General features: G+C 39.2%; 7 protein-coding genes and 1 non-coding gene across 8 annotated transcripts; 4 read left to right on the forward strand and 4 right to left on the reverse strand.

Moving 5' to 3' along the window:
- Positions 1 to 224: 224 nt before the first annotated feature.
- On the forward strand, positions 225 to 21,848 carry LOC145901745 (uncharacterized). Its single transcript, XM_082989516.1, has 54 exons — positions 225 to 273; positions 579 to 736; positions 921 to 1,030; positions 1,477 to 1,628; positions 1,690 to 1,907; positions 2,172 to 2,313; positions 2,394 to 2,459; positions 2,556 to 2,691; positions 3,113 to 3,290; positions 3,646 to 3,781; positions 4,126 to 4,290; positions 4,559 to 4,641; positions 4,977 to 5,112; positions 5,769 to 5,930; positions 6,560 to 6,682; positions 6,813 to 6,997; positions 7,097 to 7,274; positions 7,340 to 7,471; positions 7,621 to 7,774; positions 7,950 to 8,092; positions 8,207 to 8,353; positions 8,537 to 8,642; positions 9,058 to 9,239; positions 9,537 to 9,677; positions 10,195 to 10,358; positions 10,701 to 10,851; positions 11,317 to 11,462; positions 11,828 to 11,967; positions 12,160 to 12,251; positions 12,494 to 12,684; positions 13,365 to 13,484; positions 13,782 to 13,863; positions 14,078 to 14,192; positions 14,425 to 14,579; positions 14,644 to 14,778; positions 14,955 to 15,094; positions 15,156 to 15,277; positions 15,745 to 15,901; positions 16,011 to 16,190; positions 16,361 to 16,438; positions 16,630 to 16,741; positions 17,090 to 17,251; positions 17,468 to 17,650; positions 17,888 to 18,010; positions 18,264 to 18,454; positions 18,590 to 18,778; positions 19,037 to 19,217; positions 19,478 to 19,589; positions 19,758 to 19,906; positions 20,167 to 20,340; positions 20,652 to 20,711; positions 20,772 to 20,897; positions 21,118 to 21,206; positions 21,789 to 21,848. The coding sequence occupies exons 1-54, from the start codon at positions 225 to 227 to the stop codon at positions 21,846 to 21,848; spliced, it is 7,461 nt and encodes a 2,486-aa protein (XP_082845642.1).
- Positions 21,849 to 22,929: 1,081 nt separating this feature from the next.
- LOC145903426 (twinfilin-1-like) lies at positions 22,930 to 27,998 on the reverse strand. The gene is made up of 9 exons (XM_082991509.1): positions 27,828 to 27,998; positions 27,447 to 27,527; positions 27,181 to 27,350; positions 26,744 to 26,839; positions 26,408 to 26,512; positions 25,904 to 26,029; positions 25,041 to 25,191; positions 24,495 to 24,616; positions 22,930 to 24,260 (listed from the first exon to the last, which is right to left on the reverse strand). Exons 1-9 carry the CDS (start codon positions 27,850 to 27,852, stop codon positions 24,114 to 24,116), a joined length of 1,023 nt encoding a protein of 340 aa, XP_082847635.1. The 5' UTR covers positions 27,853 to 27,998; the 3' UTR covers positions 22,930 to 24,113.
- A 1,256-nt stretch (positions 27,999 to 29,254) lies between these two features.
- Positions 29,255 to 33,820, forward strand: LOC145903425 (glycine amidinotransferase, mitochondrial-like). The gene is made up of 9 exons (XM_082991508.1): positions 29,255 to 29,377; positions 29,731 to 29,853; positions 29,924 to 30,119; positions 30,376 to 30,566; positions 30,996 to 31,133; positions 31,772 to 31,936; positions 32,373 to 32,436; positions 33,334 to 33,453; positions 33,711 to 33,820. The coding sequence occupies exons 1-9, from the start codon at positions 29,279 to 29,281 to the stop codon at positions 33,818 to 33,820; spliced, it is 1,206 nt and encodes a 401-aa protein (XP_082847634.1). The 5' UTR covers positions 29,255 to 29,278.
- Positions 33,821 to 41,938: 8,118 nt separating this feature from the next.
- LOC145903422 (solute carrier family 25 member 36-A-like) lies at positions 41,939 to 46,608 on the forward strand. Its single transcript, XM_082991506.1, has 8 exons — positions 41,939 to 42,229; positions 42,633 to 42,845; positions 43,113 to 43,190; positions 43,338 to 43,511; positions 44,213 to 44,360; positions 44,622 to 44,754; positions 45,627 to 45,763; positions 46,008 to 46,608. The coding sequence occupies exons 1-8, from the start codon at positions 41,976 to 41,978 to the stop codon at positions 46,065 to 46,067; spliced, it is 1,197 nt and encodes a 398-aa protein (XP_082847632.1). The 5' UTR covers positions 41,939 to 41,975; the 3' UTR covers positions 46,068 to 46,608.
- A 2,868-nt stretch (positions 46,609 to 49,476) lies between these two features.
- LOC145903418 (uncharacterized) lies at positions 49,477 to 56,853 on the forward strand. Its single transcript, XM_082991500.1, has 16 exons — positions 49,477 to 49,611; positions 49,960 to 50,130; positions 50,329 to 50,430; positions 50,554 to 50,598; positions 50,678 to 50,758; positions 51,052 to 51,105; positions 51,270 to 51,386; positions 51,820 to 51,919; positions 52,060 to 52,178; positions 52,735 to 52,968; positions 53,184 to 53,386; positions 53,908 to 54,025; positions 54,333 to 54,452; positions 54,806 to 54,976; positions 55,298 to 55,461; positions 55,819 to 56,853. The coding sequence occupies exons 1-16, from the start codon at positions 49,491 to 49,493 to the stop codon at positions 55,960 to 55,962; spliced, it is 2,064 nt and encodes a 687-aa protein (XP_082847626.1). The 5' UTR covers positions 49,477 to 49,490; the 3' UTR covers positions 55,963 to 56,853.
- A 1,677-nt stretch (positions 56,854 to 58,530) lies between these two features.
- On the reverse strand, positions 58,531 to 111,050 carry LOC145903405 (hemicentin-1-like). The gene is made up of 108 exons (XM_082991489.1): positions 110,652 to 111,050; positions 110,103 to 110,214; positions 109,439 to 109,556; positions 108,849 to 108,971; positions 108,516 to 108,657; positions 107,974 to 108,090; positions 107,277 to 107,414; positions 106,870 to 106,967; positions 106,220 to 106,385; positions 105,690 to 105,849; positions 105,097 to 105,218; positions 104,581 to 104,722; positions 104,126 to 104,253; positions 103,741 to 103,891; positions 103,344 to 103,468; positions 102,848 to 103,002; positions 102,437 to 102,599; positions 101,963 to 102,214; positions 101,535 to 101,686; positions 101,213 to 101,333; positions 100,687 to 100,962; positions 100,096 to 100,305; positions 99,643 to 99,749; positions 99,226 to 99,355; positions 98,791 to 99,040; positions 98,156 to 98,325; positions 97,647 to 97,786; positions 97,218 to 97,349; positions 96,689 to 96,830; positions 96,197 to 96,358; positions 95,851 to 95,923; positions 95,003 to 95,202; positions 94,525 to 94,716; positions 93,698 to 93,890; positions 93,023 to 93,192; positions 92,472 to 92,629; positions 92,229 to 92,355; positions 91,959 to 92,065; positions 91,542 to 91,719; positions 90,902 to 91,072; positions 90,676 to 90,789; positions 90,158 to 90,351; positions 89,548 to 89,674; positions 88,652 to 88,794; positions 88,196 to 88,428; positions 87,684 to 87,814; positions 87,001 to 87,197; positions 86,504 to 86,695; positions 86,121 to 86,313; positions 85,576 to 85,698; positions 85,181 to 85,345; positions 84,569 to 84,719; positions 84,092 to 84,228; positions 83,559 to 83,757; positions 83,104 to 83,263; positions 82,756 to 82,871; positions 82,190 to 82,379; positions 81,828 to 81,977; positions 81,489 to 81,647; positions 81,183 to 81,346; positions 80,640 to 80,845; positions 80,104 to 80,196; positions 79,735 to 79,931; positions 79,202 to 79,330; positions 78,819 to 78,974; positions 78,304 to 78,385; positions 77,905 to 78,020; positions 77,468 to 77,642; positions 76,959 to 77,149; positions 76,540 to 76,746; positions 76,208 to 76,295; positions 75,795 to 75,928; positions 75,211 to 75,391; positions 74,970 to 75,123; positions 74,771 to 74,892; positions 74,569 to 74,701; positions 74,364 to 74,464; positions 73,833 to 74,059; positions 73,157 to 73,294; positions 72,855 to 72,981; positions 72,528 to 72,724; positions 72,107 to 72,241; positions 71,625 to 71,797; positions 71,139 to 71,367; positions 70,736 to 70,852; positions 70,212 to 70,344; positions 69,684 to 69,844; positions 69,161 to 69,332; positions 68,551 to 68,721; positions 67,984 to 68,154; positions 67,752 to 67,922; positions 67,352 to 67,522; positions 66,851 to 67,021; positions 66,222 to 66,368; positions 65,816 to 65,937; positions 65,519 to 65,656; positions 65,067 to 65,201; positions 64,625 to 64,790; positions 63,982 to 64,101; positions 63,446 to 63,580; positions 63,046 to 63,168; positions 62,611 to 62,736; positions 61,611 to 61,736; positions 60,996 to 61,289; positions 60,530 to 60,652; positions 60,045 to 60,168; positions 59,472 to 59,630; positions 58,531 to 59,108 (listed from the first exon to the last, which is right to left on the reverse strand). The coding sequence occupies exons 1-108, from the start codon at positions 110,959 to 110,961 to the stop codon at positions 58,904 to 58,906; spliced, it is 16,893 nt and encodes a 5,630-aa protein (XP_082847615.1). The 5' UTR covers positions 110,962 to 111,050; the 3' UTR covers positions 58,531 to 58,903.
- Positions 80,504 to 80,577, reverse strand: Trnat-ggu (transfer RNA threonine (anticodon GGU)). The gene has a single exon. It is a non-coding gene; the product is annotated as a tRNA-Thr (tRNA).
- Positions 111,051 to 117,474: 6,424 nt separating the features above from the next.
- LOC145903416 (protein bicaudal D homolog 1-like) lies at positions 117,475 to 127,987 on the reverse strand. The gene is made up of 17 exons (XM_082991497.1): positions 127,801 to 127,987; positions 126,857 to 126,991; positions 126,195 to 126,407; positions 125,870 to 125,998; positions 125,442 to 125,530; positions 125,153 to 125,279; positions 124,869 to 124,963; positions 123,437 to 123,575; positions 122,997 to 123,122; positions 122,307 to 122,492; positions 121,817 to 121,975; positions 121,570 to 121,600; positions 121,089 to 121,288; positions 120,631 to 120,741; positions 120,295 to 120,390; positions 119,606 to 119,776; positions 117,475 to 119,110 (listed from the first exon to the last, which is right to left on the reverse strand). Exons 1-17 carry the CDS (start codon positions 127,870 to 127,872, stop codon positions 118,982 to 118,984), a joined length of 2,208 nt encoding a protein of 735 aa, XP_082847623.1. The 5' UTR covers positions 127,873 to 127,987; the 3' UTR covers positions 117,475 to 118,981.
- Between the last annotated feature and the right edge of the window lie 3,913 nt (positions 127,988 to 131,900).

A 131,900-nucleotide genomic window follows, 5' to 3' on the forward strand; every position in this document is an offset into this window, starting at 1 on the left:
TTTAAAATTTCGAAAGAAGAGGGCACGGAGAATTGCATTTTAACATTAGTATCAGCTGTGAAACGCCGCCTTTCAATATATCTGCAATATTTCAAACCAGCTGTTAAATTGGTCAAGAACTACTGTATAGTGATGCTGTTTTTTGCTTCAAGGTGTTTTTTGGGCAATTGAATATAGTGCTTTTGTGCAATGCTCAGGTGTTGATTAAAACAACTTTAAACAAAATGATGCGTTTTTATACTGCAGCCATTTTTGTTGTTTTGTTTGTAAAAGGTAAGTGAGGTGTTTGTGTAAATTTCTAATCAATGGAAGAATTTTTACTTGTCAAAAACCCGCTAATTTGTGCAGATGAAATTTCTATGTCGTTTATCTTCTTTTCTTTAACAAACGGGTTGGATCGTTTTCCCTTAATTCCTAACGTTAATCTTTAAGTTGTACAGGGGCAAGGATTTCTCACATGCTTTGGAATGTTTTAAAGGCTTTAGTCACCTTCTATTCTCCATTTGTAGTTTGGCACCGATTGAAGGGAAAAGTTTCAACAAAAATATGACATAGACATGATGAGAATTGGTTTTCAGGTTCAACTGGAGCTTGTCCCGATGGTTGGTTCCAGAACGGGCCTAGTTGTTATTATTATTCCGGCAACGACGGCATCGGGCTCCCCTGGCACGAGGCGCAATCCAAATGCCAAACTATGGCCGGGGCTCTTGTCGTGATTGACGACGAAGTTGAAAACGTGAGTTCATCTCTATGTATATTTCAACCAGCTTTTGAAGTGTCTCGGTGGCATTTTACCAGAAAAGATCCATCATAAACAGGGACAAAGTTATTTGAGAAGAACGACCTTGGGGGTTTAAACTATCAGGATATAAAATAACAATAGGCCAAAATACAAACAGTTACAAATTCAATTTGTTTAGAATTTTATTTACAACCAAATGGGAAACGGCATTGAAGCGTGGATTGGACTTCACGATTTAAACCAAGAAGATTCATGGCAATGGGTGGACGGGTCTGACCTCACTTACATGTACGTGAACACATGTCTTCTACTGTCGCTTAGTTCATCCGCTAGATCAGTGGTTCTTAAGAACCTAGAAAGATGCTTTACTAGTTGGAAATTACAGAGGTGCAGGCGGGTAATTAGTCGGCACAGAAATATACAAAAGTAGTTGAAAGAAATATTATGTTTTGTATCCATTGTGCGTCGCACATTCACGGTGTTGACATTTAAAACAGACCGTCCTCTTCTGTTTGTTAAAATTATTGCACCACAGAAACAAAAAGAGATGTTTATGTTGTCACAATGGGAATAACTGTCTGTTGGCCACGGCGAGATTGCCACCTCCTGCAGGATATATCAAGTTAAATTCCGACCTGATAAACACTGTTAAGATTTATCGGCTAAATAAAATAACTTTTTCGATGATTACTCTTACCGAAAATTGAAAAGTCACGTTTGAGTGATTTTGCCAGAGCTTGGGCATCAGGACAACCCGACAACTGGGAGGACGCAGCAGCATCGCAGGAAGATTGTGTTGCGATCATGCAGAGTAACGGCGGTCTGTGGAATGACGCGAGTTGCAATATCGGGTATTACTTTTTCTGTGAGAGGTCTGAGAACGCAGGTATTGTTTATTACGTCACAATGGAGGTTCAGACTTTAATCTGAAACTTTTCTTCACACAGTGGAAAGTCCCAACTGCCAAGAAGATAATGGATGGGAGGAATTCGAAGGCCGTTGTTACGTCATACAGGATTCGAAAGTTGCGTGGGTTGAGGCCGAGTCGGCGTGCAAGGCGATCGAAGCGAACCTGGTTGCCATAGGAACGCAGACGGAACAACTGTACGTCGCGAACGTTGTCAACCTGTGGAACCAACACATATGGATCGGGCTCTCGTCTGTGGTGGGTCCCCGTAATCGCGAATTAAGGGAAGAATTTTTACTTTTTTTTTCAACCTCCCAACCCACATGGGGAACCCCCCACACAGGTGGCAGACAAAACCTTCCACACGAAGGAGTCACGGAATCCTCGTCAGATAATTAACAAAACTGCAGACTCACAACTTTGGTTTCTACCACAAAAGTTTACTTTACACTTGCAGCATTTCACATAGGTTATATAGGTTCATATTTCAAAATAACGCGGTGTCTGTAATTGTTTTCACAGAGCCACCCAGATCACCAATTGTATTGGAGCAACGGTGACGTATACACACAAGGTACGTCATACGACAACTGGTTGTCAGGGCCACCTGTTCTAGATCCAAACAGCGACAATTGCGTCGAAATCGACCCGAGCACTTCGTATGGTGAGCACATGTTTCAGCATTATAATGTGAACTTCAGGCGATTTCTATATTGTTCGTAATGTGATTGTGACGTCATACAGAGGGGCCGTGGAGCGTCGAGCGATGTGGGGAGGGTCACGCTTACATGTGCGAGAGGGCATTCACTGGTAGGTACTTTTATGAAAAGTTGATTATAAAAAGGCACCCCAGACGAACTAATATCTATACATTTGCAACATTTCATGTACTTGCTTCCCGTATAGGGACTTGTGCGGACGGATGGAGGTTGTACGATGGATTCTGTTACTTATATGCAATAGCTGAAACCACGTGGGAAAGTTGGATCGCTGCAGACGGCATTTGCCAAGCCATGGGGGCGAAACTACTGAAGATTGACAAGTAATGCAGTTCATGGTTCCGCGTCAACAATGGGTCTGACGTCACAATGCTTGACAAGTGATGCAGTTCATAGTTCCGCGTCAACAATGGGTCTGACGTCACAATGCTGATGTGTGATAACTATATATTGTTGCGCAAAGAGCATGTTGTATAAGAAGCAACATGAGCTGATGTAGATCACCTGTGTAGTAGTGATCAACCACTTTCGTTTAGTGGATCAATTGTGAAAGCAAACATGCTCTAAACGTCGTTCAACGTCGCATTTTCCTTTCTCGGTTCATTCCAATGAAAATGTTGCGTTAAACTGTTGGTTACTAATCGTAAGAAATGTGGAACTTTTTCGATTGGTCGATTTGTTGATTCTGAAATTGTTGATCAACCACCAAAGCGACTTAAAACACCAAACGTTGCTATTTCACAGCGATGATTTGGAGAAATACATCACCGTCCATCTACCGGACTTCAAGGACGCGGGGGCGCTCGGGGTGTGGCTCGGATTTTCTGATACAGACACTGATGGTGTTTTCGTATGGACTGACGGACAGATCGTGGACAACGGGTACAAGATATTTGGACCAAACCAACCCAGAGACCAAGTGGTCAGTTTGTATGTTGGTGTATATGGATGCCCAGAATAGGATGTTTTGCCATTCTGTTATAAACCAAACACGTTTGAAACAGGAATAAATGAAATGATTGATCGGTATATACGGATGTGTTGGATACTTTTACAATTGTATTATTATAATTACACAATAACCAAATACTTTTTCAAAAACACACTTTTTAGTGATACTTTTTTAGTGTCCTTGTTTAGGAACACTTTTTAGAAAAACTGTTTAATTTGTTGAAAAAAATCATTAACATTCGCCATGAAGTTAACATTCCTGCAAAGATATTATCACCTAATCTATAACTATTCTCAATCGATTAACATTTGCAATTCGGTTGCAGGGAGCTTACGACTGCGGTCAGATGTTCACCGGATCATCATCTGGAGTTTGGGAGACCGACGATTGCTTCAAGAGGCAAGGTTACATTTGCCAAATCCCAACAGGGAAAGACCCAACACCGTTGGATCCACCAGCAAGTAAGTTTACTGTCACTGCTGGTTGGTCTTTTCACTGAGCGTTTATCTTAAACAAGGGATATCGAATTTATCGAATGTCACTCATTGGTAAAAGCCTCAAAACAATCTCCGTCATTAACTTTTTAGAAAGGAAAACAAATTGAAAGTGATATAAGGTCGGAAAATATTGCACAACTGTCTGTAACTCACTGGTCATTGTTGGCTAATTGCATGCACAGGAACAAAGTTGCGTAATCTCCAATATTAACGATTATCACTAGTCCTATATGTTTAAAAAAGTAACCAGAAACCTCAAATTAAGGCATCTTCCCGTTCCCATCATTTTCAACACTTTACTCTTTCAGGCGTAAACCAGGGTTGCGACCCAGGATGGCTGGGGTTCGGCAGCCACTGTTATTACTTCGAGAGATCGAATTCTGTAAGTTGGGACCAATCTGAACAAAACTGTGCCGATTCTGGAGGTCATCTTGCAAGTATCGTTTCAGCAGAGGAAAACGCCTTCGTCACAGGTTTGTGAGCTTTTAAGTCAACTTAATTTTTAAACTACAATCATTTGCATTTTTGATACGTTTACCTTTTTCATCAGTAGCTAAATCAGTTGCCCAAGAAAGTCAGAGACAGTGGGTAGTCGCTTTATTTGAGAATTTCAATTTTTTGATATCAGATTATTCACACTTCAATTCACGGGAAGAAATACGAGTTTGTGAAGCAGCTTTAACCTACGAGTTACTGCGTAGGATTATCCAGGCTAAAGGAAATACATGTTAATGTTTTTAGGGCACTTATCTGCCAACGTTTGGCTGGGAGGTAACGACCTCGTTACCGCAACCGCGTGGACGTGGGTTGACGACTCACCGTGGGTAAGTGGGGAATATTCTTTCTAAGAACAGGGATGAATTTTGTAAATAACGGATTAAAAATAAGGAACAACGACCATCGCCACAGATTTATGAGATTTTAAAATTAATATTAAAGAGAGATAAACGTTGAATCATTAATTATGAAATTAAATCATACATTGACTCGCGGTTGAATCAATGCAAGAAGAATTCAACTGTTCGTAGTGTGTTCAATTAAAGCGAACAACTGTTATTATAAGTATAAAAGCTAAAATTCATAAATCATTCAAAAATAAACTGATAATATACAATATATTTTGTATCACCGTTCGCTTAACCCTCGAAATTACGTGAAGGCGTTTGACGATTGGTATTCGGGCGAACCAAACTGTCCGCAGTGCTGTCTCCAAGTATGGAAGGATGCAAATTACAAGTGGGATGACACGCCCTGCAACAACGCCCATCTCTACGTTTGCAAGAAGCAGAAGATTGGTGAGTCGTCGTAGGGCAGGAGCGCACAACTTTTAAATTAATACCAGCCGCATCACTTTCAATTTAGTCACTTTAATTTCACCAACGGTCGCCAGTCAGTTCAAACTGATAATCTCGCGTTAGTTATGAACTAAAAGTGTATTGAAATGTTAAAAACTATTTTTCTTACCCAAAAAAACATGATCAGATTCTGCTTTATAACAAAGACAGACCAATTTCATAAGCCAGACATTCAAAAACCTGTTAGGTTTTTGACAGTGCACGGCCGACAATACAAATGTGTTATAAAGCATGTGTACGGCCGCATGAATTAGAATCCACGGCCACAAGACACGGTATGACCGCAGGTTGTGCACCCCTGCAAGGTTTCCGCATGAGTCGCATGTGGTCACGGCGTGATGTTTTAAGTTTTTGTGTCGTATTATGACTTTTACTTTCCGCTTGATTTTTAAAGCGCCTGAAGCATGACCTATATGTGACGATTAAAAGACTCATATTTCAAATAAGGCCAGTAATAGTATTTTAGGCGGCGCCCGACCCCATATACTAAGAAGAAAACCTGATCTGAATTCGTGGCCAGGATATCCTGGGTTCGAATCCCGGTGTGGTCCAAAGGGGAAACATTGTTTTCAATGTGATTTCTATGTGTCATTAAGATTGCTGGGAGCCGCTCGGGATGGAAGATGGTCGCATTCTGGACACAGAAATCACTGCGTCCTCCATATACGGGCCTGGCTCAGAGGCGACGGAGGCTCGGCTTAACAACGTTAACGATGGGACGGCTGTGGGAGCGTGGTCTCCTCAGCTCGTTTACGCAGGTGGGCTGTGGTAACATAAACACATGCGGAGAATATTCCGGGAACTCAAAGAAAAGTAACTGACAGCCAGCGTCAGTGTGTGTTTTGATAACCAGAAGCATTAAAATTGTTGATCCAGCTGGGCTGCGATGTCTAGGCTGCGAACGTAATGATCCCGATGTGATAGCTGTGAAGTTAAGACCAGGGTAATGGGGCGACCCTGCATTGTCATGCGATGGCATAAAACAATTCTGCGTTGACAGAAATATTCAATTCGCCAATTGGTGCCGTCAGTTTCTGTCTTATTAAAAATAGCTTTTAGTTTTAAATTGAATATCAAAATAGAATCACTGAAGCTGGCCGTCTGCTGTTCTTTTTGTAGTTTTCATGTTGTATCTTCCTGTAGTCGGTCGTGACATTTTTTCTGCTCACACAACGAAAATGTTAAAAAAGGAAGACAAACATTAGGAAGTTCCGCATCCTTGATACGAAATTTTCAATAAACACAAAAATTAAATGGAAAATAACCGCATGGAATTTTAAGCACATGATTAAATATTTGAGTGCCGTACGAACTCGGCTTGGTATGCAAAAGATTGCAAAATCCTTATCGCAACAGCTATTAAATTATATTATAACATTTATTTCAGATTGTCCGGCGATTCCGACCGATCAACGACTCGACTGTGGAGGGGGAGGGGAACAACCTTGTCTGGACCGAGGATGTTGTTTCGATGATTCCGTCCCCGGCGTTATTTGGTGTTTCCATAAAGGTGGGGAACCATATATTGAAACCTATACCCAGCACCACCTGTAACCTCACCATGTCTACTTTCGTAACCATTTCCTTACTCGGCCATTCCGAGCGAAATCGTTCATTTATTATTTGAATTCTCCAAACAGGGACAGTCCCAGTTGCGGGTACAGAGTGGCTTCAGGTTAAATTGGTTCCAGAACGAACCGTGTCAGGAGTGGCCACACAGGGGCGCCCTTCAGACGTGAACGAGTTCGTGAAAAGTTACCAAGTTTCTTACTCGACCGACGGAACCAATTTCCAGTTCGTGAAAGGTCGTTCGGGAGGCACCCAGGTTGGATTTAACCTTGAAATGACCTTGTAACAAGACCGGGGCACAAAAGTTATTGACGACTTCATAACGTCGAGTAAAAAACAACAAATAACTTTTCAGACTTTCTCTGGAAACTCAGACACCAGCACTGCTATCGCGAATAAGTTTAACGCACCAGTCCTGGCATCCTACATCCGTATTTATCCGTACGACTACAACCTGTACCCAAGTTTGAGGTTGGAAGTTATGGGATGCAGTTTAGATGGCGGGGATCTTGCCACGCCGTCACCTAACGAAGGTGAAAACTAAAACTGATATTCCACTGCCGTAGAGAAAACGACTGACGTAACTTCTTGTTCGCAGCTTGTACGTCGGTGACCGCTACGGAACGTTTAGATTGTGGGTACGGAGGAATAACACCGGCTGAGTGTGTGAATAAGGGATGCTGCTGGGACAACTCAATAAGTGGTGTCAAGTGGTGTTTCTATGGCAAAGGTAAACGGAAAAATAATTGGCTTTAGTCTCTGCATCTGATTATTTCGCGCAGCCAAACTGAACTAAAATCATAGCAAAGTGTAACTGTATATCTCACTAACGCCACCAAGTGCCCATAATAAAACGAGTTAACAAATGTTTTCGTGTAGATCAGTACGACCCGAGGTGTGGTAAAGACTGGCAGTTCGATCCTCACGGTGAAATTTATTGCTATCATTTCAACGATTACTCCCTGCGTACTTGGCAACATGCGAGGGATTACTGCATGGAAATGGGAGGAGATCTTCTCAGTGTCAATTCAAAGTCAGTTCTCAATATTTTAGAAAATACTTCAATCGCCGAATTCTCCATCAACAAGAAATACACATAGGAATATTAGAAATTTGATAATTTCTTCAGAATCGCCTGAAGTTTATTGGAAGATAATCTCATCATAAACAGTTTCACCTATTTAATTTTCCTGACGTCATTTATACAGAGCGGAGCAGTCGTACGTAAGCGGACAGCTAGTGACGTTGGTGATGACGCATGCTCTGTGGATTGGAGCGAACAGAAACGACGGAAACTCTGGTTGGAAATGGTCAAACGGTCAGCCTTTCAACTATCTGTACTGGGAGGATGGTGAGTGTGGTCAGATTTGATCGAAATCTTGGTTAATTACATCTGATAAGTAAACAAATATCAACAACATGATTCCTAATGGCTCCCTCACAATATTCAGTCGTTGCTTTCCAGGCGAACCTAACGGAGCCGAGAGCAACGAGCATTGTGTCGAAGCTTACACTTCCAACGCCAAGTGGAATGACATCAACTGCGCCAACGAGAGGGGAATGGTTTGCAAGAAGTTCGCAAATATCGTCCCACCAATATCCATTGACCAAAGTAGGGATGGATTTTGTCTTTGTGAATGCTGGTTTTATTACGGGGTGTGGGCATTTCTGTTGAAGTTAAACTGATAAAGATTAATTACCGTTTGAAAAGCGCAAAGCACTGTTTGAAAAGTGATCGTTTGATTTCTCATAAAACCAAACAGAAAAACGTTCAAATTAAACCACTGTTGTGCAGACGAGTACGTGATCAACATATGCGAGGGGGAGACTTACACCCTCGGTTGCCCCGGAATGCAGATCGTCGTCCATCACGCTTCCTATGGAAGATCTAACATTGAAACGTTAGTATCAGATATCGCTTGATGGTGAAATTCATCACCCTTTCGTCTTTATAGGGGTCCATGCTTTACTCGTCAACCCTTGTACTTTGCTTGGCAAGTATGTAGCGTAGAAGTTAAAAATACCTCTTCAATCCGTTTTAAACCAATCTGGATAATTTTTAAACATTTTGGGGCCGATTCAGCCGAGACCAAATAGTTTCCATGATGGACAGTCAAAGTCCAATCTTTTTGTCTACGCCGGGATTCGAACCCAGGATATCCTGGCCACGAATCCCGATCAGGTTTTCTTCCGGGTATAGGACAGATATTTGACCAATGTTGACAAATGCGTTGATTGAAATTTTATTAAGTCGTCTACACCCTGGGCAGTTATACAGTGCAGAATTTTCATATTGAGGTTGTTTTTCATCTGTAGTTGCAGCAGCGATCAGGGCGTCCCATCTGAGGGTTGCCACTCAGAGGACTCATTGGATATCGTGTCGCAGATGTGCAACAACCTTGAAACTTGCACTTTAACCGCGTCCAATGAAGTATTCGGGGATCCTTGCGATGGGATTTATAAATATCTCAACGTTATTTATTCCTGTGAAGAAAAAGGTATCCGAATAAATATATAAAAAGTTGCTGCCTGAAAGACAATTAATTCACCCTCAATAAAGCATTTGCAGCATTTTTGCCGAGTTCTCCTTTTTGTTTAAATCTCTCAATATAAAAATCAGAATCTGCAGACACATGAGCTTGCGGTAACTAACAGATCAACATACTAGCTGTATTTATTCCGTTTTACTTAAACTTTTTTTTTCATAACGCGTTATATACGGGCTGGTCAACCAGTAGGATTACATCAAGTTGATTACTCCGAAAACTTCAACGTGGTAATTGTGTTTTCTGTAGAGTGTTACGGAGCCCTGGGTGTTGAGAATGGTTCCATAGCGGACGCTCAGATCAGCCAATCTACTTACCTGGATAACCAACATAAGGGAATAGACGGGAGGTTGAACGGACCGAGAAGCTGGGCCACTACTGAGCAGCAAGGTTGTGTAAAGCTCGTGGAAATATTGTAGTATTATTAAATGTAGTTTATTTCTTAGAGTCTGGCTTGCATTTGGGGTAAATACAGCTCTGGTAATGGTTTTCATCAAGGTTTTTTTGGCACCCAGTGATTTCAACAGCAATAGTAATCGAGGATTTATATTACGATAATGTTAAATAGATTCCATCTCAGGGATTGTAATCGTGGTATATTTATATAGATAATAAGTACATTTTTTTCACTTAAATGATTTCAATTTCGGTTGTATTTTTATTTTAGAACATTGTATTTGTTCTCATGATTTCCACATGATAATTCCAGCCAGTCACATAATAGTTGTAGTTAGTCACATGATAATACCAACAACTAATGGTTATCAAGGGGTCAAAAAGAACATATTTGAAACAATTTTCAAAAAAACATAGTTTTTATTTGAAGGATTTGGCTAATCGATACATGGCTAGCGAAGGCATGAACAATATTAAAATTTGGTACTAAGTCAATTTTCACTTTATTTAGGAGCTTACATGCAAGTGACCTTCCCATCCAACATCCGGGTTACCGGGGTCATCGTACAGGGAGCAAACGACGCCAATCGTTACGTCACAAGCTTCACTGTTGCATTCGCGAACGACGACACCTACCAGCAGTGGACAGATTACACGAACTTTGACAAGACTGTGGTAAATGTGTGCTTTCAACGATATCTGATCATTCTTATTGTAAGGATGTAAAACACGTGAGGGGATTTTGCAATTTTATTATTTGCAAAAACGATTTTTAAAGTTGGTTATGAACTGACAGTAAAAATGTGACTAAAAAGTAATTAGCATTCGATTGATATTGATTTCTAAATTACTATTGGCATCTTATGGTATTCGTATTTAATCATCACATTAATTTCGAAGGCTGGAATTTTTATTACCAGACGGCTGTTTGTTAACTTTGTAACCCCAAAATATCTTATCCATACGAGTATTGTACAATGTAGATGAAGACTTTACCTAACTGTGAAATATTCGCAGATGAATTTCACCGGGAACAGCGACCAACAGACCCCGGTGAGAGTGGTTTTGGCCGAACATGTTTTCACCGCCGGGATTCGAATCCAACCTCAGAGTTGGGTGGGAGATATGATTGGAATGAGGTTGGAAATCACAGGATGTAATCCTCTACGTGAGTCTAATTTGAAGATGCTCAGAATATTTCGCTCCAGCTCTTAGTTGAGTGCTTGAGATGGATGTTGCTGTGGTCGCAACTCAACAAAATGTTCAGTCAACCTAACTTTTAGCTTTTCTGGCTAAAAATTGTTTTTCAAGGTCGACATTTCGGTCGTTTTATAATCGACCTTCATCTGTTTTTTTGCCAGAAATGCTTTTGAGATGACTGAGAACTTGGTGTAATTGTTGGCACAAACCTTATTTTTTTTCCAGATTATTTTCAAGGGGAATTCCACAGCTATATGTCTGCCAGCTTGTATTTTGCACTTGATGTTAAATTTTTGATCACATTTTATCGGTTGTAGTTTAACAAGAAACGACCTTGGTTAGTTGGTTTCTTAGGGGTTTAAAACTACATGCATATTGAACTGCTCCCTATGCACTGTTCTTTGCCAACATTGGGCACCATTGTATTCCTCAGGCGAACTACAGTGTTCTGAACTCGGTGACACAATCTGGGCGGCAGATGAAGTTAATGACGTCACGGTGATACAGGCGGAATGTCCGGGTCTTTGTCCTCTTTCAACTGGAATCCCAGCTGTTTACGGCACGGATATTTACGCAGGGGTATAAGATTTCTGTGTGCACGTTTGTGTTAAGAAAAGAAAGTGGGCGACCAGTTTGCCCGAGGAACAAAACAAACTAACCCGAAATTTTTAAGATTATAAATATGGCATTTGGTCGGTCCTAGGTCACCATAGTTTGCAAACCATACAGACGGTATAGGGTAAATAACTTTATAAGAGGCTTACATTAAAGTAGTTCTAAATGCTTTGGAAAGTTTTTGGCAGTTTATTTATTGTTAAAATAAGTGGCATTTCGTGTTAAAATTTGGTTTAAAATCCTTACAAGATAGGTTGGAGCGAGACACGAGTCTACTCAGCTTTTGATAACTCGTTGTTGATGTAACGCATGCTTTACGTTGACCACAGAGTTCTGAGGTTTGTAACGCCGCTGTGCACGCTGGAGTCATACTTGATCGCTTCGGAGGACTGGTAACCATTGTGAAGAAAGAAGCTCAAAGTTCCTATCAGGGTTCAGTTAGAAACGGGATCACCTCATTTGACGAAACGTAAGTGAAACGTATTCAATTAAACGATCATAAGGTTTAAAGTGACACACGTATATTATTTTTGAAAAGCACAGGATGACTGAATTGTATTTAATAATATTTTTTCCCTTACTGGGTTTTCTTATGGAACATACAAAGTTTTTTGACGATTTTGAATTTTTTTGTGGGTTTATTTTTCTTCTGTATTCACAGTTACTATCCGGTTGCCTTTGCATTTGCTGGAAACGAAGAGACTTGTGAGATCGGGTGGAAACCATTCAGTAGCTTCTGTTATTACTTCGGTGGTTCGTACTCATTTGTCTTAAATACTGTGGTCAGTTTACTCAAGTTGCGTTGTCGCTACGAAAAGTGTTGCCAAAAACCGATAGCAGTGCAGTTATGGCAGAAGAACACCCTAAAAATAACTAAAACATTCGCCCGATTACAAGAAACAGAGGCATCCACTTTTTCCAAGGGTTTTACTATTAATAACGAAATACCGTTGACAACGCTTCACATTTTCCACCATGTTTAATCCAACTTTCAGAGGAACGCCTGCCCTGGGCTGAGGCAGAAGCGAAGTGCGGTGAGATGGGAGCTCATCTCGTCTCGATCCGAGACTCCGTGGAGCAAGATTTTCTCGCCCAGCAGATTATCTTACAAGACTTCCCGTACTGGTGGACTGGTCTCAACGATCTGAGATCGTACAACGAGTTTGAGTGGAGCGACGGGGAACCGGTGAGTGGTAGATTTCCTGTAGCTCAGTTGGTAGAGCATTGGGCCTGGTTAGCCCAGGGTCGTGAGTTCAAACCTCACCGGGAGCTTGATTTTTCAAATCTTGCTCCGACTTGTCGGAAAAAGTGGCTGATCCAGCTAGGCTGCAATGCCCGGGCTGCCAAGCCTACAAACCTAATGGTAAATTTCCATGACACCAAACCCGAGGCTGGTCAAGTGTGTGGTTTAACGTAGTTTGAACAAAATCTTTTTTGGGTAAATGTGTTGCTGTGGCTGTAAACAGACGGTTGGGCACACGGAAGCAACGCGCTTTTCGTGCAGCAATTTGTTAGTTAGCAAAGATAAGTTCGTGTCAAAACGCAGTTTATCGTTTTTATCACAAAGAAAACATATTTCGCTAAAAGCATCATTAGTTCTTATTCAAATAGAATCTTTAGAAAGAGGTCGATTTCGGAAAGAAAATATTGAATGTTGGATAAGTTAAAGTTGCATTTTAGTCTAAAACTTCTTTAATTATCTTTTATCCACAAATATTACATTCTGCCTTTACTTTCTTGTCACAGTTTGGTTGACACTTAGAGAATATTAGCAGCTAAACCTGAAGCCTTTCTGATACGTGTTTGAAAGAAACGTTAGCTTTTGGGCAAAATTATTCCGCGTGATAAACAACGTCATAATATCAGGTTCTTTACACAAACTGGGGGGCTGCGTCACCTGATAACTACGAAGGAAAGATGGAGAATTGCGTGGAAATGTGCCAGGAAACCCAACGTTGGGACGATTACCTCTGCGACCAGGTTTCGGTGAGTTCTTTCACATGTTTCAGTGAGTTTATCTGAATGAAAAAATGTTGGCGAAAACTACTTGATATCATGGACTATTCAATGGTACAATAACACTTACCTATTAACTGATTAAATTAGTTCAAAGGTTAAATTGGTTTAACATATAAAGGTATATTGGTCGTCATTTGGTCAAAGGATTGAATGGTTTGTTGTAAGTCCTTCAAGTAAGTTGGGTTAAAATGGGAAACACGTCGGAAAGAACGATTCAGTGACCTTGACTTTGTGTGTTTGACTCACCTTCTTTCCTTCTCTCAGGGCTACATATGCAAGAAGTACAAGGATTTCTACACTGCGGATCAATCAGTGGCTCCAACTCCACCAGCGGGCTGCCCAGATGGTAAGCAGGCGTGTTTTAACCACACAACAACGGATTAAAGAACCACCACGATGAAAATTTTCAACTGCATGATAATGATGCAGGAATGTTTGCGGCACTCGTAGTAACCGAAATGTGTTCTGATTTTGGTCGAACTTAATGTATTTTCCGATGTTATACGTTTTTCAGTGTGCTTTCTAGCTCCCTTTTTTGACAAAACTACTTGCTTTCTTAGGTTGGTCGGCTTATGAGGGAATGTGTTACCTCTTCCAACGTGACTTGGTGGCCGAAGAAGACTCGGAGAATTTCTGTTGGGGTTTGGGAGGTCAGAACGTCCACGTTCAGAACAAGTAATTTAACTGGAATCTAATTTGGGAGACAATAAAATAACGTTCTCCTGTTGGATTAGCTCGACTTAAAACAAATAAAAACGGTTTTAAACAGAGCTAAGATAGCTGTTTCTATATCATTTTGCTTCCTTCTAGATAATGCTAACGATTGTTTTATCTTGGCTGTAAACAAAAAGTAATTTATTGTCTCGGGCCTGGACTCGAACCCTAAACCTTCCGTGTTTTGATTCAGGTACGTGCAGAGTTTCCTCCACACAATAATCGGATCAGAAGACTGGAGGTGGTGGATTGGACTCCACGCTCACGTCACAACCGATACTGGGGTGTCCTGGGAATGGGAGAGCGGAGACCCAGTGACGTATGATAACTGGGGGGTTGGGAACCCGAGTAAGACCGAAGTGACGTAATTTACGTCGTGCGATGACGTCACTAATGTGGTTGTTGTTTTTAGACATTGATTTAGGCGAGTGCACTGTGTTTTACGGTGGTCAGTTCGGTCAAGGAATGTGGTACAGCCACAGGTGTGAGAAACAAGCTTACTCGATATGTGAGAGACCGAGAGACGGATGGACGGTGCCTCCAGTTAGTGAGTTCAACCCCATGTGTTCAGACTTGTTACTGTGCGAAAACTTAAGTATTTTCCAAGTCGACAAAAAATAGGGAATGACAATAAATGGCATCCTTTGATTTTAGGATTTAAACAACCAAGTTTGAACTAATTGCAGAGTTATTTGCAAACTGGACTAAACTAATATTTCTCAGCCACACCAGCGCCATCTGGCGGTTGTAAATGGGATTGGTCGACCCCGGATGAATCGAGTGGTTTCTGTTATAAAGTTTACGCGCCCGAAGCAGCGGGAGAATGGGACAAAAAACAGGGTTGGGAGAACGCGAGACATCAGGTCTGGATGAAAAGCTTCGATGTTTCGATCGCGTTCGTGATTCCAAATACTTTGTGTTCAGTGTTTGACTGAAGGCGGGGATTTGGTTTCGCTCCACAGCAAAGACGACGAGATGTACTTGATCGATGAACTCAGTAAGATCGGAGTCGTGAGTACCTCAGTTTGGATAGGACTCAACGACAGGTAGGATAATGTCATGGTTCACAAACATTTTTTACTACAAGCACAACTTGACCCAGCTTGGCTGCAATGCCAGGGAATGTGATGTTCTTAACAGCATCAGTAGACTATAGTCTACTAGTAGACTACTACTATAACATAATAAGCCACAATTCGATTGTTAAGTGGATTTTATTTAAAAAAACGCCAACCATATTAGCAAGCAGTGTTAAAAGTAAGCCAGAACATTCCTGTAAAAATTCAACGTCAGATTTGTCCCAAATAGTTTTTAGAAACTTAAACTTGATCAATTGATTCACTCACTTAAAAAAATTCATCCAAAACAAAATGGTTTATATTTTTTCTGTGAATTCAATCGCTTTTTATAATTTTTTTTACTTTCAATTCTGTTCGCAAGACAAAGAACACGTTTTCACTTTCCATCAAAACGTGAAATAACTCCATGCCTTCCGCATATCTTGTTCATGCAGAGACAAGGTCGGTTGGTCATGGTCTGACGACACTCCTGTGGAATATTTGAGTTGGAATGTTGGGTCCCCATCATCAGTAGAAGATAACAGTTGTGTTGCGATGAAGTTCGAACCGACCCTAGGGACGGGATTATGGGACAACTTAAACTGTCATCAGGTGTGTTACCTTTTCCTACAACCACTTTTTATCGTAATTCCAACAAAATCACAAGTATATTTAATTTGATCTTGAAAGCAATATGTGCGAGCACGTGTTTTTTTTGTAGGCTTTGGATTGGATCTGCAGGCGACCGAAAGGGATTGACGTCATCGAGCCAACAAATCCTCCAACCGGCAAACCCAACACAGCTTGTGGAAGTAGCAATGACGGGACATGGATTGAATACGAAGGGATGTGTTACTTGTTTAACGATATGCTGCCTGTTGACGTCCACACTGCTCAGAGGGTATTCTGTGATTTCTCATGTTTAGTTGGAAATATTTTAACATTCAAAATATCAACGCATTTTATTGAAAAAAATTTCATGGGTATAAATTTAAACAAGAACAAACGTTTCGATATATTTTATTACATAAATTATCAGCATAACTTATCAACATTATTGCGTTGGAACAGACTTGTCAGACAACGGGAGGGGAATTGGCTTCAATTCACACCATCGCAGAAAGTGCTTTCATCACCAACCAGATAAAAGTAAGGCTTGTAATAACTTTAACCAGGTTCCACTGTTTCGACATTTCAACAGCATTTAGTTGTAAATTCCGAACGCTTATTTACAACTCTTCATAACTTTACGTGTTAACCGTAAACATTGCTTTGAATAAATGCGTTGCCATAGTAGCCGTGGTATGTCAGGAATAATAGAATATATTTGTAAAACACAGCAAATGCCGAGGGTCGATCGATTCTGGATCGGACTTCGTGAAATGGGAGGAGTCAATGGACAATATGAGTGGACAGATGGAACTCCGGTGGATTTTGTAAACTGGAGCGAAGGTTTTGATTCTGTTTGTGAATTTGTTGAACTGAATTACTATCGGGACGTTTTTTTCATCTCATGTTCATTTGTAATTCTGCATTGGGTAAATATGTAATGGTATTCAAATATCACTCTGCTGCAGTGATAAAAATGTTAAGATGTAACTGGGAGATTCTTTTTTATGTAGAAAAAAACGACTCATTGTAATGTTTTTAAAAGGAGAATATTAAATTTTCCTTGTTCATTTTTGTTGTACATAGTAAGTCACACAGATAACGTCATTGGAAATTGTCGTTTTAACCATAACTTAGACTGCTGAAGTTTTCATGACCAGAAAGCAGAAATTGTCACAAAATCTTGCACAGGCGAACCGAACGATGCAGTTGGAATCGAACAATGCGTGACGACTATAATGAATTCTGGAAGATGGAACGACGATAATTGCGGGTTGAAAAGATCCGGGTTTATTTGCAAGAAGTATTTGGGGGCGCCACCGAACCCACCCGGACCCACTGATCCCTGGCCTGGTGATATGTTTGTATTCATGTTGGTAACATTTTCCATATTTCCTCCATTCACAGGAAACGTTGGATTTACATGCGTTGCTTTTTGTGTTAAATTGAACTAAATTGCAACTTTTTAAACTTTAATGTTCGAAGAAATTCGGAGAACTTCGGAGATGTTAAACATAAATGTCTCCCAAATGTCTGGTCAATTTCTTTAATTTCCCGATATTTCGGCAGGCGGTTGCCCGGCAAACTGGTTGATGTACACAAACTACTGCTATCAGATACACGGAGAGAATGACGTTTGCGATCCTGCTGTTACCGATAAACCCGAGTGCGCCGCCACTTGGCGAGGTGCCGTGGAATATTGCAAGAGCGTTGGAGGAGCTTTGACATCGATTCACGATAAATACGAGAACGGTAAGAACAAGAATCAGAAAAATGTTTGTAAAATATGGAGTTTAAATCGTTGAGAACCAGAGGGAAAAGCTTAATTTAAGATTTTCAACCATAAAACCGACATTCTTTTCGGAATGTTTCCTTTCGAACATGTAGAACTGTTAAAAGTGTTTACGTCATAGCTTATTTTTAATCGAAAGATACAACCATCAGTAGTGACATCACAGCAAGGTCTTTAGTTATGTTAAATCTTCTCAGCTTTCATCACGGCTCAATCAATCCGGGCTTACCACAATCTCTGGATCGGTATTAGCGACACCCAGTGGGGATTGTACACGTGGGCGAATGGGGACGAAGTGACTTACACTAACTGGAATGAAGGTACACGTGATGCAGTAGCGGAGGAATAAGTTTAATAAACCGAATAATTTCGATCAATATTACGAATATTGCAAACAACCTTGGATAATGATATCTTTGACGTCACAAACCCTGTCGCGAGAGAACACGTGACAGGGGAGTTAGTTTTGATCGATTAAAGGTTTGACATCGAATCGACACCAAACAAGCATTGGAATCCCTCTATACATTAATGAACATTTCATAATCCCTGTATCGTCATCACATTATCCAGGCGAACCGAACCATCAAAATGGTGAAGAGAATTGTGGAGAGCTTTACCACGCTGAAGCATTAGCTGGGCGTTGGAACGACAAGAATTGCGATACTGTCACTCCCTTCATTTGCTCCATGAGCAAAGATCCACAGACTCCGCCAGGACTTGAACTCAACCAGAACACGAAATGTCCAAGTGGTTGGGTGCAGGTAAATTCATCAAATGAGTTTTTAATTTTGCAAATAGACGAACGAAGGTTTTCAAGTTCGACAAATATAGGGGCTTTTTTGAAGGATTTCGATTTCAAAGCAACATCTCATTTGCTAACTGTTTTTTTTTCGCAGTACAACACAATACAAGACAACTATGTCTGTTACTTCCTGGACTCGACTCCGAGAAGTTTCGACGACGCGCAGCAAAACTGTAGGAATCTGAACGGAGACTTGGCGAGTTTGCAGACGATGTTCGACCAACATTTCATCACAAGTTATCTGAGGGGACAAACAGCTTGGATCGGAATGAAGCAAAACCAGGTTGGACCAACATTCAGGCAATGAAATAAATTACTGGAATATTCCGGTTCCGGCGGGGTTCGAATCCACAACGAAAGATTAGGTTGAAATAGTGCCTGCAGCAGCTCCATGCAAGTATTATTGTCTGTTTGAACTCGACACAATCTGGTGAAGTTTGTAATTGGGTGGGAACTTTACTGCGACGAAACCTAGCAATAAAACAACAACATCTGCAGAGCAAACTATGTTCGGTATCTTACACAACACATTAACATACAGGACACTCAGGACTGGGTGTGGGTGGACGGATGGCCGGTCTGGATTTCAAACTGGGGAGAGAACCAACCAACTTCTGACACTTCCAAGTCTTGTGTGATCAACGTCGACTCTGTGTTCGGGTCGGAATGGCTCACGGCTGATTGCAATCAGATTTATCCTTCTGTGTGCAAAACATCCACTGGTATGAGGCGTCATATATGCACATCATTACTCACGTTATTTGAACCGTGTGTCAAGATATGACATAAATCCCATGATATCTTAAATCAAATAACATGTAGCATAGAGGACATGAAAATCCCATGAGATGTAACCGGGGAACATAAAAACTTTAACGACCTGAAAAAAATAAAACTTTACACATTTTTTTAACAAAAACTTTTAAACCTTAAAAGACTTCTGTTGGTTCTTTTTTCAACGATGTAATATTTTCACCCACAGAGGAGATACCGCCCACCCCTGGCACTGTGGAGGGATCTTGTCCAGATGATACTTGGGAGGAATACGGTGGATTCTGCTGTAAGGCTTTCGTGACTCTCAACGGGCAGAACGAGTAAGTTGGATGGAACGTGGGATTGTGTTTAAACTAGAAATATTTATAAACGTATAGATTTCCTACCGACAACTGTAGTCTTGGGATCATTGCACTAAACGTTACGTAATAAGTGATTCTAAAATTCACTTGTTATATTTAAACAAACAAGTGCTTTTTTCTGTTCAGCGCTAGATCATGGGCCGACGCCGAATACGAATGCACGTCATACGGAGGTCACCTTGCAAGTTTTACGTCACGTCACGAGTTGGAATGGATGTTGAGTTGGTATAATGAAACTGAGACTCTCTGGATCGGACTCAGGAACAACGGACAAGGTCCCTATGCAATGTTTGAAATATTATATTAAAACCCCCACCCGACCTGAAACCTAAGCTCGTTTACACAAATCACAACAAATCACATATCCTTACTTGAAGAAGTTAGTTGCTAATGCTGCCAGGCATATTATTGAATAACTTAAAGCTCCACTGGCAAGAAAGCTACTTATTTGGACGACGTATCGGTCGTTATACAACAGACCTTCACCAGGACAAGTGAAGTGAAACGCTAACACCTTACTTAAAACGTTGCGCAGGAGGTTGGTCGTGGGTGGACGGGAGACCGGTTTCCTTCACTTACTGGAACGAGGGAGAACCGAACAACGCAGGAGAAGATAACGAGGATTGTGTGGAAATGTACGGAGGAAGCGGAAGGTGGAATGACATCAACTGTCTTGAGGAACACGGATACGTTTGTCTCGCACCCATGGGTTCGTTTTAAATTTGTAGCGTTTTTTTTTCATCGCCGCACCGCATGAATGTTGCTAAAATGGAATACAATCAAAACAGTGCAACCACGCTATTTGATTGTTCTGCAAATTTGTGACGAAAACAAAACAGAAATTCTTCAACAGAGAAAAAACGGATTATATAAAAACTACTTACAATTTATTAATCCGTATTCGATATCTCTATTCCTAACATAATGCATATATTGAATGTTTTCCTTTGCTTTTCTGTCACATTATCAGTAAATATCCTTCCGTATATATTTCCAAATTATTACAAATATTACTTTCAGCATTGGGTACAGACGAGAACGGCAATGTTATTTTCTACACAACTCCCAAACCACCCACAGGTATTCCACAAACACATTGACACTGGCACCTTAATCAGTTGCAAATTGTTTCCATTGCAGAGGAACACAGTGAGAGCAATAGTGGAATTATTGCTGGGGTTGTATTGGGAATTTTGTTTGCACTTATTTTGATCGGGGGAGCAGCTTTCTATTTGTACAGGAACAGAGACACTGCGTCCAAAATAGGTGGGTTTTAAGTCACAATAAATTTAATAGACAAAGAGGCTCTGTTACATCATAAATTTACTGGAAACATAAACTTACAGGTTGCACTAATTGTGTTGTACTCTTCCCACTTTCCAGCATAAATATCATTGATAAAAAGTTTAGTCCCGTAATGAATACTTTAGACCGTACAACGTTTGGTTCCAGAGTTCCCCTCAATGCTTTAACTTTAATATTACAGCGGACACGGCAAGTGAAATACCGACTGGTATTGTCAACAAGTTGTACACTTTGTCTGGGAACGTTCCTGAAGACAAAGCAAGCGCTGAGGTTTGTGAATAAAAATTATGACGTATCTGAATAATTAAAAAGCACAATAAATGTATATATGCAAGGCTTTAAATGCATCTCCGTACCACCTAGAATGCTATTGCGTACCACCAGTGGCACGCGTACCAACGGTTGGGAAACACGGCTCTAAAAGATGCAACACGTTTTACGTCAACGTATAATGCAGAGGTCGGGCACTTATGGCTTGCGAGCCAGATGCGGTTCTTTTGATGACGGCATTTGGCTCGCAGATAATTCTAAGTTGGCATTTCTTAGATTGTTACGAATAAAACTTGTTCTGTAATTTTCTATAACGTAACAATCGTGCTAAGAAATACCAGGCGTTATTTCGGTCGCTTCAAATTGTTTACCAAGTGTTGAAAAATATTATATGGCTCTCACAGAAATACGATTAAAAATATGTAGATTTCATGACTCACTTAGCCAAAAAGGTTCCCGACCTCTTGTATAATGCATGGATTTAAAAATTTTGCCAGTATTTGTGTGACACCGACCTTTAATAAACGCAACATCTCCACCATATTTTGCCTTCGTCTTACCTCTCATCCATGTTTTCTTCAGACGCCTCCAGTTCATTTTGACAAAGAGGGAGGGGCTACAGTGGATGACAGCAACGCGTAATCAACTTCCAATATTGTTTTGTGTTAATTTCTCTCCGCGTGTCAAATCGTGCTCAGTTGTGTATGTTTCGCTTATTACAAGACCTCATGACGAATTCCTGCTTGAATATTGAAAGTAATGATACACCCTTTTTTCTAAATCAGTTGAGTTTTTTTACGATACATGCATAAACCTCCGTTCCTCCATCAAAATGGAATTCTGAATTTTGGGAGAGTTCCCTAAAAGCAGCAGATATTTTCGCAATAAATTTCTGTCATTTTTTATACGTAGAACGTATCTTCATGATAAATTAAAACTTTCTTTCATCCAAAGATTTGGTTAGTTACAAATTGAAAGATACGTTATAAGCCTACGTAACTGTATAGATGGCCTTTTCTCGAAACCAATATCTTCAACTAAATACCAAAATAACTGTTTCCTAGCATTCCGGCTTCCTTCTTATCAAGGTCAATGAAAAACTTTTTGAACCACGTTTAGTGTGGACATGAATTGCAACTACATCACATATTGTCTCCAAATGCCTTCAACAGCTGTTTTCCGTCACAGAGATCACCACTCTATTTATAACACCAACGAAAACTGTCTTTCAATTCTAGCGTAACACCCTTCAAAAGCATTGGTATGCAAGTAACTGCACACAGAGTTGTTAGAGCTGGTTGTTTTGTTAGATTGTGCATTCTTGTCTTGATCCACGCGTCTGCTAATTACACGCGTTAACCTCCAGGTCCAAACGTTCCGCATGAGTAGTTTCATGAAAATTTTAATTCAATGGTTTTCAACCTAGACATCCTGACCCCTTTTGATGACGTCAAAAGTAGTTCAAAAAATCTGCTTCTGATGTGACTCTGGTACACGGTGTTACGTCACAATGCGTTTTTGTTTGTTTTAAAACTAGGCTGTAACGTGCTTCTTGTAAATTTGCATGTTCCAGGTTTCAATAAGGGTTTGTTGATCACATGGCGTTAGTATTTAAGGTAACTCAGATAAAAATTACTCCTTGAGAAAATTTCCAGCCCCCATCACCTGCTTAACGCTGTGTTACAGAATTTTCCTTACACAAAAACAACATGTTCAAGTTCACAAGATGATGGTATCTTTTACTTGTAAATTGAAATGCATGGGACAGCATGCTAATTGCAAAACTGACCCCATCAAATGTGCAGTACAGTTTAATGCACTACAAGCAAGCATACAACAGGCAAAAATGATAAATCATGTCAAAAAATAATTTGGTTTTGGCTAAAAGCTCAATTACTGTTGCACAAATTTTCAACACGCACAATCTTCCATTTTGAACCAGTTTAAAAGCACCTCTATAGACCAAAGGTGATCACATACAGATGGTTAAACAGCATAAGTATAAAAAATGTAATGTATGTTTTCTGGTCACCGGTAAATCTTATTTCACAATTTCGACTGAAAATCAAGCGAAAACAGTTCCCAACGAAGATAAAGGTTACATAAAGCACATACAGAGAGCAATTATAGTACTTAATGGATCAACCATTAAAATTTACCACAAACATGGTTTAGCGAAGTAATGCTTTCATGTTAAACAATAGTTGAAGTTGATTTAAAACCTCATGGGGACAGGTTACAATTCCCCGGCAGTATTTAACTTTAAAAAAACGTAGATAGATATTTGAAATATTTTTTATTTGGAGTTGGCACATACAAACACACTAAACTTTTCCTATAAACTTGAAAATATATTTTAGCATACACTTACACACTTCATACTCTATAACAGCAGGTGGCATTTGATTCATACATGCAGTGCTCATGAAAAGGTAGCAGCTTTGCTAAACAAATATGACATATAATTACTGTCATGCCCGTGACACAAAGAAACAGTAGCATAGCATTGAACTAATAGTTTTAAGTGCAGTCTAACACCACTGAAGTTGCCATTCAAACAGTTCGGCCAAGTAATGAAATATGACGGAAACATATTTCTGTGGGTTTGGTTTCACATTGTAGTTGAAATTTGGTGGTTAAAAACTCCCACAATACAAAGTAATTTATCAAAGAAACAAACAAAGTCTTCATAATTATCTTGACATCAATTGTTTCTTCAACGGAAAAAACAACTAAATTTTTACTCATCACTTACATCCATTATAGACTGATTGCTAATTTGCTGTTTAGGCACATGATTAAATTCTCATCAAGCCGTAAAACAAGGCAACAGTGACATCACTTATTATAAGCTAGAATCACTTGATTAATAATGAGTTAAGAGGTTATGAAAACCCTGTAAATGAATCAGACCCCATTTTTGGGTCTTCTGGTGGGTGCTCGACGACCTGGGGCCTTGGGTTTGTTGAAAGCTTGCTTGGTGTCCACTGCAGGGGGGTGGACCTCCAAACGAAGATATTCCTCGGTGACTTTGTCTTTGGCGTCAATTTCGATCTGTGATGCATTGTGGTAAATATAGTTGTACAATATATGAACTTTATAAAAACACAGACTTTCCGAGATGGTTTTAAACCATAACTGCAGATGATAACATGCCAATCACTGCTTTCTCTGTAATTATATATTGCTAAAAACAGGCCTGGTAAAATGCAAGAATATATGTTTCGTCCTACGGGCATTGTCAACTTCTTATTTAAATACAGTTAGTGAAACAAAACATATCCTCACATTTTTGTCGATGGGAATATTAAAATCTTGTTGTATGGTTTCCATGAGTGCAGCTTTGCATGATGAGTAGAGCATTCTTTGCTTAACGGGGATGGAATACCCAGGCATGGAGTAAATAAAAACTGTACATAATAATTTGGTATTTTCAGACACACATATGCATATGCATGAATTTTCAAAAACACAACTGAATAGAACCAATGCAGGAGCAATCAGCAACTTTTTCTGTGTATTTCTAAGTTGCCTAAACCAGTGTTTTCCAACCTTTTTGCATGTTTTTTGTGGTAAAAGTTGGGTGATACCATCTGCTAGCTTGGCTATAACATCTTTGTATTCGATGTTTAAAAAACGTTTTTCAAATAGTTTCCTGACACACATGAAATTAAAACTATGCTATCGTCCAATGGTTGAAAAACACTGGTTTTGAAGGTTTGTTATAGCAACACAAACAAAGGAAAAATACAGACATGGTTTATAATCACTTTTAAAAATTTACAAACACTATGTTAACAAACAGTTATGCAACAATTTTAGGAAGATCCTTACAGTTGGTAACGATATCTTCATCATTGTGGCGATGGGCATACTTAAATAGATGGTATCCTGCCCGTTTGTCAGATATCAATTCATGCAGTTCAACAGCTGAAATACTGTTGGAACCAAACTTCTTGATAATTTCGGTGTCAACATCAACACTCTGGAAATAAAAAGTTGTTTTTTGACAAGCGGTTTCCAAAATGGTGTTTGTGGAATGTTTACAGGGGTATGATATTGAGCAAAGATTCTTTAAATAATTTATGTTTATTTTTTGTACTTTTGTTTCCTTCTTTTCGTTATTATTTCCATCAGATAAATTTTGGGTCTAATTTCAATTACTCATTATGTCACACTAAATTATTTAATAAATAAATATACAATTTGTTACAAAAGTTTTAGCTAAATAAGGGGTCTATGACTACAAACATGTTGGAAACCACTGTTTTGGAGGAAGTAATTTTTAGCCAACTGGCATGGTGAATGCTTTTAAAGCAGATACTGAAAACCATTCAGTAAAAGGTAAGGCTTTATTGTACAATTGACGGTTATGGCAGCACTTTTACGGGAAGTGGATTATTTGTTTATACACTGGAAATGAAAACAGAGTGTGTGCCAGTATGGCTTCCCACTGTCCAATTCCTTCAACAGATTTTATTAATTATTGCTAAACTGAATGAGTTATGTAAAACTGCTAAATTTGCAAATTGCTACAGGAATAGTGTTTTTAAATGTGTGAATAAAAACATTACATTGCATTAAAACTACTCAAATTCTGGGCGTAACAATATCATTCCATGAAAACGAACACACAAAAAGTAGTAAATTTCATATATTTGATATTTAGTGCAAAACGATTTGAAAACACTGCTTACCATTTCAATGTGGTTCACAGCACCCTCTATAAATAGTAGCAGGGCCTCCTCTAGAACTTTGTCAATCGGAAAAGTTATTCCTTGGGCTGTTTGGTGTCTGGTCGAGTTTCCAACACCAGTCTTTGTCTAAACAAACACTTATTAACTTATATCATAGTCAAAAAACCTTGCTCCAGATGTAGTTGTGCTTTGTTTGCTTCTAAAGTTTAGGTAAAATAAAATTTTAAAAGTTAACCCAAACTGTATGTACCAATGTTTTACACAACTAAGTTCATTACCAGTAAACAAGTAATAATCAACAACAACATATTAGGTTTAGCTTCCCTTTTCAAAGATATGAAATCCATTGTTTACTCAAGTGATTCACCATTATCTTTAACAGTTTTGCATTAAATGAAGGATAAAAGAAAGCACAATATTTATAGAAACCTATATTTTCCAGGTTAAAATCTGTTCGCATACAAAACAAATATATTATGTAACACAAAGTAAGCAACAAAATACCTCTGTGTCATCGAGAAACTTCAATTCTTCCTCAGCCATAGTAAGAGGGGGTGGAGCATCTTTATGCTGGAGATGCTCCTTATACCCAGCCAAAGATACATCAGCCTTTCAAAAATGATAAAGATTGATAAATTAAACATATGTTGCCAATATTACACGTATACAAGTATCCATGTATAATAACAAATGACCTGACAAATGTTTTTTCTTATATAACTTGTCAAAAAAGGAAGATACCAATTTTTTGTTGCCCATAAGACTGTTTGGCAATTCTGATACTTTATCAAAGAGTTCTACATACACAGGTGTCAGTAATGCTAATAAAAGGTCGCACACCTTGCTGTTGCCGAATAATTCTTCTTTGACGAAACCACCTCCAAACTCAGCTTTCAGTGTGGCCCGGGTGGCAGCAAACAACATCTTCTCTCTAACCTGGAGAGTTATATAATATCAGTTACACTTAAACACAACATCTCACGTTCAAAGTACCAGTATATGCATGCATTACAAAGAGCTATTTATACACACTGGAAAAAAATCCATTTGTAACCACACACCAAATTGGGAATAATATCATGAAACAAAATGTTTGTGAAATTTTATCAGCAATCCACCCAGAAAAAATTTAGTGATGCATTAATGTGCGAAACATTTGCTAGCCCACGAAATCAAAAGTTGCCAAAAAACTCCACACAAATTATAAACATTCCAATCTTGGCCATCCACATATCAATATAAATAATCCAAAAGTTTTGTAAAAATTAGCTGTTTACCTTTGAATCATCAGGGGAGTAAGTTATCAATAACCAATTATTCTTCGAGTCAAGTTGAAAGAGTACATAACAAGGTTGTTTGTCTTGGAAGAATGAAATAGTGGCATTTTCATAATCTGATTCCCAACAATCCGAGACTTTTTTTGTATGATTCTTTGGAATTAAAGTTTCTGGAGATGAACAAAAATACATCAGCTATTTTCATTGACTGCAACCAGAAAGTTGTTTGTTTATTTAAATGATTTTTAATAAAAATTTTTTGTTACCATTTTCAATTCCAACTTGGACGCTTCTAATGTTGCCATCATTTGTGCAATCACGAAAAAGCTCCTTCAAATCCTCTCCACCTACAGGAAAGATAAGGTTCAAAATTACTTCGGATAATTTAAATTAAAATAAATAATACAATTTACAAAACATAACTAGAATTCATTTGTGAACCTGTGTGAATTGCGTAAAAATGGTACATGTTGTTATCACATGGATTCAAAATTGTCACATTATTCAATCCAACATGTTTATCAGATATTTGCAAAAAAATTAAATTAAAAAATACATAAGTGTCATTAGGATATGAATATGGGTATCCGCATCGCAAACAGATTCATGCAGTTCTTATGCTTAAATCTTTAACAACTTGAACCTACATTTTATTCCTGTCTGGTGTGACATTGTATGTCAATAGCTGTATTTGCTTTTACGCTTCGGGTTTTCTGCAGCATTAAACGCCTTGTCCTATTATAAGTTAAACTCAGCACTTATTATTGAGCAATATTATTCAAACGAAACAAATTTCCATTCAAGAACCAAATCCGGAAATGCCCACAGAATGATTAACCGGTGGGCACCACAACGGCCATGTAAATGTTTCGTGTACCTCTATACAACACGTAAATGAATTCAAACGAATAGGTACGTATATGGCGTCCGTACTGCCCTCCAAAACTAGGGTTCCTTCCCGGGAATGTCTCGACGGGATATTCCCGGGATTTCTCGACAATATTCCGTTCCCGAATCCCGGGAATTTTGATTTCACTTCCCGGGAATATGGCAACAAAGCAAAATAGATTAAGAAGTGAATAAATTTTCCTTTTTTTGCTTTTTTGGATCCTATGAATCAAAATGATGACCCTGTTTTGTGTTTTTCAATCAGTTTTATGGCGGAAACTTACACTATAAACGAAGTTGGTACGCATTTGTAAGCACAACGTAAAAAATTTTTAGGGCGCAACCTAGCGGTACAAAAATTCTGTTTATTTTTTTTACGTTTTATAGCTTAACCTTGGCGAATGTGATATTACTTGACGGGAACTTGCTAAATTAAATGTTTGCGGGTGTAATAGACAAATTTTAGTCGTTTAAATAATGCAATTACGCACGAAAAAAATGACAATTTTTTTGTCGGGATCCCGGGAATCCCGGGAAGTTTTTTTTTCATTTCCCGAATCCCGGGAAGTAAAAAATCCGGGAAATAGAGGAACCCTATGCCAAAACGTTCGTACTACCTAAAAACAAGTCGTTAACGCACAAAAAACATGTTACATACCAAAAATAGTCAAAACATCTTGCCGTAATGCCGTTTTCTGTTAATTGTTGTCAGTTTTAGGCGTAATAAGTTCCTTCCATTAACTCATGGCAACCGTTAATAATCATTAGTGGAAGAAAAGCAAGGGACCTTTTACACTATATTGTGGCAACAGTCTGACGCTTCAACACAAAAACGAATAAAAAAGTTTTATACTCAGGAAGGCGTACGGCGACACATTTGGAAGCAAAGAACGACACAGGCAATTTGTTCTCAGAAATTTGATCGTGGCGTGTTACAAGCACTGAAAAAACAACATTTTAAACGGTTTTTATCCAAAGTGTAATTGATAAATTGTTATCTGAGTTGCAGTATAAAAATGCAAATGATTACACCAAAGACAACTTTGATTTATCGTCGATACGATATATTAGTTTATCACACTACCAGTTGCACCCACCTGATGGAAAGTAAACTTCCTGTTTGCAATTTTACAAGCAATTTGAAAACTGTCCGGGAACAGACAGTTGTGCCAAATATTTACTGCGGAGTTTATGGCAGAACAGAAGCAATATGTTGCATAAACTACTTAAATTTACTGATTCCTGTACAAGACTTTCAAACCTCGCAAGGCAAACGAGTCGGAAAATCTTCACAAACGAATATGGAAAAGTAAGTTTTTTTCAACATGGGTATTTGCATAATTCTGAGAATAAACAGACTGGACCATAGTCCCGAAAACATTGACACATCGATCTGTGACGTCAATCAGGCCAGCTCTATATAACAGTGGAGCTGCTGGACCATGGTTCTGAGAACAAACAGACTGGTACATATTGCTGGACCAACCGCGCCACTTTCAACTGATGATGGCAGATATTTTTGCCGAAACGTTTTAACTAAATAAAACATGTCAATGTTTTCAGAAATATATACCAGCCTGTTTGTTCTCAGAATTGAAAATAAATCCGTTGATGTTCCTAATATTTGTATACTATGTCGAACAAATTCGTTCACCCATGTAGGTCCTGGCGCCAGCAGCCTCTAAGTCTCCTGTATCTGCTTTTAACGAGTGGGATCCGCTTGAAGAAGTGATTGTCGGTCGCCCTGACAACGCCTGCTTCCCCGATTATTCCATCGAAGTTAAAGTAAGTTTCAAAACACCACATCAACAACATCTTATTTAATGATGCCTAAGTAGTTAAAATGTGATTTCAGACCGTGATACCTCAGGCGAACAGAACTCTCTTCCAAAATAACGCCGGAAAACCATTTCCACGCGAACACATTAAAAAAGCTATAAAACAAATCGAAGAAATGTGCAACGTATTACGTCATGAAGGTGTTACCGTTCGTCGACCTGACGTCATAGATTGGAGCAAGCCATACAATACGCCAGATTTTAAATCTACAGGTAAATGGTGTTAATTGTGGTGTTAATTGAAATGCCCACGGCCTAAATCTGTCAGTCTTGGTAAGTTAGACAAATATATTTCGCTTTATTGAATGTATAATTAGTATCTTATTCAAATAGAATCAATTCATAAGCATTAATTGAAATGCGGTCGCCATTGCTTCTACTTAACTGTTGGGCGTTTTCGTTCAAAGATTGAAGCTACATAACACGGTTACTGACCGGCACAAGTGATTTTGAACTTCTGTTTATTAAGGTTTCTACGGCGCGATGCCCCGCGATATACTTCTGGTGATCGGTGATGAGATCATAGAAGCACCGATGGCTTGGCGTTCCAGGTTCTTCGAATATCGAGCTTACAGAACTTTGTTAAAAGAATATTTCAAACGAGGAGCAAAATGGACCACGGCGCCTAAGCCTACTATGTCCGATGAGATGTACGAAATGGTACGACATGTAAAAGTTCATATGGTCAACAAAAAGTCGCAGGAAAATGTTCAGACAGACGTGTATTTATTGAGTTTTTTTTTGAACTTTTGAAACTTTTCGCGCATTCCCACCTGTACATAGAACTTTGATAAACAATGTGATTTATTCATTGGCGTTGAACACACACTCTTCCTGTGATTGTGGAAACAAATTTATCAGCCGATCATGTTCATCGTCGCCCGATGCACGATAACTTCCCGTGCAAATGCACTGAGTAATCATATATTTTTTTCAGTGTGCAAACGATTTCGGTGCGATTCACGCATGCGTAATTACGCACTTGTTCGACAATTTCGGTAACTTTGAGAAATTTTGCAGTTATCTAATACTTAACAACTAACAGAAGTTACCGTCAGTATATATCGTTTATATCACATAATATTTCAGAGTTATCCATGCGATGATAAACAAGAAATGAAAAATCTTGCCCTCAACGGAAAGTTTGTCGTCACAGAGTTCGAACCTTGTTTTGATGCAGCCGATTTCATGAGGTGTGGAAAGGACATATTTGCTCGACAAAGCCATGTACGTTTTTACCTCTTTGTCAATTCGATGAAATACATAAACAAGCGGGTAAAACGAGTACCCAGTTTAAAAGCATGAGCACCGATAAAACCATAAAGGTTAGCAAGTAAGGCATTATATTTAAAAATATGTTGCGTTGGTTTTATGGAATTCTGCACGCTTCTCAAGGCCCGGTTTGTTGGTTGCTGTGGCAACTAAAACAGGTTGACCGTCTTACGCTTGTTTGTTGTATCGCATTGTGTTTATTTCCACCTGATGAAGCGAGAGGAACTCGCGAAAGCTAGCATACATTTTTCAATACAAAAGTCAGTCTTCTTAAAGAGTGCGAAACCAAGAGAATTCACTTCGTAGACATACAAATACCGATACGTCACATTTCATTATGTAAAGAAATAGCAACTGCAACTAATAACTTAAAACAGATAAATAAGAGTTTGATTTCTATGAATCGCCTGTGTAGTCTTTATGGCTGACAGAGACTCGGTAACGGATCAATGCAGAAAATGATAAATAATCCTAAGTCGTCTGTCTGTTTCAAGTTTTTACGACATATATATTTCGCCTGTCTGTGCAGGCATCATCGGTATCGCAAATAGAATAAACAGATAAGGGAGTATTTAAAAACAATCTTTCAACAGGTTACAAACAGGTTCGGAGTGGAATGGTTGGTTCGCCACCTTGGACCGGAATACAACGTCCACTTGTTAAGCTTCAAAGACCCGAGTCCAATGCATATTGATGTCTCGTTCATCCCCATAAGACCGGGCCTAGCTATTGTTAATCCCGATAGGCCTATTCCATATGTTCAGGTGGTCTTGGTTACGTTCTATGTTGATCATCTCTAAAAGTCAACATTACTCTTTCGCTACATGCTTAAGGGCTTCTTAAATTCTTTTGTATGCGACCCCATTTTATGAAGAAAATTTTGTGCGACCTCATTTAAATAAAAATATTTTTGATTGACCCCCCAAAAAAAACCAAAAGCCCACAAAGTAATTGGTCTGCGACCCCAAAACTTCAGTGATATTTGCAACAAAATTTCAGTGATATAATCCCAACAGAAAGTGAAACAATATAATTTCATGTATCCTGGAATGTCTTCTTTTTAAGAATTTTATTTCACTTCAATCACTGCAGGAAACCAAAGTTTATTGAGGAAAAAATTTACTCCTTAAAATTGTCTTTTCTTTTATTCCTGCTGTCAAACTTTTCACCAAAATCTTGTTTTTTCGTCCACAGACCAACTTTTTCGACCAGGCTGGATGGAAACTTGTAAAAGCGCCACGACCTGTTCCTGAACAAGGTGGGAAATAAAACCTTTCCTTAATTTGTTAAAAAATCTGTGTAGTTGTCCTCAAATGAATTAACTTGAATCATAGCAAGGTTTGTAGCGAGACCAATCGTAACAAATTGTTTACTTTCTTATTCTATCCATCTCACAACTTGTTTTCGACTTGCATTAAAACATGACAATTGTTTGTAAAAATTTAAACGTGTATGTATTTGATGCTGTGAAAGAGCTATAGGTTCACAGGCTTCGCAGCCAAGCTAGATCAGCCACTTTTCCATACAAGTCGGAGCGAGATCTGAAAAATCAAGCTCCCGGTGAGGTTTGAACTCACGACCCTGGGCTAACCGGACCCAACGCTCTACCAACTTAGCTACAGGAGCTCAGTGGCTTCACAGGGTATATTGTGGCCAAGGTACACTGGTGCGCAAGCGCACAACTTGTCAGGCGACCTTCACAAGCGTAGAGGATCTCCACCACCGTAATCAGACAACGCAGAAGTAATGCCATGCTTACGATCTCGCTCCGACTTGTCGGGAAAAGTGGCTGATCCAGCTTGGCTGCGATGCCTTGGCTGCGAAGCCTGTGAACCTTATGATCAGTATATTAGAGCTGTGATCGCCAAATATAAAGGGCCTGCGCAGTGGGGCGATCCCGCCCTGCGTAAAGTGAGCTAGTTTATTATATCTAATAGAAATATCGATTTTGCGGGCATCATTATTTCCTGCGTATAACAAAACAATTCATGTAAACAAAGCAAGCTGCACTTAATATACATGACTGAAATTCTATTTATCCCTTATAAGACGTTGTACTCGGAATTGGTTGAATGTCGTGCAGCACACGGAACAACCACCATTAAACTTCTGTATGACGTTTGAAATCGCGTGAATTTGTATTGTTTTAAAACAGGCGGACCTCCCTTGTGGATGACGTCAACCTGGCTCAGCATCAACGTTCTTATGTTGGATGAAACAAGAGTAATGGTTGACAAAAAACAAATTCCCACTATTAAAATGTTCGAGAAATTGGGTAGGAATTTTTTATTATATCCAAAACGGTGAGCGCACAGGTCATGGGCTTAAATGTTGAGCAGTATATGAGTACGTTTTGATTTGATGGGTATTCCCCAACTTGTACGAGCCTACAGATACAAAAGAGTTGCGAGAATGGTCTTGTTAATTTGTCCCACTGGGATTTCAAATTTTTTTTTTATTATTTCTCTCAGCTTTATCACAATGCAACTTTTTTGCAGCATTTCATAGCAAGTTTTATGGATTTTTTTTCAGGTGTGAAGGCGATTCCTGTCGATATAAGTTACGCGAATTCCATCGGGGGAGGATTTCACTGCTGGACAACCGACGTCAGACGGAAAGGAAAACTAGAATCTTACTTTTAGAATGTGGAAGTGACAACTTCGCGTCGTTTCATAAACCTTCTGTGTCTTTGCTGTTCTTTTTCATAGAAGTTGCATTTTTGTTGTAATATTTTACTTAGATCGTAGTGACCTTTTTAACCACACAAACGTTGCATCAACTGGAAATTAATTGGTGATCTGCGACGTACATTTACATCACATGTTAATAAATTGGCAGGCACCTACTCTCTTTGTTTAATAAAAGCAACAAGCAACAATTTTGAATATTTTATTATAATTTTGATAAAAAAGTTGTGATGAATTCTGAGCAGAAAGATTTCTGAATGCCCCAAGAAACCAACAAGCAGTACAAAATACAAAATTAAACTACCGCTAGGTGAAAAACTGAGATCTTAGTATATGAGTTGGGCGCTTTACCGATGTTGACAATCCATGTGCGGACCGACTTATTTAAGTAAAAACCTGGTCACTGTTCGGAACTCTTGCCCCGGATTATCTGCGTTCGAATCCCATCGCGTTCAAAAAGTGCAATTTGAATTAGTTGATTTAACATCTGACAGCAAAAACCAAACGTTAAATTTATGATAAACAAAATATGTGAAAAAAATACACAGTCTCGTTAATTTGCGACATTTGTAACTCGTTTACTTGTTGACACTGGTCATGCTTTTCGAAGTGAAATATATTTGTCTTAATAACAAATCTGACAGATTTTAACCTAATGGATATAAACGTTTCGATGTAACTTATCCGTTCAATATATTCGGTATAAACCAACGGATTTATTTTGGATAAACAGCGGATCGTTTTTTTCGTGCGAGCACTTGTTTTTCGTTTGGCCAACGTATTGGTCACCACATAAAAGGCAGGTAGCTATATAAATTCCGTAGTTTCGACATCTCAATGTCTGACGGAGTGTAATTGGCCCATTGGGTGTTAATAATTGTTTAGTACTTACAACCATTGATGTGTAGTTGCCGAAATTTCCACAGTGGGCGCAATGGCCGCAAGGCTGTTACCCTTCTGTTTTGTGCCGGTTTTCATCGTCACAATGAGGGATGCCTCTATATTTGTTGAGCATGAAAGCGAGAGTGTGTGGGCGCTTGTAAACTATTATGGTATGTGGGCATATGGGGTTTCTCTTTGGGACTTGGTTGGTGTAGGTTACGTAAAGAAGTTTTACTCGCAACAAACTACTAAATGTGATGCCGTATCAGTCTCATGTCTATAAACATATACGAATACGAACTCAATTCTCGTGGTGTGGAACTCTTTTGAGAAAACTGACTTTTGTGTTCAAAAATGCACACTAGCTTTCACGAGTTCATCTCGCTTCATCAAGTGTAAATAAACTTACCGCAATACGAAAAAAAACAAGCGCAAGACGGTCAAAGAGAAATGTCACTATAAAACGAGAAGCTGTTGTTAGTTGGCGTCGTCCGGCTTGCGTCAACGGGAAGATACTTTTACACCGGGTCACAAAGTTTTTTTCCAAACTTTATCCACATAGAAGCCTATGTAACATAGAAATATGTGCGAATATTAACGCTACGATTTCGTGTAGTATTTCAACTGTTATTTATAAACAAAAAAAACAGGCGGTGGCCCTGTTCACGCCTAATCATTAAAATTCACACAGATTTCTGTTTTACACATGCTTATATGTGGATCAAGTTTGGAAAAAACCCTGTGACCCGGTGTAGTAGTATTTACCGCGGCAACGAGGGGCGCCAATGCTGTACCTACACCGGACGCTTCTCCAAATAAGATGGCCACCACGTACGAAAAAAGGAATATGGCAAACGCCGCTTCGAAGTTGTTGCTGGGCGCTTGTGGGCTGAGAAATAAAACCTGATAGTGCGAGGGTTGTTCGCGAAAGCTCGCGTACGTTATAATATAAAAGTAAGTCTTTTCAAAGAAGAATGCCAAAACCAGGATAATTCAGTTGTAGACATAAGACTGATACGGCACATTTCCTATATGTAAAGAAATAGCAAATGTAACGAACTTGAAGATAAGGCGTGGTCTTCGTTGAGGTTCACAATGACAGGTAGGGAAATAATGCATTAAGTTTCTGTGACGAGATGTTTTTAGCAAAACGCTGACTACGCCGTAAGGAAAGGGTGTCTCTGGTGTACGTTTATATAGCGCTGGTGTGTATTTTGGTGCGCTTCAGGATTATACAAAAGTTTTCATTGATTATCTGCGACTTTTCAATACTACGCCACAAGACAAGTAGTGTAAGGCAGGGGTCCGCAAACGAATGGTTGCGCCCCAATTTTGGGTTGACAGACCATCAAATATAAATATAATGACGCACTTTTGTTATGTTTTCTTGTTCTAAATATTACATAAGATTCAATGCGCACAGGTTGCCAAATTAAAGTTTTTTATTTGGGGTGCGAGACATGAAGACTATTTCGTGGGTACTACCAGAAGTACTTGTGCCAGGAGAGGTCTAGCTAGACAATTTTTTTTTTTTTCTTTAGGCAAGAAAAAATGGTGATTTCCCCATGATGAGAGGCTGGGGCAGCACAAACACAGGAACTGAATCTTGTATGGTTGGAACACACGGTTCCAGAGGAGATCGTCAGGGCCATGGAGGCCAACAGGAGCTGGATAAACGTGGCCTGGGACCACATGTAGTGATGCTTGTACTGTTAATGCGGCGGCCGCAAATACTGCTGGGGGGGCAGCGGAATGCCGTAACTCATAGCGGCCGCTGTCGGGTATATTGGGGGGTAAGGTCTAGCTAGACAAACATATTGCGTTATCCGTCAAGCGACAGGCGGTAAGGTTAGTTACGTCAGGCATAAAAGGCAGACTTGACGGCGCATTTGTGGGGCGTGCCAAAGGTAGCGGCGGGTCGGCAAGTATAGGCGAGAGCGGCGTTTTGTATGGGTAAATGCTAGTTGATTCCGTCAGGCACAAGAGGCAAGTTTGGTTTAACTATTCGGCTTGACGGGTTTGATCCGGAACACTCGTAAAACTTATTTAGCTAAACTTGATCTGATCATGACTATTCGGTGGTCGTGAACCGGAGTGAGTGTAGTTGATTTGAACAGTGTTGACTGTTTCCAAGCTCATTGATATGTTTTATTATTTTAATGAATAACAGTCTGAACCTTTCACAGTCCGTCAGGTTGTAGAAAAACATTTACAGCAATATGCCATTGTTTGTTTACTACGTGGCTTATGGTTCGTTTGCCACTTTCCGCACTGTGGTTATAATTAACGGAGACGGAAGCTTGGTGATCAGATATTCCGAACTCCGTGCATTCGTAGATGTTGGACTCACTGACAATGGAAACCCAATTGCAATTCCAACATCAGATGAATGAACTTACCAAGGAAACTGACAATGTACAAAAAAAACATCAACACAATCGACACCAAAAGATTATTGACAATTCTTGGAATTTTGATAAACCTTCGTGTCTGATATCCGCTAGTTCAAGTTGCACCTGTAATGCTTTTCATTAATATGAACTTTTATGTATTTAGTGCTTTTAATTGTATCTCGTGTTTTACAAAAGCAAACAAGTTCCGACCATTGTCGCTTCTGTGCAAGCTAAATATTTGAGCTGCAATCTCTTACAATGCATTGTGTTTTCTTTGCCGATCATCCACGTAAAACAAAATTTATTGGATGGTTTATAATCAGGGTTCCAATCGTATAGTGAAAAAAGCACGATGACTATTGGTGCCGAATTACGCCCAACATGCCTTGTTGCGCGTGTGTTTCATTTATCCTTTAAAGCGCGCAGTAATTAAAAACATGCTGCTAATTACTGTCACCGAGTTTAACCGTCTATAACTTTATTTCTATAGACGGTAGACGAAAACCTATAACACAAAAGTGGTTTGAAACAGCCCTCTCTACACATTTGTCCATTTTTTTACTTTAGCTCAATGACATTAACCAAAGGAGCTTCTGGAACGTAGTGCATACGTTTCAATTGCCAAATTAACAAAATAATTGCCTCTAATTAATCAACTAATTAGCGAAAAAATTCAAATAGAAAGGTATGTTTTTTTATGTCTCGCAACCCAAATGAAAGCTCAACTTTAATTTGGAAACCTGTGTGCATTGAATATTATGTAATGTTTAGAACAAGGAAACATAACAAAAGTGCATCATTATATTTGGGCGCAACCAATCGTTTGCGGTGGCGCAGTATTGAGAAGTAGCGGATAATCAATGAAAATTTTGAAAAAACACGCATCTCTACGTTTTAATCAATTAACTCAACATTTGTTATTTCTGTGGTAATCCCGTCTCTCGTACCATATAGCGCCATAAAAACCCTGGTGGGTGACTGTCGCCGTTTGATTAAAACTACATGATCTTATTCTGCTTTATAACAAAGATTGACCAATTTCATAAGCCAAACATCCAGGCAAAACCTGTTAAGTTCCTAATAATGCACGGCCGACAATACAAATGTGTTACAAAGCATGTGTACGGCCGCATGAATTAGCATCCACTGCAACACATGGGGCCGTACGACGACAGGTTGCGTATACCTCTGGTGTAAGGTTTCCGCATGAGCCGCATGTAGTCACTTCGTGATGTGTTAGGGTTTTGTGTGTCGTATTATAACTTTTACGAAAGCTTTATGCTTGATTTTTATAGTCAGCTCTTAAAGCAACGTATGACGCTGCAAAAGACTCATATTTTAAATAAGGCCAGAAATACTGTTTTAGGCGGCGCCCGACCCATATACCAAGTAGAAAACCTAATCAGATTGTATGATGAGTACTGACTAGTGATGTTCCCAGTTCCAAATTATCCGGCCCGGCCGGATCCGGATAGTTATCAATCAAATCCGGCCGGATAATTTGGATCCGGCAGTTTGTTAACACCGATTCGTGTATTTTATCAGCATGGCAAAAATGTTTGATTGCCAAACAGAATGCTATGTTAAGGTAAGCTTATCATTAGTGGAATAAATAATATGGTATAACAAGTCACGAAAAACCCTAATAAAAAACAATAGAAAAATCGGCGAGAATCACAGACTGGGTCCCAAAAGCGAGTGATTTGCGAAATGTTTGTGCGTTTTTAGGACAATAATGTTTTCCCAACTATCCGGTAAAATTAAGTGTATTATCCGGTCGGGTCCGGGTATTGAAAATTGCTTAATATCCGGCCGGGTCCGGGTACCTGGATCCGGCGCAAGACATCACTAGTACTGACCTAGCCCGGGTGGAAGCAATATTGATGAACCTCAGCAGGTTTACAAATAAGCGCACCACAATACACACCAGCGCTATATAAACGTACATCAGAGCCACCCTTTCCTTAAGCCGCAATCAACAGCGTTAGTAGCATTTCACTAAAACATCTCGTTACAGAAACCTAATGCATTAATTCCCTACCTAGCATGGTAAATTTATTGGACGGTTTATAATCAGGGTTCCAATCGTCGTGGTCCAAAAAAAGCACGATAATTTTTTATGCCTAAATTGTATTTTTTTTTCAATAAATGTGTTGCTGATTTTTAAAGATATTTTTAACTGCGACAGGATGATTACAGTTTGTTGAGGCGTATGGCGATACTTTTTTGTTTTCGCAACGCTTGCACAACTTTAGCACCTTTTTCGTAAGAAAACTAGGCACGTAAGTCCAAAATAAACACGTTTTTTTGGAATTAAGCACACGTGTATGTTGTAACAAACATGTTCGAAAAAGCACAAATATCAAAAATATGCGCTATGCCAACCCTATTGATAAATCAGCGAGATGTCGCTAGAGAGCTCGTTATGTCCTCGCGATCTGTAAACAATACCCTGATGCTTCACGCTCTGTTGCGTCCCGCTGTTTTTCTCGTCTCTGTAATCTAGATATAATCCCCAGGCCCTTGGGGATGTGAGCGCATTTTAATCAAACGGTGACTGTCACCCACCAAGATTCCAGGCAGCTTGTGATACGAGAGACAGGATTAACGTAAAAATAACAAATGTTGGGTAAAAAATTAAAAAAAATAGTTTGAAAGCAACATGGAAGCAACATTTTCTGCGATGTTTGAAACATTTGACACGAGTATTTAACCTTATGTTAAGGATATGTACAGAATCGTTGTATCGTAAATCCTAACCTGACAAACTTATCGTTCGACAGATAACGCGTTAGTGCAAAATTCTGTGACGTATCTGCTGACACAAGCGACATGAACAACCTGCAAGTTGCTGAAAGCAGGATTGTGGTGCTGGGCGACATCCCTTACCGAGCCATCAGGGTGGTGGGCGTGAGAGAGGGCCAAGTCGTCCGCAGACGCCACTACGTCAGAGCTTTCGTGGACGTTCAAAAGTCCACATTCACTGGTCGACCTCTGGCTTCTCCAACGTCGGACGAAAGTCAATGAAAAGTCTTTTGTAAATCTCCCGCTGTAGATTTGCTTTTGCACTTAATTCGTTGTCACATCTGCAACGTCTTTTCATACGTTGTAATCGAATAACGACGTAAAACATGTCGCTACACTATTTCGTCACATTGTATTGAAATGATGACGTCATAAACGATGTTTCAGCCTTGCGTCACATTGTATTCGAATGATGACGTATGTATATCGTTTATGCATTGTAAAATGTGCGATTTTATTCGTCAAAAATATCGTTCCAGCATGGCGTTGCGTACTTGATTATGATGCCTGTTAGGATATCGGTTTTGCGTGACGTAACAATGCATGCTGTGATATTCTGAAGTGGAGTGGATACAACAGGCGCGCGTATTAAGTTTCGGCGCCTCGATGTTCCATATCCCCTTACATACGTTATAATGGTTCGTGGTTTCCCGAATGGCAGTTCACAAAGTTACGGGTCAATTATTCAACATTGAATAACTCACCAAAGTAACATTGGTTCTTTTCAAAAAAAAAACGCTTGGGTTTTAAACACTTGCCATGTTTCTAAACAGCAAGTTTTTAAAACTAATCACACATGCTGCTCTAGGGTGCTTAAACACACACAAAAATAACACACATTGTAATCAATAAGAATGAATTTATCCAATATTATTCATTCACTTTGTAAAACTCATTGTGTGCTTGTTTATCACTGTGCTGTTTCTCTTTCATTGTTGTTTTTCAAGACGTTTTAAACAAGTGTGCCACAAAAAAGGGACAAATCTGTGCCATTCCTTGACATTTTTGCCAAACTTGACTTAACCTCTGCTTTTCCTTAATTTTGTCAAATTATATTTTGTAATTTTGTCGCAAAAAAACAAATCCGTGTTATTGTCATTTGCAAACACGCCATACATGATTTGGTCTAAAACGTATTTTTGTCATGCGTGGGCTTAAGGAACCAAATCTTCAAAGCAACAAGTTTGGATCATTTTCGAAAGGTAGGGCGTGTTTTATCGTAGAAAATTGTAGTGGTGTTATTGGTTATGAGAAACTATTCGACATATTGCAACGTTTAAATTAGTCAGCAACCGAACCCATCAGACCTCAGCACGTAAGCAACACGCCGACAACAAACACACGTGGTCTGATCACGCGTGGGCGGCGTGACTGGCGCGTGCTGTGCAGTGGAAAATTTTAACTGCTCGCAGAAGAAGTGAGTGGAAAATTACAAGAGAGCTGTGCGCGCTGCAGAGTCACCCAGTCTAACGTGGCTACAGCGGTGTGAGCGTCATCCAGCATGACTTCTGTCTGAATGCAACGGGCCATGTCCTCATTTGCACACGTAACAATCGTGCATTTATCTGTTTATTCTTTATAACAATCAGTGTTGTTGTTTGCAAATAAAGCGCACTGTGCAAATTGAAACTGATAGGGGTGTGTCGCAACTTGATATTCAGTTCCTGTTATGTTCGTGGAGTGGAAATTTACAGGGGAGGTTTTGAAGGGTTGAAAAAGAGTCGGGATGATATTTGTGTATTGTCAACGAGCAGAATGCCTCAGTTCCTTTTAGTTGTGTTAAGGGGATTGAGCACGCTGGGCACACATATTCCAATGTGTAACGGTTTTTCGCTTGCCTCTGAATCCACGAAAACAAATACAAAGAGTTAAACTAAAGTAGTTTGTTAATAAATCAAAACATATTGTGTAGTTTGTAATTATATAAAGTAGTTGTAATTATAACTTGTACCTAATTAATCTTAAATATTTTTCTTTTGTCATTTTCAGTGAAATATAGGACTTAGTTTTTTCTGAAAGTGAAAATTGACATGGATAGATCTGACAAAGACAAAGCCTGGAATGACGAGACAACTGGATTTAACATGCCAGAATTAGTGTCAGAGTCCAGATTTAACGCAGAACGAAGCAACCGTTGGGAAAATGAACACGAAGAATTTGAACGGACGTTTTTTGCTTCGACTTCTGTTCAACAACCCAAGATCCAAAGTTTTAGGGATCAAAGGTCGCCTGTGGCGAAAGAAATTCCGGACAGGAATGGTTTTCTGCACTTCGTTGCTGGAGGGTACGTGCAATACGTTGCTATGTTAGGGCTTGCCAAAATCGTGCCGGCACCTCGTCAGCTAGCTTGTCGGCTTGTTTAATGAACTGCCTCGTGCTTCGTTATATGTCAGAACGTGATGTGAGCCCTACGTTGCGGCTTTAATATTCTTGCTGTTGCGCCATATTTAATTTGGTTTTGAAATGTTATGAAGAAAATTTAAAACAAATCACATGTAGACCCAAAGGAAAGCAAATATAGACAACTTGATATTTTTAGCTTTACTTAAAACACAGCGGTCTGTGACCAGACTTGATTACATTTTCCGCTTTTCTTCAAACATCACCGGCAAATGTGAAACAGACACAAAACCACAGAATCCCTTTGTCCGCGGGCCGATGTTTACTTCTCGCTTGTTTACACCCAGGATCGCAGGATGCGCCGCCACCCTTGTGACTTGTCCCATTGACGTCATAAAAACTCGTCAACAATCGTCGGTTGGAGTTTCGGCCGCATCGCCCAAAGTGAATTTGATCGCTCGGACTCCAAGACCATTTACTGCCTTGATACGTAGTCAACTGCGAGGGGCGCATTATACCGGAGTCACCGTATCAAGTAGCAGTATATTACAACATTGCAGGTGAACTATCAATTACTTCGAAGACTTCCATATACTTTTGTTAACACATTACGCTGTTTTACACTATTTGACAAAAAACACGTACATGTGTATAACGAATGACAACTAGATCACGGTATTCGTTAAAAACTTGATTCAATGAATCAATGCAACTATTCTCCCAAACACTTTGCACACGGCACTGGAGACTGATTCACTTGATCCAATCGCTAAATTCATGTTGTGGCCGGTAGCGTTTTTTTCTGAACCTGCAATTCATGGTTTTAGGTACATTTGGAAAGTTGAGGGGCCCCGTTCTTTTTACAAGGGCCTGGCGCCGAGTCTGATGGGTGTTGTGCCGTCGAGGTAAGCTTTTTGTTTTTAGATTTTTTGAATGTATTATTGCGTTCTGGTAACATGTCACCGACAGTATGTATACATACCTGAAGTTTAAAAAGCAAATCGCGCAGGTTGTATTGCTCATGAAGCTTAATGGTGCCCAAATATTTTCAGAGCCATCTACTTCTACGCTTACAACGCCGCGAAAGAAACATTACAAGACAAACATGGCATGCGAGGCGACTCCACCGTTACACATGTACTGGCAGCGACCACTGGAAGTTTTGCTTGCACGACTGCAACGTGTCCACTCTGGGTCATTAAGACGCAACAGCAGCTGCACAGAAGGTGGGAAATAATTTTGTGCGTGATTTACAGCTGATGTGCACCAGTACATTGCTACTTGCCATGTTGCTACTAGCGCGTTGTTTACTATTTTAGCTTCGGAAAAACTTTGCTATGACCAATACTTTCCATTCAGAAAGTTTCGATCGCTGAGTAAATTGATATTTGTTTGTGAAATCAGATGTAGTTTGAGCCGGGACAAACCTCTGAATTGAATTGTTGTTCATCTGTGGTGCAAGAAGTAGAAACACATTAGTTCCTCTTGTGATTTTCCACAAGTCGCAGCGTAATCGAAATGTGATCTTGAATACGTTCAACTTAAAATACAGACAGGAGAGCTTAGCGCTTGTGTAAGCTTTGGGTGTTAGATGTCGGTGGAGTGTGTTTCAAGGGGGATTTGAGCCACACTCTGTTCGCCTGGAGTTGTCTATGAAATCACTTCGAAACTTGTTGTGAGCTTATGCCCAGACCCACAAGTCCCATTGAAAATATTCTGTTTTATTCAATACCCACATGACGTCAGAATTAGGTCTATTTTTGCCAGTTGGTTTTGCGGCGATGGTATAGACATCTCGTAAAACTTACCAAAATTACTCAAGCTAATTCTAGAGAAACAAACTTAAACACAGCCTTAACAGCAAAACTTTACTGTATCAAGTTAAACATAAGCAACCACAATCTAAATATTTTATATTTTTATTCAGACTAAACAACGTGTCTCTGAGTGTGTTGGAATGCTGCCGACGAATCTGGTCTACAGAAGGATCACGGGGTTTTTACCGTGGTCTCAGCGCTTCTTATGCCGGAATATTTGAAACAGTTATCTATTTTGCAATCTACGAAAGACTTAAAGTAAGTTAACAGCAAAAAAACAGCTTCTTAGTTCGATTAGACATTGGGAAAAATTGTTCTTTCGCCAAACTAAGTCGTACATTCCCAAATCTACTATCATAGTGGGTCTTGCTACTTCACCGGTTACGACCTCCTGTATTTTGTTTAAGTTCCTCATTTAACTCCTAGTTTTAAACTTATTTTTGTCACACAATGATACTAATAGTCAGCAAGTTGGTGCTAATGTGATTGTAAATCATTTAATTACCTTCACCACTTCAGGCGAACTACTTACGACAACACAACATGGACCCAAACGGTCAAGCAGTAATGACCAGCTTCTGGGAATTACCCGGTTTGATGATTCTATCCTCTGCGTCCAAAATAAGCGCCACAATCATCGCTTATCCACACGGTGAGTTATACTGTGAATAATATCATCAACTGCCCACTTATCATCGTGTGGTCATTGTCCACGCACTACCAGTAGATTGGCTGGCTTAGGTTTAGAGGCGTTGGCTTGTGATATGTTTGGAGACCGAAACAGAGCGAAAATATTTAACATGGAACAACCCCCGCAAGTTTGTGGTTTTCAACACAAAGCGCTTTAAATTATATACGTACAGATTACTGAAAATATACAGTATCGGGCGTTTTAGAACTTGTCCTTTGTTTATCTGTTTGCATGTTAGGTCATAAGCTTACCTAGCGTGTCAATCACACCATAATCCGATTTGTCAACAGCTGTTGACTTTGTGGAATTGGGATCAGCGCCCATCCAACAGTCACTAACGCGCACTTTCAAAATATCGCATATGGCATATTTAACTTCCCCATATCACGATGCACCGAACCGCCAGTTCGTCTGGCTCACATCGAAGCCATGCATGTTTCATGCACCCTTTCATGGTAATGCTAACGTTTCACATCCGGGAAGTGACTGCGAAAAGTAGTGACCCAGAGACTGTTTGTCCCTGGCCATCAATCAAACTGACTTAGCAACGTCGAAAAATACTACTTTCTATGAGCACTGATACCAATGTTGATTTGACCTAAACTTGATTTTAGGGTATGTTTTATTTGCGGTAATAACCAGTCCATTAGCAACGAAGGTATTCAAATTTGGTCTCAGTGAAGGCATAACAGTGAAACAGAGCTTAGTAATCACAATGTTTCTGATGTTATCGGTTTTTGCGTAAACCGCGCTCATCTTTCACTCAAACTGGGTGGTTTTTCTCTAAGCTTAAAAAGACGTAAGTAATAATCCATTCCCTGTTTTGTTTTTAGAGGTGGTTCGGACTCGTTTACGAGAAGAAGCTGTGCAGAAGAAATATAGCGGTTTCTGGCAGACGATAAGGGAAGTGAGGTTAAGAGAAGGTTGGCGAGCTCTTTACGCCGGTCTCCCAGCACAGCTTGTCCGACAGGTACCACCTTTACGTGTGAAATGCGATTTGCTAAACATATTAATAATCAAAGCAGTGGATTTTACGTAAGAGATGGCTGCTTACTGATCAAAATGTTCAAACAACAACGATTACGTTGTGGAATGACAACTATGTGTGTTAGATTCAATTTTATTTTGATCACATATAAAACCATGAAGGTTATCGAGTCGGGCGCCCAGATAATATTTACGACGTTGTAAAGAGTTCTGTCTTCACTTTCTAGGTCCCCAACATGGCAATACTGATGGGTGTTTACGAGGCAATGATTTACGCGACGAGGTAAATCCCCTGGTGCTCATTTACACTTGCCAACAAAATGAGAAGTGATGAGAGAGAGAGTCTGCACTCGGAGAAAAGAAAGAGAATAACAAGAGGAGGAGAGGAGAGGAGTCCTGGCTGTGGTTTCATGCGTTTGTTGCTTTTACGGTCACTTCCGTGCTTTGTAAACGCCATTTGAAACATTTCTATCTTCTGATTGGCAGAAACAGGGGGGTGTTTTGTACCATGGCACCTGTTTAAAAACTACTGCGCCATCAGAAAGACAATTTGATTCCAAAACAATTGCATTTTAACAACACACAAAAAAATTGAAAACCGGGTGCTTAATAAATACTGGCGTCACAACAATATTTCCTGTTCATCTGAAGAAATATTATTAACGGGTCATGGCTGTTGCGTCAACTACCCCAGCCTTTGCTGTTCTATCTGTACAGTGTGTACGTTGCTTGTTTAAACGCTGTGCATTGTGGTTGGAGCACTTGGCTTGGTTGTTTACACATTGTTCCTGCTTGTCCTGTTTGCTGCTAAAATAAAATTTGCCTTTAAATGTGTTTGGTGCATTCCATGTGCAGGGTAAAAGATTACAGGTTTAATGGGTTCCTCACAGTTCTATTAATCAATCACTTTTTCTTGAGGTAAAAATGGTTCACAGCTAAACAATGGCTTTTGTGACATCATAACAACCGTGTGTCATGAGACCGCACACCGCGTAGAGTAGTTTTGCTTCTGATTCCATCTAGTGGTAATAAAATATATTTGCTTTGACCGCTACTAGGTTTCACCATGTCCACATATAGATCTATAGCACCACTTAGCGGTCATTTGCAATTTTACAACTTTTTGGTGCATCATTTCACATTTTGTCTGTAAAATGCCTCTGTATCTGTGCATATAATTTTAAATAATCAGTTGAAAGAGCACCGTCGCGACGTTGCAGCGAAGTACAGCCAAAGGGCAGCACTAGCGAAACATGCGGGAACACTCGGCCACCAAGCAAACTTTGATGTGGCCCGAGTCCCAGAGATGGAGGAGGTCGACCACACGAAACGTCTGCTTCTGGAAACTTTCCACATTCACAAGAACAACCATAGCGTTTATAAATAGGAGCAATGTGTGTACTTTCCAGCGGTTTACAATAACTTGTTGTAACTGTTACGCCCCGTTGCACACCTGGTCACGTGACGCTACAAGCGGTGCCAATGTTATCTATTCCCCTACCTTTTTTGTGTGCTTTCTTATGTTTTCTTGCGTTTTTGGTGTTTACGCACATGATGACTTGTTGCCACATAACCCTGAAGAAGTCTCGCCGGAAAGTAGACGAAACGTCGGTTGTATGAAAACTCTCGTAGTGCCAGAAGAATAGCTCTGTTAAATTGAAAATACCGATAATATGACTTTGGTGCGCCTTCAACCCCCTTCCAGAGTCCACAGCGAGCAAGTTTTAACACGTTTCCTTTTCTCTTATGTAACGAACAACCCGTTAACTGGGGAACGATGCCGGGAAACGAAGGAAGGATTGGGGAGAGCAAAGTGGGTTAACGGCTCAGGAAATGAACGTGGTTTCCGACATCGACCTCAAATCACGTAAGAATTTCTACTTGGTAAAAACCCGTGTTCATTCTAGTAGCCCGTTGGTTGGCCTGGGGCAGTACACGAAAACCACGTTATGTTGGTTACATGTATAATTATAGCTTGTCAAAAATTTTGCAGCTTTTTGCTGCTTCAAGTTTAATTTACGAAAGTGTTTGATATTTTTGTTTATTTTTTTGAAATGTGGAGATAGATAAGGTTTTCCTTCGACTCACGAAGACTCGGGTGCTCGGACCTAGTGGGATAACAGCTGACAAATTATCTTGAAATATTGATAAATTCGGGTGTCAATATTTATGTGTGTAGTAGAAGTTTGCCATACGTAGTCACCTCGCAGGTCATCCATGATACACTCGTGCCATGCGTTTCCAACCTTTGTTCCAGACGATACAGATTTCTCTGCAAAAAATATTCAAATGTTTTGTTTCAGAGCAAAGGACGAAAAATTTACGTTGCATAAAGTATTACAACTTTTTCATTCGACGGGATGGCTGTTACAACACTTGTTCTAATAGGTTAGTTTTATGTAATAAGTTTGTCTTTTATCTAATAACATAGTTAAGAATAAAGTAACTTAGAAAAGTTATCCTTGTCAAAAACCATTACTTCGAAATTTGCTGTCTTCATCTTTGCAAATATTTTGTATTTTTGTCACATCTTGTGCATGAATTCAACCCTTGAATTCTTCAAACAAGAGAATTACCAAACTTTAACAACGTCGAAATTGCAGCGCTTTCCTGTGTGGACCATAGCTTGCCCGCCATAGTTACAATGCACAACGATGAGATGATGCCGTGCGTCAACGGCAAATGGAATAGGAATGGTTACTGTCAATGTTACCATGGATACACTGGGGAAAGATGCGAAATCAGTAAGAAACTAAAAATGTTATAACCAACGGCATTTTATTATTTTAAAATAGCAAAAATCTGAGAATATGGCAAAAAAGTTTTTTTTCCTTGTAATATCGTTTATATAATACAGAAGTCTAAAAATAAACTCGCAGGAGTCAACGGATTACAGCCCGCGGGCCAAACCCGGGCTTGGGCCCCCAACACAAAGTTGTTTGCATGAATCGCACTGTTTTTACGTCACTACAAACATTTGAGATAAGGTTGTTTTTTAAGATCCTTCTTTTCAGACACAAATTAACCTAGGAATTATTGCTTTTGACCCCTGACCTTTTCTTTCAAAGGTATTTCTCGCGTGTTAAAACTGACCATTGTTATTTACCAGATTTCGAACAAGCTGTTGATCCAGAATTTGAAACAAAGAAAACTTCAACGCATATTCTACACGACTTTGTCGACTTCGATCTAAAGAAAACACCTCACAAGAAACTGAATGAATCGCATAAAGCTCCTGTACTAGATGAAATGGGTCGTAAGCAAGAAGATTTTCGAGATGAATTAATCTCTAAATCAAAACCAAATGCTGACCACTGGCAAGCCTCCAATGTTGAGGATAAATTTGATTTAGAAACGGAAATGGGTTTCGAGGATCAAAGGAAAAAACAATGGATAATAAATGAAATTAAACGCGATGAAATGACACACGACGCATTTAAAGATGATGACGAGGATATGGACGAGATTGAAAAAGAGGACGTTTTGCTGTGGCAGAACTACGCACACGAATCCTCTTTTCACAAAACAATTCAGCCTAAGTTTTTCCAGATATTGGATAATCTTCCAGTTTTTATAGACGCAGATGGTAAGAGTATAGTGCCTTCTTTTAAATTGTTATTTCAAAATTTACTGCCCCCGTTTTCGAAATATACCAAAACTGAAATGTTTACTCACGCGTAACGTTTACTTATGACGTCATAGCATAATAAATGCATATCGTGGTTTTGCTGCAATTCTGTTTTGCAGTTGAATGCGTCTATGGGTCGGTGAAGCAAGTTTTCAAGCAGTGTATGTGCGATGAAGGCTACACAGGCGACCATTGCCAAACACGTACGTTTGTTTTTTCATTTGTGATACAGCAATTTTTGAAGCAATGATAATTTCTGTGCGTATTTACGAAAACACAACTGGTGACAATTTGCAAAAAAGACCTTTGGTATGAGGCCCTTTGATGGTGTAGAAACAATGCATATTCTTGCATGGCAAGAATCGTTTGACGTGTAAACGTTAGGTCTGTTGTACACACACTTACTTGCTATCGAAAAATTATTTTATTACTCGTTTTATGGTAATCAATGTTAATTTTTTATATGATAATCAAAATTTGCTGCCACATGTTAAACAATTTAGACCTTTATTGCGACCTGCTTTTACGAATTACTCGCATTATTTGTTTAGACATCTTGAATTATGAGGCATCTGGGCACAAAGATGGGGATAACTTTCATGAAGATTTTGTAAAACGGAAACAACAAAGTCTAAGTGAAGACAAATGTCTCAATGGCATACCTGTTTACAGCAAGAAGTGTATGTGTCTGTATGGTTATTATGGTGAAGCATGTCAAAGAGGTAAAGAATGGTTTTTCATAACATGGTTTAAAGAACTTATCATCATATTTACAATAAGCTCTACAGATGTTTTTGATGAGAAATCACCTGCCTGTTTATAGGTTTAAATTCTTTATAATGTTTTTGATAAAGCATTGGTAACATTACATGTCTAACAAGCTTGTACTTCTGTTTGTGAAAACCTGTTTTATTGTGTAGAAATTGAAGGTCATTTAGAAGAAGCTTTTTCAGGTTCTGGGCATCAGTTCTATAAGCATCAAATAAGAGATGATTATCCTTACAGTGGTGAGCGTACAGAAGGTACCTTTATGTAATAAAACATATGATCTATATATATTAATAAGTTTTTAATTGTTTCTGACCACAACTCTATATGTATTACATAATGTTTGGTAGATTTTAATTGATGACTTTTTCATTCAGGCAGTGGAATGCCACATGCTTCCGGGCTTGGTGAACATGCAGAAGGTATTTCCATTTTGTGCCGTGCACTATTTTATTACTATCACTGAACTAGATTTCTAACCCTGTTGTTAAAATTGTAAAGATTTTGATGGGGAAGCAACTGTAAGACTGCAAGAAACTGAGGGTGGATGGGTATCTGGATTCCACAGTGGAGACATGTCTGGTTTGTACTTTCTTTCAAAATAAATGACTTCCACTCTGGAAAATAATGTTCTTATCGATAGACTGCAGATGCTGAGCTATAATGCTTTGTGTCATTTTTTAAATAATAGATCTGATAACAGCATGCGCAGTAATATTTCATGCAATGGCATGATCACCCCACTGCGCAGGTCCTTACTTGGCGATCACAGCTATCATATGGTGATCATTAGGTTTGCAGACTTGGCAGCTAGGCTAATGATAGCAGCATAACAACTTTGTTATTCTCAATGGTAAATCCTTCCTGCTTTTTAGGATCTGGGAGTGGTGGAGTAGAGTATAGTGCACAAGAATCAAACGGGTCGAAAGGTGGTTTGATTATGGTTTTTGAGCAGTGTAGGGTTTTTAGCTTTGTTCATATAATTTTAGGTTTACATGATGCTAATTTCATTGCATTTGCTTTCCGTATTAACTTCTTTAAACTTTATAATTTGGAGTGTGGATTTTTAAAATGATAGTGGGCAACTTTGCAGATCCAACAAAAGCAAAGGAGTCTTCTCGAACAAAATGGACGACAAGCAAGCTTGATGCCCATACTTGGGTACGTTGGTGGAAGTTTTTGTCTTCCAATAAAGACATTGCAGCGAGTGGTAAGTTTCATACAGATTGTTAGTATTTGTGGGTACATCAGAGTAAAGTATATGCAGCATTATGCTGGAGATCTGATATGCTGCTGAGAAATGCTTGCACTACTTTGGTATTCTCCAACTTTTGTTGTATAAATATTTAAACAAAAACCCATGAATGTTTTGACTAAATTGTAAAATTTTGTGAGAATTCATCAAGAAATTGCTGAGATAATAACAAAAAGGTGTCTGTTGCACTCTAGTTGCAATTTAACTTGTATTTCAAATCGCGATATCTCAAAAATTAATTGGTTGATTTTTTAAAAATTTTGAATTTTGAGTTACTCCATCAGCCTGCAGCTGTTGTGGATATTTTATAGAATTTTGAAAAGGTCATGTCAAAAAAAGCATTTAAAGTGGGTGATTTTAATGTAAAATTACTCCTACCTTTAAACAGATCATATTTTGGAAAACAAGTTTATTGCTGTATCAACTGGGATTCAAGGAACTAAATCTGTGCTGCATGTGAAAGAAAACAAACCTTTCAACAGTTACAGGTGATGCGCTTTTCTCCATTTCTGTTAAAATTGTTTTGAACAATTCGTAATTTAGTAAATTGTGTCTTTCCTTATGACATAGATAAAATTTTTTGACATGTTTTTAAACGAAGAGTCAAGAATTTTCACTTTATGTTCAGGTTTTCCTTTGTTCCTAAACGTAAAGGTGGAAAATCTCGTCTCGAACTTACAACATGTTTTACGACTCCTGAGCATTCTATAAATATGTTTGGAACTACCGATCTGAACCCATCTATAGGTGAGTTAACTTCACAAAAGTAAACATTTTGTTTCAATTCAAAAGGTACTGGCAACGCAGCCAAGTCGGGAAATGTGATTAATCCAGCTTGGCTGTGATGTCAGTTAACCCTATAATCAAAATACAAGTGCTGAGATCTCTATATCCAAAAGGGCGTTCCTGCCTTGTTGCGCGAGAGCATGTAACATTTCTGTTTCAATGATACAAGAATACAAAACTGAGAAAGCAGAGGCCACTGTTCCAGCCACAAAGTAACCGGTCCACATGGAAAGGACAAATTCCTGATCTTGGTTCATGGTTTAGGTCACATGTTTCATGCATGTGGCATCTGAAACCAGTTGCAAGCTTTTAATCCATATCCCATAAGCTACCCACAATTGCCATTGGTGTTGCCTATGGCTATCTTTGGCAAAAACATTGTTATACTCAAAATATGCTATGGTATATTTAGAATATGTCACCCAAGTATGTGAAAGTATCCATGCTAAATGGTCTGTGTTGTTAAGGGAACCTCAGGTCCTAATCCACTAACTTGCTACAATGTTGCTCATTACAGTGTCTTCCCTGGGAACGGTTTGCCCAATAGTACATCAACCCATTGACGCCATTCATACACACAGCTACGAAATGTACTTCCCCAAAGGGGATTTCCCTCAGCGTGGCAAGTACATTGTTACGCAATGGCACGGTTCGGCGGACCCCACCATTGTACGGGATGAGTTTGGTTGCACGGCGCGCCTTAGTCATTTTGACAAATCTAAACTCTGCAAGAAATACGCTTGCAAGCAAGGTCTGTATTAGAAATGTGGAAGTTGTTCATCTTATTAGCATGTGATTTGTATCTCGTTGCTGTGGCAACAGTTGATTTAAACAAAACAATCATTTTTTCATCACAAGATGGCTTAATCTTGATCAGTTAGGGAGTTCATTGTTCATGAAATTCTTAAGCAATTCTCAATTTAAATCTCGTTACAATATTCCACCCATGGTAACTTTGCCTTCAAGGTTCGATATTTAACCGAGACGGAAGTTACGTCGGTCTCCAGTACGTGCAAGGGGGTTACCCACCGCTGACACTGTCAGTTGACGGAGGAGAATTTCTCGTCACCTCGAGATTGGATGAGCGGGTTTTTATTGAAAAGGGAGGATGTGGATGGAAAAAGAGTCAACCTCCGTACTTCCGGTGTCCGTTGCATCCTCATCAACAGGTTGTTTGCCATTGGTCAGATTAAATTATTGAGCCAGCGTTTCTTAATATCCGGTTCGCATTTCCCTTCTCACATAAAATATTTTCACTTCAAATGGAATTTTTTAGTTTTAGTTCTACTTCATCGGATTTTTGTTTTCAATACATTTTAGCTTGGATTTTATCAATATTCCTGGCCTTAAAAAGTAGTTTTGAACGAAAAGATTTAACTTAACTCGTCCGCAAGTGCAAACTGGTTGTGAGCCAATGGTTTAATCGATTCTCTATCATAGAAGGAAAGTAATCTTAGGAGTAAGCAACATTACACTGTGGTCGTTGTTTTTGGTGTAAATAATTTACATAGAAATAAGTTGCTTTTCCATATCAGTAAAAGATATTATTTTGAGCAACTGTGGTGGTCCGAGCACCCGTAGATCAGTCGGATAAAGTGCAATATTATCCGAAGATTACGAGTTCGAATCCCACATGAGGACGGGCTTGCCTCCACTTTATCGGTGACGTGTATTCGTAATTTTGTTCCAGTTCCATTTGTTGGCCCGCTTTCCATTCTCGAACATCACGTTCGATTCCTGGATCAGGTTTGAGTGGAAAATTAAATGGAGCGAATTCAGCGTCCACAAGAAACCAAAACACAACAAAGGTGAAAATTATCAAAAGCAAATTTATTTCACAAAAAAACTAATCAAATAATAAGTTATCAGATATCTGTGACAGAAATGTGAAGAAGATAGTTTTGTTGAGAGTGTTTAATCGTTTTGTGTTTAACGCAGAAAAGATTTTGTTTTCTATTTTATATTGCAGTAAAATTTTTATTGAAACCAGTGCAAAACTTTTTTCTTCACGCTGTGTTTTCGCTTAGTTCAATTTGAATATTTCGGTTTGAATAAATGAAGTTTACCAAGGAAGGGACTTGGACTGTTTAAAAGCTGTTTTATTTGTTCAACTAGATCCAGGGTTCCTTTCAACAAACGCTTGGATTCGTCTCTCCATCAACAACGTGGCGGTCGTTGATTGGACGGGACCGTGCGGGAGGAACGACTTCGGAAGAGTCCCCTACTTTAAGATAGGTCTGAAGACGACGTCTTGCGTTTGATCGAAGACCACAATAAACTTTTTATAGAGTTTATTAGACTAAAAAAATCTTTGTTCCGCTTTTGTTTGTAAATTCTTAATTCTCCTGGATTTCAACCACCGTGAAACTTCTCTCTAAAATGTTTGACTTTTGATTAAATTTCATGAAATTCTCCTGAAATTCGACAAATTTCAAACCCACATAAAACTTTCTACCAACAAATAGGAACAATCTAAACGCTATGCGCGGTTGAATTATGGTAAAAAAACGTTTCGTATCCAAAATAACACCGGTTCGAATCCTGGTGTGGTCAAAAACAATAATCAAGAAACTTTAAATCTCGTGCAGGAATGTACAACCCTTCTGGAAGTGAGCACCCTGTACGTTTATACATGAGAGATTATCGTCACGATTTTACCGAAACCAAACATCTGTCCACGTTTGAGCGGAGGAGGGTGGAAAATTTACCTGTGGTTTCCGAACGACAAAGGTCAAGTAAATGGAACCTGAATCGGAATGGTAAAGAAACAAATATCTGGATTTCCAACTTACTGTGCATCCTTGGATGTAGTTTTAATTCTAAAACATTGATTGTAATAAGGGTTGAAAGTGAAAAAATCTTACCGAAACGATTAAATTTACAGGAACAACATAAACCATTGTGTTTTCGTATGAGTTGAGATTTCTTAAATAAATGAATAAATTTGCTAAATTTAAGTTTCTTGCAACTATTTGAGACACACAAGCCGTTGAATACATACCGGAAGCGCGTGTATTTGAATCAATCCCAATTCGAAAAGTAGACGAAGCTATTCTAATACCGCCCTTAATTCGTTACAGCGATTACCGAACCAATGGTGTTTCGTCACGTGAGCGGTGACGCGCGATGCGAATTGCGCGCCAAGGTCGATCATGTGGCCAACCTGATGCGCGCGAGATTTTCGCGAATGAAGGTAGACAAGGTGACCTTGGATTTATTGAAAACAATGACGTTAGCGATTGAGGTGCGTACGTTAGTTTTATTTAAACGTGTTTTGTATACGCCTAGAACTTACATGAGCAAACTGTGGCCTATTTGCAGACTGGCTATGGCAAGACACTATGTTTCCTTATATGTGCAATAAAACATAATAATTGAGACCTGCAGACATGGTGTAGCCTACATTGTTTCGACCTGTAAGGTCTCATCAGTGCAGCTAATGACTGCGGCACTGAACTAGCTTTTACACTAGCGGGCACACAGATTTCCACTTTGTGGTACCTTTCGTTCAACGTCGATCCGACGCCCTGCCTGCAGCACTCAACTATGTTTCCTATTTTGACACAAAAAATCTTGTGTTGCAACTTTTTTGTTCGATCAGGCGCAAGATTTCAAGATCCGGCAACTGGAGAAAAAATTGGATGAGAAAATTCACAAAGGAAGAAAGCGGGATGAAGAGGATGTTGGCGATGAAGTCGAGGATCTTGAGGAGTTGTCAAGTGGAAATTTAGAGGATTTTGAGTAACTTTCACCACTGTTCCGGGCATAGGCGCCTGGTTTTCATATTTGCAGGGGGCTTATATTGTGACGTCATTAATTATTACTGTGACGTCATCAAGTATCGCAAAACTGGCTCTGAATTTCAATGAATGAGGCGCATTAGCCAAAAGGATGGCGTTAACAATAAACACACGAGATCGTTATGTGACGAAAGTTACAACCGAACTTATCCGAAACTAGGTCAACATTAAGCGTCACTTTTTGTGCTATACAATTGTTTCCGAAAAAAAACATAATTAATGGGATCTAGTTCACAAAAATATAGAGATGCATTCAACCTGTGTAGTTTCAGCTAATGTTGAGATTCCAGCCGCCCGTTTTACCATTTGGTGCCGCTGTTTTCTGTTGTTGACTGGCAACGTCTTGCGCTCAATCGCAAGGCCCGGATAAAAAGAACGATGGAAACGCCTTGTTTTTGGGTCCATGGTTCGGTTGTGACGTGTTGAAAGCCTGACAGTGGGTTTAAGATTAATCTTTTTGAACGTTACAAATGTAACAAGTAACGTGGTATCAACGGTTTGAATTTGTTTCAAAAACTGGGCGCCTATGGTTACAAGATTCCCATAGTTCAAAAGTTTGATGCTACCGTCGCAATAATTGTCTGTCGTTGCTTAATCCCTTTGTCGTCGACACTGTTCAATCCGGTTTAAACATAGGGATAGAAATGATCGACCATTTATGATACAAACAGAATGGAAAGCAAACAAATTATAGGGAAAATAACCATGGTGTTTTCGTAATAAGTAAATAAATTCAAGTTTCTCATGGCTATTTGAGAACAGCGTTCCTTATTTCAGCTCGTAATACAAACCATGTGAATTCGCTTGAAAAACAAACATTCTTTGTGAAGTTTTGTTTGCCACCAATAAATGCGAACAAAATTTGTTTGCAAACTGCGACCGCCTATGTTTTTTTGTAAAATGTCATTTTACCTTCGAACGTCGTGGTTTTTGTACCTCATTAAAATGTTTTAAATTTTTTTCTTGATTAGTCTGTTGATTGAACGATGCACTTTTGAGTAAAGTTTAAACATATAGGTAGAAAAAATGAAGCCAAAATCCAGAAACACAGAAGGGAATTTCACAGTGATCGTATCTGTTATTGCAAGTATTTGGCCAGAAAATGTGCGATTCCAATTTTAGTTTTAAGATGCGAGAGGTTTTTGCAATTAACGCATTGTTGGGGTTGAATATTTCCGCAAAAAAGCAAAGTTAGCCAAAATCCAGGGCTCTAGTCCTGTGGATTTTGTAAAATTGGTCACATATTATATATGAAACTGTAGGTTCTGAGCCAAAATACTTTCATAATTCTCACAGAAACAGAACAAAAAACACAATATGCACAACAGATTTCTTAAAACAACAATAGTAGTATTAACATTATGATCCTTCAGACAGCGATGGGATAAAGCACATCGGGACACAGAATGTAATTCTCTGATTCACAAAATTCCAAAACTGTAGTAAACAAGCTCTGCAGAAAAATACATAAACCTGAAACTTTTAGCTGCATGAGAATTTGTTTACTTCTTATACCCTTATTATCTGTCATTTACATTCAAACTTACCCTCATTTATTGTTTTGCACCAAACTTTACACTCATTGGTAATACTTTGCATCAAATAGTCATACATTTCCAATAACTGGTTTTGTGAATATCATATTGACAACTGAAAGACAAAACCTTAAATTAAAAATTCAATCAATGTGAAACAAAAGATCACAACAAAAATTAACTCTTACCTGAAGTAACTGATATATGGAAACTCACACAATTTACTTACAATGACACATGTAAAGGTGTTGGTATTCCATATTGAGCAGCTACTTGCATTTTATGAACTGGATGAGAAAAAGTTTAAAGATACATAACTAAGTTTATTTGCATATATTTAACTGCCGATACTTCCACCCCTTACAACCATCAGTTCAGAATATTCACATGTCTCAAAATCAGACAAATTATCTTTAAAAAAAATTATGAATAAAATGTAAACCCATAATGACCATAAAGTTATTAAAACGTCAAAAATAGTTTCATGTTGCAAACAAATAAACAAACAAGCACAAACAAGCAACTTTCGCGCTATTGCCAACATTTAAAATAACCTTGAGTTATGACGTTGTCAATCGTTTCCTCATGTTGTTGCGTATTTCTATTGAGCTTCTTTATTTACATTCACATGGAATGCAGAATTTATAAAGAGTGAAGCAAACACAGTTTTACCGTATTATCAATTGATTTTGACTCTGTTTTTTTCCTTATTGTCTAAATATGGAAATTTTGCTTTTTTATGTTGTCAAAACACATATTTTGAGACTTTGGTAAGTTTAATGTTAATTTGTGACGATAATAGAAGTTTAAAGACTATGCTGGTCAACTTAGCACTATGTTGCAGCAAGTTATTAATTTTCAAAAAGGCGCCCCATCCTGGTCAGGCAGAGATTAGGCCTATATTCCACTTGTGTTGACTTCGACATCAAAATTTTGTTTATGTCCAAAACAAAACTTCCCGAACATGCATGACGTAACAATCAACAATATGACACCTTTGTTAAGTGTGGAACTCTCAACTACGATTTATTGAGTGGTAAACAAAGTATTACAGAACAGGATGCAGTCGCACGATGGCGCCCGAGACGAAAAGTGATGTAACAAGGCGCATTTGTACAAGGTAGAAAAAATCGGCGGTGTTATGACATCACAACAAGAATTGGGGCATTATTATGACATGACAACTAGCAAAATAAAAGCCAAGTTTCAAACAGTCGCATTCGTCGCCGCAACGTAAACTTGAAGTTATCTATGATTCTTTGTTAGATTCTAAAATAGGGCGCCTATATTTAGCCTTCGCCAACAAAATCGGAAATAGTTTTCTTATTGTTTCCCATTGTTTGATCGTCAGTTAAAAGCGGTAAGCGGCAACGCTGATGTAAATGATAAACTTGGTCTTATATTCCACAGTGAACCCGTCCGGAGCCAAAGAGGTCGCTTGTGCTTCAACGTGGTAGGTGGTAGAACGCCCCAAACTCCTCGTCGTGTAAACGTATCCCTTGTGGTCTTGGGTGCGGATGGCAAACGGGCCGCCGAAAGTGTTGCGGGCAACGAACCTGTCAATTAACATCAGATAAGATGTTTAAAAATATCAGGAACTTATGTAGCAAGACCAGGCTGGTGTTTATCCAAGGCAAACAGTTTTGTTGGAAAGATATTGTTTAAACGTAAGTTGTACGGTAATGGTCTAAAATTTGTCCAAACATTCAGGTTCCAACCTTTGTATTTAAGTTAATATATCTTAATCTCTATAGTGTGTCATGTTGACATATATACATTATATTGAAATGAAGTGGTTGATGTCATACCTGTGTAAACTCCTACATTTTCAGAATCCTATGCTTGTAATAAGCGAACAAAGCACATTATTATTACGTTTAACGAAGTTTAAAATCTACATGATTATATTGGCGACGTACGTGGTGTTGCGATGCAGTTTGTCTTCACTGGTGTAAACTGCCAACCTCACCAAATCCGTATGAGCAGCGATACCGAAGGGCAAAGCCACAGTCTTGTATTCTATCGCGTACTTCGGTTTAAGATGGCAGTCCGGTCCAAAGCACTGCTTCAAGCAATATCTATAGCAGAGGGTAAATGGTTGGAGATCTAGAGATAAAATCTCGCGAAAACGTAATTTAAACTTAGTGCGTTGAGCTGTATGTAATGACTACCATACGCCATTCCAAAGTTGTTATTCTGAAGGAATAAATCGTTTAATAGTTTTTAACATTATTTTCCCTCGTATTAATTAACCTAAATTTAAAACAATGCCCAACTGCTGGCATTGCAACCGACGCTATAGTAAATTTAGTGAATTAACATTTTGACCTGCAGACAGAAGTGCACACATAGTTTTCCCCTGAAACCTAGGTCTAAACAGTGTGTACACTACTGTCTAAATAACTCAGTGATTGTGACGCTCATTTACTTCAAAACGTAGGTTTATGTGTAGGGAAAAATAGCTGATATTTGCATTGTTTTCCATTACTCACCCTCCTCTGGTGCGAACGTACGATGGAGGACAAGGTGTGTTGAGACAGGTAACTGATCCACGTTTGTTGAAACACATCTGATTGGGAAGACATCTCATCAAACCTTCAGCACACTCGTCAATGTCTAAATCACAAAACACCAAGTCTGGTTATCCCAGGAACTGAAAGAAAGTGATGTTGTCCCTAATGTTTCTTTCTAGGTAAAAGTAAAGTTAGTGTAAATGTGACAGGACCAGGGCTTTCCTGAGCAATCTATGTTTCTACTTCCATTGGCAGTGAATTTGTGGAATGTCAATACATTAGTACTCAGGTTATCATGGGCATGCTTGTCTTGGTTGAGCACGTTTTTTTTACCACACCGGCATTTGAACCCAGGATATCTTGGGCACGAATCCCGATCAGGTTTTTTCCATGTACGTATATTGGTCGGACGCTTGACCAATGCTGCCAATCATCAGCCCAGTTAATACAGTTAGGATAGTTACCTTCACAATTGCGCCCATTAGCGGCCAGTCTGTATCCGACCGGACAGAAACAGCGGTAGCTTCCCACCGTGTTGTTGCAGCTGTACTGACAAATACTTCTAACCTCCTGGCACTCGTTGATATCTGGGAAGAACATTGGATACTTATAGACAAGTAATAGTGGAAGTCTTTGTCTGGCCGTTTGGCCGTTAAGATCGTCTACATGAGTCACACCAAGCTGCTCAGAATGAAGCAGAATATGCGAACAGGAATTTTTTTTTAATTTTCGCAAATTTACATTTATTTGCTGCTCATGTATTTTAAATATGTAAGATTAGTTACATAAAATACCACTTGTCTTCAAAATGCTATTGTCAGATAAACGATGCTGTTTCATATCAAACTGGTTTGCATTGCTACACATATAGTATTTACAGACGCACAACAAAGCAGATACATGCACTTCCATGCCATACACAGTCCAAACGCATGCATACAGGCTGTGACTTAGCAAGCGAGAGAAAGCAAGGAAAGAAAGCAGAGAATCCCATGCGGCAAGGCTTCGAACCTTGGCACCGTCGTCCGGTCCATCGAAATCCTATCGGACAGTAGGTGGCGCTCGGGTAGCGCGGAGTATTGGAAAGTCTGACGAGGCCGGCGCACGACTTCTCATCCGCCAAGTACTGCATCCCAGGTGGGCAAATGCAACGGAATGAACCGATCGTGTTGACACAACGATGAGGGCAAGGACTCCTCGTGTACTCGAGACATTCGTTTAAATCTGCCATGTTGCGGGGGTTTAGGGGGCGAGTGTGGTAGAGAAGGGCGATTAAAGTTGGTTAGACAGTTGGTGTTTCGACGTGCGCGTATTCAAATACGTTGCCAACATGCAAGTTAGTCGATGACTAAAGTAATATAGAAAAAGCAAATTCCTAAACAAGAAACTGAAACTTTAATGTGTGTGTTATAAAAAGATGACGTCAGTGTTATGGTGGGCAAATTAAACACATGAAGAAAGGTAAATTAATACGAAGCAGTCATGCAGAGAAGTGGAGGAGTTAGACAGAAACCGCCCTTGAAACCACAAACACCACAAACCAACCTGTACAGGGGGGCCTTGTTCCCGTAGCTTTGTAACCGGCAGGACACACGCAACTGTAACCTCCTTGTGTGTTCTCACATCTCATACCATGAGCACATGAGGTTGGATCCGAACACTCGTTGATATCTGGGAACACAATGAAAAGTTTTTCTTTAAGAAGGCAACCTTATCTCATGCAGCCACACTTAATTCTTTTGCGTAACGCAGATGAAAACTTCACGGTCAATTTCACAATGTCAAGCAACCTTGCATCTACACAAACTCAGAAAGCACTAGCTGAAGAACAGAATCAGTCTGGTATTAGTTAATAACCCTAACATACCAGGCTGATCGTGTTTGCAAACTTGTGCTTTTTGTGTGTGTATTGTTACAAAAAAATAGTGGCCAATAGGCCAGCATAAGCTGTCTATGGTTAAGATCCTTGTTTGCAATAATTGTGTCTAAACGCTTTATCTTTCGAATACTTGTTTCGCTTTAACAATTATCTTCAGTTCAAAACATATTAAACAGAAAAAAACAAAAGCAAAATTGTGAAACCGGCCAATAATACAAGCTGCTGGTTTAAAGACGCTGGGAGACCCCGAACACTGTGGCGAGTAAACTTCAAGAAACCAACATTGCTTGAAATTTCCTTGTGCTGTTGTTACAGGGGTCAATACAACCTAATGTTTGAAGGGGTTTTGAAAAATGCCATAGTAACATATGTAACTCACAACCCATTATTAACGCTTTTGATGTCACAATGCCCTACGTATGTCACAATCGTTTAATATTTCATATTATTTCGCGAAACCGACAACAATTATCAGAAAAAATCAATCCCACGTTTGTTCTAAGTGTTAAAACTTCATGTGATTCAAAGTCGCAGCGACAACTTCAACAAATAGTGGGAAAGTGTTGGCTATAATTTGTCAAGCTTCACATTCCGTCTTTCAGCTTCAATGATCAACGTCGAAGGTGTTACGTTGATTGAGATGGATTCCCTACATTGAGAACTCACCCACACAAACGCCCGACGATGTTTTCTGCATTCCTTTGGGGCAATCGTCAATACATCTGTAACCACCTTGCGTGTTAATACAACGCTGGTCAGATCTGCAGGCGCGGCTCAGACACTCGTTGATGTCTGGAAAAATTAATACAATAAGCAGTTGGAAAAACTTGTGTAAATTGATGATGGAAATGATTCGAGTCTCTTTTCAATTAAAAGTTGGGACAAAGTTAAATGCATTTAAATAATACATTTGTAAACCTAAAATAAACTTACAATAGTATCTGAAATTATCGGACGATTCGCCATAAAGTCAACGCTGTTTTGTACATCAATTTCCATCAAACATGCAGTAATGTATTCATGTATAAAAATAACGACTTTTTCTAATTACCTGAGGTTTGCCAAAAGTAGGAAAAAATTATTTGATCGAATCAAACTAACCACGACAAGTTCCAGCTCCAACCTTCCAGAATCCGTTTCTACATTCACATCTGAAAGATCCGATCGTGTTGTGGCACACGTGGTTGCAGATTCGTTCGCCAGGTTCGTTGCATTCGTCGATGTCTAAACAATAGTTCAATTTCTTCAATGAACCGTGTCAATCTCTGGTCTACAACTATAGTACTTAGGTCAGTCTGTTCAAAACAGTGCACCAACAAGTACTATATTACAAACAACAGATGTAAAAGGAAACTAAATGTGAAATTGCCTCTGTACAATACAAGGCTTGTTTTCGTATAAATACAACATAGCCCGTGCAATGGTCTAAGGTTGATAGAGATATAAATCCAGCAATCGATAAATCACATTCAAAACATGGCGTCCCGAAATATTTCTTCACCTTCACAAATTCTTCCATTACTCGTTTTTCTCAAGCCTGCTTCGCATATGACGTCACAGCGGTAAGATCCCAGAGTGTTGACGCATTCGAGAGTCGGATCACAGATATATTCACCCGTGAAACACTCGTCGATATCTGGAACAGAAAGAAGAAAACTTGAGTTGGAAACACACAAGCATCCGCTGCATCCACTCGAAATCAAGTGACAGACTTAAGAATGATTTTTTTTAAAGAACTGTTCTTCTTGCGTAAGGTTACGTTTTTAGGTTGTACTAAAAATCAATAGCAGAATAACAGTTCTTTAAAATTACAATGCCCGACAGCAAGAATATCACTATATTAAGTAAGATTCCGTTTTAAAAGGAGTAATATTAATTTCAACTAATGAACGGTAACGCCGATTCCTGCCATAATAAATAAAACACATAGGATGTACTTTGTATTGTGGATGTACTTAAATTTCACTTCATTCACTCTGATATGCAAACAAATGTGTACGAACAGAACGCAGTGGTGAAAAATCAAAAATAACGCACCCTCGCAAGTTCGTCCATCGGGGCCGATAGAATATCCTGACGGACAGGAACATATGTAAGATCCAACAACGTTGATGCAGATGTGGGAACACGGATGCTGCGTTCGGCATTCGTCCTCGTCTTGAAAAGGAAATTGAAGAATTCAGCTTAGTGGTTATAAAGGTCAATAGAGGTGATGAAAATGACATAAAAATGGGGAATCTGTCGCAACCATCCATACTATGTGCCGGTTTGAAACATGAGTGTGGTTGTCCACCCCATGGCACGTGATACACATTTGGCCCGTTGAGTGGTTTTAAGCGGCGCTTGCGCGCCGTTTTCCGAAAACTTGTTTGCATGATGCCATTCGGTGGCGACTAATTAGCATGTAAGGATTAATACGTAGGACAATGAAACATAAAATGACGATGTAATGATTTTGTCTGTTTTGATGCCAACGTTTAAAGAAAGTGGGAACATAAATTTATTGTATTTTTTTGCAATTATTTGCCTTCGTCAAAAAGGTTGGACGCCAAGTTTACAACAAAACAACTTTTACTAAAAGCCTTAAAATGAGGAACAATGAAAAAAACAACATCTGCAATTTAAAACGTCACCAGTCTTCCGCAAACTGACATTAAACCAGATTACATGAGAGTTTTACCTGTGCAATATCCTCCACTCGAATGAAGAACGAATCCATCGGGACACCGATCACTGGGATCTCCTCTTCCGATCCTAACATCCATTTGGAAAAACAACTCCTCCGCGTCGATGTCGTAATCAACAATGATGTCACTCGCAGATAACTGCTCCACCAAGTACGGCATCTGTGAAAGCAAGGATTAGGGAGTTGCGAATAGATGACTGTGGATTATGGGTCCTTGAAGGCTGCTACATAGCAACCGAAACGTTGATGATTATAAATATTATTCCCAGCAGCGTCTTTTGTATTGAAAGAATATCGGATTATTCGAATTCTTGCTGAGGTATCGTCACACTTCATGTACCACCTCCACACGTGGCGTTCAATTACAACCAACCAAGCACGAATGACAGAAATAAAGCCTCGAGAAGGGTAAAAGATTGTGTTTTATGCGTCCTACCCTTCCTCTTGATGCGTTGTACGATATGGAATGATTCCACGTGTATGGCATGATGTATCCGTCCATCGCCAACAATCGGTCCGAGTAAGCGTACAACGATCCGTCCCCTGTTTGTACATAATCCTCCGTGTAATCCTAAATACAAAAAAGTTAAAGGACCAACTTACTGCGAATTCTTGCACGAAACGTCTGAAACAACACGACTTCATATCAACATACAAGAAAAGTCCTACACAGGTGATATTGACCATAGTCAAAGGTCAGTTTAAAGCATCGCCTCTTTACCGTGCTGCTTTAGAAACAGATAGAAAGGGAAATTATGCACTAAAACATGAGCATCAGGGAACAAATGCGTTTAATTAGGAACTTATTACAGTTAAAGCAATTCACAATATGAACACTCCCTGTTAGGCTGGCAGAAAAGCATTTTTTGAACTCGAAGGACAACTTACCTTAATATCGATGTGTGTGAACGGGTTGGTTTCTGGCACGTAACCATCCATAGTGACTTCCATCTTAAGTTTGCCTTCAGAATCCAACCCGTGGGCTGAATGACGCATCTTGACAACTTCCCCACTTGCGAACTCAACCTTCAACATAAAACTGTGTCAAACTTTGATGAAACCCTCCGATTTGGTTTTTTTTTCTAGTTGATCAACGAAACTTAATTCAAACGTTAGAAAAATGATACATCTCAAATAAATTGCCTAGGAACGCATTACAACTTATGGCCAACCAATAAAACGTACCATGACGTCACGGTCGAATATTCCCTCAGTTAACGTGTATCCGTTGTAAGCTCCTTCAGTCTCTCTTGCCATCGTCCAATAAATAGGGGTGAGAATGGAAATCTGACTTTTCAGGTAAGGACCTGAACGCAGTGATTTGTGCAGTTCGTATACAATTCAAGATTGGTTGCTTGCGCAAATTCTACAAAAATGCTAATATGGCGTGCAAACAATAATAATTATACGATACCCCACAAAACTTCGTTGCGATTACAACCCCGGATAATGCTCGTATTGTGTTGTGTGAATAAAAGGGGGATTTTCAGTGTAAATGTGGTGTTTAAACTCCAAGTTACGCCGTGTTTTGGTGTTCCACCATTGCTGCACTTTTTACAAACGTATAAAATTAAACACGTTTGCTTCCTACCAACGGACGGGGGAATATTTTTTATGGTCGCTTGGATCCGTGTGAGGTCATCACCGATGTCGGTTCCATTAGCTGAGATATCGGATCCGCCGAATGGAATTCCGTTAATGTTTCCGAACAGGATTCCTTCACCGTGGCGTGGTCCACCTACATTTGAAAATGATAAATCCAGTCATTATTCGACACAGGTGGTCGTACGTTAGACGTTGTACCACGGAGCTTGATTGCTTTTTTATATTAGTAACAACGTTTTTATTCTTTGAGCTAATGTTTTTTATAATTTTATCATTTGCTTTACATCAACGTTTTGCTACTTACATAAGTTACAATGTTTGAGACTCGCCATTACAAAAATAATATGTGTTCAAACCCAACACACATCGTGTCGAAAGGTGATGGGAGTAGAAGCAATTAACTGCAACATGTCATAAATTCAGTTTCTCTCATAAAAAGCTAATTTGTCAATGGAAAATCTTATAACGCACTTTCACCCATAATAGCTGCAACGATTCAAACCCAACACACTTTATGTCGATTGGAGTGGAAGCAAGTAACTGCATCATATTTTCTCACACAACCGACCAAAAACAATAATTTTTTGAATCAAAATCTTAAGTTTTTCAACCCACCTTTGCATTGTGCCAACTTGCACACGTCCACCTGGGAAGAGTCACCCGAACACCATCTTCCTCTGTTGCTAGGAGGAGGATTAGTGCAGTATCTCCTCCTGCTCCTGACCCCACTTCCACACGTTTTGCTGCATTCAGTCCAATCTCCCCACAAAGCCCAATTGCCGTCCACTAAAACACATCCATTTATAGACATAATATTTGCACTTAAATGAACCTAGCAATTACGTAAATGAACTTGTAAGCAATGTACTGAGATAACGCGGACAGAGAAACACACGACCGCCCTACTTACAATAAGCTAGACACATGATTTTTCTACAAATAATCAGTATGTTCCCTGACCATTGTTTCACGATCGAAATATTTGTGCTTAATAAAACACTTGCCGATTCGTTTTGTTTGGTCACAATGGCAATATTTAGAAATAAATTCACAGACATTTAAATATCAGAAAATAAAAACTACACGAGGAATTTTAAGTCTGCAAAGACTAATTACCCGGACAGGAACGGAGTCCGCACGGACGAATATCGGAATCAGATCCCATACAGAATCTTCCTCCAAATTTAGGAGCCGGATTCGAACAAGATCTGTATCGATTTGCTTGACCGCCTCCGCACGATCTGGAACAGGTGCTCCACAATCCCCAATTTGCCCAATTTCCGTTCACTGAAAATTCACCCGTTTAAATGCCATCAATACCAAATGAAATTCATCTCCAAATCCATTAAACTGTTTAAATTAACTTGCATACCATTTTACTTGTTTTATTTGAGGTTTGTTGAAGTCTTTCACGCAAAATTAAATGATTTGCACAGAAGCAAACGGTTCAAAATGGTCGAAATAGACATGACCGGTCCAAATAGAATGCACTGGAAGACAGACAAATAATAATCACCAGAGCAAGCGTCGATGTTGCAATTATCAAGTTGTCTGTTGGACCCGGAGCAAGGTTCTCCTCCTGGACTTGGGAAGGGTTCAGAGCAAGCCCTCGTCCTGGCTCTCTCTCCTCCTCCGCAAGACACGCTACAGAACTCCCAATTACCCCAGGATGACCAACCTCCGTTTACTAAGGAAGACATTTTGTTACTACTACAAAATGACATATTAAAACAGAAAGCAGAACTTGCCTGGACAGGATCTGACGTTGCACATTCGCGATGACGTTTCAGACCCGAAGCACTTGCGCCCTCCACCGAACGGTGGTGGGTTATTGCAGTGACGTAATCGCATTTGTTCCGCTTCGCCGCACGTGGATGAACATGGCATCCATGGCCCCCACAATGACCAGCCACCGTCAACTGTAAAACAGGAGGCTCATTTGTCAATGGATGAATAAATACTTGGAAATCGTAGCTATTAGTTCATTGTTTTGTGTAAAGTATAGGTGTAGGCACTGTTCGTTGTTGTTAAATGCATTTTAGAGTTCGAGTGATACTAGTTGGGTAAATTTGCTTGTAATTTTGACAAACCGGCTTCAGGTTTCTACAAGCTACATGTTTTGGAAGATTTTGAAACGTGACTTTCTGATGGCTATTTTGTACCTTAATCTGACCCATTTTAATGTCATTTGCAAATACACTAATGGTCCAAAATATACAACGTACGGAAATAAAAAACTTGCTCCAAAAATAAGCCAACCAAACATTATTTACTCAAGCTTAAAACCTTCTACAGAAATCAACTGCATTTCTCACCTGAGCAACGTTGGTTGACGCAAATCATCCTCTCACTCACATCTCCATTGCAGGGGAACCCCCCGTGACTGGGAGGTGGATTGTTGCACTCACGTGACCGTGACCGCATTCCCTGGCCACACGTGACTGAGCATTCCTCCCATTCATACCACGATCCCCAGTTGCCGTTGACTGGAAAACGGAAAGAATAAAAATAAAGTCAGCCGCAAGTGAGAGCTACTTGCATTTAAATATTAATAATTCAGTTCTATTTTATTTTGCACAAAAAGAACTTGAACGCGAATAAACAATTAATATGCAAAATACAATGGCATGGTTACCGATAAAACCATAAGGGTTATCGAGTCAGGCGCACAAGTTAATAAACAAATGACGTTATATTAAATGACGTTTTATGTCAAATAAAACAATAAAATATGTTATGTTGGACAAATGGTGTCTTTAACAGTTCTTTCCCTCAATGCACATTCTGCCGTTAAATCACACCCAAAAGTCGCCATAGAAAACACGTGCGCAAACACTAGAGGCGTAAAAGAGACGACGAAAAAAACTTTGGAACACAAATATATCAAAATCGTTTCGCAACAAAATGGGCGAAGTTTTCGGTTACCTGGACACGGACCCTGCCCGCATTCCCTCGTTTCTGAAGAGGATCCATCACAACTTCTTCCTCCGTTGGCAGGAGGAGGATTATTGCAGGGCCGTTGCCTCTCTTGCTCTCCGTAACCGCAGGTTGTCCCGCAAGATCCCCACATTCCCCATTCTCCGAATCCTCCGTGGACCTGAAAGAAATCCCGCAGAAATTCAGAATTATTCCCAAGTTTGTTTTAATTTATTTTGTTACAAATCTCACATGGAAATTTATGCTAATTGAATCTGGGAATCATTCCCAACAGGCCCTGACGATTTCCACCTTATATCTAATTATGTCACAAACACATAAAATCTGTCAGTCTTGGTATGGAAATATATTATAATTTTATGATTGTATATGTCATACAAAAGACCAAAAGTTTTTTATCAGATCGTCTAAACTCGATTTCTTTTTAACTTGAAAAAAATAGATATTTGTCAATCCGGATATCTGTCTTTCCGAAACGCTAAATACATTTTCAAATTATTCTCACACTTACCCGGACGGTAACCAAGGCGTGTGAGTAAGAGGATCCCATGAAGTTGGTTGCTATGCATTCGTACTCAGCCGTGTCCTCCAACCTAGCTGTGTGGATGAGGAGGGAAGTGTTCCGGAGGACGGAGGCTCTGGGTGGCAGAGCGTGACCGGCTTTCGTCCAAACTAAGGAAGAAAGCAAGACTCAAGGTCAGCGAATAAACTATTAAGCCTTCAACATTGAAAACGCTTGAGAAAACGTTGACATTTTTTTAAAAGAAAAAATTCCTTTTTTGACGAAAAAAATTTCACTGATGACCGGTTTTCGTCCATACTAGGGGAAAAGCAAGACTCAAGGTTACCCAAAAAATCTTAACCAAATATATTTCACGCATGACTAAACACAATTACGGAACAATTTGTTACAAACACATTTTTACATTTTTTTGCGAGTAAACGACTCCATAAATCACATACGTTGTTAAATAAACGTGGAAATACTTTTGTCAGAAAAGTGAAAGAATCCACGTTAATATCATTGAGTGAGACTCACCAATTTCAGGCTGTGGTTCCCCAATCGCCTGACAATCCATCAATATTGAGTTCCCAGCATCCACGACTGTATTTTGTGGTTCCACTATAATGATAGGCGGCATCTCAAGTACGAGCTTAACGTCGACTTCCACCTGAAACATAGTGGGGAAATTATGTGTTGCAAAGCAGAGCCACAAAAGCAGTGGTCAGCAAAGTTATTACTCCTGTGCAAAGTTCAAATAAATCAGTCTTTTTATGTCTACGAACTGAATTCTTTCGACTTAGCACTCTTTAAGAAGACTGGCTTTTGTATTAAAAAATGTTGGTATATAAAAAAGGGTCGGACAAAGCTTCTCACTGCAAAAGACAACAGCATAAAATCTGATCACATAATGGTAAAAAATTGCTCAACAAAAAAAAGTTGGGAACCGCAGCGTTAATGGATATAAAAGATCAAATTATTTCACCCGTCTAGTGTTTTTGTTTTGTCTTTAAAGTTTTAACCAACTAACGGACAAACGATTATTTTACAACAGATTTTACCTGACCAGCGTCGTTAAATGCGAAGCAACTGTAATCACCCGCATCTACCATGATGGTGTTGTAAATGATCAGAGAACCATTGGCCAGTTGGCGGATTCTGTCATTCAGCTCCACTTCCTATAAACAAATCATGCTTTTATGTTCTTGCATTTACTAACAATTGTGGGCACTCATACTACAGCGGGTACCATACCTACACCCATTTATACATCTACTAGACCTTTCAGCAATTCGTTAACACAACTGCTTAGCACTATCTATTGAGCCAAGTAAAACGCAATGTGTAACTTGGTAATATTGCAAATGTCAATGATAGCTCCACAAGTATACAGTGTTTTGTTTGTTGAGACACAAAATTGTAATACTAAATAGCAAGACTACTTTCCAACAAATAGATACGTACCTGTCCATTCTTCATCCACGTTATCACAGGTCTTGGATCTGCTCTCACCGGGCAATCGAGCATCGAATTCCCGCCGAGTTTATCAACTTGTACCGGGTCTTGTTCACCGTCCATGACAGGTGGGGATTGGACGCGTACAAATGCGATTGCGTTGCGAACTCCTGCGGGGTTTCTTGCCTCGCAATAATATCTTCCAGCATCCAGAGGTTGTACGTTTTCAATCACCAACCTATTATGAAGTTTTTTGTAATTAATGAAGCGTCGATCATTAAAGTTGACAAAACAATGTTTCTAGCTAGATTGTGCGTTGAAATTGAAAAAAAAACACAGTTCTGCATTTAAAAAAAAAAAGTATTTCGGACAAAACTGTGAAAAACAAATTTAATAGAAAGAAAAGTTCCCTAAAAAAGTTCAAGGGAAATGAGGAATGCCAACTGAAGCCAACAATTCGTTTCTACTTTGCAAATTTCCGCATCTCCCACCCACCTCGAATGACCGTCGCTCAAACTTTCCCCGGGAATTTCCTGACCCTTAAACCGCCACGTGATCACCGGTGTGGGGATTCCCCTCGCCGAACACTCGAGTTGAAGTCGATCCCCGGCGTGGAGTTCCGTGTCACGTGGTCTGTCGGTAATGACGGGAGGAATCCTGACCAACACCTGGATTGACACGGGGTTAACGAGTTCGTTTGTCACTTGTGCTTTGGAAATTTTGCATTTAGAGGAAATAGTGGAGTTAAACTGACAACATTTCGAAACTGCATGGATATTTCAAAGCTGTTTTTACAATATTAACCAACTTACAACATAAAAAGCGTTCAAAACCCACAAGTACCCAACCCGTTTATTAACCACTATTGACAGCCGTATGTAAACTCATGTAGGAAATTGGTTGAGAAGTTGGATTGTAGGAATAGACGTTTAACATATTTGAAAATCTGTAGCCTAATAAAAGTGGTTGCGCGAAACCTGGAATTCAACGGAACTTCTTCCGGCGTCGTTACGAGCAGTTGCAATGTAGTGACCGCTGTCCAGTGACCTTGACGTGTGAATTACCAAGGTCCCCAATCCCGACTTCTGAATTCTCAATCCATCCGCATTGATCTATCAACAAACACTCAACAAATCACAACAGGATAAAAGCCACGAAGGGAAGTCTATGCCAAGCTGATAGCTTACGAAACCGTCGTTAGTTAACACAAACTGAACCGATAAGACTTATAGGTCAAAACAAGGTGCACTGTATGCAGCTGTATAATATGCCTACGTTTATGTTATGAATTATCATAAGGTTCACCGGCTTCACAGCCAAGACAGTGCAGCCAATCTGGCTCAGCATTTTAGACTTCTGTCGGCTATGAAATCCAAGGCAAACCCCATGCTTAGTTACCTCCTGTCCGTCTTTGGTCCAAGCAACCACAGGCCGGGGTTTCCCCTCAACCGACACTGGAAGAGATATTTGCTCGCCTTGGTCGATCTCCACGTAGGTGTCACGTGTTGCAACTATCACGGGCGGTGATTGGACGACAAGCCGGAAGTAACGCGTCACAAGTCCGGCGAGGTTACGTGCGGTCACGGAGTAAAGACCTGCGAAATCCTTAACATTCGGCCAAATGGACAAAAAATTCGCCAAAGTCCATAGCAATATATACGTGTTTACTGTGTTGAATAGATTGCTTTAAATTTATGTTTCATTTCACATCAAAAAACGCCATACCTTCGTCGGCCAGCGATACCACGGCGATTTGAAGGGCGCCATCTACCGTTTGCAAATCTACCCCATTTCTTGACCACACGATGTCGGGCGAGGGGTGTCCTAGAATACTTACAGGAACCACCAAAGACTGAAAAGAAATGTTGTAGATAATAATATAACCACTAATTTATTCAAATCGGGACCAAGGTTCGCCATTATTCGAACACAAACAATCATAACCGAACCTTGGACAGAATAAATTGTAAATAATTCTAAATTTAAGAATTTCTGTTGTAGGTTAGATTGTTTTAATACGACCGCACCTCTCCAACGTTAACTATTTTGGTTTCCGGAATTTCCGCCTCAAACTTTGGAGCTGTGTAAACATCAAGCAGCAAATCACTGAACGCCACGTCAGCAACGTTTTGTGCCACACACGTGTAAGTTCCTGCATCACTCGGCTGCAGAAAGAATAACACACAAGGTTTTGTGACCTGGCGACTGAAAATCCATGGTAAACCCTTAACATTCTTAACCCCACGTAAATTCCATAGAGCAGGAGATTTATTGATGTTGATGCAAATTATATTTGTATTTCATAGGACTGAATTCTAACAGAATAATTAATATATCTTCATTTTTTCCCGGTTACCGCGACGATTTCCACCTTCCAGCTTTGAATTATATTTAACAAAACATTTAAGTTTCAATCGATTTCCCAATGTATTTGTCTTTGTGAGTTAAGTCCACTGAATTAAACTTGGAAATATGATCAGGTATCCAGAGAATTTCCTCCTCGTATCCAGGTTATTTATAAGCAACGACACACAAATTTGTTACAAAACGGTGACTGATCCACATGCTGGGTTCGTGCTGTTTTCCCAAACCGAATTATACAGGGATGAACTCAGAAATAGTATAAATGCTTTCACACGCCAAGGCATGTCCGCTCCACTATATAAAGGCCAAGTTATACAACCACGTGATCCTACGTAATACCTGGGCCAAGCTGATCAGCAAACTGTTGTCGTTCAAATAAACAAATCTGTCGTCCAATCTCTCTATCACTCTCGCTCCCTTGCGCCACGTAACGGTAGGTGTTGGTACTCCGGACACGTCGCAAGGTAGCGTCACCGTGTCGCCTTCGAAGACAGTCCAATTTGTCCTGACGGCCCGAATGCTTGGTGAAAGGCGAACTTCGACATCCACGTCGTAACTTGCGCTGCCTTCATTCAATATTTTATTTGTGGTTTACTAAGTTGAGGCATTTGTTGGTTGGAAATACCCTGACACCACTCGTGAATCTATCTTATATTCCGAAACAAAAACGTCGTACGAACACCGACAAAAGAGACTTCTTAATATTCATTAGTTTGCATTGGCTTGTTTATGTCACTTATGCACAACACAAAAGCGTTATTCTAAAAACAAAGAGGCCTATGCTATTGAATACATTGACAATTTATTTAAAACCGTAGATCTGAGTATTTCGGTGTACGATAAACAGCTCGGTGTGGACATTAATCTTACCTGCAAAGTTGACAGCAGTGCAAGTGTACGAGCTGTCGTGGTTGAGTGTGACTGATGTAAAGACGAGACCATGGGCAGAATCCATGTAAATATCGTCCAAACTAAGAACATGAAAGAGAGAGGTTAAACGTGGACATGAGGGCAACATTGATGATAAAGTTATTATACTGAGTGTACACCATGAACTTCATAACCACAATCCTACTTATCGATATCCTGTCCGTCCTTCTGCCACGTCACGTCCGGTTGCGGGGTTCCAGTGACGTCACAAGGAATGCGCAGATAATTGCGCGGTTGTTTCACGTATTCAGTGGGGGCGTCGGCAATAGCGGGCGGCACTGTGGGGACATAAACGCTCGTTATCACTAACAATGACGCCATGAAGAGTTACGTCACATCACAGATACCTTGCACGAAGAGAGTGACGTCACGGTAGGTGTTTCCAGCCGGGTTTGTGACGACACAACGGTAGTAACCTGTGTCAGCGACCGCAGCGGAGGCGATTCGTAAAGATCCGCTTCCAAGCAAGCTGTTACGTAGGTTAATATTTGTTTATTACGTAACAATGCTACAACAAATAAAACAATTAATTTCTCGTATAGCAACCTGACAGAAGGGTCACCCTGTACGTCGAATTGCTGTCCATTCTTTGTCCAGATTACTGTGGGTCGCGGTAGACCGGTGACCTCACAATCAAGTGTCACGGGGTTATTAACGGTCACTGTCACGTTGGTTGACCCAGGAAGAATGCTCGGTGGGACTTAAGAAAATTATAACACGGTTACTTCAGTTTGTATGGGGAAATTATAGTTGGTGATGTTTAGAAAAATATATTTTAGTGTTTTACCTTCAATATCAAGTTCGATGATTCTCCGAGCCGACCCGGCCCCGTTAGAAACAAGACACACATATCTCCCAGCATCCTCAACCTGTACAGATTCAACCAACAACGATCCCGGACCTTGGAAGTCGAAGCGCCCTGGTGTGTTGTTGCGTGAAATCAGAGCGCTGTCTTTTCTCCACGATACCTAAGGGTAGGAAATGAACAAGAAATAAAAGACATTTTTCGTAATGATCGCAATACGATTCTGATACTTTATAAAGAGTTTTATCTTTCGCTGGATAAACATATATTTCAGCAATGTGTCAATATATCTGGAACTCCGTGGCAAGCAACCAAAAGGGGAAAATCTTCACATCGCGCGAAAACAAATCTGCACACAGCTCCATAAATACATTACTTGCTCCTTGAAGATGCAAAAAAATATTACGTAACACTTCGTTGTTTGAAACAGTAGAAATACTTAAGAAAAGCAAGCGCTTGAAGAAATGATTTTGAAACGCAAAATTTAATCGCTTGCGCAATTTTGTTAAACGCTCGGCAGGTTCAACCAACATCTTAGCAGGTCCAGTAACATTTGTTGGATTTACCTTTGGTAGGGGGACGCCCCTTGCAACGCATGGTAATTTAACCGTGTCTCCCAGGGTTGCTGTGATGTCTGTTGGTCCGACGTCGATCGTCGGTGGTTCGTAAACAGATAAACTAATGTCCTGGGATGTTGTACCTGAAAATAGAGGCAAGGATTTGAACATAAAAGTATCATTTTTACTGTTGTTTTGTTAAAAAAATGTGGGCTTTAAAACTGCTGGCAAATAGTTTCGTTGGTCGCATTAATTAATTGTCAAATGTTGCATGAACTGTGTTCGGCGTGTGGTGAATTCGGACGAAATATTTGAAATTAATACAAATTAAGTCTTTTCGTTTAAAGATGAGAAACTTTTCACCGCTATTGCTTATAAAATGGAATTAAGTTTGTGTTACAGTGGTAGAAGCCATCCCATACCTGCTATATTGCTAGCAATACACGTGTAAACTCCGGTCTCTGAAACTTGAACATTGATCAACCTCAGGGACCTCCCCGCGTTGTTAATCTGATAAATAACAAACACATGACGTAAGTAACTTAAAACACCTGGTAACTTGCCAGGTCATCATATCCAGTCTATGGTTAAGATCCTCGTTTTCCACATTAGAAGTACACATGACGTAATACACAGAACACGAAAAACATTTGTGCTGAACATTTCTTTATATTTCAAAGCTTTTTTAATCTTTCTACGTTTTTGTTTGAGAGACAAAGAGAAAAGAACAAAAATAGAAACAACCACCCCCCACCTGTCGCCCGTTCTTCATCCACCTCCAAGTAGGGGGAGGGACCGCATCAGAACGACATTCCAAAGTGACGTCATCGCCCACAACGGCAGTGACGTTGCGATCTCCGCTGTCGATTGAAGGTGGAAGATTAACGGTGACGTCAAAGTCTTTTTCGACCGTTCCAGCCGGTGACGTTGCAACACAAGTGTAAGTTCCACCATCGGAAAGCTGTGGAAGGTTTCGACAAAGTTAGAATACGTTTGTTTCGCTGTATTTCGGACATTTGCATTGAGTTAATAAAATCGGTGTTTGCTTCAACAATATCGAATTTACGACATTGATTGTGTTCGGTTAAAGTAATTATTTAATACCCTACAAATCACATTATAAATACAAATATATATTGAAATAAGTCCATGGCTAAGTGAGATTGAACAAACCTGGGCTCCAGCCACAAACATACGACCGCCATCGTCTTTGATTCGTGTGCTATCAACCAATGGTTGGTCGTCCTTCGTCCACGTGACCACCGGAATGGGAACAGCTGTTGCGTCACAGATCAAGTTGATTCGCTCGCCCACGTTCACACTGATTCGTTCAGTGGTTTCGGATCCGACAATGCGGGTGCGATCTGAAACAGTGTGAAACAGTTTACAAGGGTACTGTGAGTTATCTAAAGAATTTTTTTGATTTTGTTTGAATGAATATTTTATATATATGTTAATAGATCTCTTTGATAACGTGTCAAAAATATCTGATTGTTTGGACAAGTTACATAAGAAAAGCATTTGGAAACGCGTTGAATTTTAGTGACACTGACTAAATGCAGGCGAAATATCACAAAAAAGACGATAATAAGGACAAAAGAGTTTTTCTCACATAACTTGTCGATATATTTTGAAATTTTTATTTTGTTTCTATCGTAACATAATGACCGGGGTCGGGTTACCGTAAACTTTGAAGTCGAAATCTTTATCCTCGTTTCCAGCAATGGACGTTGCCATGCAAGTATAAAGTCCTGTATCCTCAACACGAGCTTCGGTGACCAGAATCTTCTGCGAGTTGAGCAGGGATCGAACCCGGGATCTCGGGTCTTCGGTCAGATCACGCAGAGGAGCCTCGTCCTAGATAACATGGATAGCTTTCAACAAAACTTGATCAAAATTCTTAATTGGGGCGTTTTTGGCTGGCATTGATGTGAAATTAACAAGTGTGAACTTGTTGCTGTTTAAAATTAAATGCTCAATTCTCTGCAGTTGTAAGTTGGTTAAGATTCTGTCAATTTGGAAGTAAAATTTTCAAAATCTATGTGATAACTAAAAGATCCAGCATTTAAACGATGTTGATCAGGAAGATAAGACTTGCATCAACAGTGACGTCACTTACCTTGCTCCATGCGACACCTGGTGTTGGAATTCCGATTACGGAACAATCTAACGTTGCTCTTTGACCGACAAATACCGTGATCTCCTCCGATTCAGGCGAGAGAAACATGGGTGGGACTGAGAAATAACATGGAGTTAACCCGTTTGTCGGAAAAAATTGTATTAAATATGATTAAAAATTGTGACATAAAAGCAGAACAATTCGTTACTGATGCTGCCAGGCACGTTTATAACTTCAAGACGAAACCAAAACTCATTTGTTGATTAAAAACAGAAAAATTTAATTCAACAATATGTTCTTTGGATGATTTTGTAAATTGTGTTAGGAATTACTTTAACCTTGAAATCAAAAACGCAGGACCAGATAATGTCAGTTGATGATTTCAAAAGACTCACTCACCGTATACATCAAGAAGAAAACTGCTACTCACACTTCCAGCTTGGTTCAAAGCTGTGCAACTGTATGTGGCCGTGTCTGTCTCCTGCAAAAAAAATTCATGCAAGTAGGATTTTGATACAGGGTCAGGATCAAACATATTTGATTTTACGAAGGGTTACTGGTGGTGGTTTGTAGAAATTTCGTTATGTCACATAATTACCTTCATAAGTAAGTATAGAAATAACCGTTATTTTCATTAACTTGGAGAGAAACTAAAAATGTTTGCCACGACAAAGAATTAGGGTTTGTGTTTACTTCGAAATTTACGCAAATGCATTAACACAAAGTCCAAATCAAAACTTAACAACCAGCACAACCCAAACTATGCTAATTGTACATTTCTTACACGTATTCTAAATGAAGAAAACATGCCCATGTTTCAGCAGTATGGGATTACATTTCTAACGACACAAAAACATCACATGCAATAACAAATCACAGGGTCGATTATCTCACCAAAAGCACACAGAACTTACGTGAGCGTTAAGAATTCTCAGGTGTCTCCCGCCCGCAACCATTTGTATGCGATCGGAAAGTTGGACTGGTTGGAAGTTTTTCATCCAACGAATCTCAGGTGTGGGGTATCCCCCTTCCACCGGGCACTCCAGGGTGGTTTGTTCCCCGGCGAGAATCTGAATTAAAATAAGATGAAAAACACTCATTCGAAAAACTGGATTTGGAAAAAAGTACAAAATTCAAACTGATATTTTTTATATATGTTGCGACAACAGGCAAACCCCAAAAGGTATTTTCCCGTGCCGAAACAATATTATAAGAAAATGCAAGGTGATTTCAAGGTCACAGATAGCGTTGAAAACAGGAAACCAGCATAAAAATAAGAAATTTAACCAATCCTTACTTCAATGTGTGGAGTGTCAGTAATTCCATCCCTCAACGTGGGTCGAACCAAAACACGAACGAAAAAGTTTCCAGTCTCCGTCCCAGCTACGTTGCTCGCTTCACAAACGTACTCCACGCCATCCGATACCTGAACAGTGGATAAAAAATATTAATAATAATTCTCCAAGGTCCAATAGTTTTACATGGGGCCAATTTTGTTTCTTGCAAGGGTTAAATTGATAGGATGGATGCATCCCAATTCTATCCTGTTTTATTCACTCGATACATTGAGTAATTTATACATTTAAAATAGTTGTTGTGGATACTTGCTGCAAAGAGATTGGGAAAAATTTAGAACAAACTTTTCGTAAAATAAACCAGTGCTTACAGTTAGTATTTATTACCAAGTCTGGTCCATTATTACAAACCTTTCCATTTTATTGTCATATAATTTTGTGTTAGACATGCGTGAAAACAGACAAGAATTAACTACTTCAAATGTCCATTGGATTGGTGACATGCAGTATTGAATAAAAACCTCGCACCGCTTACTTGTGCATTATGAATCATGAGCGTCTCCCCGTTCCCAGAAACCACGAGGTTCGAATGTGTTTCTGACGTCACAATCGTTCCGCTCTTGAACCACTGCAAGGTTGGCAGGGGAATACCCGATACCAAACACTCAAGTTGGGTGCTTTCCCCTTCGATGACGTCGACGTTGCGTGGTGACGTCACAATAGCGGGTGGCACTAAAAACCAAACGAAAAGAACGTGGTGCCAATCGTTTTGGCGCATATTTAACGTAAAAAGTTGCTACGTGAAAGAAATTCAGTTCCAACATAAATGGATTATGTTTGCATACAAACCAGTTAATGCCACACACCGTTCCAAAGCAATAATATTTTTTAACATATTTCTTACCGTTAATCCGGAGGTTAGTGGCTTGGTTAGCTTCCCCGACAATATTGGACGCGTGACAAACGTAAACTCCGGTATCTGATTGCTCAGTTGTCCCTGAAAACAGAATATGAAATATTTATATCAGGGTCACATTGACGTCCCAAGCATTCATAACATGGTCAAGTTAACGTTTCAAATGGCAGACACTGCGATGCTGATAGTTCCAGGTATGGTTAATTCTAAATATAACAGACTAACGCCATAACATTGAAAGTCTGAACGCTGACTGAATACAATCTAAGGTGAAATTTGTGCCTGAAAGTCAGTTATAAAAGAATAGCAGGCATAAGGTTCACAGGCATTGCAGCCTAGCTGGATCAGCCACTTTTCCCGACAAGTCGGAAAGAGATCTGAAAAATCAAGCTCCCGGTGAGGTTTGAACTCACGACCCTGGGCTAACCAGGCCCAACGCTCTACCAACTGAGCTACAGGAGCTCAGTAGCGTCACAGAATAGCAGGCACATATTTTTTTTGCCAATCGTCTTCAAGTATTTTACCGATCTGCAGAGTGGCTCCTTCCGACCGCAAGGTGACACGATGGTCTGTCCTGAGCAAAGCTCCATCCTTCATCCACGTGATGGTTGCCGGGGGAACAGCGTACACGTCACAGATAAGTGTAAGGGAACTCCCCTGATTGGCTGTTCGGTCAATCACAGCAGGTCCGTAAATGTTCGGAGGAACGTTGACCGATACTTGGAAGTTTCTGTAAGGCAGTAGCGCAGAGTTGTAAATACTAAACTCTATCCCTTTACGTAACTCCGTAGTGAGTTAAGTGTCTTATCACTTGAGGAAACGTTCTACTCCTGAAAAAAATATTTTAGGCCGTATAAGTTTTGTGACATTGAATTGCAAATCAGTGCCAAGACCAGTGTACAACTGCGTAGTAAGTTAAGTGTCTTATAACTTGTTGGAAAGCCCTACTCATAGAAAATCGTTTAGCGGTGTTCACATTGATTATGCATTAACTATCCATTCTGGCACAAGCGTTTATTTGGATACAAAATCTGAGAATGGCGTGAATTGGGTTCTGGTGTTATTACCTGGATTTGATCCCGGCAGGATTTGAGACGACGCACATGTAACTGCCTACGTCAGATTCATCAGCATCGTTAACGATAAGTACTTGATCGTCTGCCGTAAGTTGGACTTTTCCATCCTGTGCAAATGTTGTGTTCACAAAGTTAACTTTGTTTGGTTCGATATTCTTGAATGCAGGAAGTTTAGAATAAGGTTAAATTCTTCCTCATACACAAAGCCTTAACTTGATAAATATAAACAAATAAGAATAACTTCGCCATCTCCTTAAAATACTTCACTAGACTGACGTCACTTACCAACTGGGGAACCACCGGCACACCGTTCTTGGTCCACTGTACGGTAGGAAGAGGTACAGCTTCAACTTCGCAACTGATCCTTGCAACGTCGCCTTTGTTAACTGTGATTTTTCCAACAGTATCGGGGAGGACAGGAGCAATGTGTGTCGTCACTTCGTAAGTTTTAGATGCCTGAAACATACGTCATAATTACGTCATACACTGCGGTGTTGATGTCATTGGTAGCAAATAGTTTTTTTCAGTTTTATGTAAGTGATTAATTCAGGATTTTAACACCATGTATTAAACTTCCTACAGACACAGTAACAGTTCTACGTTACAAAAGATGGTAATTTTCCTGAATATCATCACCTCTCCCACGGCGTTCGTAGCAACGCACGTGTAATCACCATTGTTGAGAGTTTGGATTCTCATCAGGATTAGAAGCCTTCCTTCAGCCACCAATGAGTGACTTAGACCGGTTTGGGTGATCGGGATTCCGTCTTTCAACCATTCTAATGTCTACAAAATACAGAAGGAAAAACGGTGACTTCAACGTCTTGTTTCAAATTTCCAATGACGAAAAGTTAATGAACTTTCTAGTCTAAAATTCCTACAACCTGGTTGGGAGGCTGAACTACCCATAAATCTTACAGCAACCCATTTTTCAAGGTTTTATCGACCACTTGTAGTTTTTTTTCCATGTTGCAAATTAGAAATCAAGAAAAACTTACAGGTCCGGGGGTTCCCCTAGCGTCACACAGTAAAACCACTGCGCTGTTTTGAAGGGCAATCCGCCGCTCGAACTCCGGGCCGTTGATGCTCGGTGGAATGCGAACGTTTACGCGGAAAATCTTGCTGTCTCTTCCCGCCTTGTTCTTGGCTCGACACTCATAGTGGCCAGAATCCGAAAGATCCGAGTCCCTGCATGCAACATACTGTTAATGCTGAGTCCTGATCCTAAAAACTTTTCCAAAAAAAATTCCATTACATATAATGCACTAAGTTTCTTGTTGGCACTTCAGCTGTCAAAGCACAAGTAAGTTTTTTTTGCAGAATGATTGGATCACAAGGACCAAACTGCTCCAAAACATTGCATACAATTTGATGAATAGTGGAGTAATCATTTTACAAATTCACACTTGCCTTTACTCACACAAGGGCGCCAAATTTCAGATGTTTGAAATGATTGATTTACGGCACAAAATTTCTATAATTTATTGTTGTTTCGAAAGGTTAACTCAAGGTCAAGTCAAATACGATTGAAAACACATAAAGTGGAATCTCCACTATCTCATACCTCACTGTTAGAAGCTTGGCTCCGTCTTCCGCTTCGTATTTATCCCAGGTCAAGTTGAGCGCGACACCGTTTCTGTACCACGTGATCACGGGTTCTGGGTTTCCTGTTGCTGGACACTGAATAAAGAATCAACAATAAACAGAAGAGAATAGAGAATAATCTACGTTTTGCAGTTCTGTATGAATCAACGTTATGAAGCATTTTATAATTAAAACTAGCCAAAGTTACAATAAATCCTAACTTAGTTCATTACATTTTGATTTACACGTGTTCATTAACATTTTATCGACACAAAAACAATAAATTTAATCCTTTTCACTTCAAATTTCACATTCAGATGAAACTCACGCTCAGCGTGAACGGGTTTCCGATATTCGGTTCCACATTCTCAGGTATGTTGCTTCCATCACCTATAGTTGGAGCGACATTTACTGAAACTCTTGTCTGTTTGTCGTCACTTCCGATCGGGTTGGTCGCAACGCACGTATAAACCCCAGCATCCGAAGGTCTGTATTATAAACATCTCACTTGGCAATATTTCAAAACCATCTTTTGTAAGTACGGGTTGCGATTAGATTTTCATCATTTAAAACGAGCAAACCTTATTGACATATTTTTGTGGCAACTCAGGAAGGAGCTATTTTCTTGAATGCGAATTTTGCTTTGGAATAGATCCAGTTTAGTTGTCACAAAGGAAGAAGGAAAGAACTTGTTTAAATATTTCAACGATATAACAGTTCTATGTGCTAAAGACAAACAAGCGCTCCTTAATATTGAGGTTCTCAGTTTGCGTCACAACTCACTTCGCACTGATGATTTGTAAAGTTCGCCCGTCCGGGAAGATGTACACGTCACTATCATCAGGGGTCAAAGGTCGGCCATCTTTGTACCAGGTAAGCTGGGGGGCGGGGACTGCATGTATTTTACAGTGAAGATGAAGTGGTGACCCCTCGTTTACATCAACCATGTCCGTCCCATCTCCGTCATTGAAGTTTGGTGAAACTGGGGTGAGATCGTCATTACTTTAACGTTCCAGTGTTTATCGTCAAAATATCGGGTTTGCGAATGTTTCGCTTTTAAAATTTTTTGAAGGTATTGCCCTTTTTCGCCAAATTTGTGAAAGCCACGGAAGGCAAAGTTTATTTATTCATACTTTCTTGATTAAAGATACTACATAAATAGTTCAGAACAAATAAAGATTGATTAAAAAGAAAAAAAAGGCTACGTTTTTAAAGTTGCGGAACAGAAAGACAATGTTCACATTTGGATTTATGTTGCTTTTTGAGCGTCTTTACCTGTATTGTGACGTTATAACTAATAATTTTTGCTTTTTCACCTTGAACTTCGACGTCGAACGACTTGCTGTCGTCCCCAGCCACGTTGTTCGCCGTACATCTGTACCTGCTCGTATCCGACATTCTGCTGTCGTGGATTTCTATCATTTGACCACGTGATGATATTTGAATTCGGGAACTGTGAAATAAGTTGTTAGATCAACGAAACTTCAAAGTCGACATCAGATCACAAACAAAACCTTCAGGTACAACAACCCACCACAAACATAGTGAGGGAAGTTAAATTACTCTAGTTGTAAATTTATTGCTTATTTTCAATACAACCTATTTGTTTTGCTGAGATTATTACTTCGGACAATTTAAAGTTAACTGGTCGAAGTCCGATTTTCCATTTTGTTGCTTATCTTACGTTGCACACTAATAAGACTTAAGACCCCTGTTTTCACGACATTTTGCCATCGGTTAAATTTCAGATCATAAACTCACAAAATCCACTAAGAACAACATTTTATGCTCACCCCGATTCAAGTTGTCTCCTACCCTTCCACCACCTGATTTGAGGGAAGGGATTCCCCTCTATGATGACGCAGCGAAGTTGGATCGTGTCGTTTATCGGCACACCGGTTGGTGTAGGTGTTCGTTGGTCAGAACCCTCGATAACGGGCGGTACTAGTGAAGATAAAGTAATCTTTGCTACGAAAACTGCACATACAAGAGTACTGTTTGGCCATTTGTGAAATTTTTGGACAATTGAATTGTCCTGAAAACTAGAAGCTGTTGGTATTTTATTTTTTAGTTTGAAAGCCTAAAACGTGAGTGAAACAAAAGGTTTTTTTTCCTCAAAAAATATTTTAATTACTTGGATAGAAGAGCCTTTGAAAAGAGTGCGTTTGTGTGCAAATATCTGTTTGGCTTTTTGCAATTGTGGGTTAGTTCACTGCAATAAATATTGTGGAGCCGATTCACAGTTTGGTTTCGATTCGAATATACATGAAGAAAATTAAAAATTAAAAGCATCATCGCGTTTGAAATCAGTTAAAAGTTTGATTATTATCCTACTGTTGCCTTACAATGTTGTAAATTATAAGGAACTGACCTTCTGGCACAAATTAGCGTAGATATAATCTTACCATTAACATGAAGGTTGAAGCTTTTGGTCGCATCTCCAGCTTCGTTGCTCGCCACACAAGTAAACGCTCCCTCATCATCCAGTAATGTGTTGTGGATTCTTAAATATCTTCCCCCGAATTGTGTAGACATTGTGGTGGAATTTTCCACGTCGAGTCTCACCCCGTCTGTTGAAATCAAAGCAAGTGTTTCACTTACATTCAAAACTCGGCTCGTGAAAACTTTTATCTAATTATGCCTGATTTTGTTCGCGCAACATTCTAAGGGTTTAAATTGTGTTTTAAATGTCATCGGAAAATCAAACACACCCTAACAAAAAGATCCACAGTCACTTTCGACCATGATGTTTGTTTAAACAGGTTGTGGCGTTTCACTGGTCTGATCCACGAACTGTTACCTTTCAGCCAGTGTATAGTGGGGGAGGGAACACCGTAGGCGGAACAGCGAAGTAAAGTCGGTGTGTTCACGTGAGTTGTGACGTCAGTAGGTGAACTTTCTCTGTCGCTGATAGTCGGGGGTTCTGTAAGGTAGAATAAACATCCCTGATACTTGTGTGTGAGAGGCCTTGAAAGGAAAATCTGACGGTGAGAGGATCTTTTTTGGAGATCATATTAAGACTTCTATGTTTTGCGGTAAAAATCCCTCAAATACGAACAATGACATTGATTGGGCCACTTTCATATTCATGCTTGACCACGTATGGGACCCCATTATTGGCACAAGGGTTGCACTTCATTCTCGTGGGTCTGCTGTGTGTGTACACAGTAAATACGAAAGAAAACTCCACAAACATTATCCTATCCGGCTCCAACCTACGGGATGTTATCAGCCAAAGTAATTTTAAAGGATCCAATAGAAAATTTTGCTTTGGAAGAAAGAAATGTTTGGAGAATAAACCCAGGAACCGTTCTTACAGCGCAAATAAAGGATACATTTTCCTACCTCTGACATTGACTTTGTGAAGTTTGGAATCTTCCCCGGCTTCGTTGATGGCTCGGCACATGTAATCCCCAGCATGCCTTAATTCGGCTGATGCAACCATCAAGTATTTCCCTCCATCTGTCAGTGTGTATTCACTGCTGCCACCCAAAACTCCATTGAGTGAAGTTGCGATCCTGTAGCCGTCTTTCTGCCACTGTGACGTGAAATTTGTTGCTTAGGAACAATAATATTTTTTATTATCTCGCTGCTCTAAGGAATCGCTCTAACGAATCGTCTCCATGTTCCGACCCCTGCTCTAAGGTAGTTAGGCGTAAGTTTAACTAGGAAGATAAACCAAAGAACATGGAGACGATTCGTCAACAACTTTGTTATTAAATTTATACCTCGATGTCAGGAGCGGGAAATCCCCCAACGTCACATGTGACGGTGAAGGCGCTGCCTCTGTTGACGTCATGACGATCGGGTACGTCACTTCCTTCGATGCTGGGTTGAGAGTAAACGTCCAGATCGATGTCACGTGACGTACTTCCGGCGGCGTTCGTAGCAACGCACGTGTATCGCGCCGCGTCGCCGTCCTGTGTAAAAATGCTTGGGTTGTTTTAAATAATGCAACAACATTTAAGTTTGATCTAAGAGAAAAGGTACGGAAAAAAATGCTCTACTTCTCCAGAAAAAATTTTACTATCGTGTTGATTTACATTTTTATAAAAACATATCAGGATTTGTTAGGATGAAAATCCCAGCAACGAAGCATATGTTTAAGTTTTACATACTTTAGCGATATTTGTATATCACGGATTGGTATAAACGGATGAGAGCAACAACACGATCAAAATCATAAAAATCATATTTAACACCGGACAATAGGACAACCGCCAACCTTAGCGTTCGAAATGAACAATGTCCTTCCGCCAGATCGCGGTCTGACCCTCGGGGTCGGTGTCAAAGGTTCCCCGTTCACGAGCCATCGGATTGTGGGAACCGGAATCGCTTCCGCATCACATGTAAGTGAGATGTTGTTCCCTTGCGCCACCCAGCGGTTTTCAGGTTCGTCGTTGTCTCTAATTGATGGTGGAACTGCGAGTAATGCATATTAATCACAACTCGACAACGTTATCCTACTTTTAGGATAAATCGAATTAAGTTTCATCTGATTTCGTTGCACAAGGCGTTTACAAATTATTTGCAACGACACTAGTGTTGAAAATGCCCTTTGAAAAGTAGACGAAAATTTAAAAGTGCAGGTTGCCAATCGCCACAACTTTTTTGAGCGTTGTGGAATTGTGAATTAAGCGTTGAGACATACCAAAGTAAGTGTAAAAGCAAAAGCTAAAAAACGTAAATCTCAGAGCATTTTTTTTTAAATGACACCACCTCGAACTTTATGGCATGGAATGGAACATGCAGCATTGACGTTTAATACCAAGCGGATTATAAACTTCTCAAGCTGCCCTCCGGTAAAAAATTAACGCAGAATTTATCCAACCAACGCTAGTCTGCCGTATGACGACATGTCATCATGCCTGACAGCAGCAGAGTACAAAATATTTCGAAGCAAAATACCATTGACGTCAACTTGGAAGTTTTTCTTATCTTCCCCAACCTGGTTCCTGGCAGAGCACGTGTATCTCCCGGCATCTTCAACATCAGCGTCTTCCACAACTAAGAATCGCCCATTCTCACGGACCTGAGCCCTGCATATATTTGCCAATGATTTGTCTACTGTTGAGGTTTTTATGGTTGATAGAAGTTGTATCCGATTAAATATGGAACGTTGGTAAAATTGAGTCAAAACTTAAAGCCAAGAGTTAATCTAATAAACAAGGATGTATTTATTCTTCTTTAAATAACACAAACATTAATTTTTTTAGTTTTTCAGTTAAGTGAATATAGACAGGCTTTGTATAAAAACGATTGACGACTACTGTCAGTAGTTCTGACAAGTTTACAATTGTCTCCATTTTTTCCGAAATTATTACGCGAAAACACGAAAACAATTCATTGTAGCGTCATAATGCGCAGTTTAAATACTACATGGTTGTAAATCAACAGGTACTATATACGGAACTACATACTTGTCGAAATACTTGGACAGAGGTCTCCTGTTCTTCAACCAAACTATTTCGGGTGGGGGAATCCCCGTTACGTCACACTCCAACGTCATTAAATCGCCTCGATTTACGACCACGATTATGTCGTCATCGTTATCCGCGATGGAAGGAGGTTCATACACAGTGACCTTGTAGGTCTTGACGTCATATCCGGCCACGTTGGTCGAGTTGCAGACAAACAAACCGGAGTGAGACACCTGGATGGGAAATTTCGATTTAAGAAGTTCACAAAAAAGAAAACGAAAATGATGCAGAAAACGAAAAAATATTGAAAAATTAGACGATTTGTTTAACAGAACGTAAATTTAACTTTCTTGTTCAAAAAATGGACTCAAGGCACGAATACTGCGTAATCTTAAAAACTAACCTATTAATTCACCAATAAACCAAGTATTCATTTTCACTAAAAGACATGTTCACCTTTGCAGAGTAAATATCCAGAACCCTTCCTTCGCCTTTTATTGTTGCGTCACTGGGGAGAACGCGATCATCTTTTTTCCACACGATTACGGGCAAAGGAATTCCATCAGGTTCACAAACCATGTGGATTCGATCACCGACAACTTGTAACAAGAACAAGTTGATTTATAACAAGAACAAGTTGATTTATAACAAGAACAAGTTGATTTTATAACAAGAACAAGTTGATTTGTAACAAGAACAAGTTGATTTATAACAAGAACAAGTTGATTTATAACAAGAACAAGTTGATTTATAACAAGAACAAGTCGATTAATAACCAAACAACAACGAAATGTTTTTTCCGCATAAAAAATGCACCAACGTGTCCAGCACGCAACGTAGTGAGCAATAAACACAGGGTGGAACACTGGGGTGATATCACATGTGAATCTCACCACCACTTGTGAAAGCAACCTCTCTACGATTCGGAATTCTAGCCATGATAACGCTTTCCACCAAATTTCACCACATTTATGGAAAAACATATTTCATAGGTTAAAATCTGTTGGCTTTCGTAGTAGTCAAATGTATTTCGGTAAAAAGCATCGTCAATGTACGTTTCTCCAACTTAATTAAAAAATCTACACCCATAGAATTACTTGTAAGTCGTCAAAAGCACATCATAAGCACGCATATCAGCAAACTCGCACAAATATTAGGTTTATAACGCCACCACAAGTGCAATGCCAAATAAAACAGGAACCATTCAACCTCCACATGGCCAAACACAACACATAACACGAAAAACACAAACCTTCTGCTCTCTGGTTTGTATCTTACATTCTATTGGGACATAAATACGAAGATGTTTGTTACTTAACAACACTGCACTGTGACGTCATAATTACACTAACCGTGATTCAGAATGTTGTAAGGTTGGCCAGCGATTGTTGGTACTACGTGAACTGTAAGTTTGAAATACTTCTTTTGTCTTCCAGCGACGTTTGTTGCGTCACAATGGTAAAGTCCAGCATCGTCTTCCTATAGAAAGAGAACAAATGTGTTAAAAAGGTTCAATCTAGCGAAGGAAGATGCCAACGATTTAGATTCGCCTGCGCTGAACGAAAAACCCAACTTGTGTTCATTGTTCCACGAGATACATTCGAATAAAAGAAGGGCAGTAACACTTTTTTGGCAAGTTAACATTCCCTAAAACAAAACGGCTTCAAACTACTATTTACAGTTTAACCAAAAATGACTTCCAGTAAAACAAACACGAGCACATGTTAAAAAGGTTTCATACTACTCGGCCATCTTACGAGGCAACGGTTTGTTTTTTACACGGCTTTCCAACGGTAGAAAATTATGAAACAAATCATAGTAATATTCGAATATGACGGCGGAGTTACCCGCGTCCAAAGTTTTTGTTTACTGGCGATTTTTTTTGTTGACTTATCCCTATGGTGGTGCTTCGTAACCGTGGACCATGTCAAGCAGTGTTATATTTGGTAAAATATGTATCACCTGCGTCCAACTAATATCGAGCTGTCGGTCGTTGTGGGAAAGACGAAGACCTGGTTTTAGGAGGAGCGGTCTAGAATCTTTGTACCACGTGATGGTGGGTGGGGGGAAGGCGTCGATGTCACACATCATTGTTACCGGGGTGTTCTCAACAACTGTGATGTTTTCGACTTCGTCGCTTCCAATGCTTGGCGGAACTAAAACAATATGTGGAATGTTTCAAAGTTTCTCATCTGCCTCAGCGTGATCAGTGATTTCTTCAACCTTTCCTGGAATGCCAAAGGTAAATCGCATACTATAAGGTCCTGAGCAACAGTAATACGGTGTTTCTAGCTTTTCATTCGTTCTTTTGAAGGTTATTTGATGTATTTCGAGCGGAATTGAAAGTGAAATTCAGAAAGTTGCATCTTTTAAATTTACCAGCGTGTATTGAATACATCAATTGGACCGAAAGTAAATATATACACAACCTTCCGGGGAATCAAATTAAAGCGGGACGGTCAATATCACAAGAAACTCACGGTAAATATCGAGTAAGAAGTCTTTGGAGGAATTTCCTGCGTCGTTTTGTGCTACACACGTGTACGTTCCAGCCTCACTCTCCTGAGCACGGATCACATTCAAACGTGTACCACCTGAGAACATGAATTTTTTATTTAAAAACAGCCTCTTTATTTAATTTGTTACGCGACGCACAGTCTCGGCCGTAAGCGATTGGAGGCGAAAAAATGTTTTGAAACAGTTCACCTGCTGAGAGACTGTACTCTCCAGTTCGAACAGCGACCAATGGGACGCCGTCTTTCAACCACGTGACATCGGGCGTGGGGATTCCCTCAACTTGACATTCCATTGTGACGTCGTTGTCGAGAATGACGCTCACCCGGGTGATTTCCCCTTCCCCGCGAATTGTGGGTGGAACTGAAGAAAAAAACATGGACGAATCAGTGTTTTAGATCAGAAATCTAAATACAATCCTAAATTAACATCAAAGAACGCTGAAGTGTTTCACGCTATGGCATGGAAACGCAGTTTCTCCCCATTGCGAAGTACCTTTTACTATCGTACTCAGGTCATTAAGTTCACTGGCATCGCAAACATGCTGAATAAGCCACACTTTTCCAACAAGTCGATGTGAAAATTCAAGCTCCCGGTGAGGTTTGAACTCACGACCCTTGGCTAACCAGGCCTAACGCTCTACCAACTGAGCTACAGAAGCTCAGTGGTTTCACGGGGTATATTGTGGCCAAGGTACATTGGTGCGCAAGCGCACAACTCGTCAGGTGAACTTTATATTTGTGTAGGGTACCACAGATTTGATTGTTTATCCTTTCCTCTTTGAAACTCGTAGTGAAATTGAAATATTCCAACATTGTCACTTCATACTCACCAATCACTTCCAGCGAAAAGTCCTTCCTTGATTTCCCTGCAATATTGGTCGCTTCACACCAGTAGTTGCCTACGTCACTTAGACGAGCGCTTAAGATATGAAGACGTTGTTTTCCATCTGTGAAAACCAGACCTGGTGCCGCGTCGATCAACTGGTTGTCCCTGTTGTACCATTTGATCTGCATCAAAACATAGAGAACTTGTAAATCTCTTTGGCACAAATGGCTGTGGGTAATGAGAAAAAAGTTCATCCCATTGCGTTGGTAGCAATTTTACATGAAATCGTTTGTGAAACGCAAGAATATTTAAAGACGTCACGAACAAAAAATCCATTTTTTAAATTGTTTTGTGATATCTTTACAAATACTTAGTACTGTTATGTTGATCTAAAATTGCTTGATAACATTCTGCTTCCAACCTCAGGTGTTGGTTTTCCTTTCTTAATCCGGCATTCCAATACTTCTGATCTTCCAACGTTAATTACTTTATTGTGGACCTTCGTGTGGCCGATGATTAATGGGGGAACTAAAGATTCAAAACATAATCAACGAACACAGAAACACACAGAACTGACAATATAGCACACGTTCTCAGTAGCAATCAATACATGCAGTTTTCAGTAAACTAATAACACAAATTTGAGAAGAATTGAGCACAATTAACTAATTGTTTCTTCATAAAAGCTTACCATACACAACCAGTGACATAATCCTGTTGTCTTCTCCATTCAGGTTAACAGCAACGCACTCGTACGATCCCTCGTGGGCGATTGGGTCAGCTTTTGTGATGGCCAGCACACGACCGTTATCCCGTATCTAACAACACGGACACAAAGAAAGAAAAAGTGAAAAAATGCTTGCTATAAATGGCAACAGTAGACGAGGCAAATTAAACAAAACACAGACCCTTGCAGAATATTATTCACATTTACTTTGAGAGTCTTGGTGTCGACCAATGGGACGCCGTCTTTCATCCACGTGATCGTGGGAAGGGGAATCCCGTTTGCGACACACCGTAGCTCGTAGCGCTCATCCTCTATAACTGTGTGTTCGATGCTGTTCTCGGTCGGATAAATCAAGGTGGCGGGAACTGAAAAATGAACCAAGAAGTTTATGGTATCGTTTAGCTTTAATTTGGCACTAAACTTTCAACAAATTGTTCCCAGTTTAGTTTGTAATTAAAACAAACGTATTTATATTCGATAGTGGCGACAGCGCATGTACAGGAACTTCAACCAATATAATCGAAACAAAGATTTACATCCGAAAATTTTGACTTTTTTTAGAATGTAGTAATTTTTTTTGTATTTAAATGTAAGGCATTGCTAACGTTTTGTGTAAAATCTGAAAAATGAATCTTTTCAAATCTACACCTAATTTTATTAAATTTAAATGTAATGCAAGTTTTACTTAAAATCTGAAACATTCTCTCAAATCTACACATTCTATCCACGTGAAACTGTAACAAACTCTTGCAACCTACCGTGTACAACGAGGGTGGTAAGTTTGGTTGCCCTCCCAACCACGTTTGATGCGATGCAAGTGTATTCGGTGGCGTCGCCAACTGCCACGTCTGTTATGGTCAGAATCTGGTTGCGCTCGGAGAAAGTGAATCGCGAACTCCCCAGCACTCGAGCACCGAAAACCTCCCACCTTTTAACAACGGGAAAAATTCAGAAGTGCACGGGAGACAATGACAAGATTCTACAAAAAACTTTTGTTTCACGTGACATAAGCAAACATGTCGGTGCAAAAGAAGATTTTCATCCCGAGGTGATAAAATACATAAATCGACAAACGTTGACTTTGCTTGCAACAAAGTTTATATCTGAAGACCATTTAGAAATTGCACTGTGGACCCGTTTATTTATTGGCACATGCGCTAGACATACATTTCTAATATGCGCAACGTTCATTACTGATGCTGCCAGGCATATTATTAATACAAGAAGGCTTACTGGCAACAATATTTAAACACACCAACGTTTCGGTTGCTATGCAGCATTTCACAGTGTTGTTTGTTTGCGCATGAACATTGGTACATCCTGACAGGCTGCATAGCAACTGATTTTGGGTTTTACAAATATTATTGCTAGAAGAGCCTTCTTGTACTGGTTAGTAAAGCTATCAGCAAACATAAGTTGTTTTTGCCGCAAACCTTATATCAGCGAATGGATGGGCGTATACGTTGCACTGTAGAGTGGTTGTTTCATGTTCTACTGCAATCACGTGTTCGTTCGGATTGGCGATCACTGGAGGCACGAGAACGTCCAGGTTGTGATACTGTGTCTCGACTCCGACATCATTCGATGCAACGCAAGCGTAAGTTCCACGATCCGACTCACGAGCGTCTTAAAAGGCAAGGGTGAAGGTAAACAAATAAATAAAAGAAAAATCAGAAAGATGAAGGGTTATTGAGGTGTTGTTTTTCTATTTGTTTTATTGTTTGTAGATATGAAATGTCCCATCACTGTTCGCGGTTGCGTGCGATCGATTGGAGGAAAACATCTTTTTTGAAGATCGCACGAGACTGTAACACTTTGTGGCGGATTTAGCTTATTTTCAAAGCAAACAATGAACTTATGGGCCCTCTTTTAATATTCATGTACACCCAAGCACGTATGACCGATTTTCATGAGAATGGACTGAATGGCAAACACAAAACACATCAAGCTTATACCCTGTTTCTGGTTCACGTTAGAGACAAACATATGAAGGCAACTAACAACCAACCAGGAAAAATGTTAACAACTTGTCATACGTCGTTTGTTTTCACAATTAATCTTATTTCGGATGTAATTCTAACGAACCAAACTTGCGGCAAACGAGTCTATTTGCAAAGACTCGATATTTACCCGAGTTAGAGCGAGTTAAGTTGATACAATCCACTGTCCATAAGTCGAAAAACTTGAACACTCAGCATATCAAGCATGAATCTTGTACTTTATAACTGGTTTACACTTAGGTAAACATATGACAACCCACCAGATATGGTGAGTTCGGTTCCATCCGCACTGATCTCAACATTTCCACCCGATCCGAATATCGGAGTTTCGTTCTTCAACCACACGATCGTCGGAGGGGGATCCCCGCTTGCGTGACAAGTTAGAGTGACAGTGCCACCTAGTGTCACGGTGGAGTTGTAAATCGTACTGTCTCCGGCAATGGTGGGTGGTACTGGCAAGAAAGTTATTGGTTTAGTATACACGATAAAGTTTACTACAAGTAATGTGCTCTTAAAGATTAACAACATCGCAATGCTTTTATTGTTATATCAGGACCGTAGTGTGTGAGGTGGTAGTACCTAAATCGACATTACCAAGTATGGCAAGCTAATCAATGCAAGAAAAATAACTTTATTTTAGGCCAGATTAACATTTCGCTTGTGATACAAGAACTGGAGTCGGGTGTTTTACAAAAAAATGCAAAAAATTAGGCATCTCTGTTGACGCAAGAAGAATACCTTGCACATTGACAACATGCGTCCTGTTCTCTTCCCCAGCTACGTTCCATGCCACACAACGGTACTCCCCCTCATCCGAAACCTGCGCGCTCGCTAGCTCCACCACCTGGCCGTCCTGCACAAGTCGAGCTCCTGGCCGTGACGTCAGAGTTTGTCCGTTGTGGGTCCAGCGGACTGTTGGTGTGGGAATTCCCCGGGCGCTAAAGTCGATGAAGAGAGTGTGTAAACAACCATGTAAATCAGTTTTTCTCAAACTTTTCTTCTGTACCGCCCCCAAACACCTTAGTCATTTAACAACGCCCAACAGAACAGACAAAAAACACAACGAATTCATTTGTTGCTTCGTAAGTCTCCTCAATTGAATGCGCTGAACGCACGTTCCACCAAGTATAAGCTAAGAAAATTACGGAAAGGTACACGCGTACCACCTGGAATGCGGTCGCATATCACTAGTGGTAAACGAACCACCGGTTGGGAAACACTTGACTTACGCTATAAGAGAAAATTTGCCATGTCACCAAGCGCCCCCCAATCGCCCATTCAGTCTCCAGCGCCGCCAGTAGGATTGCCAACCCCCTTTAGGGCGCTGGCGCCCACTTTGGAACCACTTATGTAAATGGACAAAATAATGAAATAAAATCTTTTGCAACATAAAAATCTTAGTAACCTTTTAATGTTCTTTCCTTGTCAAGTTTTTTTCTTGCCACGTTAATTAAACATTGCACAGAAAAAATCTTTGTTGTAAATAGAACTGAAATATCTTAACAATAAATAAAGACTATTGCCCTGAGATTAACCGTTTTCCAAAGCCACTAGTTACGCATAGCACAGTTGGAAACTTTACTTACAAGCAGCTGAGTGCGAGGTGGTCGTTCAACGTCACTGTGTGCGTCAAGTCGTTTCCGTTAATAGTAGGAGGAACTACAGGAACAAAATAAGTTTCAAGTAAATTAAGAATTCACAGCTGACGCTGATAAGCATTGTGTGCGGTCAATTAAAAGCTCATGTGACCAAAATCAATTTATTAGGAACGACGTGCGGTCGTTATTTAATCGAGCTCTATCACGAAAATGTGCAAGTGCACATGTTCATCCACATAATAGTATGCCAACTTCATAAACCACTATACAGATCCGAATACTAGTAAAATACATGCCTAATAACGGTCGAAAAAACTTTGGCCACGTGACCTACCGTGAACGTCCAAATAAAAGTCTTTCGAGTCTTCCCCGGCAATATTGTTCGCAATGCATTTGTATGAGGCTGTGTCAGTCACAACAGCGGAGTTGATTCGAAGGGTTTGGCCCCGATTGTCGATTTGAAGTCGTTCGTCATCCACAGCCAAGCGTGTTGTGCCTAGAATGGTGGGAAACGTTACTTTTACACAGTATTTAAAACATAAAAAACCAGTAGCTTTACTACAGGATCAGCCTGGCTTTTTTTCAGGAATATATATTTCGCCCCATGGGCATCTTCAGTTCTTTACAGTAGTATACAGTGATCGCTAGGCCTGCATCTGCAGTTTTGGTTAGATCCCTATTTTTAAATTTTTTAAGTCAGTTTTGAAACATTAAATTACAGTTTCCAAGGGCCAATAACACACACGTTAGTACCAGACGAATTAAGTATGTTTGTGCCATTGACCACGTAAACTTTTGTTTGAAGTTAGATAAAAAAAACTGGCACCTTTAAACCACTGGATTGAAGGAAACGGAATTCCGTCCACGTTGCAGTGAAGCTCCACCGATTGGTCAATTACAACCACATGACGTGATACGTCACTGTTGTCTCGAATAGAAGGTGGGACATAGACGTCAAGTCGTATGAACTGTTACAAAGCAGAGGAGGACAAGGGTTGTCAAACATATAAGAGGAATAGTAGCAGCATTTTTGTACAAATCATACCCGTGAGCGTAAATAGCCTGGCTTAAAATTTTGTTCGAATTGTTACATCTGTGGTGAAAGATAGCTTTTATTTGTGTTACAAAAATTGAATAATTTTCGTTTTTTCGATCTTAACATTTTATCAAATAATTTTTATAAGCCACGTTTTTTTAATTAAATCACATCATTTTTGTTTTGCACGCAAAGTCACTTCGCACACGAACGATAAACGTGAAACATAGAACGGTACGGATATCGATAAAACCGTAAGAATTATCGCAGTCAGGCAATAAAAAGCAACAGGTTTCCACGAAACAACATAATTTCAAACCTTCTGCGTTCTCCCGACAAGATTCACGGCCAGGCATTTGTACATCCCAGTATCCGAGACACGAGCGTTGGTGATGCGGAAGATGCTCCCACTCGACACGAATTGGATGTGATTTAATTCCTCCTGGACGGGCTGGAAAGTAACACAAAGTTTTATGTATAGGTTGCACGCGGGCAGCCGACCGTTCTAAATAGAGTTACAAGAGTCGCCGTAGAGAATATGAAATTGCGTATTGCTGTCACTACAATGTTTTTAAACTCACTTAAATGATTAGTTATTGTTAATCATTTTTCTTGCAAAATTAAAACTTAGTGAGTTTGAATAAAAATTGGACAAATAATATTTCCAACACTAACGACAAAATTACAAAATGCAAAAAAATTCTTCAAATATTCTCTTCAACTTTCATCCAGTGACGTAACAACTCACAATTTGTTGTTGATCTCCTCCGTACCACGTGATCAGAGGAGGAGGAACTGCGTTTGCTTCACACGTGAGATCAACATCCTCTCCAACCCGGATCCAGATCCTCTCTATGTCCTCCCCTCCACCATCGATCTCAGGCCGCTCTGAGGGTAAATTACATTGAGTGAATTTTAAATATCCCATGATAGCAACGCTAAATGTTTTTAATCCGAAAAGGGAAAATGGCGTTAACTTAAACTTTTATTCATTGAATAAATATAAGTGTGTTAATGAATGATAAGAACCTTAACAGCGGTATACAAATATTTATCACAATAACCCTTATTATATGTTACCCCTCAAATTGCCCAACTTATAGTTACAAGACAACAACACAATCATGTTGCAAATCATGTGCAAATATGTTTTTATTGATATTTAAAACACATTTGGTAGATTACTTTTAACTGAAAGTATTAAATCTTCGCATTTCAACGAAATAACAAACTTTTTTGTATTTTTTTTTCGCTTACCGTGGACGAGCACTCTGTTAACCTGGCGGACGATTCCTCTATCGTTCTCTGCCTCGCAAATATATTCCCCATTATCGCTGGAGGTGACAGATTGCAAAGTAAGCGTGCCATCGTCACCGATGTTCACGTTCGGATCAAGTTCATCAATCTCCTCGCCATCGTGGTACCACCTGTCATGTGGAATTTGCATTCAGGCAAAACTTATTGAAACGAATTAAATACAAAGTTACTGAAGAAACCTAACATTTTATTTCAATAGTACACGTCCAATAGAAACTATTTGAAAAATAAGCAACTGATGATGCCCATGGGATGATGAATGTGCTTCTTGTGTGTAATATTATTAGTCAGGTTGTCGTTTGCAGTTGTGATTTAGATCCACACAAACGTTACTACAAGTAATTTTTTCTGCGTCAAGGTTTTATTCTAGGCAAATGTGATAACGTCCAAAGATAATTAACAATGGTTTTGTTAGATGTTAGAGTAAACTAATGAATTGACGCGTTATTTTTAGCTTGGGTCGATTGAATGTAATAACCGATCTTGGGTCTTTTGATCACATTGCATTGTATTTCATACATCAGTTTTTGGTCAAAACTCGACTTTCAACAACTTTTCATGAAACGAAACTTCACCTTATAACAGGTCTGGGGTCACCGGTGGCGTTACAAGCCAGAGAAAGTTGTCCGAGTTCTATTGGATTCGCAACACAATATCCGTTTTCCTCCTTGGGAACACAGTTGTTATTCTTTCTGATAGAGGGAACACTCTGGACATCCACAAACACGGATGAACTGTCTCGACCTGCGGGGTTCCTCGCCACACAAAGATATTCGTCATCGTCCGTCAACCTCGCATCCCGGATTTGCAAATTGCTGAAGCCAGCTTGGAGTAAAAACAAGTTCGAAGTTTTGTAGACTGCCTCGTTAATTTCGAAACAGAAAAGAAACTGCTGAGTCAATATCTTGTTTTGTCAAGATTAACACACCAGCATGTGGTAGAAGAGACAGGTTATTTAAATATAAATAAATAAAAAACTTGTTGCTAATGGTTAAAGAAAATAAAAATACCATCTGCATTAACGACGTATCGTTCATTTAAATCTGTTGTAATCTCAACTTCGCCTCTGAACCATCTGAGGGTTGGGGTCGGCAAACCGGTTGCGTAACAATTCAAACCGGCAGTTTCCCCAACCAGAACCTTCAGAGCAAAATTCCATGGGTTAGAAAAGCATCAGTTGTAATAAATATGAACAGAATATTTGCCCATAGTTGAGGGCCAGACTTTTTTTCATATGTTTTCATAAAATACTCTTAACATTCTGTTCTAAGTCTAGAAGTCACTTGAAAGCTGCACTGGTGTGACTGTATAACGTCCGTCAGCGAATTCTTGACATTAACATTTCAATCTTAAGTTTGTTATTTGAACAATGTTGGCAATTCTGGCATTTCATCTTTATTGGTTACAAGATGTGAGGAACAGTTTACCTTGATGAGAGCCGGACCCCTGCGTATGGATGGTGGAACCTGGACGATGAGTTGCATTGATCTGTCAATGGAGCCGGCTATGTTGGTCGCAACGCATGTGTAATCGCCTGGAAAGCATTCAGAGTTTCTGTGATATTTGTTCACAAACCACAGACTCAACTACGTAAAGCGGGAGAAAATAAAGTTTGACTGCGAAGATCGTTGTACTGTTTTTTGTTCAAAAGTACAAAGTCTAACACCTGTGCTTCTTCAACTATTTACAGGAAAATTCACCCAATGTCGTGGTATTTCGTTCACGCAATGTTGTACACTTGATATAAGAAATTGTGCGACCTCATCACGTCAATGTATGAGTGGCATTTGTATTGCAAGAGTACAATACCGAGGTGCACATGTTGGAAAACACAGATACGTGTTTGCCATGGAAATACCCTATTTAACTTGAACCCGAACCTGCATCTGAGACGACGGCCGAAAAGAATGTGAGGTTTCCATTGGCGCTGATGGAAACCCCGAACTCGTTTCCAGTGAGGGGTTGTTCGTCTTTAAACCATTCGTATGTAGGTGGGGGATCGCTCCGGGTTACGCCGCACTCCAATGTGATCGAGTCGCCCTGGGTTACCACGTACACGTCAGGACTGTCCGAACCAACCTGGGGGATCACTGCAGGGGACAAAGGTAGTGAGCGTGAGTTTTACTTATTTCAAACGTTAAAAAAAACTTGTATATTCTTAGCATGTACTAACATGTGCCATAAGATTTTTTTATATTTGGTGATAAAACTCCAGAAGGTGATAAGAATGTGGAATATCGGACAAAATTTATTTTTGGCAAAACTTGAAACGTGGCGAGTTAATCATGTTAAATGCTTTGTGTTTTTTCAAGTAATTTTCACATTTGAGAAACAAAAAAATCTTCTTTTAAGAAACAGTGGTTTTCTCAAACCGGCCAACCACAACTTGCAACTGTTCTCGTTTTACATTTGTCAGAGAAAAACAACTCTCGTTGCCAAACCCCGCCCACATAAACTCCACCAGAACTCACAATAAACATCAAGTGAGACGTCAATGTGGTCGCTCCCAGCATCGTTCCTCGCAGTGCAAGTGTAAACTCCACTGTCTTGCGGCACGGGAGCCGAGATGGTCAAACTCCCGTCCCCGGCAACTTGGTATCCCAACTGATTATTGAGAGCAATCCCGACTCCCCTCCGCTTCCACACAACTTCCGGGATGGGATTCCCAACCGAGATGCAAGGGATTGTGATGGGATCGTGCTCAATCGTTGTGAAAGAACTCTCTCCTCTTACGATCTCGGGAGGAACTGGTGATGAAGATAGAAGTGTTGCATTTAAAATTTCAATGAGTTTCAACCTGTTAATTGCTACACATTCTTTGTTTAGAATTTGTAATCCTTCAGTTTCAAGATACCAAGCAATGTTAATTTGTAAGTATAGTAAAACAACTTTAATATGAAGTGATACTCAACCTGATTGAAAAGCAACCCAATTAAACTGTAAGTCTTATTCTAGCATATTTAACTTTAAACGTCAAGTTTGAAGTCAATCTCTTACCCCAAACATCCAAGCGAACGCGGCGACGATCCACACCGATCACGTTTGTTGCCGTGCAAATATAAGATCCAGCATCATCTGGCACTGCTTGGTTGATAGCAACGTTTCCATGAACATTTACCTATACGAATCAATAAAATGTTAATCAGAATTAGTTTCTAGGGGAACAATCAAATCGCAAATACACAATTGAACAAATGCACATGAGTTTTGCACAGTTGCCATACACTAAAACGTTTGCTCAATTTTTTTTACATTGATATTGAACTGCCAGAAACGCTTAAAAACCACACACAGAGATTCAAGAATTGAAGCTTCCTACCCAGACTCTGTCCGTTGACCCAAGTTCAACCCTTCCTTTGTGCCACTGTCTTGTAGGGTAAGGATTCCCCGAAAGAATTCTGCAGGGAATTGTGATGCTGTCCCCTTCTATCACGTGAATACGGCTTGGACCCACGTCAACCCGAGGCAGAGCTGCATTGGAATAAAATAAGACAACCAAGATTAGTAAGAAGATAAATCCACGACTTCACACCTCAAAATACGCCAATATCGCGGATTTCAAGAAACAATGCATTATCATTGGCTGAGGTTTGGTTTGAATTGCGCCAAATCAGAAAAGATATGCGGACGAATAGTCAAATACCCGTACTATTAGGTGCCAGGATCATAATGGGACGCCCAAAACTATTTAGCTTTAACATTTTTGCTTTGACTTTGTTTTTTGCACGTTTCGGAAATGACATTAACCTGTTCCTGTGATGGACAACTGGGCAGTGGACACAGTGCTTCCAAACGTATTGGTTGCGGTACAAGTGTAAGCGCCACCATCGTCCAGAGTCAAAAAACTTATCGACAAACTGTCGGTTTCGTTTTGCAACCAAGCACGTGGATTGACGTCGAGAAGACCGCGTTCCGCATGATCGCGCGTCGCTCCACGGAACCACGTGATTTCAGGTTCAGGGTTTCCGTCGGCGGCGCACTCGAATGTCACGTTGTGGCCTGCGGAAAAAATGACACGCATGGTTGATCGAATCATAAAAGCGTAAAAATAAAATTGTTTTAATGTAAATGGCGATTTGACCATAATGGTGATTACATTGTTAACATCATTTCTATCAGCCTCTAATCATTTGCACGGTTTATCGCTTTGACGCAGCATGGTTGTTTTGAGGGACTGTGTCTAATTGCACGAAACTATACGTCCCCTTACTCATCACTCACCTATGTCAATGCCGATATCTAAGGGTGGGTGGGTAATTACAGGAAGCCATCCGACTTCAAGAGTAATGCGACCAGTTGCTCTACCAGCAACGTTACTGGCTGTACAACGGAACACGTCGGAGTCAGATCTGGCAGCTTGTAAGATCACAAGATGGCCGTTTTCCTGAGAATAATAAATGCGAGTCAGTGAACTTTCCGGAGAAGATGACGATGTAAGTAACATAAACATAAACAAGAAGTTCGTCATCGACAAAACATACGCTTCATTGCAAGTGACACAAAATCCAGAAACTCGTATTCGGTGAGAAATAACATTCCCAAAATAAAACAAGCAGCTTGACATTCGGTATTTGCAAACCAGGTTCATAGTTAGTCCGAATACGGCTTGTGATTGTAATAAATAATACTCACAAGGATTTCGTAGGAACGTGACGTCACGATCTGAGTGCCTCCCTTGTGCCACCTAACGGCTGGTTTTGGCGTGCCGGTGACGTCACATATCAACGTCACTCTTGTACCTTCCAATACTAACAGGTGACTTTCTGGGACGGTCACAGTGGGAGTTTCTAAAAAACAATTGTTGCCAGTTGATTAAAGATTGGTTCAAATGTCGTCCAAACCAGTCCTGATTGGACGACATTTGAACCAATCAGCAACTCAATAAGTGTTACGAATGTTGTGGCAGTTCGGAATGTTGTGGCAATAAAATAGTGGATGAATGAAACAATCCTGGCACGCTTTTTAAAAAATAACAGAAATAAATTAAGTGATACTTTACAAAAGTATGTTCAAATTACGTGTGCTTGTATGTTTGGGCAAAAACAAATTGACATTTGTTTTCAAAATAAAGTGGACACGTTTTTTTTCACAAACGTAATAAGTTTACGTCTTTAAACGTTTGACCTACCTGTGAAATACCATTCAACAGATGCTTGGTCGGTTCCTGCTCTGTTGGATCCCTGGCATGTGTAAACCCCTTCATCCACTGATGCAGCGTTCACAATCTCCAAGTACTTCCCACGTCGGCCGATCCTTAACATAATTAAACCACAAATTATGGCAGAGCACGCCGCAACTGTTGATTCGATTGCGCTATTTGTAACAAGATAATTGCTTGAATTGAGCGTTCTGGCACATAAAATTTTCCAAAAGTAAACCAGAACTTATCATATGCGCAAAAGGGATGTTAGTGACATTTTACCCAAGAAATTGTTCAACAGAAGCAGAACAGACTATACATTATAACTATACACGGATGTGGACACTGCTGTGTTATCATTGTAATATTGTACGGAAGGCTGTACCTGATTTTGCCAATATCCAGTAAATAGGTTGAACCTTTGAGCCATTCTATGGTTGGGTCGGGAAGACCAGTTGCCGAACAATCGATACGAATTGTGTCACCCGAGGAGAAAGCGGTTTTTCTTGGCGGTTTGATCGTAACTCGAGGAGGCCCTTTCATAAAAACACAATTGGCATTAGGAAAAAGCATAAACTTAATTCGAAGCCATTCAGTGCAAACAGGCAGCAGCAGTAAAACCACTTGTCATTTCCCTGTATCCCTTATAAAATTCAACAATATGTTTCAAAACCCCGTATGGGAAAATATAAGCACATATCATATTGCAAACTTTTTATTGATACTTTTTATTGATACGGCAACTATTTCTTAAAGGAACTCAAACTTACTTTCTACAATAAGTCCGATTATTTCCGCCGTTTCTCCTCCAATATTCACGGCCGTGCACTGGTACATCGCCTCGTCACGTGGTTTCGCGTTACGGATCAGTAACGATCCGTTACGTAACTTCCGGAACCTGTGACATCACAAGACAGGATTAGATGAACAGAGAGAAATTTAATGGCTTATTTTAAGTTAAACAGAAATATCACGAAAGACAGAATAATTTCACGCCCTTTCCATTCACGTGAAATACAAAACTGCTAAAAATATTCAGAGAAGTTTTTTCCAATTCAGGATTTTCACTATATACAGTCGGTTATCTTTTCCTGATTTTTTGTTAATTTGTGGCTTGTTTCTTTACTTCCCCCTTAGAAAGTTTGGAAGTTACATTACCGCAACCTTCGACACATTTTCAACCGTCGGTCAAAGGTTCCAAGCTAAAACATCTGAAACAACTCACCGCCTCCTCTCCAACCTCGATCCATCAGCTTTCTCCCATCGTAACGTAAACTCTACGTTGCTGATTACGTCACACGTCAATATTGCGTTCGTTCCCGGGACAACAGTGACGTTTCCATTAACCGTGATCACTGGAGGGCGCTCTTTACAACAAAATACTTGCTTAAGTATTGGCAACCTTGGTTAGGGCGCCCGACCAACATACCATAAAGATAACCAGTTTCTTTGCCCTAAATATCCTGGGTTCGAATCCCGGTGTGGCAAAAAAACACCGTAAACAATATATTGCCCGAAGCTTTCAAAAACAAACAAATAACGATCACGATTCGCGAACAGATTTTATGCTTGGTTTTAAGAAGTCCACTTTTGGTAAGAAGGCAACTATTCTTTCGGTTCAGGCAATCTAATCACGTGGCACCAATACAAACAAATAATGTATTTCGAATAATAACAGATGTAACTCCATTCGCTATAATACTTAATTTCTCCGGAGGAGTTTACCAGACATAAACCTTACCTTCGACATCGAGGAAAGTTTGGCCGTGTCCATAACCTTCGGAATTGTTTGCGTAACATCGGTAATTACCCTCCGCCGCTTCCGTCACTTCCTCTATTCGGTAATAATCGGTCACCGAGTCTCTGTAGAGGGAAAAAACTCAGGTAACTGTGTATTATGTTGGCGGGTTACACGACGCCTGTTTTATTTAGGAAATTCGAGTTACCGGTGATGTTCATTTCTTTGGTAAAGGCACTTTTGGAGAGACACGAATCACAGGAACATTTTAAAGCTTAGCTACAGTTCGATTCTAAGCTTCGTGTTAAACTAAAGAGTTGTTTAAGTTAAAGTAGTTTCGTAGTCCTGTAAATTAGGACATCATGCACATTAAATCGGAGAACAAAACGCTTCTATACTTTGTAAACTTAATACTTTATTTTCGAATCTGATACATGAGGTGCACATTAATTTACAAGTATTTACACAAATAAACTCCAATATATCTTTGGTTTTGCAAATTCTGATGATGTCAACCACTTTGTGACTGGATATCTCAATATTTAAATAGAAACTGACATCAATCTTTCAGTATAAAAAACAAACAACCTCCTTACAGATAATGTCGTGGTTGAGGAAGCAACTGCAACCAATGACCTTGGACCTCTCTGCTCCAAGTCACGTGGAAGGGCAGAAGACTTGTGATTTGACACGGAATCTCGGCGGGATAATCGAAGTAACCGGGGTGAGTCTCTGGCATCTGAACCACTGGACTCACTATTTGTACAAAACAAAAGTTGGATCAGTCAACGCATTTTACCTTATGAGTATTCAATATGAAGAACTTTTTATTTTATCGTTATGAAAACTGCAACAACTTTTTTTTTAATCCTCGGGAACCACATTTTGTGGTACTTTTTGGACAACTTAACTTCAAAACAAACTAAAAAACTGAACAACTTACGAAAAGGAAAAAGCTTTTAAACAAAAACTGAACAACTTACGAAGCCTAAAACATTGAATGTGATGCAATTTTCCCAATGGTTAAAAATATAAAGCACAGGGTTTACCGTTGCCTTTCCACAATTTTCAATATTAATTCTTCCTTAAGCAAAACTTGTTCAAAAAAGTTTCTAATTTCGCTCACCAGGAACGATGTTGATCACAGCGTTCTTTGTGGCTCTGATGAAAGGGAATTCATCTTCCGTCTGACCTCGGACTGCCATGTGGAATGGTTGGTTCGGAGGAATGAATGGGTCAACTGTATATAGGTAAGGTTGGTTTGGATCCCGTGGTGTCGATAATTCGATCGTCTGTGGAGAGATGGATACTTGCAACTATTTCACTCCAGCATTAGTGATATCGATACCGGTTGCGTAATATTTCATATTATATGCAGACTTTTCACTAATTCAATTGAATAGTAAAAGTAAACGATTATTTTCAACCTGCATGCAAGCATGGGGAATTGTATAGCTGGCAGCCAACTCTTTTTGTTATCAAACTAAAAATGTATTTTACTTGCTGCCAGACATACGCGAGTAGCAAAACCGTACAGACTAACCAGAGACTAAAAATCGGTTTAGATTTTGGATCCTAACTAAATTCGTTTGATTTAACCTTAAGACATAATACAAATTAACTGTTTAACAAGCAATGCTGGCCGAACAAAAAAATCACATTAGCACCGAACTACTTTACGACAAGTTTTTGAATGTACTTGTACATGAGTGCTATCAAAACAAACTAATCTCTTTCTTTAATAAAGAAATGCATTTTGACCTAATGTTGGTTCACCTGAATATTTCTGCCAGCGATATCCAAAATATCGAGAAACTGGAAGTTCCCGGGATGGGGAAGTCCCGTCGCGTTGAGTAGGACGTAAGTGTTGATTCCTGAAGTTGAGACAAAAGTTTAACAAAACACAACGATGTATTTAGTTAGTATTGATTATCCATCTAACCCCAACCTGTGCAAAATTTGGGACCTACAATATTGTTGAAATATTTTTTAATTAGAGGATTTCCGAATGCACAGACAATCGAACAAAAAATATTGCACGTAACTCCGTATTTAGTTGAAAGAAAGTTCACAACTTACAAAAATACGCCGCTATTTCTTGTTTATTATCTGGACAACTGATGAAGTGCTTCCAACCACACATTATTACATCACAGTTTAGGTTAAATTCGTCATCAACTAACCTGCAACCGGCTGGAATTCAGTTTGAAGCCAATTAAAAGTCGGTTGACGGGAGAATCTGGCTTGAAAATCCAAAATACTCAACCCAGTCACACGAAGTGTGTGTTCTCCTGTGCTGTCCACGATCAGCCTCCACAAACCTGAACAAAACCAAGTGTGAAGTCTATATGACCATCCTCATATGTGGTCAATTTTAACTTATGTGGTTGATTGTCACGAAATCCCACAGCGACCAAGTTTTTCCATCTATAGTTTTGCCACAACACGTTTTTTTTGTGTATTTTCTGTTTGAATACGAAATTGAAGGGTCGCTTTATATCTGTGGGGTTGAAATTTAAATGAAGGGTGACGAGATCACTGACAATTTATAACTTTTTGAAAAAAAAATTTAATCAGGAATAATTAAATTTAAAGAACTCTCCTTTAGGCACAAAAGTTATATGGATTTTATTTTAACCGACGTTTCCTTCATCATCCGGCGAGACTTCAGGGTTAAAATACAATTACAATAAAATACAACATAAAATCTTTGTACGTTTGTGTCAGAATGACAGTTCTTTTAAATGTGTAACGCCCGGCAACAATAATAACTGAGATTGCTTGGTTCATGTTGCTTGACTGTCGCACATAGATGTCACACCCACACCCATAAACAGGTACATATACTACAGTTTCCATGCCAACATCATCAAATGTAACCTGGTTGCGGTTCCTTTAGGTTAACGATGAGAACTTTTTCCAGGTTTAGGAGAGTTTCCAAGCCATACTGTGGTGTAATGATTGTTCCATCGGGGTCCATCAAAGTAAGTCTTCGGCCTGTAACAATCATTATATAAACGGAAGGTTTAAAGCAATTTCTCAAACAACATCAAACACGCCAAAGAAACATCCTAGAAACACTAATTCAGGATTTATAATTCGAAAAACACACAGCTGCCTAAATATTGAAAAACATGTAATTATACGCTTTAGTTATTTAGACGTTTCTCCAACAACTCATGTCATCATCAGCTCAACAAATATTTATTGAAATGTTTTTTGCATTATGAACCAGTTATTTTGTTCCAAGGATACGTATTTTTTCACCAAATGCGTTTATTGTTTATATCGGACAAAAAACACTAAAATTAGACATAACACAATTGTATATACAGGACACCTTCAGTGCATGCTCATTAAATAAACATACAGCCAGTTAGCTCAGGCCTTACTTGCAGTGACTGACCATGTTACGTATTTACCTGGTCCGCTAACTGATATTGTGATCTCCTGGAGCTCCGGATCAAAGGGAATCGACCACTCATGGACTCCCGGGGCATCGTGATCGGCAGCGAGAAGAACTACCTTGTGGGCTTGGACCGAAACTTCGATGAATTTAACAACCTGGCGTGAACATTGGCCAAGGTTAAAATCCATAATTTACCTTCTCAAGAATTGCGGGAACCCCATTTGTAAGGCGTTAAAACATACAGATGGTGTCGTTGACTTTACGACAATACTTAACCGAGGCCAGATGAGATTCCTTAAATAAGTGAATGAATTTAGATTACAGATCTTAGATTACAGTGAATTACCTCTGATACGTCGTCCTTAGTGATGAGGAAAACCTGTCCCGAACTTGTAGCTGCAATTTTCTCGTAAGCTTGGTAACCTTCGTGATCGTCATCCTCACATTTTCCAGTCAGCACAAATACGACCTAAGACGTAGGGAGATTGAAGGTATTAACGTCAGTGTGGTCCTGAGAATGTGTAGAATCAACAATATTGCAGACCAACAAACTCAGCACAAAACCACGATTTGTGATAAACATATTGCTTAGATATAAGGAAATGCTACTGTGATGTATTCTTGGCTTATTGGAATACAATAAATTGTTACTGATGCTGCCAGGCATATTTATTGCTTAATACTGCTCTTCTGGCAAACTTTATTGTATTTACGTTTCTCGACGTTTCGGCATAACGTCGAGAAACGTAAATACAATAAAGTTTGCCAGAAGAGCAGTATTAAGCAATTGGAATACAACTTTTAAAAGAATGGTTTAAGTTTTTGACAAATGTAGAGCAACACCACACGAACGTAATCTAAAGCAAAGTTGAATTAATCCCAAACCCACATTAAAATGATCATGGTTGTTTATATATTATCCACTATATTGCACACCTGACTCTGCTTTCTCTGGATAATCTGCAGGACTTCGGGGAGTTGAAAGAAATCTTTCGATCGAGCGTCGGTGAAAACGTAGATGAAAGATCCAGGCAAGGATATGAGGAGTGCTTCCCTATAGAGGAAACAATGCACTTGTTGGTAGGCATGTGGACATTAATATGCAGCTTACAGAATTCATAATATTGGCTCCATGGTTATTTAAGTGCACTTAATGTTTATTCCTAGGAAAGTCGAAAATGATTGCATTCTATTTAAACAATGTTAAACCCTGATAAAGTCTTGCTGTTTGACGGACGAAACGACGGAACAATAAAGTACGTTAACTTATGCCAGAAAATCAGTTATATTGTAAATTCCAGGGTATCTGGTAGCAAAAGTAGCACACTGATTGCAGGTAAACTCGAAAACAAACATTTATAAAAAAAATTCCATGTCAGCACCATTGACGTTTGCAATTACAAGTTGATTTTGTTCAAGACTGCCAAGTGTCTGCAACGCGATAAAAGTTAGTTAAAAAGCTCACCACGTGTTCTACCTCGTCCACAAAGTCAAACGCATTCAACCTAATTGACTTAAAACCATAAGTTTACGCGTGAGTAACGACCCGTAACGACCGTCTGAGTGGCACCGGCACTTAGCAGGAAAAACTACTACCGACCTGATGGCTGTTATACTCATTTCTGGGCAATCGCCGCCACCTTGGACGTAAAGATCTCTCAAACTTTGTTGGAAAGTGGTCGGATTGCTTGTGACGATGGTGGGTCCAACCACTGTATACAAAGGTAAAGTTTGATTTGAACTGGGGTCCACTGGGTTAACGACAACACGCTTATAACAGCTGTTGACTTTTAAACCATTGAAGTTTAATTCCTGGTGTTGGGGAGCAGAATCATGGAGGTTACTGGGAGTTTTCTGCACTTTTATCGTGATTGCAATTTGATAAAATGCTGCTGCTATGCAATGATTATCAGTAAACTAGAAGATTGATAAAAAATAAACATAATAAAACGATTTTTTTTGCTCGCGTAGACTTTTGTTACTGTGTAAAAGCAAATTGAAAATAAACAAATCATTGTACAAAACGATATTTCGTTACAAGTGCACATGGAACTGCTAAATAACAACTCTCGACTTGACAACCGCCTAAAACAGTGACGTACATCAAGAGGGTCAACATCTTTAAAGATTCAAATACAGAAATCCTCACCTGGGTCGTGAAATGGGATCAGGACGTAGTTGTAAAGCGGTTTCTCCGACCGACTTAACGTTGTTTCGACGATCTGCCTCGCCCCGGCTATGACCTGTTTTAAATCATCCCACATTGATCCTGTGACGTCAAAAACAAACGCCAATGACGATGCACCGGGTGTGATGTCATTGAAGTTGGGGCTGTAAGTGTCCCCAGTGATGTTCCCCCTAATCTGCCCCCTAATGTCTCGGTTTCTTCGCTGGGCGGTGATGCAGACAACGGACAAAGTGAAAAGAATGGCGACCAACTGTTGGCACCTCGGCCGCATGATGAAGGTCGCAGCTCCTTTGTGTTGCAAGTGAAATATTACTTAGATGCAATGCATTAGATTCAGATTACAAACCAAGACACGAGCCTACACCTGAGACACACACACACTTGTATCTTATCCATTTCACCATAATTAGGCACGAGTGTTTAACTGTCTTTGCCAGTATAACAATAGATAATGAACAAAAGATAAGTTGATATTCCTGTTTCCTGTAGAGATAACTGCATTTAAAATCCACTGCCATTGAATGAACTTCAGAGATTTAGTATATCTCTAAGTGAATACTTATTTTACTTTTACAATTGTCTAATTGACAAAAGGATTCGGAAATCGCTGTGTAAGCGTTCGAAGGCCTATCTCTCTTACCAAAACCGCTGACTACATTCTGTTGCAATCTCCAGACTCAAGACTCGCTACGCAGAAGGAGAAAGTTACATTTGACTTGTTGTTGAAAAGCTGACGCCACCTGTTCTCCGAAGCAAACTGTTTACGACTTTTCGTAGCAGGAAACCGCATTGAACGTCAAAAGTTACAAGAACACAAACCTCGATCACAATACAAAACAAGTCTTTGGGAGCGAAAAACAGCTTCTTGGGGCTCAGTCAACACGACCTTATTTGCCCTCGAAGTCGTCAAAGCAAAGTTTGTCTTGTGCATTAACCGCCTCGGAGTCTCGAGTTAAAGAGGCGTGATCGGTAAACAACACCTTGTCTCAAGACGAGATCACGGTGAGAAACAGGGTCGCTTCGATGTTTACAGAAACTTTCGCGCTTCTCCAATACCTCAGTCCTTGCAGCCCAACCAACGTATTTAATTTAGAGACAGCAGAAAAGATTTTTAACATAACCTACAGGCATAAAATGAATGTGGATTGCATTTAATCAACGTTTCGTTTATATCAAAACCATGAAGAAGTGTCGTCGCATGGCTTCATGCTTAAAGGTCAGCTTTTGTAAAAAAAATTAAGTCGGGCAGCAACGCGAAACATGAAAACAAACCGATACAAAATGACAATTTTTTTTTGGAAAGTGTTGGCCTAAAAAACAAGGGTAGTTTCCAATACTACGTACTTTGCAAGGCAAGCAACATAGTTGATTTTAACAAAAACAGCGTCTCTGAACAACAGTTGAATATTTACACTTTTGCAAGAATCCAAGCCACTCATGGTCTGAACTTCAAACAAATCATTGAAGATGAAACTAGGATGTTGCTGCCAAGGTTGAGACGGAAGTAGAACCGCGGTAAGAGATTGAATCTTACAAGTTTTAAAGTACGTTTCCGTCTCGTCTCAGTTCTACCAAGAACACAATTGAGTACGAAGCCAGTATTTGACGATGCTTAGATTTTTATACGAGAGCTGACATCGCCAATTATAAACAGCCTGCGCAGTGAGGCGATCCTGCCTTGCTATGCGAAAGCATGGTAATACTTTTCCTTTGATATCGCTTTTTTTTGTAAAACAACAATTTTGGACACTGATTTTCGTCTCAATTCAGAACCAAAATAGCAGCCGGCAATGAATGACTCACGTTTTGTTGTTGAAGAAATATCGACGAATGCGGCATCTTGTTCCGGATGCTGATCACCTTACGAGTGATCTCTCTCCAAGTAATTATTGCCTCGCAAAACGACCTGGGGTTGCCAACAATTTTCAGACAACTTTTCGCTCACAGGAAACGGGAGACAAGCGTGTTTTCTGGTCGGCAAATTGGAACCAAATAAAGATACCGGAATCGAGTACTTTGGCACCAAATGACACCAAAACCCGAGGTCTTGGCAACGCGCGCCTGCACATTCTTCACTTGTTTAAACCATCTTTTATTTTCTGTTTTAAATTGAATAAAAATATTTCTAACCATTTGAATTAGCGTGTAACGGACTGCGCGCGTATTAATTCTCTACTGACAATACTATAATCTGTGCATTTGTGGGTTTTACGAAAACTACATGGCGGTTGTTTGCTGTTTTAACTGAGCTTCTCAGCGCAACCAAATTCCTTTCCCTGCGGTAAATGTTCTGCAAACTAAGCTTGGAAGACGCCGATTTCGTTATCTTGATAAGACCACAACTCAAACCGAAACCCACCAATCCAACTATGTCACTAAACTTTCTGCCACAAACCACCTTGAAATACATGGTCAGCTCAGACACAAAGAGCATTCCTGTCCTGTACGAGGTTTCCCGCAAAAAACGCCGCAACGTCCTGCACGCGGCAATCTCTACTTCCTCTGTCTGGTCCCTCGCCTCCACCGGTGCGTGTCCAAGCCTCCATGCGCCCTCGTGCACGCACACACGCGCCCTACACGTGCCAATACACACACACATAGAGGTCCCACGCTGTGAAGGTGATGTATCGGAGAATTCTGATTTATTATTTTGATACGCCCGGTATTGAACTTTTCTGCACAAAAAATGGGAACTGTCAGAAAAACATCCTTTATGGAATCTTTCGTTTCTTTGTTTTGGAGTGATGTGTTTGTTTTTACCCCAAAAGCCACAGAAATCGTGATTGAAATGCGGTTTTGATTCTGGTTACTGCAGTGGGATTCGAACCCTTCCCCCTTCGCACGTTTTCAAGTCAAGTTTCTGCTGGTCTGCCAATCGCCCTCCTTGCAGATCTTGCAATCCGCTGCCCGTTCATCACATCTGATTTGCGCCACCGTGCGGAATGATTGGGCCAATACTGCCCTCTTGCGGCATTTATACACACATCGTTGTTTCAAAATTTGCTCTTTCCTAAAAAACCCTTAATGGTTTCCGCATTTTTGACAAAAAAAGGCCGACAACTTTGTAATTAAATGTTAGTACTTATCTGCTGTTTATTATACAAGAAATCAAATCACCAAACGATATCATCATGGGGAAATTGTTTATTTTCATTGACGCAACAATAGCGAACACAAAAACACAATTCAAAATAAATTACTGATCTGTTCAATCTTCTGGTGAAATAATAATGCGACTGGGTGGTCAAATCCTATGTTCAGTCAATTCAATAATTCGTTGATATTACACAGTTATGTGTGTTACTGAAACGAGCATTACAATTGATGATCTCGCATTTCATTTCGTCGTAACAAGTGCCTGCAGAACCTTTCAACGTTTCGAGTCTTCAACAAAAAAAGTCCCCGATTTGTTTTTTTGAAATGGAGGTCAATTGTAAACGTTCCAACATGATGAAAAACATATCATTTTATTGTTTGCAATCCGTTGATCGTGACGAGGGGCAATGTGATGTTCACACACAACTTCCGACTTAAAAGAAATCAGAAATTGCGTTTGGACAATCAAACAGCCACCGTCCATTAGGGCGCCTCAATTTAACCCCCTGTGACGTAGGAATGGTCACCGCCACACCGCGTGTACGAAAAGTAGCGTGGGATGGGTGTCGACTGATCGGCGATCTCTGCAGGGTGTTTCTGTGAATCACAAGAGAATTTGTAAGGATTGAAACAAATTTTTTAAACCTATTCGTTTGACTTTAAAACGTTGTATGATCGTTAATTCTTAGTGATGACAATATTACAACTTAAACCGCACACATAAACCCAAATATGTAAGGGCAGACAGAAGCAACTACAAAAATTTAAATAATTAGCAACAATGTTTTGAGTATCTGAAGAATAGTTTAAGTGCATTAATAAGTACTCGCGAGTAGTAGAATTCACAGTAGAAATTTAATACCGAGTTTAAGTTGGAGTTCACATTATATTCGCAAGTAACGCGTTGATTTCTCTTTTATTCGTTATACAAGAATACTGCACAACACAGTGCAGCTAAAAATATTACACCTTGATAAAATATCGTCCAAATTACTGAAATCAGTTCAAAATCAGTTTAAAAAACAGATGCACGATTATAAGCCTTAGAACGGTGTCCTAAAAACGTTAGTATTAACTAAGAACAATTGAACTGTGGTAAAGGATTTTAATATAAGACTAAAATAACACGTTAGTGTTAACAAGATTTAAACCTTGTGACGCAGCACAAACTACAACAACTTACCGGCAAAACCATTGCTTCGGATTCCTTGTGTTCCATCCATGGCTCCTGCTACGACCGCAGCTACTTAGCGAATGATCTCGAATCCATTCCGCTCCCCATAAATAAGGCTCGGTCGAGGGCGGTTATTGCCATTCCACTGCATGCGCTCTCGATTACAAGCAATAAATCAGCATCGGCTCTCTATTGTTTTGTCACAAACGCCTTTGTTGTTGTTTATAAAGTGCGTTCGTTGCAAAAGAAAGGACAAAGAGAATCGCGCGACGCGAGAAACTTCTTTCTTCTGAGACACTGAAACTTCGGGCGGGCGCACAGCGGGAGGCGAAACAGTCTTCGGGTTTGTTTAATTCTAGAACGCGAAAGGCCTTTGTTGGCAACGCGACCACCTCCTTTCGCCGTTGGAGGATTTTTCCGGTCAGCGGCGCTAATAAAAATCGTTGGAAGCGGTCGGGAGTTTTCTCTTACGAGCAGACACAGGCTGGGAATTGGGTTACAACCGAGCTGGACGCCTTTCGACCGAGGTCATTATATTGTAAACTTGGCAGTCGTGGATCGAACCCAGGTCGTGACCCCTGCGTGGTGACGTCACCAGCGACCCCGCGTTAAGATGAAATGTAATGAAAGTTTTTTTCGCCCTACTAATGTTTAATAAGTTATGTTAAAAGGAAACACTACGATATGCAAATATATAACTCGGTATATCGAAACGTTTGTCGAACATATTTAGTCAAAACTATGGCCTTAAAACCAAAGAAAGTCGCCACTGTTTAACTGCCTGCTGGACTTTTGTTAATCAAGAAATTTCAATCAACATTTTTGACGTGTTGGTGTTGGGAGTTGCGTTGGACATCACCAACATCACAACAACAATGATTACTTCCCAAAGCTTTATTAATATTTTCTCCTTCTTAAAACTTTCATTAAGCTTAATCTTGTTACGAAGTATTTTGAGAAGCCGACAAGATTATCTCCATAAGCTGCAAGCATGTGATCAGGGCATGGAATAACAAAGCAGGATTAAGGGGATATTTTCCCACGAGCTGATTGCAAAACAACAGGATTACATTTTACTTAAAGCCTTCTCATTTCCTTTCAGCTACTTTCGTTTGATAAAAAGGGGTTTCTGCTTAAATTGTAAAACCTTGTTATTCCATCAGGTTTTAGGAAAGCAAATAAATCTTACATAAATATGTTATTCCATCAAGTTGTCGATAGTGAAGTAAAATTATGGCTATTCCGCACATATTTGTGACCAAATACTTGCATTCACAACAGCGACTTACTTTTATTTGATTTTTTATCCCAAGTTTAAATAAAATTCATCGTTTATCCCAAATTTAAGAGTAGCATTTTTTTCAGTGTTTGTTTTCATTTCATTTGGGCTCCAATTCTATCCCGTTTAGGGAAAACGAAGGTAAAACTGTTGGTAAATTAAGTCTTGCTGTAATTATCAGAAAAACAGACATTATTTTCTACCTGTTTTATCGAAAAAAAATTTAAGTTTACCAAAAAACTTTTGTTAACATTATTGCGAGACTTGGGCACTTGGGCTTGGCGCATTACCAATAAGTGGCACACTAGTACACGACGTCAAGCCATCACGTGACGCTGTTGCGTAGGAACCCCGCTGGGAGCTTCCCGCTGAAGTTATACAGCTTCAAACAACGGGAGTCCTCTCGTCTTGACGTTCCAGAATCTGGGTTACATTTAATTGCCTCCAATCTTCGCTTGCTTTGGAACTTAATTTTGTGACACAGGACTTAGGTATTTTAAAATATAGGAAAATTACCAAGGTTGACATACCGGTCCTTATTTATAGGCATTTTTAGGCATTGTTTCTCGCAGAGGTCCATATTTTCTATATGTTTTGGCACAAATAAAGGCGAGTGCAGGCGTTTTCCATTGAAGTCATGATCATTTCTCTACGATTATTAGACCACGAATATAAAGGACATCATGCCCAAATTTTTAAGTTTCATTTTAAGGTGAATCGCATCCTTTTCATGTGACCTTATTTTCGGTTTAACTTCCATTGCAGCCCTGGTTATTACATTGTTAGCTTTCCGTACGTGGACGTTTCCAAATCAAACTCCATATTGTCACCAACTACAATCCAAACATATCCATTTGTTCAAACCACAAGTCAAGATCCACGTAAAAGTCGATTTACTCTCAGAAAACATTCGGGCAACTATGGCTGGAGTCGAATATTTGACCCAAATTTTGAGAAATTGCGAGGATTAATATTCTGTCCACTCGGTTTTTTAAGGTTGAAAACACGGTAATCACGCAAATCGTTCCACGGCTGCAAACCAGTAGTTAATATTCACGAATACAGATACGCTGTTTCACCAAAACATTTCAACAAATTTAAAATAATTGCATCTTTGGCGACAACTCGCGGCCAAGTTTTTTGAGAGATTTGTAGGACATGGAATTTATGTCAACAAAAATATATTTTACAAATAAGTTGCCTGTCTTCCCACTTTTTTTGTCAAACACAAATAGTCAGGAAGAATGTGTAGTTGTATTGCTTGTATATCATCTCAAGGATAAAGTATATAGTGCGGAAAATACTGGAAACTTCATGCTAAGATCCACACGATAATAATAATATGCATATACAGGTAGGCATGCAAAGGTTGTGCAAGAACTTCCAGTGTAACATTTTCATATTAAGTGTAGTTGAAATAAGTCTGCAAACGCATTACGTCGACGTAATCTTTGTTTGTTTCTGGGGTGGGACAAAATACCACCAGAGAAATACGTGTGTCGACTTGTTGGTTTAGGAAGGTGTAGCTCTTATTAATTCGAGTTCTAAAAGAACTTTTCTAAAGGCAGAAAAACGTAGGTAGAGCACCTATAAAAATGTGCAATACGAAGGGTTTAAATGGAATAACAACACACAAGATATACGTTTAAGAATTTCTACACACAACTATTACTGGTGATATCGGCGGAAACGTACCGTGGATAAAATGTGCCCAAATGTTTCACGGTTATTGTAATAATGCACAGAACTTTATACATGAAAGTGAGTTTAAAAATATAGGCAGAAAACTGCAATGGTGTGGTGGAGTCGAATATTGGACGTTTGTAATGGCTGTGCTCAGTGAATACAGCAGATTTGCACTAAATTCATTCAATTATCGTCTTACGAGCATGCACATATGACTATAGGCAGTAATAGGGACTGCATTGTTTTAATTAAGACAACTTATTGTAGAAAACAACTTTGGGTATAAACTTATTGACTCTAGTGCATTGGCAAGCCTTGGTTTAGAAAAGCAGAAGTTAACGGCAATAGATTTGTGGTTGGAGCAGTGGTCATGTATCTAAGTTACACTTGCATAATGGAATTGCAAGAAGTGAATTGTGATGATTCTTGTGGAATGAAATTACTGTCATACGAATTTTACCAAAAGAGAAAACAATGCAAGCTTTATTTTGGGGGCAGTGGCAAGATTTAAATTTTCCAGTGCCAAATTTGGATGTTTTTAATTCGTTTTAATTTTGTCCGAAAACTGGAAGCGAATTTTACCGACATAGAGTCAACAGCATTGGAAGTGACAAAATCAACACTGCACAAAGTTTGTGTAATTCAAAACCTCGTCTAAGCTCTGTAGCAAAATAACAACTTACTGTGGCAAGTGAGTGTAGGAATTCTACGTAAAGCAAAACACAGTTGACAAATAATTATGCAAGATGTCTTTTTCATGGGACAGAAAACGTCGCGTTTAGATTAAATCCTTAGAAAAATATTTGATAGGGAAATAATGTCATGATTTGTGGAAAAAGAAGGGAACTTTGTCAAAAATACTTTAAATATTTGTCAAATGTGAAACGTGCAGCTTATAAAGGGGCTGTGTAAGCCACAAACAACTGCCATTCCAGATTTTGTAAACGCAGCTAATCACAAACAATTCTCATTATCTGCGTTGAAAAACATTTAAAAGCAGCAGTAAAGAAAAAAAAGCACAATAAGTTTGAGAAAAAATTTTGTGAAAATAAAAAGTTATCTGAATATTCTGCCCGGAGAAACACTTTTCTTTTTGGAAGCGTTTCCTTGGGTTACAACCGATGCGTAAGAGTTCTTCACTTTCCGTGTTTGTTGTTCCTGAGCGAACTCAAGATCCTCAAGTCTCTGCATAAATAATCCAACAACATTATTACAACAAGGCCTTAATGCCAGTGTTTCCAAAAAAACTTCTTTTAGCATGAAAACTGCAGTTAAATAATAACTTTGTTCGTGTGCAAATGTTGTTTAAAATTTACTGCAGGAAAATTGTATCTAATCAACACAACAAGGAATCACGGGCAACGAAAAAGGTAAAGGCACGTCTGCAGCAAGTCCGCACTAAATTTATTCAATCTACCGTCTTACGAGCATGCACGTAGGAGTATAGGCAGTAATGGGGACTGCATTGTTTTAATTGAGACAACTTAAGGCAACAACTTTACATGCATTTGAAGTTTTAACAACACAAGGAAAATATATCGCATTTAGTGAGGTTTGAACTCAAGACCTCGAGCATTTCAGGTTTTTAATTTTCCTACAGTTACGGGAGCTTACGGTCGAGGCAGTGGGATTTCCACGCAATTTTGTATTCATCAAAATTCACATGTATTTCATTCTTACTTGTGTTATTGCGAGTTTTTGAGTAATGGTTTTCCTCAACAAAGTGTTCAACGTTCGTTTCTCGTCCTCTGCGCTCGCTAGATGGCGCTGCATGGCGTCGAGTTGTGCGACGTATTCGTCACATCTTGCAGCGAACATCATCCGTAGTTGAGCGAACGTTACCGCGTCTTCCTGTGTTGGAAATAAACAAAGTTACACCCATTAATTGGGGGCAGCCCCCAGTTGGATAAATTTAATTTTTTTATATTCTTCTTTCGATTTTGGAGAAACCAGGACTTAACGTTTGGCTTAATTTGTGTTTTTATTGTTTTTCCTTTTGTTTAGGCGGAATTAATATTTCATAACAAAAGATCACATTGACGCTGAACGCCTGTTACCCTTTGTGAGTAATTTTGGACTTTGACATTTTATGCAGGGAAAGATTTACAATTTTACACACTTAAACTTGTGTAATCTGTTCCTTAACCAGACATCCATGATGGTTTCACATAAAATATTATCATACGGTTTGTTGTCACTTATATTGATCAACAATCGATAAATATGGTGGATGCTTTAACAGATAAACTCATTACCCAACATAAAGTTACAGTTGGATTTTCAAGCAATCCACAACTAAGTTTGGTTGATGTTTAGTAATGTGTAAAATGTATAAAAACAAGCACATTTCTGTGATTTTATTTAGTTACCTTGAGAGCTTTAAGTTCTCCCCTCAATTTCAACATGGTTTCGGAAACAAACATTTTCTCATGTTGGTATTTGCTCTTAAGGTTTTGTATCGCAACCTGTAATAAACCAATAAATAGTTGTCCATGGGCATACAAATACTTAACTTACATTTAACGTACATATAAATATTATAAAGAAGTTTGAAATAAATGTAACAAATAATACACAATGAAGACATTTATACAATCTTACCCGAAATGTGGGCAAGAAGCAATTATTTATAGCAACATGGGCATTAAGACAATAATTAATAATATATTACTGAAAGCCGATCAAACTCCTGTACCCAGTCTTACCTCAGCCGTGTGCTTGTTGGCTTTAAGGACAGTCCGCAAAGTTGCAATTTGTTCCCGCTTGGAACTGAGTAGAGATCTTAATCGTAACACTTCTTCCTCCAGCATTCGAATCTAGAAAAAACAAATGTTATTATTCCACCTGGAATTCACAATGTCAGATTATGGTAGTAATCCCTATTAAACATTTCTACATCTTGTAGAGTTTGTTATAAGCCAGGCCAGTTTCTGTGTAACCAACGATCAACGATACAAAGCCAGTTTTGATTCCAGTTTAAGATGAAGGGTAATCAACCAGTCTACTCATGGGGATATTTAAAGTGAGTTAGAAATTATACCATAGTTTCATAAATCAGGTATTAAAAGCGCAAACTTGGGAGGAAGCTAAAAGGCATATAATATCAGGTGCAGATTTCCGAAGGCGCAATACACATATACAACATTTCTTACACATCGCATACCTGTTCTTGACTTTCAGCGAGTGTTGCTTGTCCACCAGACACACTTACAACCTCATCAGGGTGATCTTTACTCGCCACCAACTTTTCAATTGCATTTTTCAAGTATTTGATCTGGCTGTTCATGGTGTCCAGCACACTGGCAGGCATATCAGCATCATCGCCGGTAAATACCTTGTCCTCGTCATTGGAAGATGCAACTTCTGGCAAACGTTAAGTGTTTATTGTACCAAAACCCCTCCATGTTTCAATCAATTCAGATTTTCAGGGCAATTGTAAACACCAAACCAACCATCTATTTTTCTAACAGACAAACTAAACACAATTTAAAACAAATCATATACCCCAATATTAGACCAGCATCACCAAATATGGCAAAACTACACAAGATAGCTTACGAAATAAACATGGCCCAGTCTTCTTTATCTATCAATATAACAATAATATATATTAGATATATGAGAGTATCTGATTGGTCATTTACCTTCTGAAACTGTCTTTCCAGATCCCTGGGTCTGAAACAACATAGTTATTTTGAATTAGCCATAACAGTATGATGAAATTTACACTAAAAACCACTGTTTACAAATTGTTGTCTGTATGTGTTCATTATACGACAAGAATATACCATATTATGCATGACTATAACACAATCATGCAAGTTTTAAAGACTTTCTTGCAGTGAATATAATCAACCATATTGTTTAAATGTTTTATGTCCATTATTATACCTTGTTTCTTATGCTGTCGAGCACGACACACTGTGGAGTGTCACCTGCCGCAAGACATGTGTGGTGATAAAGTTGTGACAGGTGGTCGCTGACACGTGACAACTCGTCCCCTGACAGTCTGGCTTGCTTTACTTTGTTCGCAACTTCTTTGTTCAAAGTCTATAAATATTTTCTTTTAACATTTACCAAAGCTCAAAGCTTTCAAATATATGGCATTAAAATTGATTTCATAAATTATAGCAACTATTAAAGGGAAAGTAACAGTTTGTTTAGGCCTAAAAAGGGAACCTATATGGGTTTTTATGTAATAAATATTATTTTCAATTATATGTGAATACTAATATCTAAATGCATGCATTTTTATTTACACAACAGTTTTTAAAGAACTTTTAAACTAGTTCTGATTTTATGTCAATGGTAAAATTTGCAATCAGGTAAATGGATTTGTATCCAGTTACAGATTTTTCTAAATTTTACCCAATATCTTTACCTCAATTTCCAACTCAAGAGTTTGGTTTCTCCTGGTGAGCGTTTGCTGCTTGGATTTTGTTTCTTTGTGCAATTGTTCCAGTTTCTTGTTCACTTCCTTCCTCTCGCTGTTTTCATCGCGGAGATTTTTCAACTCTTCCCTCAATCTTTCGGCTTCCGACAAAACGTCCACAAACCTTCCTTCATCCTGAGTAATAAAATAAATCTTAAAAGATTGGGAAAACAATAAAATAAAACTGTAATTATATCAGAGTAATATTTGTGATAAAGTGCAACTGTGAGTTACAATATAAAAGTGCATTGAATTATGAGGATAATTGTTCTCTGAAGAAGCCTAGCCGTTTGTACAGGCGAAACATCAGAAAATACAATCTTTTTTAAACAAAAGGTGTATATTTGTTGTTTTTCAGCAGAAGAACGTCAGATTCATAATTCATTATGATACCTGGTGGTCAAAACCTACTTGCAGTTTTCAATAAAAGTACAACACAAAAAATAATTTTTGGAGGAAATTCAATTTGTAAGTTATGGTAGAAACAACGAAACAGTAATATCCACGCAAAATATTTAATTATTTGTCTTATCAAAAAAAAAAAAAATTCGGTATCAAAACAAATAAAGAATTAAATATGGAATGCACAACAACAAAATCTGATGAATATTTTAGCATTAAACAGTAATACTAGTTCACCTTTTCATTTTGTTGATTCAATTCTCCTTTCACATTTTCAAGTAGACGTTGCTGTTCTCGCAAACTGTTCAACAAAACCATCTTCTCTTTTTCTGCTTGTGTCAGCTGCTGTTTCAGTTTGTTGATCTGCAGGAGCATAACAAATTTTAAATGTTAATCTGTGAGCAGGGGTTAACGTGGAGACAAGGAGCGAAGGAGGCCAAATTATAAACAGAGTTATTGTATTTATTCATTAAATTGGGTCATATAAATGTCATGAACTCATGATACAACAGTTGGAAAGTCTCTAATTTTAACTCGATAGAACCAAGAAGTTGAATTGCAAACTAATACATGGAAGCTGTAAAATGTAAAAAGCAACTGAAGATGTTCCTCTGTTTGTAATTGATAAGAAATGTTTTTTTCTTTTTTATTACTTAGTACTGGACTGGTATAATCACCTCTGTTATATTTAATTCACTGAGGAGATCATCACTGTTGCTATGCGATGGTTTTTTGCTTGGAGTCGAGTGGAGGAGATCGGATGTTATATGACGAATGAGAGGATGGTCAAGAGGATCTTCGTCATCATCGGATCCTCTGAGTTACAAACGATGATGTTTAATAAACGGGATGGGCATAAAAATAGTGGAAAATAGGATTACATTTTCCTTTTATTGCCTTGAGCTGGAATTATTCAAGAGTCAGTTTGTGTTAATTACGCACCAATTATTTTTTTCAGTACATAGGATACGTGAATGGTAAGAAGAAAAAAAATATTAAAGTGGTAGATTTAATAATGTCAAAAATTAAAACTATTTTTGTAGATTTTAATCACAAAAACTTTGGATAATTAAGCTCATGCAAAAACTGCTTTATATTACCCACAGAGATTACATGCATAAGCGCCTATGATTACATGAGATTGCAACATTAACAATTATTACTGCAGATATTCATCAAAAATACGTTTTCCACTTCTCATACTTCGACTCAAGAAAAAACAGCACTAAATGTGTTGTCAAGACCTTAGCATAGAACACCCAGAAAAAGTAGGGCAGTGGATAAATTGGGTGTCTCTTGTTGTAAATATTTAAAGCTAGAACTCCCCAGTGCCCAGCAACAATCAATTAATCAATCCCAAGAAAGATTTAAACACCTTGCGCCTAATTGTTTATTTAAATGACCTTGGGGACATGGGGACACTTATTTTTTGCAACACATGCTCCGAACAATTAATATTAATGACTTTCAGGTTTAACCTAAAAGATGTACAGCTAGTTTGTGGTTTATAAAATTAAAACTTGAAACACACAAATCACTGGCTTATGTACCATAGAGCTTAAAGCAGTAAAATATTGTGAATTTAAATGTAGATACAACCAAAAAGTAGAAAGTGTGTCAATTAAACAAAACTGGCCCAAATAATTTTTTTATTATTTCACATTTGTTTTAATTCCAAAGATGTGAAGACAAGGAAAAAATTGGTTTAAATAATTATCAATTCATACTAGAGTATTTACATACGTATAAGTACAAGTGCTTGGACACAGATCATCACAATAACATGTTATACTTATGTAGAACATTAAAAACCCAATGCAAGGACAGAGACATAAAATTTACACAGTTTGGTTCACAGCTTGTTGACATAGGATGTCAAGATCAAATGTGCCAGGTATAATTAATAGGTGAGACAATTGTTACCACTCACAACCAGGAAGCAATAATCTTCAGTCAATAGTAAGTAGTAGGATAACACAAGAGTGTGATAAAGTGCACCCTATATCTGTGTTCTTGGCAAATGTATGGCATGTGGTAACACATTGTTTGCCTGTACCTTCACACTACCTATAATTGTGATTCACACATGTCTTTATACAATAGACTTACTTCTCCTTATTGCCTTCCAAATCTTCTAATTTGGCGGTCTGGTTGTTGATCAGTGATCCAAGGTTTTCATTGAACGAGGCACTGCTGACGTCAAACTGAATATATGATAAAATATTACAACGTTATTGAAGGTCAAGTGCTGATCATTACAGTGTGAGCTTGTATCAAGACACTATCACAAAAAAATCAAAATCGCAAGATAATATTTAGGTTATACAAAATTAACACACAACAATTTTCCCACCAAGTTATATATACAGTTCTGCAATTTTCAAATTACTTACATTCATATATTGCGACAATTCCCTTTTCATGCTGAGTTTTAATTCACGTTCCTTTGCGATCGTCTCATGAGCTTCATCAAGTTGATGTTCAAGGATATCTTTTAACTTTAAAGCTTCTTCCAATTGACTGAAATTGGAATTTTTAGAATCAGCCTAAAACCTGATTACGCTACTGTTAATATAGGAAACTTCTGATTTTGTGTATCTACAGCACCAATGCATAAAACAAAAGTTGGAATAACAACAAACACAAAAAAGGAAATATTAATTTGATAATAAGATAATTTACCTGTTCAAAAATTCAGCCTCTTCCTCCAATCTTCTTATTTCGTGTTTAAATCCTTCAAACTCTGCTTGGGATTGTCGAAGCAAAGAAACCTGAAGCCAATATTGAAACAGTCATTTGCGTACTTAGTGTAAATGCTTTGTAAAGCAAGCACCAAATGGCATTTTTGTGGCACTACTTCATGTCGTTGCGACTAGTTTTCTTTCATTTTGTGGACAGAAGGTAGCACTTTATTACTGTTACAACAGCTTTACAATGACCCAAGATACTCATATGTTTCAAAGCATCTCCCCAGGCATTTATGAAATTCCCAGATGGAGGGGAAAATACATTATTTGCAGAAACCCCTCTCAATATGCATTCGTAACGATCAACAATAAGTCATCTGTTACAGTCATTTATTTCCCTTTATGGCAAAAACAATAAAAAACCTGTTTCTGCAAAGAGCAGTTTTCTTCTTCAAGTTCCGAATAGTCGTTCATTAGTCCAGCTTCACGGGACATCAACTCCTTCACTTCCTTCTTCAAATTAAGTCTCTGGTTTTCCAAGTGCTTTGCACTCTGCCATGTTATTTTATGTCAAAAAAAAATGAACCATTTTATCAAATGTTAAATTAACATTGCATGTGTGTTTAATTACAATAATTTACATGCAAATACATTATAATTACCAAATAACTGCCACTGAGTTATTATGGAGGTAATTGTCTTTTACGTTCAGATCAAAATAGTAAACCAATGTCACACCACAACTTACCAATGTCAGATCATTGTTCAGGGCGTTTAACCTCTCCACTTCAGCCACAGCATTGGTGACGGCGGTCCGACACTGAAACGATTCTGATTCTCGTTCACGTTCAATTTCCTCCAATCTGTCCTCTGCATCTTTTCTGCGTTTCTCCAAATCACTTTCACGCAATTCACCCTCGCTAAATGCCTTGCGGGTCTTGTTTTGTGTTGAGTAAAGCGCCTGAATACAAAATGTAGATTAGCAATATAAATCCAGCGCACAGAAAGGTTGAAGGTGCCATACTATATGTAAGTAAGTTTAGTTTTATAAAACACAAAAAGAAAAATTTTGAAATTTAAAAACACGTATCTAAAAAATCCATATGACTATATAAGACAGTTCTCAGGTTAGATGCAAATATACATGTGCTATAATTTTGTTGACATTCTTTGGTCAGGCCCAGATTGGAAAGATTGTTATTGAAGACTTTTTTGGCGATCATTAATTGCGCGTGATCTTTGATCGCAATATTTTTCATTTGTTAATGCATAAGTTAATTTTTATTTAGCTGATTGTCGGTAAAATGTTTCAAGGCATTTTTTAAACTTTGGGTCAGCCCTTGTATCACCATATACTAGCATAAAGCTGGTCTTATATCAAAATTGTATGAATACTTTCAATGATTTTACCTTAGTACTTAAATCAAACTCATGTTTTGCAAGATCAAGTTCTCTTTGTGTAAGTTCCAGTTGATGTTCCAACTCCTCTTGTCTTTGCTGGAGAATCCGATTTTCTTCCAACACCTGGAGTCCGTATTCTGCAGCCTGTAACCCAGATTAAAAAACCTGTGATTTCTGAGGTAAAATTTTTTTGCCAAAGGTTGGTTGCAGGCATTACCAAACCTGGCCTATCTTTGTCATTATATCATGTATTATTTTCGCCTGTAGGATAGGGTTCCTCTATTTCCCGGATATTTTACTTCCCGGGATTCGGGAAATGAAAAAAAAATTTCCCGGGATTCCCGGGATCCCGACAAAAAAATTGGCAGTTTTTTCATGCGTAATTGCATTATTTAAACAACAAAAATTTGTCTATTACACCCGCAAACATTTACTTTAGCAAGTTCCCGTCAAGTAATATCACATTCGCCAAGGACAAACTATAAAACGTAAAAAAAATAAACAGAATTTTTGTACCGCTAGGTTGCACCCTAAAAAATTTTTACGTTGTGCTTACAAATGCGTACCAACGTCGTTTATAGTGTAAGTTTCCGCCATAAAACTGATTGAAAAACACAAAATAGGGTCATCATTTTGATTCATAGGATCCAAAAAAGGAAAATTTATTCACTTCTTAATCTATTTTGCTTTGTTGCCATATTCCCGGGAAGTGAAATCAAAATTCCCGGGATTCGGGAACGGAATATTGTCGAGAAATCCCGGGAATATCCCGTCGAGACATTCCCGGGAAGGAACCCTACTGTAGGAGTTACCGACTTTCAATTTGGCCTATGATCAAATAAAGTATTAAATTGTTTGCAACCACAAGGGGAAAAGAGTACGTTGTGTCGCTAATTGCGACCAATGCTACAGAATATCAATAGAAAGTATGTCTGTAGGGCCTTGCTATCAACCTGCACTTTTTCGCGATGGGCATCCTCCAACTCAGCATTTAGACGAGTAACAGAGTCTTCCAACGATTCCATGGTGTTCTTGATTTTATCTAAATTAGTAAGTCTTGCATTCTGACAGACCAAGCTCAAATATTCCAAGGAAATTCCTTTTCGTATCAAACAATCAACAACAACATTCCTCAGTTTTTGTTTCGTATTGTTGAAAACAATTCAAAGCTTATACGCGACATAATAAATCGCGTATCGTGTGTCGCGTGTCGCGCGCCGCTTTAAGCATATAGTTTTTTAATTTTTTTAAGATTTATATATTTTGTTTCATTTTATATAAACATTTAAAATTACAAATGGGTCAAAATAGTACAATTATATATTTTCTGACATCGGTAGTTGTTTCAGCATAGTTGGCAAAAAACCTAGTGGTTCCCAAACGGTGCGTCGCTTGCTTCGGAAGAATATAGTTTCCATAACAAACTGCATCCTCTTTCAGATGTTGCAGCGATAAAAAGAAACGAATTATCGTAGGACGCAAGAGAATTCGTCCCAAAAATATGTCAACATTTTTCCGGTGCGTCATCACAATATTTTGTGCGTCACCGATTTTTGAAAGTTGGTAGGCTATAAATTGTATTCTTTTTCAAATCTGTTCTCTCTCGAGTTTGCAACGATTGGTGCTTGACTTCTTTCAGTAATAATTGTTAGTCGAGAATGGCTGACTTGCTCCGATTACGAATGATCTCAGTCTTCCAATTTATATGTTCAAATTTATTCTTACCAGGTGCCGTTTGACACGAGGCAGGTAGCTATCTTGTCTCTTGTTACAGAGCAGTTGATGTGCAAAGTATATAGGAAAGAGCAACTGCAAACCAAACGATAGAAAAGACATGAAAAAACCAGCGGAGCGTGTAAACAGCATTATAGCCCTACCGCATTTACGTCAGTGGTAGCACGGTAGTCGCTAGTGACATAACATTATGGCTATTTTAAAAATATTTATGCACCTAATTTCCAATTCTTTGCAAGTTTGTCGTAGTTTTTTTGCGCAATTTGTCAGTTGCTGTTAAATTATTTCGTTGCCTAAACTGTTTTTCTGTACGAGAAAATTTGGATTAAGAAGGCTTGTTTGTTTTACTGTCTGATCTTGAGTTATGTTTACTCATACATTCTGCTAGCTTCTGTGTAACGCGGGTTGTTGGTTGAGGAGGAACTTACGAGGTTTATCTTATTTTTCCAAATAACGATTTAAGGCTTGTGGACGTATTGAATCCTGCGGGTAATCAAGGTTAGGTTGTTTTACGAAAGAATGTATTGGAATAAAGCGGTGGTTCCAAAGTGGGCGCCAGCGCCCTAGGGGCGTTTGCAATCCTATGGGGGCCCTGGAGATCGAATGGGCGATTGGGGGGCCCTTGGTGACATGGCAAATTTTCTCTTATAGCGTAAGTCAATGTTTCCCAACCGGTGGTACGTTTACCACTAGTGATATGCGATCGCATTCCAGGTGGTATACGCGAGCACCTTTCCGTAATTTTCTTATCTTATACTTGGTGGAACGTGCGTTCAGCGCATTCACCACTCTTTTAGATGGAAAAAGAAATCGTCTTGATATCGACAATTGAGGAGACTTGCGATTGTTTTTGTCCGACATGAAACCTGATATTTAGAAACAGGTGTCATTCCACTAACCTCACCCATCGTGTTAATTGACAAGCAACAAATAAATTCGTTGTGTTTTTTGTCTGATCTGTTGGGCGTTGTTGAATAACTAAGGTGTTTGGAGGGCGGTACAGAAAACAAGTTTGAGAAACACTGGAATAAAGCATTGATAATTATACTAGGTTAGGGTAACAAACGACCAAAAAGCAGTTTGTCGGGTAAATGTCGTTTATAATTGTCCAAGTTGGGTGTGCTGGTGTGCACCAAACTGTAGGGGAGTATTATGTTTTTGCGGAGCGGTTGGTCGCCGCAGTGTTCTTTTTTCTGGGAAACAACACGACATTGCTTGTGCACCTAGATTTGTGTTAGAGTTATTCAACCGACGTCTGTTTATCAAACAATTTCTTCAATACGCCGTGTCAGTAACAAGTTTATAACTTTAGTAATTGGCAGTGCACTGTTTTGGGCAGACCATGAAAAAACTTCATGATAATACTTCCTGCAGGTAGTTATGTTAAACTAAGCTTTGTTTTGTCCTCCACCGTTTCAAGTAGTTAAAATCATCATAATTGTATCGAATTAAAGTATAAAACTAATCTACCAGCTAGCACAGTGCCACATCAACAGCTGCACTAATGAGACCTTACAGGTCGAAACAGTGCGTGTATACACCCTGTCTGCAGCTCTCATTGATTATTATGGCTCTTTTGCGCATATAGTATTATATTGTTATATTGTTTCAAAAATCCCCAAATATACGTATGGGTTGATATATACGTCACTGCCGGCCTGGCGTTTGTTTTGGTTTGAAAATTGTTTGTAAATCTTCGTGTTGTGTTCTTACTCATTACGGAAGTCGATAATTACACAAATAACCGCTTTTGCGCATCAAGCAAACATTCATAATCTGACTGGAGACTCAGCCAACTACTAGAGATATAGCCCTCAATAAGCTTCAATGTGGATCTTCGCATGTGTGCAGTTTACAACATCTTGCATCCACACGAAATGTTTTATGTTATACGGGTTCGGGTTCGGGTTCAGCCATGCCACGTGCAGCAGTTGAGACAGAATCACATCATCGTTACCCAGCAAAATGAACATGAGCTACGTTTCCATGGCTACTTTGCGCACTTAGCCCGAAAACATGACCCAATCGTATAGTCCCGAACGAACACAGGAGCAAAACCGCTTGTGTTTCCATGTGCGTTTTGTGACCGTTCATGCGTATAGATTTTTGAGGTTTTCGCTGCAACTGCAGATAAAGTCTTGCAGAGTATCGGACGAAGTGGTGACAAACAAAACGTACCATGGAACCTCAAATATCACAAGATTTAGTTCTGTTAACTGTTTTTTTTGCATTACAACTAGTTGTTTTGATTGTTATGGTGGTGAACCGAACTGCATGCCTTCAGGTAACAAGTATTTACATTGCACATGACCTCAGTGGCCAGGCTACAGTTAAAGAGGAAGGTTTTGGTTTTGAATACTTCAAAGGTTTGAAAGATTATTTCTTCCTTTCTATAAGTACAGTTTATGTTATTTTGATAATAATACAGATCTACTGATTGGTAGGACATTGTTGTAAAAAACTTTGATGATTCCGATTAGCTAAAACATTTCCGGATTAGAGAGTCTACTTTTCAACAACTTATTTTGCTTTTTTGTGAAGATTTGAAACCAGATTATACATTTAAACTTGCTTTTTTTGTGAACCTTACATAAATTTAAAAGCATGGTGATTTGTAGAGGAAACAAGATTTTCGCTCGATTCCCATCGCTGTAACTAAGTCTGCCATGCGTGTTCTTGCTGTGGACTACTATAATGGACGTGAACAGACTTATTTTATTTGACAGAAAGACATGTTGCAATTATCAGGCGGCGTAACTTTAAATTGTTCCAGGCGCGTGAGTGCCTTTAGGCGAGTAACTTTTACCGCGTGCCAGGTAGTTGGTAAAATATCAGATCTACTTTCGTGACAGAGAGAATGTGAACAGTTTACAGAGTAGGTATTAATAACAAGGTGCGATAAAAAAGGTTTGTCTTTGAGCTGGATGCCAGACGTCTGTGTTCCAGTTGCATGGTGGATTAAAGTGCATGTGACACGGAAAATAAAACATAATATTAATTAAACTAAAAGATGTTCATAACTTTAAAACATTATTGGCGAAACAAGTAGCTTGATATGGCAACTGGTTTCTGAGATACAGCTGATCAAACGTTTAAACCGTTACGGACGTGCGAAAGCGAGATTATTGTTGCCTGACGTCATAAAGGGCGCTTCAGTCGTGCGAGTGCTGGCAGCAAGCTGTATGCCAGGAATAAAAAACATTAATCAAGTCAATGTCGTTGCCACTATATCCTTTGGTTTTCCGATAATTAGGGACAAATAAGCCTTTGGTTTGCGACGTCACAGTGACATATTTTTGTATGATGTAAAACCTTGTCC

This window comes from Ascidia mentula, chromosome 5 (genome assembly GCF_947561715.1).
Source record: "Ascidia mentula chromosome 5, kaAscMent1.1, whole genome shotgun sequence".
Taxonomy (NCBI): domain Eukaryota; kingdom Metazoa; phylum Chordata; class Ascidiacea; order Phlebobranchia; family Ascidiidae; genus Ascidia; species Ascidia mentula.

Excerpts from the sequence above, each read along its gene's own strand:
- LOC145901745 (XM_082989516.1), top strand. The coding sequence starts at position 225 with ATGATGCGTTTTTATACTGCAGCCATTTTTGTTGTTTTGTTTGTAAAA. Across the intron at positions 10,852-11,316 it reads CACAGGATGTAATCCTCTAC|GCGAACTACAGTGTTCTGAA; the intron begins GTGAGTCTAATT and ends TGTATTCCTCAG. Across the intron at positions 16,439-16,629 it reads TCATCACCAACCAGATAAAA|CAAATGCCGAGGGTCGATCG; the intron begins GTAAGGCTTGTA and ends TGTAAAACACAG.
- LOC145903426 (XM_082991509.1), bottom strand. The coding sequence starts at position 27,852 with ATGTCACACCAGACAGGAATAAAAT. Across the intron at positions 26,840-27,180 it reads ACTCCCCTGATGATTCAAAG|GTTAGAGAGAAGATGTTGTT; the intron begins GTAAACAGCTAA and ends ATAACTCTCCAG. Across the intron at positions 24,261-24,494 it reads ATATTCCCATCGACAAAAAT|ATCGAAATTGACGCCAAAGA; the intron begins GTGAGGATATGT and ends AATGCATCACAG.
- LOC145903425 (XM_082991508.1), top strand. The coding sequence starts at position 29,279 with ATGTTGCATAAACTACTTAAATTTACTGATTCCTGTACAAGACTTTCA. Across the intron at positions 30,120-30,375 it reads GCCAGATTTTAAATCTACAG|GTTTCTACGGCGCGATGCCC; the intron begins GTAAATGGTGTT and ends CTGTTTATTAAG. Across the intron at positions 30,567-30,995 it reads CCGATGAGATGTACGAAATG|AGTTATCCATGCGATGATAA; the intron begins GTACGACATGTA and ends ATAATATTTCAG.
- LOC145903422 (XM_082991506.1), top strand. The coding sequence starts at position 41,976 with ATGGATAGATCTGACAAAGACAAAGCCTGGAATGACGAGACAACTGGA. Across the intron at positions 42,846-43,112 it reads AGTATATTACAACATTGCAG|GTACATTTGGAAAGTTGAGG; the intron begins GTGAACTATCAA and ends TCATGGTTTTAG. Across the intron at positions 43,191-43,337 it reads ATGGGTGTTGTGCCGTCGAG|AGCCATCTACTTCTACGCTT; the intron begins GTAAGCTTTTTG and ends AAATATTTTCAG.
- LOC145903418 (XM_082991500.1), top strand. The coding sequence starts at position 49,491 with ATGCATATCGTGGTTTTGCTGCAATTCTGTTTTGCAGTTGAATGCGTC. Across the intron at positions 54,026-54,332 it reads GAAACCAAAACACAACAAAG|ATCCAGGGTTCCTTTCAACA; the intron begins GTGAAAATTATC and ends TTGTTCAACTAG. Across the intron at positions 54,977-55,297 it reads ATGGAACCTGAATCGGAATG|CGATTACCGAACCAATGGTG; the intron begins GTAAAGAAACAA and ends AATTCGTTACAG.
- LOC145903405 (XM_082991489.1), bottom strand. The coding sequence starts at position 110,961 with ATGCGGCCGAGGTGCCAACAGTTGGTCGCCATTCTTTTCACTTTGTCC. Across the intron at positions 95,924-96,196 it reads CTTTTATTTGGACGTTCACG|TTCCTCCTACTATTAACGGA; the intron begins GTAGGTCACGTG and ends TTGTTCCTGTAG. Across the intron at positions 75,929-76,207 it reads TATTGCTAGCAATATAGCAG|GTACAACATCCCAGGACATT; the intron begins GTATGGGATGGC and ends CTCTATTTTCAG.
- LOC145903416 (XM_082991497.1), bottom strand. The coding sequence starts at position 127,872 with ATGGAATCGTTGGAAGACTCTGTTACTCGTCTAAATGCTGAGTTGGAG. Across the intron at positions 125,531-125,869 it reads ACTGCTCTTTGCAGAAACAG|GTTTCTTTGCTTCGACAATC; the intron begins GTTTTTTATTGT and ends TATTGGCTTCAG. Across the intron at positions 121,289-121,569 it reads TGGAAAGACAGTTTCAGAAG|AAGTTGCATCTTCCAATGAC; the intron begins GTAAATGACCAA and ends AACGTTTGCCAG.